The 144,179-nt window shown below is 45.3% G+C and overlaps 2 protein-coding genes across 2 annotated transcripts; one reads left to right on the plus strand and one right to left on the minus strand.

Annotated features, from left to right (window-relative positions):
- Positions 1-12,929: 12,929 nt before the first annotated feature.
- On the plus strand, positions 12,930-51,609 carry R3HCC1 (R3H domain and coiled-coil containing 1). The gene is made up of 9 exons (XM_044277005.1): positions 12,930-13,067; positions 15,839-15,984; positions 18,802-18,948; positions 28,268-28,405; positions 31,241-32,504; positions 33,081-33,253; positions 35,785-35,855; positions 42,469-42,564; positions 50,621-51,609. The coding sequence occupies exons 1-9, from the start codon at positions 12,930-12,932 to the stop codon at positions 50,734-50,736; spliced, it is 2,289 nt and encodes a 762-aa protein (XP_044132940.1). The 3' UTR covers positions 50,737-51,609.
- Positions 51,610-51,804: 195 nt separating this feature from the next.
- LOXL2 (lysyl oxidase like 2) lies at positions 51,805-108,714 on the minus strand. Its single transcript, XM_044279202.1, has 14 exons — positions 108,586-108,714; positions 80,795-81,169; positions 79,453-79,628; positions 67,261-67,472; positions 65,986-66,208; positions 65,177-65,360; positions 64,935-65,086; positions 64,304-64,471; positions 63,617-63,782; positions 63,298-63,541; positions 56,186-56,301; positions 55,837-55,973; positions 52,762-52,873; positions 51,805-52,631 (listed from the first exon to the last, which is right to left on the minus strand). The coding sequence occupies exons 2-14, from the start codon at positions 81,132-81,134 to the stop codon at positions 52,552-52,554; spliced, it is 2,310 nt and encodes a 769-aa protein (XP_044135137.1). The 5' UTR covers positions 81,135-81,169; positions 108,586-108,714; the 3' UTR covers positions 51,805-52,551.
- Between the last annotated feature and the right edge of the window lie 35,465 nt (positions 108,715-144,179).

Here is a 144,179-nt window from a genome sequence, read left to right on the forward strand (position 1 = left end):
AAGACGTGACTGAACTGTTTTGAGAGCTCGGAATGAAACGGCAGATTTCTGGGCAGAGGAGTCCAGTAAAGGGTTCAGGGTTAGATTAAGATCGCCTCCAATTATCAATAGACCCGCAGCAAATCGACCAATTTTGTCCAGCACTTCTGTCATCCATCCAACCGTCTTCACGTTTGGTGCATAGAGATTACATATTGTGACAGTGACTTGTCCCAACTCTCCCTTCAATAATAAGTATCTCCCCTCCGGGTCCTTCACTGCGGACTGGAAAGCAAAAGGGGTGCCTCGCCTAAAGCCTATACTGACTCCTCTGGCCGCAGAACTACTGGAGGTAGCGTGGTACCACACATTAAAAGGGCTATGTTCTAGGTTAGGAACATGCGAATGAGAGAAATGGGTCTCCTGGAGGAGTATTATATCCGCACCAATTCTCCTGAGAACCTGAAACACTCTACTACGTTTTTTAGGGCTATTACAACCATGTACGTTGAAGGTGGAAAAACATAAAGTTAACGGAGCCATCTCATAGAAGTAACATTTTGCATATTTAGGTCACTTGTCTTACTAGACCGCCTGGATGTACTAAACAGGTTAAAAAACCAATTCAAACAATAACTGTAACTTAAAGGTAATAGCAAAGAAGTGTATCCCAACCAGCCCAGAACCCAACTTCTAAACCTCATGCGCAGTAGTATATATAATACAGCTATGATAAAGCTATAAAGCTATAATAATGCTATAATAAAGCTATCCTGACCAACATTTTGTTGAAGAAGGAAAGGCACAATACTCAGCAGATTGGCAGAGCGTAGCAATAGGCACCATAGCCACTCAGCTGGGCATGTGCCCTCGCCCAAAACAAGATGCTAGTAAAACTAAAGAATGTCAGAGATACTGGCTATCATGGACAATTTGAAAGGCATAATAAACCCAGGAAGGGTAGTTAACAGCTAACAGGGACGCAGTACGGCTGTGCCAATAATGCTACACTGCTAAGGGAGAAAAAAAAAGATGCGTTAACAGTGAATCCTTAGTCCGGGACTCCTTGCGGCCACGCTCTTTTATTCTTCCCGGATCTCTGGGGCTTTGGCTTCATCCATCTAGACGCCTGGGGGAGCGGTGGTAGGTCGTCCGCGGGCAAGACGGGTAACCAGGAGGGAATCTCGACCGGAGGCTGTTGGAGTGCTTCCCACACAGGTGGTAAGTCCTCAGGCGATCGAACGGTGTAACGGCGGTTCCCTACCGTAATTGAGATCCCAAATGGAAAGAGCCATCTGTATGGGAACTTGGACGACCGCAGGAGATCCGTGAGGGGCTTCAGTAAGCGCCGTTTTTGCAGCGTGGATGCGGCTAGATCTTGGTAGACTTGAACTTGGACTCCTTGAAGCTTCACTTCTCCTTGCTTCCTAGCCGCTTGGAGTATTAATTCTGTGTCTCTGAAGCTTAAAATACCGCAGATTATATCTCTTGGGTTATCTCGGGACGCTGGCTTCGGTTTCAATGCTCTATGCACTCTCTCCACAGTAATATGTGACGCTTGCTCTGGGCCTAGTAGCGTACGGAAGAGGGAGTCCATGACCTGAAAAAGGTCTTCCTTATCCTCCGCCTCTGGAAGCCCCCTGAGCCTGATGTTCCTTCTTCTATTCCTGTTCTCCTGGTCTTCCATTTGAAGCAGGAGCGTGTTCATCGCCCTGGCATGCGAGAGCAAGGAATCCTTTACAGACGCATTAAAGGTGAGTATGGCGTCCTGCGACTGCTCAAGCGCCTCAACGCGGTCACCGATGTGGTGTACGTCCGCTTTGATCGCCACTAGGTCCGCGGCTAAAGGAGCTAGGGCTCGCTGTAGAGCCTCCTCAAGAATCTCCCTGGTGAGACCAGACCTTTCGTCGCTGTGCGATGTCTCGCCATCTCCTGGAATCTGGGTGGGAGCATGATCTCCTGTAGCTGAGCCGGGAGGTTTCGGCGCCATCTTGGAGGGCCGCGCCGGCGGCTGTGCTGCCGATTTACTCAGGAATTTATCCATCTCTAGGCTGGAATTCGGGTCCTCTCTGCGTCCCGATGCAGACTGCATGCACTCCTTCGATTGAATCTTCATACCAAGGTCAGAATAGCGCTAAGAATGAGGCTTAGACGGGTGCTGGTGGCGAGAGCTCTGCTAACAAGCAGCCGCCATCTAGCTCGGTCAGGCCACGCCCCCCGAAATAAATTATTTTAAGGCAAGAAGAACTGCTCTCAGTTCTCTCATGTTTTGAGAGTCTTGACTCTCCTCCTTTTTCCATACGCCTTGTCGTAAGTTTCCCTGACAATAGGCCCCCCAGCCGAAAGGACTTGCATCGGTAGTAAGGTTTACGAAATTCTTTTGATTCCAAGGGAGACCTTGGGACAGATTTCAACCACCAGCTTAAAGATTGAATTACCTGAGGGGTGAGTGGGAGTGGTGCATCCAGCGGAAAAAGGGCGCCCTGCCATTCTTTCAGGATTTGCCATTGGAGGGGTCTGGAGTGAAGCTGGCTCCAATTGACCGCCGGTATGGTGGAAGGCATTCTGCCCAACACTGCCATTGTCTGCCTGATAGTACGGTTCTTTGCCACTATCAGGGACTGAACTCCTTCTGTTAATTTTTGTATCTTGTTCTGGGGAAGGATACAGCATGATTTCTCTGAGTCCAGGATCATTCCTAGAAAGACACATTTTTGGGAGGCTATTAGATGCAATTTCCCCCAGTTTATCTGCCAACCGAGTTTTTCTAGGATCCGCACTACCTCTTTGAGATGCAAGTCCAGACGGTTCTTTGACTCTGCTACCACCAAAAGATCGTCTAGATATGGAATTACTAGAATGTCTCTTTCTCTTATGTGGGCCATTACTTTTGTGAAGAGTCTGGGAGCCTGAGAAATTCAGAACAGAAGAGCTGTATATTGTAGGTGATGAATCTGATTCTCTATTGAAACTGCCCAATTAACAGAGTCCGCCTCATCAAAAGGATATTTCCTTTTTCCGTTTTTAGGAACAAAAAATGTATCAGTTTTTTTCCACTCCTTATGTTTCCTAGATCGCCGAACATAATATCCTGAACGGATTTCGGATCTCTGGATTCATCAACTTTCATCATAGCACAGATTGCTTTTAGTAAAGCTTCCGTATCATCAGGAGAAAAAAGTGGCCTGCCAGTGGTTTCTTCATCCTGCGACGAGTTTGAACTATCTAAGATTTCCCCTAGCTCACTTCCTTCTGACAAATCCGAATCTGACGCTTTAGTAGCCGTGCCTTGTTTACCTGAGATTACGGAAGGGAGGCTCTTTTTAAATACTTTCAAGGAATCAGATACTTCCGATTTCACCATATCTCTAATATTTTGAAGTAGGGATGGGGACTTCTCTTCCACTACTTTGTCGACACAATGTTGACATAACATCTTTGGCCAAGAGGGGGCAAGCTTCTTTTTACACATAGCGCATTCTTTCCCTCTGGTCTTTGAGACAGTCTTTCTAGGCCCCTCTTTTATTGTCTAAAAATCATGACAAAAGAAAAAGAACGCCTTAGCATAACAGAGAAAAAAAAAAAAAAGCTGGGGAACGATCCCCCTTACCCCACCAGGAGTACCGGTCTGACTTCATGACCCTCCTGCAGCTCAGCGCGCTGGCCACCCTCATCCTCCATAGCAGATACAGGATAGAGCGTTGTCCAGAGGGGAATCCGGGTCCTCTGTAGGCTGGCTAGCCTGCTTCTGACCGCGCGCTTCAGGGAGTATGGAATCCCTCGGTTCGGGTCCCTGCTGGTGCTTGTTGCAGCCTTTTAGTAGGGAATTCACTTCCTACTTCCGGAACGAACGCTGCGTGCGTTCCAAACACCAGAAGTTACATTGGGCATATCCAGTTCTCGCCTGTTGTGTGAGATTTCGGCCCTCTCGGACGCCCATACTGCTTAGGATGAAGGAGAGGGAGGCCCCGACCCCCTAAACACTGCCAGGAAGCATTGGCATGCCGGTCGTGCCTCACAGTGCGACCAGGACTGCAGCAGAGCACCAGCGTGACAAATTCCAGGACCCCAGAAGCCAGCACCAGACTTACTCCAGCGGCTCCTAGAGGAGGCTTACGCCGGACCAGGTAACCCCTCTCCACCAAAATACAGGGGCCCTGCAGCCTAAAATCCTTTGCTCTCCACAAGACCGTCCTATCCCTAGGACAGGAAACAGGAACTGGTGGTCTAGGGGCCATGCTCCTCCTTAAGAGCTCTCCACGAAAGTTCCTGTTTCCTGTCCTGGATGGAGGCGGTCTCTAAAGGGTGCTGTCATGGGCGTAAGGGAAATACACAGCTCTGTCCATTCTGTAGTGGATAAAGCTGGTTACTGCAGCACTGAATCACTTCAGAGCGCATTCACATGACTGTATTGCGGGTGTTGCGGTCCACAAAAAGAAGTCTTAAATACACTGTATTGCGGTGTGACTTGAAAGGGTCTGCGATCTGCAAAATACGGCAAAAAGTAGGACATGTCTTATGTTTTACGGTGCGGAAGCACAAACCCGAAAGCCCACGGAAGCGCTACCGAGTATTTCTGTGGGCTTCCAATCTCTGCCTCCACTCCATAATAGATAGTATCCGCATTTTTTTTGCGGGTCGGATGTAGACCCATTCACTTCAGTGGGGCCACAAAAGATGCAGACAGCACTACGCGTGTTGGCCGCATCCGTTTGTCCATTCTGTTGCATCTGCAAAAATATAGAACATGTCCTATTCTAGTCTGCATTATGGAGAAGCATAGGAATGTTCTATTATGAGACGGACGTTCTGTTCCGCAAAATGTGAAACACACACAGCCGGTATCCGTGTTTTGCAGATCTGCAATTCGAAGACCACAAAACAGGCAACGATCGTGTGCATAAGCCCTTAAACAAAGGGGTATTTATTGGAATAGCTCATTGCGTGTGGCTGTCAATACATGATCACTCAACCATTCATTCTCTATGAGACTGCTGGAGATAGTTAAATGCCGCGCTCAGCGATCTCTGACAGTCCCACAGAGCTGCATGGAGCGGCACCGTTCTCGTGATCAGTGATGTCAGACACCTACCATTCAGATACCTATCCCTCGATATGTTAATCACTTGGCACAACCCCTTTAAAGAATAACTAAACTTTTATATACATTTTTGTTAACATGTCCCTAATGCCATAATCACAGTTTTTGTAGTATACTTTATTAACTCCTTAAGGACCAGGCCATTTTTTGCAAACCTGACATGTGTCACTTTATGGGGCGATAACTTTAAAATGCTTCTGCTTATCCAAGCCATTCTGAGATTGTTTTCTTGTCACACATTGTACTTCGTGACAGTGGTAAAGTTAAGTTAAATATATTTAATTATTATGTATTTAAAAAAAATCTAAAATTTACCAAAAATTTGGGAAAATTTTCAACTTTCCAAATTTCTATTTCTATACTTTTAAAACAGATAGTGATACCTCCTAAAATAATTATTACTTTACATTTCCCATATGTCTACTTCATGTTTGGATCATTTTGTGAATGCCATTTTATTTTTTGGGGACGTTAGAAGGCTTAGAATTTTAGACGCAAGTCTTAACAGTGGAAACCCCTACAGTGGAAACCCTGAAAAAGTGACCCCATTTTGGAAACTACACCCTCAAAGAATCTTTCAAGGTGTGTAGTGAGCACTTTGATTTCAAAGGTGTTTTATAAAATTAGGAAACACTTAAAATTAAAATTATTTCAAGAAAAAGTTGCTTTACACCCAAATTTTTTACTTTCACAAAGGGTAACAGAACAAAATGCACCCCACATTTTGTTCCCCGTGTTCCCCTGAATACGGCAACATCCCATATGTGGTCAAAAACGGATGTATGGACGCACAGCAGGGCTCTAGAGGCAAACAGCAATATATGGATTTTGCTGGCCTGAATTGGCAGACATAGATTTTAGGTGCCATGTCACATGTAAAAAATTCCTGAGGTCCCCAGAAATTGAAAACCCCCCAAATATGACCCCATTTTGGAAAGTGCACCCCTGTACAAACATTTTAAGGGGTGGAAAGAGCACCTTTGAACTAACAGGTGTTTCACAAAAGACAGAAACACTTGTCAAAGGATTTAAAAGCACAAGGCTGTGAAAATGAAAAATTACAACCAGACCCCAATTTTTCACTTTCACAAGGGGTAAGAGGAGTAAATGGACCCCAGTATGTGTTACCCATTTTCTCCCTATTATGGCAACACCCCATATGTGCTTGTAGCCTGCTGTATGGGTGCACAGCAGGGCTCTAGAGGCAAACTGCAAAATATGGATTTTGCAGGCCTGAATTGTTCACCTCCCTATGACCCCGCATGCAGCTACATACTGCTTACGGCGCTGTGATGGGCCGGTCTTTATTGACCGGCCAATCACAATGCTTGGAGCTTCAGGGGGGGGGGGGCAGAAAGACGTCATGCTGCCCTTAGCTGGCATGGATGCCTGCCGGTAAAAGCAGCAATCCCCCCCCCCCCCCCGATTCCCCCGCGATTTTCCCCAACAACCTGGCGAACCTTGCGCTATACATGTACAACATTGGTTAATGTTTTTTGTATTTTTAATAAACGTACCCTCCTAAGACTACTTTCACACTAGCAGCAGGACGGATCCGTCCTGCCACTAGTGTGAAAGTACCCTAAAGCGCACCGATTTGTCATTTTATCAATGGGGCCGCAGCGCAGGGAGTACGACAAGAGCGGACATTGCTGCTCCTGCCCGCGCCCCCCGGAGGTTTACTAAATCCTGGCATAGCACATGAGTACCCTGTAATCATGTACTATGCCAGGATTAGTGGAGTGGGCTCCTGCTTCTGCCTCCTCCGCTAAGCTAAAAGCTTGCAACAACCGTGCTGCAGGGGCAATATGTGAGTTATGGTGGGCCGATGGGGGTAGTAGTAGTTTTACTCACAGTTCTGTTGAGCTCCCTGGGCCGGCGTGCAGTGAATGGAAGGACAGCACCAGTTCCTTCGGGGCACACTATGTTGTCCAGGGATCCCCGCCAGATGATGGTTGGGGTGCCCTTGGTGGTGTGGTTTTTAGGGTGCTGTGGAGACGGGGTCCCTGGTGTTCGTGACGCCAGCAACGTAAGGTGCAATAAGGGACAGTGACAAATTAGGAGAGAGCCAGGAGTTAAAGGGGTTTTGCCATCACATACAATGGGGGCATAAAATTGTCTGATAGGTGCGGGTCCCACCTCTGGGATCGGGGAAAGTAATGGAGGGCGCACTGCACATGCGCAGCCCCTGCTCCCATTTATTTCAATGGGGCTGCCGAAAATAGCCGAGTGCTGGCTCAGGTATTTCAGTCTGCCCCATAGAAATAAATGGGAGCAGGGGCTGCGCATGCGCAGTGCGCTCGCATCCACTTGTATGGGAGCAGCGCTTGGTGGTGGATGGGGTCCTCCAGCCACCACTCTCCCTGCTCTATTCTCCTTGTAGGTGTGGGTCCCAGAGGTGGGACCTGCACCTATCAGACAATAGGGGCATATCCTAGAGATATGCCCCCATTGTATGTGATGGGAATACCCCTTTAAACAAACTGGAATTTTACTTAAATTGCCTTGAGGTAGTTATAATCCAGTAGAAGTTCTTTACTATACAATAAGATGGCAGAGCTGCTAATCCCAACAACAGACTCAGTAGGGCTGGTGAATACAGGCTTAGGTTTGGCTGGTGTGGGAAAGGTACTGTCTTTAACTGTGGCTTCCCTCCAATAACCCAGACTTCGGGTACCTGGACCTTGATCAGAACTTTGCAACCAACAGGCGGTCTCCCTGGAGGCAGGCATCAGTCTTCTGCTCCATTCTTTGAACAGGTTGCTTTAACACATAAAAGTCCATTTCGTTCCTGGCTGGACAGTGGCACTACAGAAAGTGATCCAGTAACCCTTGGACTTGGTTTCCTACTTATAGTGCCCTACTGGAGAGTGCCCAGGGGGCGCACATTAGCAGCTACATACTCTCCTCTACTCAGGGCCGGCCTTAGGTGTTCAGGTGCCCTGTGCGAGCTAACCTTGTGTGCCCCCCCCCCCCCCCTTACACCTAGTCGCATAAACACACACAAAGAGGAAAAAAATCTTTGTAACAAATATTTTTTTAAATGTAGCAGTGTTACCTGCAGTCCTATGTAAAACCACAGATAACACTAGTGCTGATAATGTGGTAGTGTTACCTCCGGTCCTATGTAAAACCACAGATAACACTAGTGCTGATAATGTGGTAGTGTTACCTGCAGTCCTATGTAAAACCACAGATAACACTAGTGCTGATAATGTGGTAGTGTTACCTGCAGTCCTATGTAAAACCACAGATAACACTAGTGCTGATAATGTGGTAGTGTTACCTTCGTCCTTAGTGTGCCTTCCTGTGTCTATCGCACGGACTCCCTGCTGGCGGCGCTGCCTCCTCTTCCTTCTTCTTCCTCCACACAGAACGTCCTGATGCAGCTGCGTCAAGACATAGGAACACTGTGGGCATGGTGATGGTGACACACAGGGATGGACACACACACACACAGGGATGGACACACACACACACACAGGGATGGACACACACACACACACAGGGATGGACACACACACACACACACAGGGATGGACACACACACACACAGGGATGGACACACACACACACAGGGATGGACACACACACATACATACAATAAATATGATCACATCACAGTTCCAGCCTGTCTGCTTTGGTATAGCTGGTCATAGCTGGGCTATGCCAGGCTTTAGCAGAGTGGGCACAGGACAGTGGACACAGGGCACGATATGTATGCAAGCACAGCTGAGCGAGTGCAGGGCAAGGGCCCGTATACACATTGCTCCTCCTGCCTGTCATACCCCCCCCCCCACACCGGGCATTTTGGGGGGCATTAGGGGTTGGATGATGCGGATTGTGCACATAGCCACCTATCATATCCCCCCCCTCCTGACTGATGCGCTGGGGGAGAGGAATATGATTGGTGGCTATGTGCACACTCAACATCAGCAGCAAGGAGTTAAAGTCCAACCCTTAATGGCCCCCAAAATCCCTGGGGGGGTGTTGATGTAGTAGCAGGAAAGCACACTGTCCCCCTGTCCTCTATGAGCCCCCCTGAGTCCTCTCTAAGCCGCCCCCTCCCCCATTGCACACTTCTCCCACTCCATGGGCCAGTGGGCTGGCAGCAGCACATCCCCTCCAGCCCCCATGGCACATTTCCACATTTCTCCAAATACCTACTTGTTCTTTTGCTGTGTAGACTGTAGTGCTGCCGCGTGGGCCTTCCTTGCTGTGGCTGCTGGCTGGCGCTCGGGCGCGCTCCGTCTTCTCTCTGGGGGTGGAGCTCAGTGGCAACGTCAAAAGGGAAGACGTGCCTGTGCGGCAGCTACGCTCCAGCAGCCACTGGTCTGCTCTCTTAAAGAGACAGGCAGGCGAGCCAGGCAGCAGAGCGGCCGCGAGCCCCGCCCCCTCCTCACTCACTTCAATTGTCCGGACCGTGCGCTTTGAGCGCTGTGTTAGTTGGCCGCCCGCAGTCGCAGAATAATTGTGAGTAGAGACTCCTCTAGACTTAGTTCACGGCGGGCTATCGGCCGCCCGGCGCCCCTGTTGCTATGGCGCCCTGTGCGGCCGCACAACCCGCACACCCCAAAGGCCGGCCCTGCCTCTACTCCACTAAGCTCTCATCTCTCTTCCTGTGACTGCCATAAAAATGGCAGCACCGACTATATAATTTACGGATTGGTGCTATGTCCCAGGGTATAGGCTAATAATGTTTGTAAAGCGCTGCGGAATTAGTAGCGCTATATAAGTGTGTATAATAAATAAATAAATAAGCCCAAAAATTTGTAACGAAAATTGGACAGCACTCCAAAGATATAAAAAACTTGAAAAGTTTATTTAACCAAGTGGTACAGTGCAGCAACGTTTCGGCTCATCCATAGAGAGAAAGGCTCTATGGATGAGCCGAAACGTCGCTGCATTACATCTATTATGAAATAGATGTAATGCAGTTACCAGCCTGTTGTAAGAAATTTGCAACTATTACAGATAAAATGTACATTAGCATAATATGACATTATAAAAGGTTTAGGGGCCCACTTCAAGCACAGAGTGGTACACTGCAAGCTGACATTTAGTTCTCTTAGCTTAGCGGAGCAGGAAGAAGCAGGAGCCCGCTCCGCTCAGCTAATCCTGGCATACACAGGGTTACAGGGTACCCATGTGCTATGCCAGCATTTAGTAAACCTCCTGGGGCACGGGCAGGAGCAGCGTACTCACTGCGCTGCGGCCCCATTCATAAACTGTAGACTCCATACTCCGTACACCGCTGAGCTGTCAGCGTTGTACAGAGAAGTAGATTTTAGGTGCACAGTGAAACGTGCGCTTTAGGGAGAGAAAAGTGTAATAAAAATACAAAATACATTAATAAAAGTAGATTACAAAAAATGTTTTTAGGTGCATTCGGGACATGTTAACAAAAACTAGATTTTTGTGAAGTCACCTGTAAAATCTCTTTCTCGCTTAGTTCATTGGAGGACACAGGACCGTGGGTATAGCTGCTGCTGCCACTAGGTGGCGACACTAGGCTGAAAAGTGATAACTCCTTCCCTGCCGACTATACCCCCTCCCGCCCTGGAGAGTGCATATCAGTTTGTGCCCAAGCAGTAGGAGTAGGAGAAAAAAAAATTCATACAGGAAACAACCTATAACATAACTAATGCCAGTCGGACCGGACCAGAACTGAGGACCATACTGGTAAACCAACCGCCATCACTTGCGGTAACAATAGAAACAATGGGTGGGAGCTGTGTCCCCCAATGAACTAAGCGAGAAAGAGATTTTACATTTTGTTTTTTCGCTCGTATCATTGGGGGACACAGGACTGTGGTTCCAAGAACCGGACGAGCACACCCCTATGGAAACTGCCTCGCGGAAGCTCAAGACACCGCTGCCTGCAGGACCTTGCGGCCCAGTGCAGAGTCCACTGATGCAAAAGTGTGCACCTGGTAAAACTTGGTGAACGTGTGCAAGGATGACCACGTCGCTGCCTTGCACAGCTGTGAAGCTGAAGGTTGGTGGAAGCAAGCCCAAGACACGCCCACCGTCGTGGTCGAGAGGGCCGTGATACCGAGGAGCGGCGCCTTGCCCCGGGAGCGGAATGCCTCGGCAATTGCCAAATGGATTCACCTGGCAATCGTCACCTTGGCGACCGCCAAACCTTTGCGCGGACCTTCCGGAATAAGTCCGTATGGCGGAAAGTTCCCGAGTCAGATAAGTAAATACTGAGAGCTCACTTCGTAGGATGCGAAGGAGAGGGGCAGATCGACGGAAGAACAATGTCCTCGTTGACATGGAAGGCAGAGACTACCTTCGACTGAAAATAAGGTATAGGTCTGAGCACTGCCTTGTCTTGGTGCAGTATAAGGAAGGGTTCCTTACAGGAAAGCGCTGCCAACTCCGAAACGCGCCTGATGGAAGTGATAGCCACCAGGAATGCAACCTTCCAGGAGAGATTACGGAGGGGGAACTGTGTCTAAAGGCTCAAATGGAGCCGCTTGGAGGGAACCCAGAACCAGGTTCCAGTCCCAAGAAGGCAAGGGAAGACGATAAGGAGGGACGGTGTGGGCCATCCCTTGCAGGAAGGTCTTAACCGGAGCCTGTAGTGTCAGAGGACACTGGGAAAAAATTTACAGCGCCAACACCTGCCCCTTCAAGGAACTCAGGGCAAGGCCCAAATCCAGACCCAATTGCAGAAATGAAAGGAAGGCGGGAAGAGAGAAGCGTAGCGGGGAGAGGCTACGTTCCTCACAGAAATGCAAAAAGGACTTCCAAGTCCTGTAATAAATCCTGGACGACACCGGTTTCCTGGCTTTAATCATGGTGCGGATGACCCTGTCCGAGAAAACCTTGTTGCTTCAGAATGGCGGTTTCAACAGCCGCGCCGTCAAACGTAGCGACCCTAAATGCTGGTGGAAGACAGGACCCTGAGAGAGAAGATCGGGCCTGAGCGGAAGGAGACACGGTGTGTCTCCTAGGAGAAGACCGATGTCTGTGTACCACATGCGACAAGGCCAATACGGAGCGATGAGGATCGTTTGGATGCCCTCCATCTTGATTCTGCGTAAGACTTGGGGCAGGAGAGGGAGAGGCGGAAACACGTACACCAGGGAGAACCCGTCCCATGGTGCCACCAGCGCGTCTACTGCGCGTGCCCTGGGATCTCTTGTTCGAGAGAAGAAGGCAGGGAGCTTGTGGTGGAGTCTGGATACAATCAGGTCCACCTCTGGTTGGCCTCACCAGAGACTGAAACACCTCCGGGTGCAGAGACCACTCCCTCAGGTCCACCGTCGTCCGACTGAGGAAATCCGCTGTCCAGTTCACCACTCCCGGAATGTAGACCACCGAAAGAGCTGGCACATGAGTCTCCGCCCACTGCAGGATCTTGGCTGACTCCGCCTTCACTGCTTGATTGCGGGTTCCTCCTTGATGATTGATATAAGCCACTGCCGTGGTGTTGCCTGACTGTAACCGGATCGGCCGACCCTTCAGGAGAGGGGCCCAATGTAGAAGGGACAGATGAATGGCCCGGAGTTCCAGTATGTTGATGGACAGTTTGGACTCCGACTAAGACCATACACCTTGGACTGTCCGGGGCGGGAAGACTCCGCCCCAACCTTGGAGACTGGCGACGGTGGTGATGACCGTCCATGAGATCGGGAGAAAAGATTTCCCCGACTCCAAGGTTGGGCTTGAAAACCACCACCTGAGTGCCGAACGCACCCCTAGGGGTAGGACGATGTGACGGTACAGGGAATTCGGTGACTTTTCCCACGACTACAAGATTGTCCGCTGAAGTGAACGAGTGTGAAATTGTGCAAACGGAACCACCTCGAAAGAAGCGACCATTGCACCCAATACCGTCATGCAAAACCCAATTGAAGGGTACCTGCGCCGGAGAAGAATGCGGATTGACCGACAAGGGGCCACCCGCTTGTCCAGAGGGAGGCGCACCAACTCCGCGGCCGTATCGAGGATCATGCCTAGAAAAGTTATCCGTCTGGTAGGATGCAGGGAAGACTTTTGGAAGTTCACCAACCACCCGAACCGCGCCAGGGTATCCAGAGTGATACTCAGGCTGTCCAGAGTCCGCTGCCCAAACCTTAAGCCAGAGTTCGCGCCTCAAGGTTACCGCGAGAGCCGATGAGCGGGCAACAAGGGCACGCGCGTCCAAGGAAGCCTCACAGAGGTATTTCCCCCCTGTGAGATCTGCAGAGCCAAGGACTAAAGCTCAGTTAGCTGGAGGTCCGCCGCCAAGTCTTGGTTTAACCGGAGTGCCCACTCAGAGACCGCCTTAGCCACCCAAGCGGAGGCGAAAATGCGCCGAAGCGCTAAGTCACTTGCCGCGAAAATGGACTTCGCCCAAGACTTCATACGGCAATCCACGGGATCCTGAAGGGCTGAGCCATCAGCCACCGGAATGGCAGTGTGTTTGGCGAGGCGCGCTACCGTAGGGTCCACCTTTGGAGGAGAGGACCACTTAGCCACCCAATCTGCCGGAAAGGGATAAAGCAGATCAAGCCGCTAGGACGTTGTAAAGCGACGATCTGGATGGTCCCATGCCTTGGCAATGACAACCCGAAAAGTCGTCATGCAAGGGGAAGGCTTTAGGGGTTTGCCTGGAATGGAGAAAAGACACTTCCTGGTGACTCATGGAGTGGGACTCATCCTGCACCTGGAAGGTGTCACGGACAGCAGAAACTAAGCTGTCCACCATGAAAGCAACCTTGGAAGATTGTTCCGGATCCATATCCGAATCTGAGTCACCAATCCCATCATCGGACAGAACTTCCCCTGGGAGGAAGGATGAGTCCGAGTATGACCCATGTGGGGGAGGAAATGCTGAGGTGTCAGAGGAGGAATGACGTCCTGCACTGGGCCGTTTGTGCGAAGGTCTGCCCCTAAGGCGCTCTCCAGAAGAGGGTGCGGACTGCACCGGTGGAGATTTATCAACCAATCAACCCATGAGAGTGAGGGTGGATTGGGATATCTTAGAGAGGTCCTCCACTGCCCGAGATAAGGCACGGGCCCAGTCCGGTTCCACCTGGTCAGGGCGGTCATGCGGCTGCGTGGTTTGAGGGGGCAGAACCTGTGCGGGCGCACAGCATGCAGAGCACACAACTTAATCTTGCATTTCACACAGGCATAATAAGTGGTGGCCGTTGGCATATGGGGCTCACTAGTGGGATCGGACATGGCTGTATACTAGTGTTCTCACTGCTGGAGGGGGGGGGGGGGGCGCGCGTGCGGACCGTCCGACCAGCATACAGGGGACCCGGGTCCTGTGTTCCCAGAGGAAAGGTGCTGCCGGCTAAAGCTGGATCTCACTGGGTAGTTGCGGTCCTGCAGAGTGCTCAGAGCCGCGGCGGGAATCCTAGCCCCACCCCTTCGCATCACAGTGGGAGTTGCAAGTTGCAGCCTACCCACCCTAGAAGCCGGAGCCTAAATTTGCTATATGCGGCCGACCAGAAGACACTTCGGGTCGGCGGGAGAGAACTCCGAATAGGGCACAAGAGGCGTCGCTTGTCCCCCCCCCGTGGGCCGTGAAGCGATGAGCGCGGGCTGGAGCCCGGAAATCTGGTAGGCCCGAAACGAGGCCGGGGGCTAAAATTACGGGCCGGCCGGAAGGTGAAATAGGGCCCAGGAAGAGAGTGAGCCCCCTTGTTAAACTGAAAGGATGGAAGGCTTCCATCCTAACTCGGTGGCTGAAATGGAGAGGGAAGGGGAGAGGGGATGGAGGGTGCAGATAATACTCACCTAATCCGATTACTCACCCCATTCTTCATCCTCTTCTCTTCACCCCTCCTCAGAGTCCAGCAGGGTCACCTCTTTAGCAGCTGGCACCTGAAGTGGCAGAAGACTGGAAACCGGCCTTGCTCCCGGGGTAGACAGTGGGGCAGGGAAAAAATAACAAAAGGAAGCTGCCCTGCAAGCAGGGAGGTCTGCCTCCTAAGACACTAAGCTAAAAACTGATATGCTCTCTCCAGGTGGGAGGGGGAGAAGTTATCACTTTTCAGCCTAGTGTCGCCTCCTAGTGGCAGCAGCAGCTATACCCACGGTCCTGTGTCCCCCAATGATACGAGCGAGAAAATGTATACAAAAGTTTAGTCACTCTTTAAGGGTATTACCACACAGCGCGGTCGTGGCTGTGCTGTGGTTGAGTACCTCGCTGCTGTACAAGTTGCAGGTGTCTCCAATTCAACCTATGAGACCTCATTGTTTGTTCAGTCTGCATTGTGAATGGCCGCACGGCACCTTCAACATTGTGGGGCAAATAACAATGCAGACCGAATAAACAGAACCTTACAGTCGCCGGGTACTCGGCTGTGTCACAACAGTGAAATGACCGCGCTGCGTGGTCATACCCTAAGCAGAATACTGACTGAAAGAAAAACTGTGTTGGTCACAGCAACCAATCACAGCTCAGCTTTCATTTCTTATAACGCTAGTGGGAAATGAAAGTTGCGCTGTGATTGGTTGCTTTGTGAACATAACACAATTTGTCCAAGTTATTTTACTGTTCTCAGATGGACAGCAAACCACTTCTCCCTGTGAAAGACACAGCAGAAATCCCATATATATATGGCCCCAAATTCTGGTCAACTTTCACTTAATGGTATTATTGTATTGTTTTAGCTTACCAATAAAACAATCCTTCTACCCCCCCCCCCCCCCCCAAAAAAAAATAATAAAAAAATAAAAATAAATTATGTTTACTTCGCCGAAACACTAGGTGTCGCTGTTAAAGCACAGATAAAGCTGAGGAGCCACTAGAGGGCACTGTCCGACATCGAGACCGTTTTGGAAACTGATCCCAGAGAGGGACGGTTTGTCCGGAGGTCTCCAGGGAAAGAGAAAGAGCGCCAGAGACAGCTTGTGACAGTCACACGCAGAGAGACAGCCAGCTCGCAGGCTCCTGTGTAAGAGACGCACTCGGCTCACTGCTAAAGCGCTGCCCACCTCAGAGCCCCAGAGTTCCCTACCGCCCAGTGCTTGCTGGGAGGTGTAGTTCCTTAGCAGCTGCAGAGCTGGTGGTGGCCCTTTACACATTGATACAATACTTTGCTCAGACCGTTCCATGATGGGAGTTGTTGTGCAGCAGCCCTTAAAAAGTGTCCTGAGTAATGGAGGAGGTTTAGCCAGGAGTGCACGTGTGTGGAGTAGGCATCCATAGCAGCCAATCAGATTCCAGCTCTCATTTCTTGGTGGTTCTTTGATAGATAAAAGCTGTGATTTGATTGGTTGCTAGGAGTAACAGGACCATTTTTTTATTTTTATGACCTGGTATATGGGGTGCATGCTCTATCTGTCTTGTTGGGGCCTTTCCCCCTTCCCTTGAAGTTGATGCATGTAAATCCAGTGAGTGTAGATTTTGCAGTGCTGAGGTGATTTTCTATAAGAAAAAAGATCTGCTTCTCCAGAGGGGGTTGTAGTACTGCAGACTTATGGCGTAACCACAGGATCCACCTCTGGAAGGACCATGACTGATGTTTTAGCAAGGCAAGGTGGCTACTACCTTGGCTGTTTCCATAATGGCTGCTTGGCCATTCAGTGTCCTGCCAGACATATCTACAGGATGTGACGTAAATATCTGACAGGTACGGGCCCCTCATATAGGTTATACTTACCTGCTCCCTGGCACCTGCATTGCTCCTGATGCCCGCACTTCAGCGGCGGCATCTCTCCGTTGGGTGGATCAAAACATCCTACGATGGGTGGGGGGGAGCCTCCTTAGCGTCACCGGTGGGGAGGTGCGGCGGCCATCAGGAGCGATACTGGTAAGTATAATCTATATGAGGTGCCTGGGCATTTGGGCGGTCATTATAGGGGTTGGATAACCACTCTAACCTGTTCCTCAGGGAGAAAACAACATGGAAAGGTGGCCCTAGAGTTAGGGTGCCTTCACACAAGGCTGGAAATTCCACCAGCGAATCCGCAACATCAAGACTTCCCCCATTCCTGGGCGTGTTTTTTTCGCAACATTTTCTGCTGCAGAATCTGTTTCCCATTGAATTGATTGGAAAGATTCTCATACAGGAAATCCACCACAAAATCCACCCCACAATTCACACTAAGGAAATATGCAACTTTGTAAAAAATCTGCGCCTGCGGTTTTTCTGGCAGAAAATTCTGCCTGATGGAAACGGCCACAACGCAGGAGGCCACCTTCCAAAACAAAGGTCCCGCATCCTCACTCGGTCCTCCTCAGAAGTTCCATAGAAGTGAATGGAGAGAATCGAGCATGCCGAAGAGGTCACGCCCCGCAGCAAGACATTCCCTGATCTTTGGAGGGGAATATCTTTATTTTTTATTTAGTTTTTTTGTTAATGAAAAATGGCAGGGATACAGCTATGATAAATTATAAAATTATTATACTTCCTATCCCACACCCCCTCTATTCCAGCGTCACTGCTCCATTCCTCCCGCTGCTGCAGCCGTGATATAATGTTTTGGCTGCAGCAGTGACGTTCCTATATACAGCACATTACCACTGTAGCCAATTGCTGACTTCATCAGTATACGGCATGAGACCACTGAGGTCAGCGACTGGCTACTGCGGACGCGTGCGGTATACATGTCATTGCAGTCAAAAGAAGGCACGGTGGGTAGGACGGGTCAACAGTGGTGGAGGGGATTCGATTTGGCGTGCCATTTTAGACAACCCCCTCTTTAAGGACAAAAACACTATTACCAGTATATTTTCCCATATCTAGCTCTTTGCAGGTCTGATGACTGAATTGAGCACCCCACTGACGCAGGTGGACACAGACCCTGGTTGTCTGTTTGTTTTTTCCATATCGATAAGGGTCATTAATATCAGATGGGCGGGTGGATGACACCCTGCACCCGCACCGATCAGCTGTTTAAAGCGACAAGCTCCGTGTTCTCTTCACTGTTTACCTACATGCCTCCAACATTGCAGAGGTGAATAGTAGACTTAAATCTCTGCACCATTCAAGTGAGTGGGTCGTAGGAGCTGTAATTACACTGCAATGTTGACCGCGAGCAGGTAGACTGTGAGAACGCAGCGCTCGTACAAGCGATCAATAGTTGGTCGTGGGGATGCAGGGAGTCGAACCCCTGACGATCTGATATTAATGACCCATCTTGAGGAGAGGTCATCAATATGGGAAAACCGGACAACCCCCTCGAATGGCTTTCTCACCTCTTGGGCCTGTAAGGCATGGCCATATGTGGTGTATTCTACTGCATTTACAGGAGCAGCAAAGTGGATGAGATTTTTACAATCCACAAGCTGCAAACATTGGGGGAGATTTATAAAAACTGGTGTATAGTAGAACTGGCTTAGTTGCCCATAGCAACCAATCAGATTCCAACTTTCATTTTTCAGAGCTCCTTTGGAAAATGAAAGGTGGAATCTGATTGGTTTCTACGGACAACTAAGCCAGTTCTACTATACACCAGTTTGATAAATTACCCCATTGTTCGTACTAAACTCTGCACAAAACGTTTAAATTAATTTTAAGTCCACGGCCTGCCAGTTAATATTGCCGATTTCACCTTTTGCAGGGCCGAGGGTGAAGTCTATGGCAAGTCGTCTGCGACAATTTCCACAACAAAATCTGCACCATTTGATGTGGACTTTGCCGCTCTTGGAATGTCCCCTGCTCCATACAATGAGAAAAAAAACCATAAAGCACATCGCCTAAATGATACTGCCCAGAGATTCTGCTGATGGGATTAATATTCTACATTTCTGTGTTTTGTGTCCTCAGATTTCTTTCATATTGTGTGGCCTTCACCTCTGTCGAGCTGGATCCTCCGTGCATTGATGGGGTGCACCTTTCTGGAGAGGAGCATGAATTCTATGCACTTGTGTCTGCAGAGCTAGACCACTTTGTACAGCAGGGAAACCAGGAGGCGTGAGTACATTTGGGCAGACTTACTAAGGGAGCATTCACACGACTCAATTTTTTTTTTTTTTTTTGCAGATCGCACACAGACCCATTCATTTCTAGGGGCTGCAAAAAATGCAGACCGCACACGGATGTCACCTGTGTGCTGTCTGCATCCATGCGGCCGAGCTGCAGGTGATGGAATGTGTACTTCTGTTTTACAGACCAGAATAGGCATTTTTCAGTGTGGGATGCACACGGACCGCAAAATGGATATGGTTGTGTGATTGCACAATAATCCTACAGATGGCGTAAGCTTAGACAGGCGGTCTAGAGCTGCACTAGATTAATCACAGGGGCTCAGGCTGGATGAGAAATCTGGTGCAGGGACAGGCACTTCTCTCTTACTCTATATCCACTATTGGTAGGCTTAGTTTGAGACAGAACTCTCATGGGCAGTGTGTGGTGGGCATTATCTAGTTGGAATGCCACGTTTCCTAAATAAAAAATAAAAAAAGGCAGAAGTTTGTTCTACGACGTCCTGGACATACCAAACGTTGATCAATGTTCTCTCCACGAATACCAGACGGGAACAGCCATTATAGGTACATGGCACCTGGTGTGGTCCTTTGTGTCTCTGCACTTTGCATAAGATTTTGCAGGAGGGCTGGAGAGCGCCTGTTGCCATCATGCATAGGTCAGAGACACACAGGACCACACCAGGTGTCATGCTGTGTGGCGCCATTACCTATCATGGCCCTTCCTGTCTGGTGTTCATTAAGGGGACATTGACCAGTCTTCAGTATGTCCAGGACATCGTGGAACCAATCATACAACCTTTTTTGATTCAGTTAGAAGAAGTGGTGTTCCAACAAGATAACACCCGCCACACACTGCCCACACTACACAACGTTGTATTCAGGGTATCTAGCAGCTCCCCTGGTCAGCTCGATTGCCTGATCTCCCCCATGGAGAACATATGGCATTGGAGGGGGCGATGGATCTCCCAAGCACAGCAGCCAAAAGCCAGCTTGTCTGAATTATGGTTCCAAGATTGAAGGGCTAAGAAGGACAAACCACAGGAGGATATCCAGCATCTGTATGACCCTTACCATGCCAGAGGAGATGACAACCAGTATTAATATTACTCTGCCTCATTATATACCCTGCTGCAGAACCCAAAATAAAAGGGGGCACCACCCTGGTTGTGTGATCATTGACCAAGCACCACTAGCAGTTTATAAGTCATTGTTCTCCGCTCAGTCCCATTATGTTTTCATGGTCTTTTTTTCTCATTTTTCCAGTAGTGTAATTGATTCATTTTATAAATGGGAATGAATTAGAAAATAATCATGCTGCAATGCAGTAGAAATTCCCTCCGTGCAAAGTCCTTCAGCACAATAGAGGCTAAGACTGGCCATCCATGATTCCTGTCACCGTCTCTACAACCCCAAAATTGTGGCTGTCATAAAGCATGCCGGCATAGAGGCATGCCGATTATTATTATTAGAATTGCTTTCCATATTCCATAAAATAGCATAAAACTCCTTTAATAGCCACAAGGGTCCAGCAGATGACACCTGATATGTCATAAATGATCAGTCCTTGTGCCAGGTTTAAAAACGACTTCAACCCCTGACTAGTTAGTAAATGTGCTGGGGCTGATGTTCTGGCCCCCAGCATCCCCTTGCCACTACCAAGTGTGAAACACGGCATAAAAACGCCTATGGTTGCATGGACGTTAATAAAAATAAAAAAAAGTCGCTAAATGGGTCTGGCGACAATTTTTAAACCAAAAACTGGAGTAAGGAAGGTAGTAAATGACCCCCCCCCCCCCCCACCCCTTCCCCTGTTCTTATGTTTGAGGCTTCTGCTACTACAGGTACATAATGAGATCTAAAATCACAGTGCAGTGTTTGATCTCCCCCTAGTGAAAACATTTAGGTATTACAAGCTCTGACTTGCAGAAGCCATCGTTTACTTGTCTTGTTTCATATTTGCAGAATACTGCTTTAACCACCTTTTTTAGTTTTTTTTTCATATGAAGTGTCCCCTTTTCTCGCCCATTTTCCTTGGGGGACACAGACCTTGGGTATAGCTCAGCTCCCTAGGAGGCGTGACACTAAGTAAAACTGTTAAGCCCCTCCTCCATCAGCTATACCCTCAGCCTGGAGATAGAGGCTACCAGTTTTAGCTTAGTGTCCAAGGAGGCAAGACACTCCCTGCTACTGCAGGGCTGTTTTCTCCTTGTTGTAATTTTATTTTTATTTTTGTTTTTTCCTAGAGATACCAGAGACGCATTGGGCCTCTCTGCTCTCCCGGGGTGAGCTGCGCCAGTGCCAACTTATCTGCACTGCTGCCTCCCCCACAGAAGCAATAGGAGGATCTGGGCAGCAATGGCTCCCCTACATCCCGCCAGCTAGGGGGTCGCCCGCACGCAAAGCCCCTCTCCCAGCTTCCTGCCACTGCGGTGCCAGTAGCTGAAGGGGCGACCCTGCTGGAAGGAACTGAGGGTGAAGACAGGTGAGATGGCTTTTCCAGCCCATACCCTGTCCCTATCGGCAAGCATGTACCCCTCTGGGTTTGAAGGGGGGCACCCGTGGTCGCTCATTCTGAGCGCTCCAGCAGACCCTCCCCAGCTCTCCTCCGTGTATCCTGCACCCCCACGCCGTTTTCCCCCATTTTCAGGCTACTCTTCAAGTCGGCTGATCTCTCCCTCTCTCCCTCCCGCCGCCGCCCGCTCCGTTCCGAACGGGGGGCGGGGCTTATGCCCGACATGACCATATCGGCATCGGCGGGGCAGGGGACAATGGTGGCAGAAGGTCACCCACCTGGGAATAATCGCCGCACTCTTGGGGCCTGCGGGCCCTTTATTTCATGGCACCCTGCTTCTTCTTAGCCCTGCGAGGTTTTTCGGCAGCAGGGGGCGTGGCTTACGCGCGCGCGCGCCATTTTGGGGGCGGAGTTAGGTTCTCCTTCACAGGAGACATTTCAAGCGCTGGAGGGGGCGGAGCTTGTTCCCCGCGCTTCTGCTGAATTCTTCCCGCGTTTCCTCACTCCTAGACAGGAAGCTGGGACACGTGGGGGACTCTGAGCACCTGGTGTATCGCTCGGCTTCTGTGGGCGCTATCTGCAGGCTCTCTGCTGTTTGCTGCTCCCTGCTGCTGCTGCTGCTGCAGCTGCTGCTGATCCTCTCTACTCCTGACGTTCTTCTGAGGCACTGGTAGGACAGTTAACCCTCTCCTAACCCTCCTGGTCATAGCTGCTATATCCCTTGTGGTCTCTGTATTGGGGTACGACCACTTTTTCAGCATGTCAGATCCCACGGGTGCCCCCAAACCCTGGTACCATGCCTGTACCGCCTGTAAGGAACTTTTTCCGCGGGGGCAATCTGAGCCGCATTGCCTTGCATGTCAGGCCCCGGTGCAGGGCCCGCTTCCCGCTGCGCCCCCCGGTGCCTCTGAACCCCCTGACTGGGCTAGGTCTCTGTCTCAGGCGGTGGAAAGCCTTACACACGTAGTGGGCCGTCTCGTGGATAGACCGCCTCTCCCGCAGGCTGCCACAATCCCTGTCGCACCCGCTGGGACTACCGTTTCTGCCGCCCCCACTGATTCCCTGCCTCCCAGCGAATCTTCCAGGGCCCGGCATATTCAGAAACGTTCAAGGGTTGAGCGCACATCTTCTCCAGATGCTTCGCTCTCTCCGCCATGCGTGCGAGCTCAGTCAAGTCTATCCTCTCAAAGGGATACGCTTTCTGAGGGAGAACTGGCGGATTCGGACGTGGACATGGACTCAGAGCTTCCGTCCAAATTGGCGTCCGCGGTGGGGCATCTTATCACTAGCATCCGTGATACCTTTCACATACACGATGACCCCCCCAACTCTGAACAGGCCGGCGTGTCCTTTCTTCGCCCCAGACAGGCCTCCAAGGTCTTTCCCATCCACGCAGATTTTTCTTCTGTGGTGTCCAAGGCTTGGACCCGGCCTAACGTCCGCTTTGTTACACCCAAAAAGCTGGACATTTGTTATCCCTTTCCAGCGGATTCTGTGACCACGTGGACGTCCCCGCCTAAGGTTGATCCTCCCGTGGCTCGCCTGTCCAAAAGCACTACTATTCCTGTACAAGACGGATCTTCCCTCCAGTCTGCTGAGGACCGTCGTACGGAATCCCTCTCCAAGGCCATATTTACTGCCTCTGGTTCGGCCCTTAGACCGGTCTTTGCCTCCGCCTGGGCTGGTAAAGCGGTCTCTGAATGGGGTTTGCAACTGGAACGGGAGTTAGGGTCGGACGTCCCTCTACAGGACCTCCGTTCCTTAGCCCAACTAATTGTCCAGGCCGGAAAATTTGTCTGTGAGGCCTCTCTTGATGCGGGTGCCCTCATTGCCCGTTCCTCTGCCCTGGCAGTTTCTGTCAGGAGGGAACTCTGGCTGAAGGTTTGGGCGGCGGACGCCGCTTCCAAACGCTCTTTGGCTGGCCTACCGTTCTCGGGTTCCCGCTTGTTCGGAACCCGTCTGGACGAACTTATATCTGAGGCCACGGGTGGGAAGAGTACTCACCTCCCCCAGTCCAGGCCGAGGGGCGCCCCCCGCGGTCGCGCTGGTTCGTCCCGTTTTCGGTCCTTTCGCAAGCCCACCGGGTCTAGACCCGCGGCCGGTTCTTCTTCCTCTGGCCCAGCCCAGGATAGACGCAAGAAGCCGTTTTTTCGGACGCAATCTACCTGGCGCAAGCCCCAGCCCACACGGGCTCCCTCAGGCCAGCAGCCCTCTGCCTGAAGGTGCGCCCCCACCCACCCGGGTGGGGGGCCGCCTTCTACTGTTCAGGAACGTATGGCGGGCCCACATCTCAGACGCATGGGCGCTCGAGATTGTATCTTGCGGATACAAGATCGAATTTGCGTCCATTCCGCCAGACCGTTTTTTCCGGTCCCGTCCTCCGCGGGATCCCGTACGAGCGGCCGTCTTCTTCACGGCCATTCGCTCTCTAATGGACAAGGGTGTCGTCGCCCCCGTGCCTCCGACGGAAAGGTTCAGGGGGTTCTACTCGAACCTCTTTGTGGTTCCCAAGAAGGAAGGCTCAGTGCGACCGATCTTGGACCTAAAGCGCCTGAACCGTTTTCTCCGACTGCAGAGATTCCGGATGGAGTCTCTCAGGTCCGCAGTGGCCTCCCTGGAAAGAGGGGATTTCATGGCCTCAATCGACGTTCAGGATGCATACCTCCACGTTCCGGTTGCTCCATGTCATCACCGCTTCCTGCGCTTCGCGGTGGGGGACGATCACTTCCAATTCGTCGCCCTTCCCTTTGGTCTGGCGACGGCTCCTCGAGTATTCACCAAGGTCCTGGCCCCTGTCTTGGCCCTTCTGCGTTCAAGAAGTGTTTTTCTTCTCCCTTACTTGGACGACATCTTGGTCAAGGCACCCTCCTTCTCTCAGGCATCCGGCAGTGTGGGACTCACTCTGGAGACCCTGACGCGGTTCGGTTGGATCATCAACCACCCCAAGTCTTCTCTTACCCCCTCCAGACGGCTGATCTTCCTGGGGATGCTCCTGGATACGGAGTTGGCGGAGGTCCGCCTCCCGTCGGACAAGCGTCTGGCCCTTTGCGGGTCTGTTCGCGGTCTCCTCCGTCATCACCGCCCTTCCCTCAGATCCAGCATGCGGTTGTTGGGGAAGATGGTTGCCTGTTTCGAAGCGGTGCCGTTCGCACAATTCCGATCCCGCACCTTTCAGAGGGCAATTCTGTCGGCCTGGGACAAATCACCGAGGAGTCTGGACAGGACCTTTCTTCTGCCTCCCCTGGCTCGGGCTTCCCTCAGCTGGTGGTTGCATATCCCTCTACGGGGGAGGTCCTTCCTCCCACTGAACTGGCTGGTGATTACCACCGATGCCAGCTTACGGGGGTGGGGGGGGGTTTTCCCTCCCCGGTCCGTCCAGGGCGTTTGGTCTCTATCGGAGTCCAGACTTCCAATCAATATTCTGGAACTGAGGGCGATTCTTCTGTCCCTCAGACACTGGACCCATCTACTGAGGGGCCACCCTGTTCGGATCCAATCGGACAATGCCACGGCTGTGGCATACATAAACCATCAGGGAGGCACTCGCAGCGCTGCAGCGATGCAAGAGGTGACCCTCATTCTCCTCTGGGCGGAGGCGCATGTGCCGGCCTTATCCGCAATTTACATCCCGGGGGTGGACAACTGGGCGGCGGATTTCCTGAGCCGGTCCACCATCGACCCGGGAGAATGGTCCCTGCACCCAGAGGTGTTCGAAGCCCTTTGTCTTCGCTGGGGTCGCCCCGACGTGGACCTCATGGCTTCCAAATTCAACCACAAGGTCCCCCGATACCTGGCCAGGGCACGGGACCCGAAGGCGTACGGCGCCGACGCGCTCGTCCTTCCGTGGCGCGAATTCTCCCTTCTGTACGTCTTTCCTCCTTTCCCCCTCCTGCCACGGGTTCTTCGGAGGATCGCGGCAGAGGGCGTTCCCGCGATTCTGATCGCCCCGGATTGGCCCCGCCGGTCTTGGTACGCCGACCTAATGTTGCTGTTGGCAGACGCACCGTGGCCACTGCCCTCCAGGGAAGACCTTCTCTCTCAGGGACCGATCTTCCACGAGCATTTAGGCTCGCTACGTTTGACGGCGTGGCTATTGAGACCGCCGTCTTAACGCGACGGGGTTTCTCCGCGGACGTAGTCCGCACCATGATCCGTGCTCGTAAGCCCGTGTCCTCTAGGATCTACTATCGGGTTTGGAGGTCCTATCTGGGGTTCTGTGAGTCCCGGAGCATCCCACCTCTCCGGTTTTCTCTTCCCACGATCCTGTCCTTCCTCCAGTCGGGTCTGGACCTGGGGCTGAGCCTCAGTTCTCTGAAGGGACAGATTTCGGCGCTGTCTATTCTTCTCCAGCGTCCCCTGGCCCCTCTGGGGCCAATTAAGACCTTCTTACAAGGGGTGGCTCACTCTGTTCCGCCGTACCGCCCTCCAGTTCCATCCTGGGACCTGAATGTGGTGCTCTCGGCGCTCCAATCAGCCCCCTTCGAGCCTTTACGGGAGGTCTCCCTTCGCCTTCTGTCCTGCAAGGTCATTTTTCTTGTGGCCATCACATCTCTCCGACGGGTGTCGGAGTTAGCGGCTCTTTCTTGCTCCGAACCTTTCCTGATCTTCCACCAGGATAAGGTTGTGCTTCGGCCTGTCCCGTCCTTCCTGCCAAAGGTGGTCTCCGCCTTTCACATCAATGAGGACATCGTCCTTCCGTCGCTCTGTCCCTCTCCTTCCCACCCCAGAGAACGGGAACTGCACCGTCTGGATGTGGTCAGGGCGTTGAAGATTTATCTGGAGGTCACCGGATCCTTTCGGCGCACGGACTCCCTGTTTGTGGTTCCGGAGGGTTCGCGCAAGGGTTTGGCGGTCTCCAAGGTGGCTATTGCCCGTTTCATTAAACTGGCGGTGTCTGAGGCTTATCGAGCCAAGGGTAGAGCTCCGCCTTTCAGCGTCACTGCTCATTCCACCAGAGCAGTCGGAGCTTCCTGGGCGCAGAGGCATCGGGCCTCGGCTGAACAGTTGTGCAAAGCAGCCACTTGGTCCTCTCTGCACACCTTCACAAGGTTCTATAGAGTGCATACGCATGCATCAGCGGATGCTGCTTTGGGCCGCCTGGTTTTGCAGGCAGCGGTTTCCTGATGCTCCGGTGGTGGTCCGCCTTGGGTTTGTGGTCCCTCCCTTCTTGGACTGCTCTTGAACGTCCCAAGGTCTGTGTCCCCCAAGGAAAATGGGCGAGAAAAGGAGATTTTTGTATAACTTACCAGTTAAATCTCTTTCTCGCTCTTCCTTGGGGGACACAGCACCCACCCTTCTGTGTTTTGTTACAGGGTTATGGTCTGGCGCCCCGTTGGGTTGCTGGCTGGTTGTTTCCGTTATTGGTTGTTATCCTTTCACTACTTGGACACGCAACTGGTAGCCTCTATCTCCAGGCTGAGGGTATAGCTGATGGAGGAGGGGCTTAACAGTTTTACTTAGTGTCACGCCTCCTAGGGAGCTGAGCTATACCCAAGGTCTGTGTCCCCCAAGGAAGAGCGAGAAAGAGATTTAACTGGTAAGTTATACAAAAATCTCCTTTTTTGACCGGCCATGTGACACTATTACGCTGCGCAGTCAGTGTCAAAAGGTTTTTAACAGTTCGGTGGGACAGGGGCTGGCCCCGGCAAATTTACGAACATGTACACCTGGAAACAAGCGTACATCTTGGCTAAAAATACTCCGCAGGCGCACTTCTGGTGGTGAATTTTGCCAAATTTATGAAAAGTTGCAGGCCTAGTCATTGGGCTAATCCTCCGGCAGCGCAAGGGGAAACAAAGACGGGCATGAATTCGCCTGTCGTTGTTATTGTTCCTCCAAAGGAGAGCATCTGCTCCGATGCTCAAGTCAGGGGGGCTGCCGGGGTGAAAATGGAGGGATGTCCGGGTTCAGCTCTGAACCCAGACAACCCCTTTAAGGACCTTGATTTGCACACAGGGGGCCCAGTTTGTACCTATGGTTGTTACTGGAACATCTGAACCCAATAATTCGGAGGGTTAGTCACATAGTGTACTAGACCCTTCTAATCAGTGAGGGGTTTTTCAGTATGCTTTCTTCTACCAAAGGGAAAGCACAGCAAAACTGAATTACGTTAAAAGAGCTTCATTGAGGTCATTTCAGATTTCTCTGTATCTTTGTTTTCCTGGAAGAAAACGCAGCGTAAACGAAGGTATGTTGCTGCAAAAACCGCTATGTTTTTTATTTTATTTTCTTGCCGCACCAGAACGCAGCACAGATGTGATGTGTGCCAGCTCCCTTAGGGCACCTACACCTTTTTCTGACGAGTCTATAGAGAAAGATGCCAAGATGCTTGAAAAAATGGCAACAGCTTCAACATGCTGCGGAAAAAAGAGACCTAAAAAAAAAAATAATCTAATCAACAAAAATGGCAGTAACTAGTATCTGTTTCCAGGCGTAAATGTCAGTGCATTTGCCAGGGCTGATATTCCAGCCCCTGCTTCTCCTAAATGGCGAGGACGGAGTAAAAATGTCCTTGCGACAAAATATTGTCATATGGGACAGTTTAAAAAGTTTGCAAAAGGGAATCTTGCAACTTTTTACTCAAACTGGCAAAGGGATGTTAGTAAATGACCCCCATTATAATTTTATTTCTTGGAATACATTTCTGAGGGATAAGCAAATGGCAACACCACCTTAGAAATATAATCATATGTGGGATTTCAGTGGATCCCCGATGTTGTGTCCTTTGGGTTAGTATTCCACATTGTTGGCTCTAATGTAGAAAGTGACATGTCTTTCCTTTGTTCCAATGCAGAGTCCTGTTGTTCCCGCCAGTTTCTAGCCGCCTCCGGTATTTGATCCACCGGCTCACAGAGTCTTATGATGCACTAAGCAGCTTTTCAGTCGGCGAGGGGTGGCAGCGGCGCACTGTCATCTGTCATGCTGGTGTCAGGTGAGGAATATGAATTATTTGCTGCTGGTTCAGGACTCTTTGTAGGCTCCGCTCTCATCTCATCTCTGAAAAATATCATGTCTGTCTTCTATTCTGAGATTGTGTCCTTCTTTAGCTTTCCTCTTGCCTTAAGATCTCCCCTGATGAGTGGCATGAGATGACCAGCTTTGAAAGAAAAGAAAAACTTTTACATTACTCTGTCGGGTGTTGTGAGTAATCTAAAAGTTTTCTTATTTTATTTTTTATCCAAAGCTGGTCTTCTCGAGTCAAATGGAAAGATAATGGACACATCTGAATGTTGGTGCCAGGGGCGGACTGGGGACTTAAAGTGGCCTAAAGAAAAAAATCTAAAAGTGGCTTCATGTGGGCGGGTCCAAAGTGACAGAAGGTGGGGTAACAGAAGCGGGCGGAGCCAACACAAGTGGGCGGAGCCATCAATACCGTAGTGCAGAATAAAATCCCACCCAGCAGAACCAAATGGCACAGTACAGGACAAAATACTGCCTCGGCAGAAGCAAATACCATGGTGCAGCACAAAATACTGCCACCCGCGCCACAGTATGAAATTGTATTATCGTCCTGAGGACGGCAATAAAGTTTAATTCAGGAGGGCACCTGTGGGTGCTGGCCTGGTGCATAAGTACCTGATGCTCCTACATTAATGCTGGGAGCATCAGATCTTTATGTACTTATCTGGAGGCCTTGGGTGCTCCTCTAGGCATTGTCCCTCAGGGAAATTTCCCTGTAGGGTCTATGGCCAGTCCACCCCTGGTTTAGTGCTATGTAAACATAAAAAATGAAATAAATTCCATATTGCATACCTGAGTACTGGCTGCTGACTTAAGAGGTGTCCTCAATTCTGCTGTGGTAGGAAGTTTCCATATCCGGAATGGTCTGTTATCATTGAATATGCAATTCTTCTAATTTACGAATGTCGATTCAACAAAGTGGAACCCGCTGTATGCTTTCCAGTGATGGCTAACCTTGGCACACTAGCTGTGGTAAAACTACAACTCCCAAGATGCCCCCCTTGCTTGGTTGCTCTCAGAACTCTATAGAAATAAATGGAGCATGCTGGGAGTCGTAGTTTCACCACAGCTGGAGTGCCAAGGTTAGCCATCACTGCTTTAGACTAACCCAGATCCAGAAAATTGATATTTCATTGCTGAGCTTGATTTAGGTGTTCAAATTCTTCCTGTTATACGTGTGATATGCAGCTAATCCGTCCTGACAAGTCTTTACTTGTGTTTCTCATTTCAAGAAAATCTGACAAACCAGACACACGCCAGAGAAACACCAGTCTTGATCTCTCTTAACTGGCATGAGATGCACCTAATTTATTAAGAGGCAAATGAATCTTAACAAATTAGTCGCATCTCTGCCCAGCCGTGCGCCAGAAGGGGCTGGGCAGACTTCAGCTAAAAGTTATAGTAAATCTGGCAGGCACTTCAGAAAGGTGCCGAGAAGCCTAAAATGTTACAAATTATATGTGCTCCATAATATGTGATAATAATGTTTCCCCATGTCTTTTAGGCCTAGTTCATCTGAATGTAATGATAACTCTCAGTACTCCATTGCTTCACTCTGGAGACAGGGCACTTTTAATCCATATGCAGATGAGCAGTTAAGTGCACTGAGGGCAGGCCCAAGCCACTATGTCCACCCTTGCTCTTAATGTTTCCTCTGTCAGCCGCTCCCTCTCCTTGATTAACATGTCCAGGAAAGGAAAAAGAGGGGCTGGCAAAGGAAGCAGGAGTAGCACAGGTGCACATAGTGGCTTGGGCCTGCCCTCAGTGCACGTAAGTGCTCATTTGCATATGTATTAAATGTACTTTTTCTCCAGAATGAAGTAATGGATCACTAAGTACATTCAGCTGAGCTAGCACTACAAGGCCTTGCGCCTGGTGTAACAGTGAATTTCCTGGTGGCAGATCACTTTAAAGGGGTATTCCCATCATAGACAATAGGGGAATATTGCTAGCATATGCCCCCATTGAATGATGGGTGCAGGTCCCACCACTGGGACCCGCACCTATATTGAGAACAGAGTGGAGAGCGCCGTGGGTGCAGATTTCCCGGAGTCCGTCCACCACCAAGCGCTTATCCCCGCCTCTCCCATAAAAGTGAATGGGAGCGTACCGCGCATGCGCGGCCCATGCTCCCATTCATTTTTATGAGGCCGTCTGGCTCGGCTATTTTGGCAGCCCCATATAAATGAATAGAGGGCGGCTGCGCATGCACAGTGCGCCCTCCTTCATTTTCGTGGCTCTGTTCTCTATATAGGTGCGGGTCCCAGCGGTGGGATCTGCACCTATCAGACAATGGGGACTTATCCTAGCGATATGCCCCCATTGTCTGAGATGGAAAAACCCCTTTAATAACAATTTTAGAATAACTTGTTTCATAACTGAAATGCTTGTTGTGCTGTTCCTCTGTTATTCTTCTTGGAGTTGTTTGTAAATTCACGACTGGGTGATACGTTTTCTATCAATGGTCTTGTGTCTCCACACTCTTAACATTAGTAGTATTGATTGGACAGACTAAGTAAGGACACACCCGCAACTGGTAACACCCAGCTGTTTGTTCATGAAATTCCATGTGGAATAACAGAGGAATGGCACAACATGGAGTTCTAAGAACAGATGCCCCAGAATTTTTATGTGACAAGTATTTACCACAATAGACCTGTCAGGAGAGTTGCCAGGTCCTCCATGAACGTGTTAGGGACAGCTCAAACATGCCAATTGGTGTAGACCTATTATGTGCTCACCTGGACAGCGCTGTAAAACTTGCATGTTACCTTGTAGTTAATCTCTCCTTACATTGTCACTACAGGCTACCCGATAAGGATGGAGAATCCAAAACTAATTCACGTGATCAAAATCGTGGTCATTTTTGGAGTGTCCCCTCACACAGCAAAAAATGGGAGACAGGCAGAGGAAGGCAAAACTGGAGGCAGCGCAAGGATAGGAGACCAGACAGAGAATTTTATGCAGGCAGAGGAAAGCCCTGGGCAAGAGAGGAACATCAGAGGAGTTGTGTAAAGGAAGAGGAAAGGCAGCGGGGGGCACTAGAAAGTGGGCATTATGTGGGCAATGGAAATGAAGAGGCTTTGCAGAAGGAAAAAATAGTGTTGGAGGCTGAGGTTAGTCAATGCAGAAAAGAAATAGTAGGAGGAAAAGAAGAGGTTCAGTCTGAGGTGGAGATGCAGGAGAAGAGGCCAGGAAAGATGGAGAGCAGTGGTGATGACCGATTACAGAACTTGGGTGCATGCCAAAAACTTCATGAAAATGAAGGCAAGGAAAGATCTGGTCAGGCAGCAGCAGTGGAAGCGGAAAAGTGTCTGCAGGACTTCGATATGGGACAGGATCGTGTGAGAGAGGAACAGGCAAGATCAAACAATCAGGGGTTGCTAGACAAATCAGTAGATGACCAAGTTCTATCTGATCAGAGAGCAGCCAAGAGATCGGAGAGGGTGGAGGAGGAAGCAGAGACAAGTACAATGATTGCAGGTATGCAAGAGCTGGAGAAGGTGGATCAGGAAGATGTGGAGGTGAGAGCGGAGGCTTATGAAGAAAAAGGGACGATGATGGCTCTTGAGGAGGCAGGGGTTCCAGCTGAGCCTAGAGCGGAGGCAAAAATACTAGGTCAGGAGCAGGCAGAGATAACGGTGGTTGTTCAGGAGCATGCAGAGGTGAGGGAAGAGGCTGATGTTGAAAAAGAAGGGAAGAAGATGGCTTGTGAGGAGGTAGGGAAGCCATCTGAGGCTCAGGAGAAAGGAGGGATTCCATTGCCTGCAGAGCCTAAAGAGGAGGCAAAGATACCAGAAGAGGGTCAGGAGGAGAAAGAGATGAAGGCAGAGGTTCAGCAGCAAGCCGATATTAGAATGGAGGCTCAAGAGGAGGCAGAAAAAAGTGTGGTGGCCCTGGACGAGGCAGAAATTGAACCTCCCGTATCTAGGAGTAATGTGGAATCTGAACAAGACCGAGCTGAAAAAGAGGAGTCGATAGCAAAGAAACCTGTTGAAGGAGCCAAGCTGGAGATGGCAGCACAGAGCGATGAAGAACAGGAGAAGATAATGGAGCAGATCCTGGCAGAGGTGAATGCTGAATACTTTTACATGTGGGTAGCCTTGTGTCCAATAGAAGGTTGATTTACAGTGCTACGCATTATACAGAAAGGCTATACATTCTACTGACAGACCTCTCAGGGCCCCTTGTAGCCTCCTCCAGATCCCCAAACTAGGCCTTGGAGGAGTGTGAACAAAAACTACACCACCTGCAGTGATAGCAGCAGCCCTGGTGTGATCTGATGTCCTAAATGGTTGGTTTCATAGATAAAGTGCACCTCTCGCTGTGATCATCGGATCTTTAGATAAAGGATAAAATACATGTTCAAATGAAGGGTGCTGAGTGAGCTGCACCATGCTTGGAAAACTTAGAAGGGGATGCAGCTGTGGGGTCCCAGAGTTCAGATCCCCACCAGTCATACAGTGATGAGATATCCTAGCGATGTGCCATCACTTTCTAAGAAGCAGCAGGCTGAAAGTCCTAGTCTGATAGTGTCACCCAGTGGTGGATATGGGGTACTACAGGAGGATATCTGTATGCTGGAGACACTGCCAGTCTGTCTACTCACTGCTCCTGCTTATTTATTTATTTTTTGCTTCCATTAGATTAAGTCTCACGTTTCTGTAAAGGATGTCCATATACAGCCTCTCCTGGAGGATTTTTCAGAATTTTCAGAAGTTCAAGTGGATCGTGGGAGATTTGGACACATTATTGAAGTGTATGGTTTCTCTTCCCAGCTCTGTGCTGAGGATCTCATGGAGCCCTTTAAGGAATACAGGTAATGTTTCTGATAAGGCCATTTTGTTTTCTTGGCTGCTTAGAATATTCTTTCAGTAGCAGCTGCAAGCGTAAAACTCTTTTAATGTGAAGATGGGAAACGGGAACAGGTATACTTGGGCACTAAAGCAAACTACCCAGCTACCTGTGTGCCGTCTTAAAGCTGTTATCCAGAGCTTTAAATACTTGTATTCTTCATTAAAAGTGTTATCCCATGGTAAATGTAAAAAATTATAATCAGACATGATATCGTACATGAAAATCTCTTTCTAACAAAGCTAGAACCAGTGCTGTACCTCACATGGATCCAGAGATCTCCACATTCACTGCTTTGCTAGATTTATATCACGCTGACCACTCAAGGGGAGTGTCTTTTCTGCCTTAGCTCAGGGGGCACGTCTCAGCGCTCCCTATCGCAGCTCAGGGGGCACGTCTCAGCGCTCCCTATCGCAGCTCAGGGGGCACGTCTCAGCGCTCCCTATCGCAGCTCAGGGGGCGCGGGGTGTCCTTGCACACTGGCGCTGTTCAATCAGTGGTGACTTTGTAAGAACATACCTCTTTGACCTTGGGAATTATAACACCCAGTTGTCAATTTATTCTTACCTTTGCGGGAGAAGTAAGAGGGATTGAGCAGCACAATGATATATTGAGGGGATTTAGGAAAACTAGAGGAATGGTCAAAAATCTGGCAACTAAAATGTAATGTTGATAAGTGCAAGATAATGCACCGGGGGCGTAAAAACCCAAGAGCAGAATATAAAATCAGTGATACAGTCCTAACCTCAGTATCTGAGGAAAGGGATTTAGGGGTCATTATTTCAGAAGACTTAAAGGTAGGCAGACAATGTCATAGAGCAGCAGGAAATGCTAGCAGACTGCTTGGGTGTATAGGGAGAGGCATTACCAGTAGAAAGAGGGAGGTGCTCATGCCGCTGTACAGAGCACTAGTGAGACCTCATTTGGAGTATTGTGCTCAGTACTGGAGACCATATCTCCAGAAGGATATTGATACTTTGGAGAGAGTTCAGAGAAGAGCTACTAAACTGGTACATGGATTGCAGGATAAAACTTACCAGGAAAGATTAAAGGAACTTAACATGTATAGCTTGGAAGAAAGACGAGACAGAGGGGATATGATAGAAACTTTTAAATACATAAAGGGAATCAACACGGTAAAAGAGGAGAGGATATTTAAAAGAAGAAAAACTGCTACAAGAGGACATAGTTTTAAATTAGCGGGGCAAAGGTTTAAAAGTAATATCAGGAAGTATTACTTTACTGAGAGAGTAGTGGATGCATGGAATAGCCTTCCTGCAGAAGTGGTAGCTGCAAATACAGTGGAGGAGTTTAAGCATGCATGGGATAGGCATAAGGCCATCCTTCATATAACATAGGGCCAGGGGCTATTCATAGGATTCAGATATATTGGGCAGACTAGATGGACCAAATGGTTCTTATCTGCCGACACATTCTATGTTTCTAAATTTATCTTAAAAGGTTGTGCTGATTCATTTCTCAATATAGCTTTCCAACATGTGGACATGCCCCAAGGCTCCGTTCACACAGAGTCTTTTGCAGGCGGAATCATTCCGCGCCATAAAGCCACCAGCAGCCGTGCTTAATTTCCCCCTCCCCATTGTTTGGAGTCGCAGTTCACGTGGCTGTGATTTATAGCTGCCACATGTCCTTTCTTGGAGTGGTGCCTGCAGCTCCATGGCACTTAAATCGAAAAATGTAGCAAAATACGCAACATGAATTGGCCCCAAGTCCTTTGGGTGACAGTGTTAGAAGGGGGGGTGTTCTGGCTGACATCATTACAGTGAACGGCCACTTTCAGGGTGAATGCACATGTGGAAGACACGTGATGGTATCATTCATTATGGGATTTGCAGAATTCCATGCGCATGCTGCAGAACCAAGACGGCATCAATGTGTATGAAATTTCTGCAACAAATATGCAGTGTGTGGATTCTGCCCAACACACTGGAGCACCAACCGCTAGCGATATGCATTGCAAAAATTGCAAAGTCTATTTGCTGTGGAATCAGTGGCTGAAAGCAAAGACTTCCCCTTGGACTCTGCTGTGGGTTTGCATCCACAACAGCCGCAGGTCCACGTGCAGATTAAGTGGGGCTTACCCACCTCTGTTCCCTCACAGATATGGCATCAAGATGACACATGTCACTTCTTGATGCTTATTTCAGGTCCCCTTGGAAGAATTCAGACAATGGGGTGCGACATGTTCCTGGCTCAGGAATAATTTGGGACAGAAGTTTGACATCCTAGAATAGCCGGACAGGGCCATCCATCATCTGGGATGTCTGGGAGCTAGTTTTGACAATACATAAAGGCAATAAGCTGCAGATTATTTTTGTGTCTAGTATTATGAAATCACGTCGTAAGCTATTTTACAGCAAGCAGCTTTCTAGCTCTCAGATCATCTCTAGGAAATGCATTGCACAATCTTTCCTATCATCAATCATTGAGGTATATGGATTAAAGCCAGTCTTTTTTTTTTTTTTTGCTTTGCAGAGACAGAGGTTTCCGCCTGCAGTGGGTCGATCAAACTCATGCCCTGGGAATATTTTCCAGCCCTGAGGACGGTGAGTTGAGGAATGCGGCGTGCCTAGAGAGCCACGTTACCTAGCACTTTCACAATGTTAGAAAGCACACAGTTGGGTGTATTAGTCACTGGGCGCCATGTTCAGTGTGCAATCAGACATCTTTTATTACATTGCTGAGCAACACATGTAGCAGGTAGTGGGTGACCATACCAGAGTGCATGGGAGGAAAGTGGATTACCCGTGGGAAACCCACCTGGACAGACTTATCTATGAGCCCATTATGTCTGTGCCTATAGGCAGGCTAAGGCCTCTTGCACACAAACGTTTTTTTTTTTTTTCCCGTTTACGTTCTGTATACGGAACTATTCATTTCAAAGGGTTCGCAAAAAAAAAAACGGAATGTACTCCGTATGCTTTTCGCTTTTCTGTTCCGTTCAAAGCTAGAACATGTCCTATTATTATCCGCATAACCGACAAGGATAGTACTGTTGTATTAGGGGCCAGATGTTCTGTTCCGCAAAAAACTGAATGCGCACGGATGTCATCGGTATTTTTTGCAGACCGCAAAATACTGAAAAAGCCATACGGTCATGTGCAATAGGCCTTAGGGTAAGGGTGTCTGCTCGAATAGTACATTTGTATATAATTGGTAAAGTAATTTCTAAACACCAGCTTACGGTACTTTCACACTAGCGTTTTTCTTTTCCGGCACTGAGTTCCGTCCTAGGGGCTTAATACCGGAAAAGAACTGATCAGTTTTATCCTAATGCATTCTGAATGGAGCGCAATCTGTTCAGGATGTCTTCAGTTCAGTCTTTTTGACTGATCAGGACGGAGATAAAACCGAAGCATGCTGCGGTTTTATCTCCGTCCAAAATTCCGGAACACTTGCCGGAATGCCAGATCCAGCATTTTTTCCCATTGACATGCATTAATGCTGGATCCGGCCCTGAGTGTTCCAGCAAAATGTTTCTGGCATTGCGGTCTGCACATGCTCAGACCCCCCCAAAAAAATTTAAAAAATATATGCCGGATCAGTGCATGTGTTTTGACGGATCCGGCAGGCAGTTCCGGCGACTGAACTGCCTGCCGGAATCCTCTGCCACAAGTGTAAAAGTACCCTTACTATGGTGTATGATAACATTAGGAGTAGTACTTGTCTTACCAATCACCGGCCAGTGAGAAGCGTTATGTTTGGAGAATGAAAAACGCTGCATTCCAGCATAAAAACCTCATCCTCTCTGAGAAACACGGTTGTAGTATTCTCAAGGTTTAGGCCTAATTTGCTGCATCTGGGCCACAATTATTTCGAAATTCCACCAGCAAATTCTAAAGGAAATGTCAGGACATCTGTCCGTGAGCTGATTCTCAAGAGACTGGGTTATGCAGCAAGACAAGGACCCTAAGCACACAAGTCGTTCTACCAAAGAATAGTTAAAGAGGACCTTTCACTAGCATAAAACATCTAAACTAACTATACAGACATGGAGAGCAGCGCCCAGGGATCTCCCTGCACTTACTGTTATACCTGGGCGCCGCTCCGTTCTCCCGGTATAGCCTCCGGTATCTTCATAGTTAGGCTCCATCCAGGGGAACCTGCCGGTGTCTCCTTCTCCCATGCTGTAGTGCTGGCCAATCGCATCGCTCAGCTCATAGCCTGAGAGAGAAAAAAGCCTCTCAGGCTATGAGCTGAGCGCTGCGATTGGCCAGTAAGTGCAGGGAGATCCATGTCTGTATAGTTAGTTTAGATGTTTTATTCTAGTGAAAGGTCCTCTTTAAAGGAGAATGATGTTAACGTTTTGGAATATCAAAGTCCTGACCTTAATCCAATAGAATGTTGTGGAAATGAGCAGTTCATGGGAGGAAACTAGTCTACGTAACACACTGGAAGCTGTTTTGTAAGGAGGAATGGGCTCACATTCTTCCAAGGCGATGTGCAGTACTAATCCACAATGATCGGAAACGTTCAGTGTAGTCACACCAGATACTTTGGTTATCTTTATCTACTTTTAGGACTTGTGCAATAATCCGATGTCGTTTTTCGGTCAAATTTATTCAGAAATATAGAAAATTCGGAAGGGTGCACAAATTTTCCAGCATCTCAGTATGTCCGCTCTTGGTTATAGTGAGTGGGAGATAAAGCAGCTGAGTTTGCACAGGCACTTTTCTGCTGAGATCGGGGTACCGATGTTCTTGGAATCTGTCTGAAGACCCCAGTTAATGTCTGTCTATATGATTTTGATATGTCTGAGCAGATGGACAGTTACGTGTTTTATTTTTTTTGTGGTTTTTCTTCTCTGATGTTAAGCTTAATGAACAGTTTCTATTCCTGCACTTGAACCTAAATAATAGGATGGAGAAAAGCTGGCCACATGTACACCAGGTGCCTGGCATAAGGGGCAGCTCAGACAGCAGGATGTCCTGAACGTTGCCCTCATGTGGTTGGCCGCACTGCATTGGTCAAGATTCAGCTGTTCAGTCTGATCAGTTTTAGTTTTGCTATAACCAGTGTTCTAAAATGTCAAATATCAGAGACAATTAAAGGGCTGGCCAGTTTCTATTACTAGCTGCATATGTGCTGGTGACATGCATGCAGCTACTAATAAGAATTAGGAAACCATGTCTGATCAGTGCTGGGAACATGGCTGCTGCTGGGGGCAGATTGCGTATGTGTTAGTTTCCCTGTCAGTCCCCAGTGTAAGTTAATGTTCCCAGCGCAGCACTGGCACACAGGTGAGCGTACCTGCGTTTAATCATGAATTATGTACCGTATTTTTCACCCTACAAGACGCACCTAGATTTTAGAGGAGGACAATAAGAAAAAAAATATTTTTCATAAGACCTCAGATCAGACAATTCTGCAATTTGCAGACCGCAGAACACAGCACGGTTGTGTGAATGTACCTTTAAGAGGTCCTGTCCCCTCTCCTGGCATGTCTGCTTTAGGGCTCATGCACACAAACGTATTTTCTTTCCGTGTCCGTTCCGTGTTTTATTTTTTATTTTTTTTGCGGACCGTATAAGAAATCATTAATTCAATGGGTCCACAAAAAAATAAAAACGGAAGGTACTCCATGTGCATTCAGTTTCTGTCGGTTCCGCAAAAAAATAGAACAGGTCCTATTATTGTCCACATTGCGGACTAGGATAGGCTGTTCTATTAGGGGCCAGCTGTTCCGTTCTGCAAAATATCATCATCCGTGTTTTTTACGGACCGCAAAATACATACGGTCGTGTGCATGAGGCTTTAGGCTACTTTCACTTTCTGGCAGAGGATTTCTGTTTTGTCCTTATTTATTGTCAATGTGGACAAAACAGAACAAACCAGATCAGGATGCATTTTCAAATTTTTTTATTTTTTTTTGGGGACCAAACTGGATCCGGCATGAAAATCAATGTAAGTCAATGGTACTGGATCTGTCACCCATTGACTTACAATGATTTTAATGCTGGATCTCGTTTGTTCAGTTTCTATTTAATACAAGAAAGAAAAAGTGGGTTATTGGTGGCTCACCTGATCAATACAATGTGTAGGTGCTCTGGTTTTGAACTGATTCACCCAATCAGAAAGGAGGTTTATAACAATAAAAGTATATATATTGAAAACCGGCACTCCACATCTAGCAGTATACTAAAGGAACAATGTACACAAGTATAGTAGTAATAAAATGCGTATTTATTATTGTGAAAATACGATAAGAAGGATCCTTCTTATCGTATTTCCACAATAATAAATACGCATTTTATTACTACTATACTTGTGTACATTGTTCCTTTAGTCTATTTAATACAACCAGATCCAGAAGAAACTGATGCACCCAGATGATAAGGATACTTTCACACTAGCATTTTAGTTTTCTGGTATTGAGATCCGTCATAGGGGCTCAATACCGGGAAAAAACACTTCAGTTTTGTCCCCATTTATTGTCAATGGGGACAAAACTGAACAGAACGGAGTGCTCCAAAATGCATTCTGTTCCATTTAGTTGCGTTCCCCTACCGGAGAGCAAACCGCAACATGTTGTAGTTTGCTTTACGTCCTGGGTTGCGGAGCAAGACAGATCCGGCATGACCTCCAATGCAAGTCAATGGTTGTGGATCTGTTTTCACTGACGCCATCTGACACAATAGAAAACTGATCTATCCTCGATTTGACTTTAAGTGGAGTTCATAACTCAATGTTAAAGATGATACAACTGGATCTGTTCAAAACGGATGTGGATGGTTACATTATCAGTAACGGAAGCGTTTTTGCTGAACCCTGCCGGATCCAGTAAACGCTAGTGTGAAAGTCGCCTTAAATGAAACGGAGGAGTTTTATTCAGGTTTTGAGATCCTCTGCTGAATCTCAAAATCTGAAACTGCTGAAAGTAGCCTAAGTAACTACATGTATTTATCATGTAATAACCATTCTGGAGCCTCTATTCTTATCACTCTGTTGCGCCATTTCTTTATTATTCCTTCTATAGGTTATGACTAAATTGCTAGCAGTTTGTAGTAAAATTCCAGACGGGTGTTACCAGTTGGGGGGCGTGTCCCTGCACAGTATGACTCTGGCAGCACTGATATGATAGTTTTATACAATGCAGGGAGACATTTCCAACTGGTAACACCCATCTGGGCCTTCTCTGCAAACCGCTAGTAATTAATTCATAAACGAGCGATGGCACAACATAGAATCCTGAGAATACATGCTCCATATTTGTTACGATGGGGAATGGCACTAGTTCCTTAACAGACATGTCAGAAGAGGATAAAAGTTCTCTTTAAAGGAGTCATTCAGGATTAAAAAGTTGTCTGGTATTCGGACATTTTTTTGTCTGTGATTGCGTTCAATGCAGATTGTATCTGGATTGCATGCGTTTTCACACGTGTGATGAAAAACTGAACAATAACCATCTACATCTAGCAATCCTCAATGAAAAACCCTTTGGGTCCGGATGCCCCATTCACTTCTATAGGACCAGAGCTACATGTAAAACACAATATAGAACATGCTGAGATTTTTCCTGAACGCAGAGATGTTGTGTGAAGTGAATGGGTCAGGATTCAGTCCAGGTGCTATGAATTCACTACACACATCGCAACCGGACAGAAACTCACTTGTGTTAAAGAGCCCTAAGTGATGTCATGAAATCAACAGCGCCCTGCTGACGCTGTCCCGTTCTGCACGGCAAAGCTGAAAAATGAGCTAAGTGTATTTTCACACTTGCGTTGTGAAGATCCGGCAGACAGTTCCGTCGCCGGATACGGAAATCCGCGTTCAAACGGAAAGCATTTGTAGATGGATACAGATGCGGATCTATCTAATAAATGCATTGAAATACCGGATCCATCTCTCCGGTGTCATCCGAAAAATGGATCCGGTATTTATATATTTTCTGCATTTTTAAAAGTCTGCGCATCCGCAGACTGGAAAACCGGATCAGGCATTAATGCATTTTAATGGAAAATAATGCCAGATTCAGCATTCCGGCAAGTGTTCCGGAATTTTGGACGGAGAAAATATTGCAGCATGCTGCGCTATTTTCTCCGGCCAAATACCGTAAGAGGGACTGAACTAAAAACATCCTGATGCATACTGAACAGAATGCTCTCCATTCAGAATACATTGGGACAAAACTGATCAGTTCTTTTCCGGTATTGGGCCCCTAGGTTGAAACTCAATACCGGAAAAGAATAACGCTAGTGTGAAAGTACCATAAAGGAAGTGTTGGTCTGTTGTTGTGTTTCAGTAACCAGTGGGAAAATTGGAATATTTCAGGATTTATTTTATATTATTACATTAAAAAAATCACCAACAAAATGAAAAAAAGAAAAATATATAAAGCTTTAATGGCAACTTCGGCAAACATAATGCTTGCTGTTCTTCTTTGGCTTCAGATTGTACCTGCGTTTATCATGTGCGTTTCAGCCAGTTAGAATATTTTAAGGAATTGCGGATAATGCGGTTGCCCAAGCTATGAGCAGTGGTATACTTAAGTAACAGTAGTCTACTGGTATATGGATTCCAGGTGGAAAAGCTTGGACATTGCTGGTTTACAGTTTATTAGTCGTTTTTTTTTTTTTTTTTTTTTGCGCCTTGTCTTTGATCTTTGAAATGTACAGAAGAAAAACAAATAAAAAAAATCACTTTGTCCTTAAAGGGGCTGTCTCACATAAGCAAATAGCATTTACCACGTAGAGAAAGTTAATACAATACTAATGTATTGTTGTTATTCATATTCCCTCCTTTGCTGGCTTGATTCATTTTTCCATCACATTATACACTGCTCGTTTCCAGGAGTTATGGCCACCTCTGCCGAGCATACATGAAGTGGCTGGGATGGTAGCCTATGTGCATACCCATGGTATCGGCCACCAGATAGGCTGGTGCCTTATCCTGCAGTGTGCAATTGTGGATTACAGGGTGGTCGTAACCCCTGGATTCAAGCAGTGTAGAATGGGTTGAAAAATCAAGCCAGCAGAGGAGGCAATATCGACAATACATTAGGAAGTGCCTTGTAAAAACTTTGTATACATGATAAATGCCATTTGCTGAAGTGAGACAACCCCTTTAAGGTCAAAACTAGTTAACATTCTTAAGGGGTTCATCTTTGTTAGATGTTTAATTAAATTAGTGTGCTAACCGTATGTAACACGTCTGTTACAGCTTATGCCGCTTCTATCCAAAAGCACCCAGCTATGAAGTTTCGACCTTTGTCTCAAGGCAGTCGCCAGTCCAAATTTCGGGCTTACGAAAAAGCAGGTGAGTAAATGCTATACTAATTATTCCTTGTATCTGCCCCTTAAAACTGGTAAATTGGGGTTGTGATTGAAATCTTTCAAAAATGGCTTTCTTCTTGCCACTCTTCCATAAAGGCAAGAGTACACCACAAATAGTTGTCCTGTGGACAGATTCTACCATCTGGGCTGTGGATAACTGCAGCTCCTCCAAAGTGACCATGGGCCTTTTGGCTGCTTCTCTAATTAGTGCTCTCCTTGCCTGGGCTGTCAGTTTAGGCGGACGGCCATGTCATGGTAGGTTGGCAGTTGTACCATACTCCTACCATTTTCAAATGGATGGATTGAACAGTGCTCTGTGAGATGTTCAGAGCTTGGGATATTTTTTTTTATAACCTAAACCTGCTTGACACTTCTCCACAATTTTATCCCTGACCTGTCTGGTGTGTTCCTTGTCTTTCATGGTGCTGTTTGTTCACTAACAAACCTCTGAGGATGCAAAAAAAAAGGGGGTCAGTCAGCATATCCCAATGCGCAGTTGCACCCTGCCATGGCTAGAAACAAAGGAAAAAATACAATGTAGCCGCACTCTGCAAACACAAATAATGTATAACAATGCCATAGTTATAGAAAGTATTCTGGTGCTAATCCTACGCTTATTTTGCAAAATTGAGATTCTTGGCAAATACATTTTGTACAAAATTATTTGGGCCTGTCTGCCAAACGTCAAGGCGATCTCTTTAAGACGGGAACCTAACACTAAATACTACCTTTGTTCACACTGTGTTTCTTTTTTATTTCGGAACAATAAGTAATGCAGCAATACGTGTAAACGTTTTTGGCTCGCAGGCCTTCATCAGACACTGTGCCCCAGTTAGGTAGAAAATGTGTAAAAGTGACATACACCTGAAGTTCTATATATTATTTATTTATTTTTACTGTTTTTCTTTCCTCCTCCTGCAGCCTGAAAAGGGGGGGGGGGGGGGTGCCTTCTCTGCTCATATATCTGGTTTGGTACTGGCATTCCAAGCTTCCAGACAGTACCAGAATGACAGCAATATCTTCAGTACAGGGGAAGATATCACTGATAGAAATCGGGATGCTGTCATTGAATCTGAAAGTGAAAGTAAAAGCAGATTTTACCCACGATTATTCCTGACTCTATTTCTAACAGTGATTTCTCCTCTGTTGCTTGGACTTTAGCTGTCATTTTGGTCTTTTATGAAAGCCTGGAATGTCTGCTTTCAAACAAGACCATGTTTCTAGCTGCTGCCATATAGGAAATAGCAGCAGCCCACCCCCCTCGACTTTCTGCCCAAGCTCAGCTCGGGCAGAACAGTTAACTACTTTTCCCACTGCCAGGGCTGGACTAAGGCAAAACAGGTGGTTAAACCAACCTTAACAACCCATACTATAAAACGATTGTGGTATTTATTCTGTACAGGAAAAGGAAACCGTGGCAGAATTATATCATCTTTATTATTATTATTATTATTACTTCTCTTGCCTCCCTAAAAAGTGGAATTAAATGTGATCAAAAAGTATTGTGTATCTCAGAATTGCTACAATAAAAATTATTTAGCAAGTTTTTTGCTTGTCTGCCAGAATGTGTACGGATCTCTGCCGGACCCTATTATACGAACATTGCGTCTGCATCTGGCAGCACCGAATCTGGAAAATTCCGGAACGGTCTGATGGAATTCAAACCCAATATGTGAACGTAGCATTACACAGCTCTGTCAGAAAAACAAATGCAGCAACACAACTGTGCAAAAGTAGTAACCCATATAAACACATGTATAAGTTTGGTATGGCTGTAATTGCATTGACCTGCAGAATAATGTTAGCTTATCACTTATATTGCATGGTGAATACTGTAAAACAAAACCTAGAAGACAATGGTGTCTTATCCCACATATAAATGTAAAAAAAAAAAAGCTTAACCTGTTGTTAAAGGGAACCTGTCATCACCTTTATGCTGTCCATACTAACGGCAGTATAAAGTAGAGACAGGTGAGTTGATTTCAGGAGTCTATCATTTAAAAGTAAGTGGTTGCTGAGAGCCAACATCACAATCATTGCAGACGGGGCCTGGAAAAGAGTCCCGGCCACCTGAGAAGAGTCCTGGTTATCCATGAATTCCTGCTCTCCTGCTGATGACTGACAGTCTTCTATCTAGTTTTCTCCCTTTCTCTCTAGGAGAGACCTGCCAATCATCAGCAGATGGGTGAGAGAGCAGGAGATTATGGATAACCAGGACTCTTCTCAGGTAGAATCGACTCTTTTCGAGGCCTGGGCTGCAATGATTATAAAGCTGGTTCTCAGCAACCACTTACTTGTAGCTCATGAGTGACACACCGCTGATATCAGCATTTCTGTCACTAATTTATGCTGCCCAGAGTGAGGTCAGCATAAAGTTTGACAGGTTTCCTTTAAGGGGTTAAGTAAAATGCAATATGAATTAGTGGTAATGTCTTGTGTATGGTCATTAATTCCTTCCTGGCCAGACTAATTAGAGCAGAGCATACAAATATCCTAAATGATTCAGTGTGTGCTCAGTAGAAGCCGTCTTGGTGTTATTATACACTGCCTGTCGTCACCTGGATTTAACTAAGCAAATAGTTATGAGCCTCCTATTGGATAATTCAGCTGGCAATAGGTCATTTAACCCCAACTGGTGCGATGAGTTGCTACTCATTTCTTAAACAACCATGTCGAAAGACACATCTCGTGGTCGTGGAAAAGATGTTAGTCTGTTTGAGAAGGGTCAAATCATTGGCATGCATCAAGCAGAGAAAACATCTAAGGAGATTGCAGAAACTACTAAAATTGGGTTAAGAACTGTCCAACTCAATTTTAAAAACTGGAAGGACTGTGGGGACCCATTGTATTCAAGGAAGAAATGTGGCGGGAAAAAAATCCTGAATGATCGTGATCGTCGATCACTTAAACGTTTGGTGAAATCAAATCGAAGAAAAACAGTAAACTCATGTTTAATAGTGAAAGTAAGAGCATTTCCACACGCACAATGCGAAGGGGACTCCAGGGTTTTGGACTGAACAGCTGTGTAGCCATAAGAAAACCATTGATCAGTGAGGCAAACCAGAAAAAAAAGGCTTCAATTTGCTAGGGAGCATAAAGATTGGACTCTGGAGCAATGGAAGAAGGTCATGTGGTCTGAGTCCAGATTTACCTTGTTCGAGAGTGGTGGGCGCATCAGGGTAAGAAGAGAGGCAGATGAAGTGATGCCCCCATCATGCCTAGTGCCTACTGTACAAGCCTGTGGGGGCAGTGCTATGATCTGGGGTTGCTGCAGTTGGTCAGGTCTAGGTTCAGCAACAGTATGTGCTCCAAGAATGAGGTCAGCTGACTACCTGAACATACCGAAGGACCAGGTTATTCCACCAATGGATTTTTTCTTCCCTGATGGCACGGGCATATTCCAAGATGACAATGCCAGGATTCACCAGGCTCAAATTGTGAGAGTGGTTCAAGGATTTTTTTTGGTTTTTTTGGGACAGGCAGTGTAGATGTGCTCGATCCCAGGCAGATTCTGTTACCTGCTTCTCCAGGATGGTGGTGGAGCCTACCCCACCGAGCATAAAGCAGAGGAAAAGAATAGGGAAAATTCTGCCATATACAGAACAAAAAAATACTATTTTGGAACCTGGTTAAACAGTTGAGTTGCAATATGTCCCAACATGAGGTTATGGCATAGCCTGAAGACCCTTTTACAAGGGATTGGGATGAGCTATAGCTCCTGACTCCCTCATACACGCTCAGTTGAGATGTATGCGTTTCAATGGGGAAGAGAGGAGAAAACACTGCCAGGCACCTCTGATGGTCACTGGCATAGGAGTTCATGGTGCCCAATCCTGGTCCCACTGACAAGAGACTAATGTGTATGGGGACCTTTTACAGGGTAGCTACCTATAGGTGATACTAAATTAATTTGCATGCTATCTGGCCATTCTTATATATATATTCTTATATCACAGAATCCTGACCAGATAGATTTGCTGTACAGGACTCCAGGCTAGCCAAATGATGGCCCACAGATGAAATGACAGCCATATGGCCTATCACGCAGCTCCCCCCCCCCCCCCTGTGAACTAATAAATTAGGAAATCCGAGAAAAATGATTTTTCCCTCCTCTCAGTATAGGTCATTCATGGTCTTTAAAAAAACTGGATAAAAACCGCAACGTTTGGTCCCTTATACACACTTCAAGGATCAGGTCAATTGTCAGGGATATATGTTCATATGAACCCTTGTTCCGGATAATTGCCCTGTGTAAACGGTGTTGCCAATCATCTAACAAATGAGACACTGGCTTGGTATCCAGATCTTTCATGTGGCACCAGAAATCCATGATTGCCGGCAGCACATTAACCTGTGTAAGGGTCCATTCACACATCCGCAAAATGGGTCCGCATCTGTTCTGCAATTTTGCGGAACGGGTGCGGACTGATTCATTTCAATGCCCCACTGCATCCGCACTTCCGTTCCGCGGCCCTGCAAAAAAAATAGAACATGTCCTATTTCTGTCCGCAGCTACGGACAAGTAAAAGGCGTTTCTATATAGTTCCAGCCAGATAATACTACCAGATCTGTTCATAACTGTTGCAGATGGTTGTATTATCAGTAATGGAAGCGTTTTTGCTGAACCCTGCCGGATCCAGTAAAAACGTTAGTGTGAAAGTAGCCTAAACACTATACAAGGTGCTACAAAAACTATATCGGACATTAAGTTGCAAGTCTTGTTACAACTACATAAGTAATTTATGCACCTCTATGAACAGCTGCTAGAGTTACATAGGAATACTATGCTGGTATAGAAGAGTTCTTTACTATCTCTAACATGTTATCAATATAATTATCTTCTCTAGCACAGTATTAATTTAATATATATACCAGCTGATCTTTTACCTCTATATAAGATGCTGTGGTAGCTTTATTGAATACCAGCTCATTATCATTACTACAATAACTGGACTGTTATCTAATGTAGTGTTTTATTGTTGTAATATCGATTTACACTATTATGAGATATTAGCATATACTTTTTCATCCTTTGTTTGAATAATCATATACATGGGAGTCATAGGAAATGGACTGTAGATTTGCACCCTCATAGAATACAAGGTTATCAGACCCACCACTGTTTTGTAATGATGAGGCTGTAAATCATGGGTATTCATGGATAACTGTCGACTTATCCTATATTTTGTAATAATGTAATTTTGGCAATAGGTTTTATATTTTATTTTATTGAATTTTTAAATTGCCAGTTTGGGAATAAATTATTTATATATGATCTCGTATTTGAGGTTTCTGTGCAACATCAGATAACTGAGTGCCCTCCAAAATATTTATTCTACAGTTTCCCAGTCCCATCCCTCCACCACCATGTCTCACTGTGGGGATGGTGTTCTTTGGGTGATGTGATGTGTTGGGTTTATGCCAGACATAGCGTTTTCTTTGATAGCCGAAAAGTTCAATTTTAGTCTCATCAGACCGGAGCACCTTCCTCCATACATTTTGGGAGTCTCCCACATGCCTTTGCACAAACTCACAACGTGCCTTATTGTTTTTAGCTGAAAGTAATGGATTTCTTCTGGCCACTCTGCCATAAGGCCCAACTCTATGGAGCGTACGGCTTATTGTCTTTCTATGTACAGATACTCCAGTCTCTGCTGTGGAACTCTGCAGCTCTTCCAGGGTTACCTTGGGTCTCTGTGCTGCCTCTCTGATTAATGCCCTCCTTGCCCGGTCCGTGTTTTTTGGTGGGCGGACGTCTCTTGGCAGGTTTGCTGTTGTGCCATGTTGTTTCCATTTGGTTATGATAGAGTTGATGGTGCTCCTGGGGATCATCAAAGATTTGGATATTTTTTTTAATAACCTAACCCTAACTTATACTTCTCAACAACATTGCCCCTTACTTGTTTGGAGAGTTCCTTGGTCTTCATGGCAGTGTTTGGTTAGTGATGCCTCTTGCTTAGGTGTTGCAGCCTCTGGGCCCTTTCAACAAAGGTGTGTATATGTAATGACAGATCCTGTGACACTTAGATTGCACACAGGTGGACATCATTTCACTAATTATGTGACTTCTGAAGGTAATTGGTTGCACCAGAGCTTTTTATGGGCTTCCTAACAAAGGGGGTGAATGCATACTCGCATGCCAATTTTCTGTTTTTTATTTATATATTTTTCTCATTTCACTTCACCAACTTAGACTATTGTGTTCTGATCCATCACATAAAATTCAGATTAACAAAACATTGAACTTAAGGCTGTAATGTAACAAAAAAAGTACTGTATATAGCTGATATCTGTCATTGTAAAGGTGAGTGGTCTATTGTCGGCTGCTCATTCAGTGAAGGAGACTGCAGGAATCTCCTTCGTTGTATGAGGCCAGGGGGATGGCTATAGCAATCCCTCGTCCTCATACAGACTCATGGCTTCTGAGTAGCGCATCGCTGTTTAGACCACGCAATCTGCTGCTCAGAAGCCACGATTGGTGGTGCCAGCACAAGCGACAGGATCACTCGATGAACGTCAGCACCTTTAGACTGCCAGATCGTTTGCATCTGATAATCTGAACAATTACTGGAGCGTCTAAATCCACCTTAAAGAGGTATTCCCATCTCAGACAATGGGGGCATATCGCTAGGATATGCCCCGTTGTCTGATAGGTGTGGGTCCCACTTCTTGGACCTGCACCTGCAATGAGAATCGAGCCAAGCACTCTCCCTATAGAAGTTAATGGGACTGCACCGCGCTTGCACAGCTTCTGTTCCCCTTCATTTCTTTAGGGCCGACGGAAATAGCAGAGCCAGCGCTCGGCTATTTTCGGTGGCCCCATAGAAATGAATAGATGGTGGCTGCGCATGCGCAGTGCGTCCTCCACAACCTTAAGTGTTCCATTCTTGATGTAGGTGCGGGTTCTAGAGATGGGACCTGCACCTATCAGACAATGGGAGCATATTCTAGTGATATGCACCCATTGTCTGAGATGGGAAAACCCCTTTAATCCTGCCTGTGGTGATAATTTTAATGGCTACTGAAAAGTTACCTGCACAGAACAGGAAATCATGACCTATTGTTAGTCCTAGTGGCTAGTGCGAAAACTGCAAGATTATATACATTTTTTTAAAATGGAGATAGTAGCATGAAACTGCAAGATTTTATACAATTTAGGGTACTTTCACACTTGTGGATTCCAGCAGGCAGTTCAGTCGTCGGATTGCCTGCCGGATTCGTCAAAATGTATGCAAACTGATGCATTTGTCAGACGGATCAGGAAGGCCGGATCAGTCTCTCCGGTGTCATCTGGAAAAACTGTTCCGGGATTTAATTTTTTTTCAAATTTTTTGCGGTCTGAGCATGCGCAGACCGCAAAAACGGATCAGTTTTGCCGGACATCCTGATGCATCCTGAACGGATTTCTCTCCATTCAGAATGCATGGGGATAAAACTGATCAGTTCTTTTCCAGTATTGAGCCCCTAGGACGGAACTCAGTGCCGGAACAGAATAACACAAGTACCCTTAAAAAATAAATAAAAAAAAAAATAAAAAAAAAATATATATATATATATATATATATATATATATATATATATATATATATATATATATATATATATATATATATATATATATATATATATATATATATATATGTACATGTCCAAAAATTCTTGAAAATTATGTTTAACATAAAAACTTGACATGCCATTTTCTGATGGAAGTAGAAGACATGGAGAGCCTTCAAAAAAATATCTCTAGTAAACAATCCATCCATTTTTTTTTTTGATAAAATAAAAAAGTAGAATAGTTATAAATAGGCTGCTAATATATGATTAAAAACAGTGGTGGTAGCGTCCCTTTAAAGCAGGGATGCCCCACCTACGGCCCTCCAGCTGTTGCAAAAATACAACACCCAGCATGCCCGGACAGCCTACAGCAGTGCATGATGGGACTTGTAGTTTTACAACAGCTGGAGGGCTGCAGTTTTAGCATCCCTGCTCTAAATCACTGTTCCTCCCCTGTGTAACCACAGTATCTCTCTATTTTGCAGAATCCATGCACCCCCATATGGAGAGACCACGAACCGATGCAACTGTGGCAAGAAGACTTGTGACTCAAGCGCTGGCACTGCCAAAGGAGGTGCCGGACCAATCTTCAGTAGAGTGAGCCCAAACCTTGCCGTCTGTTACTCCTGAGAACCTGCATGTGCTAGCCACATGTGTGCTGCTGACACGTCTACGTCAACTTGTGGTGGGCGAAGAGGATATGAGTGTATTGTAGCCATACTTGGCAAACTAACTCCATCTGTACAAAACATTTTATTTTCCATATGGGTGAGGTCTGTATCACAGCACAGACTTCAGGGTTCTTACTTTTTAAGGTGCTAAGGCCCCTCCGCCTATAGATTTGTTTAGTTTAGACCACCCAGAGTGGCATGCAAGCCAAAGAGGGTCTATCCACTAACCTGCCACACATCGTTTCTATAACCAGGGACAAAATCTATTTAGTTGGACCAACCAGATGTTTGACCCTAAGGGGCCCGTTCACACGGCGGGTTTTACAGTGTAATAGCCGCTGCAAAATTTGGTGGAAAACCCACCAGCAGCCAAGTCCTTTCTGCCTCTGATTCATTTCAGTGGGAGGCAGTGCTGAAGATCACCATGTCTTTGGCCATAGACATGTCCCTTTTTGGTGCGGTTGTGGCTATAAACTGCCGCTCTGCGATCCTCAGTGCTGCCTCCCATTTAGATCTATGGGAGGGTGAATGGACACTTCTGCGGCAAATTTTCTGAAGAATTTTGGCACAGTTGCCCGCACCAAAAATATGCTGTAAAACCCGCCTCGTGAACTGGCCCTTTGCTGATACCAATATTCCTTAAATTTCTGTGTCAGGAGCAGGGAAGGGGGTGCTAGTCTTCCATTCCAGATGCCTTAAAGCAGCAGTACCTCAAAGTTGACTTGTTTTCTTTGTTGAATGTAATGGCCATATTGTTTGATGGCTAATATCATGTGACAGTAACAATGATGTTAATGGTTGCATTTATGTGTTGTTGTTTTTTTCTATTTCGTCCTCCGCCGTATCCATCTGTAGGAAATTATACACAGATATTCACAACCAGGTTTATTTTCCCCTATCAGCGCCCTCCAGACGGGGAGAAAAACGTGGAAGCCCGATTTCTTGCAGTTCAGTGACTCATGCATACTTATGAACATATGAAGTGATCAAAGCAAATGTAGATAATAAGTTATAATTTATTCCTAGACATACACAAAAAAGGATATATATATTTGTACTGAGTGGACATAGTGCCTCTTGGTAGTAGCTAGTAGTGTCTTTCCTGGGCCATATGAGTACAGTATAGATACCGCCGGTCACTGCTACACCATAGGAGCAGGTCTGGCACTGTAGGACGTGTAACCATTATCTGTAAGACAGCAAAGTGTGGCTGGACCCATTGGTAGAAGAGTTTATAGCACCATAAGTACCAAGTGGGTGCCCATGAAGTGTGGATGCAATGGTCCCAGTAGAGAAAGATCTGGAATAGGAAGGTCTAATACTGCAGTCCCTGATGATCCGTGTCAAGCTGTCATGGCTGCTGGTCGCTGACTTGTACCATACTGGAGTGCAGAGACTTTGCTGGCCTGGCAGCAAAGAAGTTAGATCCAGCAAATGGTACGTCTGATGCTACAGTACTCGCTCTGTCACAGTTTCAGGTCCTACATGAAGTGGAATGTCTTGGTGACGTCCTGGAAATCCTATGACGTATATCTTATATTTATACAGTGACACATAAGGTGGAATGACATTGTTTGCACCGGTCATCATTGTGGGTCTGCTCTGTGGGAAAGTACCAGGGAATGTAAGATTAGCTGGAAGAATTTGCCGCATGCCTCAGGCTGTTGACCTCCGCTGGAACGCATGGGGCTATATTCCTCTTCTCTCCTGGGCGTAGAAGAGATGACACCAACTCCCTGTCATTCCTACAGGGCTGACAGCTGATTGTCTATGAGCCCACTGAACTGTTCAAACCTCTCTTCTGTCTCTGCGCTGTAAGATCCTCCTAAAAACAAAAAGCAAGATAGATCAGTCAAAATGTGACCACCCAAATGACAAACACGCCATCTATGATTGATTGGCACAGTATACAAAACCATGACTGCCAGACGGGTACTGTTCGAGGCAGCGCTCACCTGTATGGCAGTTGTACATCCAGATTCGTTGGCCATCGTATCTACAGCGACACTTCATGATGTTGTTGGTGTAGTCTGATTCGGCCACTTCCTGACCTGGATTAATTACGACCTGCAGGAACAAAAAGGTGGACACTGTCCTTACTGAAAAGCAACGTGCATTGACAGGAGCGCTGACCACTAGATGTGGGATTTTATTTAGGCAGATCATTTGAAGATTATGGTGAACCGTAGGTTAAACCTTCAGTCAAAAATCTCTGTGGATAGGTACAGGCAAGGAAAGATGTGTACCGACATACTGTCTATAGTGGATCATAACTGGGGTTGTGGATATATAGGATTGGGGGGCTTGCATTCTACATTTAGAGTAAGCTCCTACAACATGTAGCGCTGAACACTACCATCAATCTTCAGCCCACATCGCTGCTTTTATTTCCATTGTTCTGCTCCATTATAAGAGCAGAACAGTGAAAATAATGGAGGCGCTGTTTCCATCTAATTATGGAAACGAATGTCATCAGACAAACACCGCTGACCATAATAAATCCATTGGGTTTCGTCAGGAAGCCCATGATTTTACCAGACAAAACGGCGCAGATTGTTGCATTAGTTTGTCTAGATTTTTTAATGGAATCTGAGACAGGTGCCTCCAACACATGTGAACCCATGGGCACAACCGTATCTGTTTTGTGTCCCGCAACAAGATATGGATGTGTGCCATTTGCATTTTTTTATTTATTTGCGGACCGGTTGACAACGGGTCCGTATTTTGCGGACAAGCATAGAACATGTTCTGTCTTTTGCAAAATGGACATATGGACACAGAAAGCATACAGACATGCAAACCCATTGAAGTCGATGGGACCACAAAATAATCTGGACGGCACACAGACTGCATCCATAATTTGAGGATCCGCAGTTTTTGGACCGTAAAACGAGAACAGTGATGAAGGATGGGAGTAGTGGATTATTGGATCTTTGAAGACTGATTGGTTGGAGGAGCGTGAACTTGCTACATACTGTAAGGCAGGCATGCTCAACCTGAGGTCCTCCAGCTGTTTCAAAACTACAACTCCCATAATTCCCTGACAACCTACAGCTACATCCTACAGAAGGGCATTGTGAGAGTTGTAGTTTTACAACAGCTGGAGGGCCGCAGGTTGAGCATCCCTGCTGTAAGGGTATGGCCACACATGGAAAATCCACAGCGCTTACAGTCCCTGCAAAGTGGATGAGATTTTCAGAAACCTCATTCCCACGCTGTGGAGAAAACCCATGGAATAAACGGACTTGCGCTGCAGGGTTTCAGTCTGGAGCATGTGACTTTTAAACTTGCAAGCAGCAGAAGACCTGCGGCGATTCCTGCAACAATGCCACCATTTCCGGTGTATATTTTGTACCGAATCTCAGAAATTCATCAGCAGAGTCGTCCCAGGTGGACGTTACCGTGCTGTGTCTTTGATGCAGAGTCCTTTGATAATGATGATCATACAACCTTTTTGAATCTGCAGGCTGAAGAGCTTGCTTTCTATTGCGTGTTCCATTTGGACACTTCTTGTTAGATTGTGACCATGAAAAAAAAACTGCTAAAGTTCCAGGACGTCTTCAAGATGAGTAATACTTTTTCTGAGTCCAGTATGACAAACAGCTGTGTCTCTTGATCACTTGCCAAGTTTTTTTCCCCCTCGTTGCAGTGAGGTAGCTACATTCCAACTGATAGACACTCGGCTCCTTGTCACATTTTCTGTCCACGTTTTTAAGGATGAAGCGCAGGAAGTATTTATAAGATGTTGCTCAGCTGGCTGCAGAAATCGTGCAACGTGAATTAGGAACATGTGGGTAAGAAGCTAAATTATATGAGGGGATATGCCAGCAAACTGAAAATGCTTCCAGTTTCCACAGGACCCGCACTTAATGATCTAAGAAGGCCCAAGAGGTGTGTAGGGCAGAGAACTGGAACATTAGCACATTGCATAACTCTGCTTTATCAGGGTAACATTGACATTCTTGCTATATAGTGGTTAGGGCTGGGCGATTTAATCAGATTACTTCAATTAATTTGCCCTTTTAGTTCCCAGCGATAGTTTTTAAACTTTTTTTTTTTTCACTGGGAACACTTTATCAGGACATACTTTTTAGTGGTTTTCAGACCCCACTGCCCATACCATTTATCCTGATACAGGCAGCATGGACTGAAGAGAGCCCACAGCGACTGCTGATACAGCGCTCTGGATTACAGTGGGTGGTCCTCTGTAATGGGCAAAAACGGCAATAACACTGATCCTAGCCTTTTAACACCCTAAATGCTGCAGTCAATAGTGACCGTGCTATCTAGGCAGTTACATAGAGGTATGGGGGCTCCCTGTCACCAATGGCTCCCCGCGAGCCTGTTTGTAGCTACATTGGCCAAAAAATGAATCCGTTTTGGCTCTTGAAATGCAGCAACAGACTATTTGTTTTTTTTCAGGATATGTGCAAAAAAACAAAACTATATATATATATTTGGTATCGCTGTGTTCGTACTGACTCAGAATAAGGCCTCCTGCACACGGCAAACTGCGGATCTGCAAAACGCGGATACTGGCTGTGTGCTTTCTACATTTTGCGGAACGGTACGTCCTGCCATCTGTTACAAATGCCTATTCTTGTCCCAACACGTACAAAAAGGAAACTATTTTTTATTTTTGGGCGGGACAGCCGAGCAGACGTACAGATGTGGACAGCACAGTGTGCATCTTTTGCGACCCCATTGAAATGAATGGATCCGCATACGATCAGATGCGGACCAAAACTACAGTAGGCCTAATAGTAACACTCTAGTTATGCCACACAGTAAACATACTAAAGTGCGAAAAACAATTGCGGAACTACTTTTTTTATTTTTATTACCACCCGACCCTAGTAAAAAAAAAAAGTGAATTTGTCATATGTACCCCAAAATGGTGTCAAATGCAATTTTGCTAAATTGAGCAGCCCAAGAAAAACAGGCTGGCACTTGACTGTTTTAACAATTATATATTTATAGAAATATTAAAAGGAGATTAATTCAAGAATAGGAATTAAAGGGCAACTCACTTGGAAGAAGTAGTCTCCAGGAGCCACGTCTGTGATATCTATCCACTGACAGTCAATATCGTGTCTGTAGATGTCCCAACAGCCAACGCTGATGCCTTGTTCTCCAAAATTGGCACATACATACTGCTTCTGTGTATCTGAAGAGACAGATGAGCTTGTGTGATACAAGAGCGGAGCTGTGATATCTGGGCAGCAATCACATAGTAGACTCAAGGTTTGCTCCCTCCAGACGAGAAAGGATTACAGAAGTAGGAAGACGTTTCCTTTCAGGAAGATTTTACTTCTCTGTTTTTAGAAAAAAAAAGTCCACATGAATAGCACCACATTATGTAGAGGATGTATTTCTTACCTGATTCACATTCTGAGTCCTCCAAGCAGAAGCTGGCCTTGTGTCCCTCTGCAATCTTGGTTCCATTTAAGCTCAGTAAGTCGTAATGTGTGAAAACTTCCATGCTGTGGTAGTGGCTGAAAGGAGAAAATGACAGGTCAACACAATGTATCATGAATGAAGACTAATTGGAACTTGTGCTGTAAGAAGGATGTATTCAGGTTGCAACCCGATTTAGATTGGGAGATTCATAAGTATTAGGGCACATTCGCATGACCGCGCCGTCTGTGATTGCGGACATGAATAGAACCTGCTCTATATTTTTCGCCGAACAGACTTGGACTCATTCATACGGTCGTGTGAATGATCCCTAAATGGGAATATGCCTCAGGCCTCATTCACACTTGCGTATTCTAGTTAGTATTTTGCATCAGTATTTGTAAACCAAAACCAGTAGTTGGTCCAAAATGCAGAACAGACACCAATATTTTCATTATATTTTCCTTAGTAAGTTCCACTATTGGTTTTGACTTCCAAATCCTGACTGCGAAAGGCGACCAGATGAAACAACGAGGATGAAAGCATATATGAAAAGCAAAATGCTGACTTTAATTTACCAGTTTACTCCCCCTCCTCCTTTGATAAAACGTTAGACATCTAAGAACTTCATCTGTAACAAACGCACCAGAACTTCATAAAAACCAGCCACATGACCTAACACATTACATATGGAAGAACTGAAAAAGAAAGGCACCATTTCACTCCTCATTAAATCCACTTTAAGGCACCAACATGTGCCTACAGGAGATTTACAGTGCTTTTCGAAAGTTTTTTCACATTTTGTTATGTTGCAGCCTTTCGTTAAAATAAAAAATCTAGTTTTCCATTACCCCATAATAAGAAAGTGAAAATAGAATGTTAGAAATGTTTTCAAACTTATTAAAAAGGGAAAACTAAAATTTCCTATGGACCTAAGTATTCAGGCCCTTTGCTATGACACTTGACATTTAGATCTGGGGGCCTTCCATTTCTCTTGATCAGGGCTCATGCACACTGCCGTTGTGCAGCCGTTCCGTGATTGCGGTCCCCAATTCACTGGCAACATCCATGCGGCGGCCAGGACAGATCGAGACCCATTCAACTTGAATGGGTCTGTGATCTGTCCGCACCGCAAAAAAATAGAACATGTTCTATTTTCTTGCGGTGTGGAGGCACAGACAGAAACACCGCGGAAGCACTCCGTGATACAGGGAGCAAACGGTCAGTGCCCGCATAATGCGGGCCACAATACGGCCATGTGCATGAGGCCTCGCTGAGATGTTTCTACACTTTGATTGGAGTCCACCTGTAGTAAATTCAGTTTATTGGACACTATTTGCAAAGACCCAGCCCTGTCTATATAAGGTCTCACAGCTGACAATGCATATCAGAGCAAAAACTAAGTCATGAGGAGGAAAGAACTGCCTGTTGAGTTCAGAGACAGCACAGATCTAGAGAAGAGTACAAAAAATTTCTGCTCCACTGAAAGTTCCCATCAGCACAGTGGCCTCCATGATTCTTAAATGGAAGAAGTCTGAAACAACAAGGACTCTTCCTAGAGCTGACTGCCCCACTAAAATAAGTAATCGGGGGACTAGGGCCTTGGTAAGAGAGATAATCAAGAGCCCAATGGACTCTTGAGCTCAAACGATCCTGTGTGCAGATGGGAGAAACCTTCAGAAGGTCAAGCAGCACTCCCCCAATCTGGGTTTTAAAACAGAGTGGCCAGAAAGAAGCTTCTTTAGTAAAAGACACATGAACGTTTTCAAAAAAGCACCCAAGGGACTCTCAGACTGAAAAACAAGATTATCTGGTCTAAAGAAACCAAGATTGAATTTTTTGGCCTCATTTCTAACTGTTGTGTCTGGAGGAAACCAGGCACTGGCCCAAAACCATCCCTACAGTGAAGCATGGTGGTGGCAGCATCATGCTGTGGAGGTGTTTTTCAGAGGCTTGGACAGGGAGACTGGTCAGGGTTGAGGGAAAGCTGAATGGAGCAAAGTACAGAGATATTAATGAAAACCTGATCCAGAGTGCTCTGGACCTCAGACTGGGACTTTTTAAAACCGGAGTGGAGAGTCCTGAAAATGGTTGTCCACCGATGGTCCTCATCCAACCAACAGAGCTTGAGAGGATCTGCAGAGAAGAATGGCAGAAAATCCATAAATGCAGGCGTGCAAACCTTGTGGCATCATGCCCAAGAAGACTGGAGGCTGTAATCACTGCCAAAGGGACTTCAACTAAGTCCTGAGTAAAGGGTCTTTCTTCAGGGGGGAACAAAAATACTAAACTTCAAAAAAACTCAATTTAGCCAACTAAGAGGCCATAAGCATCCTAAAATCTAATTATTCCCATAGGTACATACATTATGGGAATAAAAGGTTAAGGAACAAGAAGACACCAATGTGGATAAATAGAACTGTAAAGAAAGCAATAAGTGACAAAAATAAAGCATTTAAATCACTAAAACAGGAGGGTAGTGAGGAAGCACTGAAAAACTATAAGGAAAAAAATTGAATATGTAAAAAACAAACAAAAGCGGACAAACTAGAGACCGAGAGATTAATTGCCAAAGAGAGCAAAACTAACCCTAAAATGTTCTTCAATTATATAAATGGTAAAAAGTATAAATCTGAAGGTGTTGTCCCTTTACAGAGTGATGAGGAGAAAGCAAAGCTATTAAATATTATTTTTTTCTCCACTGTATTCACTGAAGAAAATACAGAATGCAAAAGTAAATTCCCCATTAAAAGTGTCCTGTCTGACCCAGGAAGAAGTACAGCGGAGTCTTAAAAAGATTAAAATAGACAAATTGCCAGGACCAGATGACATACACCCCCGTATCCTAAGAGAATTAGGTAATGTCATAGCCAGACCCTTATTTCTGATCTTTAAGGACTCTATACTGACAAGGAATGTTCCACAGGATTGGCGCATAGCAAATGTGCCAATATTCAAAAAGGGTCCAAAAACAGAGCCCGGAAACTATAGGCCGGTAAGTTTAACATCCGTCGTGGATAAACAGTTTGAAGGTTTTGTAAGTGATGCTATCTTGGAGCACCTCAATGAAAATGAGCAAATAACGCCATATCAGCATGTCTTCATGAGGGATCGGTCATGTCAAACAAATTTAATCAGTTTCTATGAGGAGGTAAGTTCTAGACTTGACAGTGGCGAATCAATGGATGTCGTATATCTGGATTTCTCCAAAGCATTTGACACTGTACCGCATAAAAGGTTAGTATATAAAATGAGAATGCTTGGACTGGGAGAAAATGTCTGTATGTGGGTAAGTAACTGGTTCAGTGATAGAAAACAGAGGGTGGTTATTAACGGTACACACTCAGATTGGGTCACTGTCACTAGTGAGGTACCTCAGGGGTCAGTATTGGACCCTATTCTCTTCAATATATTTATTAATGATCTTGTAGAAGGCTTGCACAGTAAAAAAAAATTTTTTGCAGATGACACTAATTGACACGGAAGAGAACAGTATACTACTACAGAGGGATCTGGATAGATTGGAGGCTTGGGCAGAGAAGTGGCAGATGAGGTTTAACACTGACAAATGTAAGGTTATGCACATGGGAAGGAATAATGCAAGTCACCCATACATACTAAATGGTAAAACACTCGGTAACACTGACATGGAAAAGGACCTAAGAATTTTAGTGAACAGCAAACTAAGCTGCAAAAACCAGTGTCAGGCAGCTGCTGCCAAGGCCAATAAGATAATGGGTTGCATCAAAATGGGCATAGATGCCCGTGATGAGGACATAGTCCTACCACTTTACAAATCATTAGTCAGACCACACATGGAGTACTGTGTACAGTTCTGGGCTCCTGTAAACAAAGCAGACATGGCAGAGCTGGAGAGGATCCAGAGGAGGGCAACTAAAGTAATAACTGGAATGAGGGAACTACAGTACCCTGAAAGATTATCAAAATTAGGGTTATTCACTTTAGAAAAAAGACGACTTAGAGAAGATTTAATTACTATGCTATAAATATATCGGGTCAGTACAGAGATCTATCCCATCATCTATTTATCCCCAGGATTGTGATTGTGACGAGGGAACATCCTCTGCGCCTGGAGGAAAGATTGTTTGTACATGAGGATTCTTTACGGTCAGAGCAGTGAGACTATGGAACTCTCTGCCTGAGGAGGTGGTGATGGTGAGCTCACTAAAAGAGTTCAAGAGGGGCCTGGATGTATTTCTGGAGTGTAATAATATTACAGGCTATAGCTACTAGAGAGGGGTCGTTGATCCAGGGAGTTATCTGAATTGAGTCGGGAAGGAATTTTTCCCCCCTTTAAGTGGGGAAAATTGGCTTATACCTCAGGGTTGTTGTTTTTTTGCCTTCCTCTGGATCAACTTGCAGGATAACAGGCCGAACTGGACGGACAAATGTATTTTTTTGGCCTTATATGCGATGTTACTTATGTCAATGCAGGATTTTGAACATTCTGAGGCACATTTTAGATGCCGGTCTTAATAAAGCCCTGCGCTGGTGGTGGACCGAATTTATGAAAAGGCGCAGGCTTCTCCATAACTTCAGTGCATCAAGCACGAGTTCTAACTGTAAGACAGCTTATTACACCTAAAACGGGTGTAGAAAATGGTGAATGAGATGGCCTTCCCCACCACTCCCCCTTTTTTAGACTTGGAGTGTGTGGGGCGAAGTCGCAGATAGCGGCACAACTAACCGTTGTGCCACAATCTGCGCCTGAAATTAATTTAGGCATATTTCAAATACTAAATGACCCCCTCTGTTTTCACTTTCTCTTTATCGGATATTAAAGTGTTTCTGCACTCCTCTGGATAGATTATCATCTGTTTGAGAAGGCAGCGGCTCTCCAGCAGCGCCGCGGCCTTCTCACTGTTTACCGCCAGCCCAGTGACGTCACGACTAGTATCAACTAGCGTGGGCGGGGCTAAGCTCTGTTTACTTGAATGGAGCTTAGCCCCGCCCACGCTAGTTGATACTAGTTGTGACGTCACTGGGCCGGCGGTAAACAGAAGGCCGCGGCGCTGCTGGAGCGCCGCTGCATTCTCAAACAGCTGATCGGCGGGGTCCCGGTTGTCGGACCCCGCCGGTCAGATGCTGATGATCGATAGATCATCCGTTAAATGAAAGTGCAGAACCCCTTTTAATTAGAGCTAATCCTTTTTAATGAATGGGTCACCCAAAAAAAAAAAGAAACTGAGCACGGGAGTAAGAGCAGTCGTGTGGCTTGGGCTCACCATGGTCAGTAGCTATTGCTGAGGGAATAGTCTGGTGAGTCCCCAATGGGAAATTAAGAATTTCAAGGCACATCAAAATCAATGCGCAAGCCACAGCAGAGGGCTGCCATGAACGGAGGTGCAGAGCAGGTATTTTAACATGAGTTGTCTAATATGTACAGCAGTGATCCGTATGAGGACCTTGTATATACTGGTATATTCAGTACATTATAATACTATGGGAATATAATACGTAGCAGAAACAGGCTCTTTATATGCTGTGACAAGGACAGGGTAATGGCAGCACATTACCATCCCCCGTAAGGATCCGGTTTATAACATATTATTCTTCAAGGTGTGATTTTTTTATGAAAGTCAAGTAAAAACTAGACCTAAATCGCAGTAATCACATACAGAATCTGTAAGAGCCAGGAGGCGTCCAGAGGGCAGGGAGTGGGATTTACAGAATATGGATGATCATTGGATAAAGGGAAGCTGGATCGTGATATAAGAAGTGTGGTTCTTTGCCTCCACGTGTGCTCTTAACATGCTGGAGTCCTTCTCTACAACCTTGGAAAACAACCTCCTATATCAGCCTACAATACACAGCTTACAGGGGACCTTGTAATGAGAGTAGTTGAGACGGTTATTAGGGCTCCATGCAGGAACCATGTATTTAGAGCAAAGGACGGGATCAGATCAAAAAATTCTCTCCTAAATATAAGGGCCGGACATGGAGTACATTTAATACCTGTCTAATAAGCTACCCTTTAAGTAGATTTCCCACCTTCGGATTACTTTTTTTGAGGGTAGCATTCTGCAACTAAAAAAGGCAGCAATGAATAGATATGTTTTTTTTCATCATGAGCTACTGATACAGTTGCATCATGGATGCTGCAGACGTGTGTTACATGCAAGTTGAAATAGACAAGCTCAACCAGGTGATATGAACATATTTGGCAGCTATATGATGTACTTATCCCTGTATTATGGGGTCAATCAAGTTCTCTTATTTGAGGAGGGGTTTATTATACAGCCCCCAGCACTCATACCTGCAGTTACCCTTCAGCACAGCATGTTCTGTACGTTCTCCTCCCCACAACCCCCCAAATAAACTCCATTCGTTCCTCTCAGACTATTGATCATGCACCTTTTCTGCCCAGAGCCACAACACACAGATTCCTCCTTCTCACCTCATACCACCTGGACCACGGCTTTACCTTACACTAAACCATAGTTATGTAGCTGCCCCTCCCTGGTCTGGAACGGACTGCCAGGAACACAAGTGGGTCTTTCTTCTGATGCTGTATTCCTCGACTCCAGTCTGGGATGCTCTTTATGGCATATATAATTAAGAGGTGGGATGTACTGAAGTGCAGCTCAGCCTGGGTACACCTCCATACTATATTTAAGACCTAAGTTTGGCTTCCATCTGCTCGGAAAGTCTACATTTAGATCAACTAATCTAATTCTGATCAATAGTAAATAACAGTGGGAACGAGTGTCAGGTTCATGAGGGCTAGAAAGGAAAGGGAAAGGTTCCAGGTAGAAATATATTTATTTTAAGAGGGTAATAAGGTTTATTTTTGTAACAGGTCGGCTCAGTGGTCTGAGGTGTTTACTGGAACATTTCTGCACTTAGAACCCACGAAAAAAGTAAAAGTGACTGGATGGGAAGTAGGAAGGTCATCCAGTTACATCTGGTTAACACTTAAGGTGGCCATACACCAATGTCTGGAGAATCAGCTGGGTTTGTTTTGGATTGCCAACCAGCTGTCTACCTAAATCACAGACATTTTTGGAAATCTTTGGATAATTGCTTTGTGCAGCAGAATCTCTTGTATCACTTAATCCTTTTCAGGCACTTACCGGTGGCATTCGTGCCATATCCATTCATGGCGTCCACTCTTGGGTCGGAAATCAGCTTGTCCATTGTTGTGTATCTGCGAGCTAAAACGCAGGAGGCGGCGATAACCTGTGGTATAACTGGTGCGGTCAGCAGTGGAGGAGAGGCATTGCTCTTCATGTGCACATTGAAGCATCATCATGGGTCGGTCCTCCAGGTATGTGGTCTGATGAACCAGTTGAGCATTTAAGACGAGATCTGGGGCAGCTTTTGGGGAGAACAGTAGCTAGTATCAGTACTTGAGCTACATCATGACATGGCATAGAGATGCTGAATACCTACTTTCTGCGCAAGCTACTCCAGCAGCAAAACGCCCTCCACCTTTGGGACAGTTGATGTTGGGTCCATCATGTCTACAATGTGCCAGAGACATCTCCGTGCCTGAACATTTTACACCACTCATGATGACGTCATCTGCTGTGATATCTCCCTGCCAGTACCATGTTTCCTGGAGAGAGAAGAGAATGGAGCTTGTGAGAGTGGATCTTAAAATGGTTTCCCTTTGTAACTGAAGAAACCACCATTTGGCACCAGTAGACCACTACAATAACAGGGATATTATTATTATGCCAGTGGACCACAAAATAACTTAGAAAATTACGATATCACTCCTAATGGTTACAGAAATGTTGATCCTCTGGAAAAGTCTACAAGTATGGTTACTAGGCACCGCTGTTGCTAGCTTATTCATTGTAAGTAAGCTCTGTATGGGAAACTAAATAGTTGGCATGCAAGGAAGTCAAGAAATTCATCGGGAACCATCAATATCAGTATGAAGCCAGAATGGTGACATTGCATGAGAAGTGAAATAACGTAATTAGCTGTAATAATCCCAAAGAGGCAAAGCAGTTAAATAAGTCACTGTTGTGACTATTTCTAAAATAGATTGGAAAATTAAAACCAGCAATGGCATCATCCTGCCAAGGCCTATGTTTATCTCATGTGCACCAGTTAGTATTTAGTGCTTACCTGGAATGCGTGGCTGGCAAAACCCAATCCTAGCTGCTTGCACACAATCATGGCCTCCATAGTGCCCCAGCCATCACTACACACAGTGCCCCATTTCAGTGTGCCATTACGTTCCATCAGCACCTCAACCCGTCCCTCGTAGGAGTTACGGCCACCATTCAGTCGGATCTGTGTAAAAATACAATCATGAATGGGGAACATGCAAATGGCAGAATGAAAATTACCAAGATTTGCCATGTTCTCGCATTTCAGTGAGTTAACATTAGGGCTACAGTGTTAAGACAAGTGCACTGACCATAATGTGCCATCATTCTTTGGTCATTGAAGGTTACATAGCCAGGATATAAAGCAAACTGTCAGACACTGACACATCATGTACAATGGACAGTGGCATACAACCTAGGAACAATTTGGTAGGTTTATCATATGGATGCCATGTTCTAGGAATGACATCATTGTATGATCTCACCATCGGGTATACCACCTGAGTACTGTCCTAGTGTACTATAGCTGGACTGAAATCCTTTGGGTGGCTGTACCGTGTTTATCCTCATACAGGAAAACCCAGTATGTCTCTTGGCATCTCTAAGAAGGGACTCCACCATTGCAGTATTGCCCATCTTTATCTCACCTGGTTTTGAAATCCCATGGCTGGAACATTACACCTCACTGCAGCATCCTCCTCGTGGCTGCAACTCGTGGAGTGAGTATTAAATTTGCAGTCTATAATTGACTTTTCAAAACCAGTGCATTTGATCTCACTCATATGGATGTGACCCATTCCTAAGAAGAAAGGAATCACAGCCTGTGTAACTTTTGTTATCCTTGCATTATACAGTAGGTATTACATTACTGTTTACTCTCTTATATTACCTTGCCCCAACTGAGCTCCCACCAAGGCCTCTTTGGCACTTCCAAACCCAAGTTCCCTGCAGACCACGCTGGCAGAGACTAAGTTCCATTGATCATCACAAATTGTTCCCCACTCGTTATTCTTCAGGACCTCAACTCGTCCTTCCCCAATATTGGCTCCGCCTCTCAGACGTACCAGTGGTTGCTATAAAGTAAAGTTAAAATAAGACCCGAAGTGAGACATACGACATATACCCATAATAAAATGACCACCTCACTTAATGAACTTATTGTATATAAAGTAAAGATGTTCCATCTAACCACTATTTGATGTGGCCAACGACAACCTAAAGTTGGCACTGCTTATACTGGTATTGTTTATGTAGACAACCTTGCTGGAACTATTTACTTATGGCGAGCACCCTGATGACACTTTATGGGGGGCAGTCTAGCACTGTTAGGCACTATGGTTGTTGCTTTATATGTGTGGCCTGTTCTCATCTTTACAATAAGTGCAAACCATCTCAGGTCTCCTTAAAAATAAAAAAGTAGGCAAGAATGGTCTATGTAGTAAGTAGGGCAGTAGTGTGGTTTAGGTATTATTAGACTGATTTTGATGCAGTGATGATGCCTTCATGCACATGTCAAATATGCATTGGAATGTATGTCTGTCTTCAACGTAGGGCCCTCCTAAGAGTAATGGGTGATGGAAAGAGTTCCTACACAGAGTTACAACATCTCGTGGTTTGGTAATGGTGGTCCAGGGACACGATCGAGTTCATTCAGGGCTGATACCTGTCTTTTCCATGTCATTATTGTGTTGGTCGTACCTCCTGACGGAATGCTTTGCGGAAGCCGCTGGCTGGACTCGGGGCGAAGGCTCTTCCAGGAGTACAGCTAACAACAGCAGGAGCTCCATCTGAGCAAGTCTGGTTGGTGGTAGTATTTGGGGTAAGTATTCCTCCCACAATGCAGGTGGAGAAATGCGCCTCATTTCCGGTGCAGTTAGCTGAGAATTGCCAATAGTTGTGTTTTCTACGAGTTGCAAATATCCTGGAGAAAAATGTAGTTTAGTTAGTGAAAGGCTAAGCATTAGTGCGTAACATGTCTAAACGCATCACAGCTATAAGCCCTGAAAACAGGTTTATTGAGATTATTGGGCAGATTACACAAGATAAAATTAAAGAATCTGATTGGTCATTCTGGCTTTTATAGTTGCGTTTCATACATACATTATTCTCGCACAGAAAAGCGCTAATGTATTTCATAAAGTCTTGGAAGATGGATGCTGCAATACCAGTTATGAACAGCAGATGACAGTAAGGAACATTAACTACATTCTACTGATTGTTTGTAGTCTCTTCTTAGTTAGGTTTAGAGACCCATCACCTGAGCAGTGGCAGCTCCGAAGCCAAAGCTGACCCTCTGCCCTTGCTCTACTAATCAGAGCAGCGGGGAAGGCAGGAATTTGGCAGGGCTGGGCTAAATTTCTGGCCCTGCCAACCTAGTAGCAGATGGGCGCTTCTTCAACTGCAGAGACAGCCCCTCACAGGTGAAGTCCTGCTGATGAAACAAATAAATTTATTAGAATCAGGGTCAGACTGGCCCACCAGAGTACCAAAGGATCCTCAGGTGGGTCCAATCTGTGAAGCCATAATGGGCCCCAAAGGTCCAAGAGAAAAATTGCATTTGGATCTGCCTTTGGAGCCAATTACTAAACACTAAGTTCTCTGTCTTAGGTTGTGAATCGGTTAGACTTTCTTGATGATATAGATGTTGGGACCTGAGGGTAATTTCCTCTGTTGGGCCCAAGGAACCCCGTTCTGACGCTGCTCAGAAACATTACAAAACACATATGTTTAATGGAGACATGGGCCTCTATTGAAGCATGTTTTGTCTAGTTTGTGTTCCTTACGCCACCTTTTCTCCATATTTGTCTTGTTTCCTGGTAAAAATTATTCCCTCGTGGAAGTAAAGAAAAACATAGTGTGAAAGCACCCTTATAGTGACTTGTATATGAGAATTTAGGAGTTTTTCTGCAGTTCTTTAGAAAATTAGAGCTCAGAAAACATTTTCTTCCATTTATGTGAGGACAGCCCACTTACTTGTACACCTTCTGGTTGTATTTCCTCTCTCCGGGGAAGCCGAACATGCCACATATTACTCTGCTGTTCTTCTGGGTCCACTGGGTGTCACACACCTGCTTCCATGTGCCATCTACCTTGACTTCTAGATAACCCTCTGTTACAGGCACGCGTTTTCGGTACGTGGCCAGAATTGCACGTATACGTACATCTTCAACCTGGATATGCATCTCCTGCCATGAAAGACATATTTCATGCACCCAACATAAACATGATGATCTGTAAATTATACTCTCATTAGACCAATGAGTGTAGTACATTGCAATGGCAATTTTACCATTATTATATTCAATTATTGGTCAATTAATATAAAGCCTTCAACCAGGTCATCATTTTTTGGTCTGGATTATAAAGGAACTAAGAATATCCAGGGGGGTTCATGAATTAATAATTTTACATCTCAAAATTAGTATAAAATGCTCTATATACAGTGAAGCCTACCTCTTTCAGAAAACCACTCTATGTGGACTTGATCGTATGCACCATAAACAAATGCACCATTTCTCCATTTTGAGCAATCCATTATTGCTAGAACGATACCTCAAAAATAAACTGATCGCACGGTCTTGCAATCACTAACAGCAAGTGCTCAATTTCCCTGCAGCAACACCACAGGCGAAATGAACCATTGTAGGATGGCGAGTGAAATCAGCGTATTTACTATACAGACACGTCGGCTCCTCCAGAGATGCTCTTTGTAGTCATATTGCCCTCCTCTCCAGTGTGAGGAGACGTCCCTCGTTATGTCGTAATAGAGTATACAAACTACAATTTCATAGATCAAAAGGTATATAGCACTGGGTCAAGGATATTTAGGAGGACTACAATTTGTCATGAGGTAAATAGACAGTACTGAGGCTTGGATGATTTCATCTGATATACCAGTGGGTCAAGAATATTTAGGAGGACTACAATGTGCATTGAGGTAAATGAACAGTAATGACGCTGAGGCTTGGATGGTCTCATCTGATGTACCAGTGGGTCAAGACTTTTAGGAGGACTACAACATGCCTTAAGGTAAATGGACATTTCTGAGGCTTGGATGGTCTCATCTGATGTACCAGTGGGTCAAGAAGTTTAGGAGGACTACAACATGCCTTGTAAATGGATTTCTGAGGCTGAGGCTTGGATGGTCTCATCTGATGTACCAGTGGGTCAAGAAGTTTAGGAGGACTACTACATGCCTTGAGGTAAATGGATTTCTGAGGCTGAGGCTTGGATGGTCTCGTCTGATGTACCAGTGGGTCAAGAAGTTTAGGAGGACTACAACATGCCTTGAGGTAAATGGACATTTCTGAGGCTGAGGCTTGGATAGTCTCATCTGATGTACCAGTGGGTCAAGAATATTTAGGAGAAATATACTGTATGATGAGGTAAATGGACAGTACTGAGGCTTCGACTGTCTCACCATCAGTAAGACACAGGATGAAGTAAAGCATGTTGTATTTGCCATTTAAAAAGAGTGTTAGCTCAGCAGTCTAGGAAAGTGTGAGGGATAACAGTACTCTCTTACATCTCATCCCACACACCCAGAGTGAGTCACAGCCAGTGCTCCACAGTACGTGGCTACAGCAGAATGAAGGAGGAGGCTGTGTCCTATAGGGGCTGTCTGCCAGATGTGTGTTTAACCCTACAGGACCTATATTGACACAGATGTAATGTATTTTATAGATGGCTCTTTTCATCATAAAGACAACTATTTAAAACTGGACACTATTCAATATTCTGAGATATATATATCTTCCACTCCAATACGTTGGAGATGCTTTTACCATCTGGGCCCACATACAGATACAATAGAAGTTTCTGCCACCGTCTAAGTACACATAAAGAGACAATGGGTCTGCAACTCCTTCACTATTATACACTATATAATGTCCATGTGGTATGCTGATATAATCACAATTTACAGAGCAATCCCAGTAACAAGATGAATACTAGCTTTCATATTCTTTGCAGTGCCGTGTCATCACATATAACGTAATATTGGCATTAGATAGTAGGCCCAAGAATTATTTTTTTTTGCACCAGGATGAGGGGTAAACAAAGAGAGGAGGGCGCTTAATGGCAGTAACTGCCTCTGTGCTTGTTTATTGCACCAAAATAAGGCCCAGTACTAGTTCCTCTGCGTAGGCCCACAGTGCCTATAGGTATGGGAAATGGGATCAATAAAGACTGTTCTCTCTATTCAAGGGTCCCATAGCTTCTATATTTGCTGCCTCTATGGTAGGTACAGTATATCCACGCTTCAGGATATGCCTCTACTTATCACCAGAAAACATAACTACCATCATAGGGACATAGTTAATACGGTTGAAAAAAGACATGCGTCCATCAAGTTCAACCATGGGATAGTGAGACTCAGATTTCTACACATTTTCATAAGCATTAATGTCATTTACTTTTAAGAATTCATTTAAAAACTTTTTAAAACTATCCATTGTCACTGCTGTGACCACGTCCTGAGGAAGTCTATTCCACAGATTCACAGTTCTTACAGTAAAGAAGCTTTGACGCTTCTGGAGATTGAACTTTTTCTTCTCCAGTCGGAGGCAGTGCCCCCTTGTCTTTTGAAGGCATTTTACATGGAACAGTTTTTCACCATATTTTTTGTATGGCCCATTTATATATTTGTACAGGTTAATCATGTCCCCCCCTTAGACGTGGCAGTTACTGCCATTAAACCATTAGCCAAGTTGATGCCCAATCACTCAGAGTGTCCAAGTCAGCTTGTAGTGTGTGGACATCTTCCATAGACTGCACAGTACTACACAGCTTAGTGTCATCTGCAAAAATAGAAATGGTGCTATTAATCCCATTCTCAAAACCCTGAGCACCATGGCAAAACTTCCTCACATATAATTTCTTATAGTCACCATAAATGCCCTAGTAGAAGCTCCATAGATTAGTATTGAAAGTCAGCAGTGACAATCCATGTGCCTCCTGCCTTTCCACGATGGGTAAAGAGTAGTGTTGGGCGAGCATGCTCGGCCGAACACCATTTTGACTCGAGCATCGCGATGCTCGGCACATCTCGGTGTTCGGCCGAACACCGAGTGTGCTCAAGCACGATGCTCAAGTCTTCTCCCTGCACGTTTGTTGGCAGCTACGCAGACAATAAACGTGCGGGGAAGTACTGGCACTCACACTAATGCCGTAGCCATGTTGGTTACTGGCATTACAGTGATTGGCTGGCCGGTACGCGTCATTGGTCAGGGAGAGCTGCAGCAAAAGGGACAGATAGTGTAGGGAGACGATTTTTTTTTTTTTTTAGGCAGGGTTTTGTGTTGAAAGGTGTCAGACCCAAAAGTCCTTTTAAGGACTATTGTTATATCTGGCTGCAATATATATTATTAGAGCAACCTGCACTAAATTGCGTGCAATTGGTTGACCGCTGCTGACAGTGACACAACCTCTGCTACATCTGTTCTGTTACATTTGCGCATCCTAAATATCTGTGACATTCAGCGCAAGTGTTCGGCCGCTGGTGACAGCGTCATTACCTGCGCTACATCTCCTGTATAATGTTTGCGATGCCTAAATATCTGTGACATTCAGTGTAGTTTTTTCTTAGCCGCTGGTGACAGCGACATCACCTGCGCTGCATCTCCTGTATAACGTTTGCGCATCCTAAATATCTGTGACATTCAGTGTCATTTATTTGCGCATACACTTACATGTGACATACCGTACTTGCAAGCATAGATACCATTTATTATGCTCAAGGCGAGCAGTAAGGGACAGGGAAGTGGCCGTGCTGCTGATGGTGCACGCGCTGATGGTGCACGCAGGGGCCATGGTGAAACTGTCTGCTGCCAGAGCACAAGAAACACACTTATCCACGATACCTAGCTTCATGTCCCAGTTTGCAGGGCGGCGCAGGACACCACTCTCGGACACCAGTGCGACCAGGTAATGGTAGTGGTTGGATTGCAGCAGATAATGCTTCCAGTCGGTTAAGCACCACCCTGTCTTCCACAAATCCAGTCTCAGTAGCCAAGAGTCTGGTCAGCAGAATCCTCACCCTGATACTTATTCTTGCCACCATGGAGATTCTTGGCAAACAAGTGATCCCACACTTGGATATTCCGAGGACCTCTTTTCATCGCCATTCCTTGATTTGGGTCTCTAGCCAAGCCCGCTTGAAGAGGGACATGAGGAGATCTTGTGCTCTGATTCCCAAACTCTTGAGCATCCACAGTCAGAAGAAGATGACGGTGGGGAACGGCAATTAGTGTTTCACGAGGTGGATGATAAGACACAGTTGCCAATAAGTCAACGGCAATTAGTGTCTCAAGAGGTTGATGATGAGGATGAGACACAGTTGTAAATAATTGAGGTTCTTGTTAGGTCAACAAGTCAGGAGGTTGAGCAGAGTTAGGAAGTGGAACAGGGGGTGGTGAATGATGAAATCACTGACCCAACCTGGGAAGGTGGCAAGCCGAGCGAGGACAGCAGTACCGAGGGGGAGGGATCCGCAGCACCACAACAGGCTGGAAGAGGCAGTGAGGTGGCAAAAGGGAGAAGGCGAGCCATACCAAACAGGCCCGCAACCGTTCCCCGGAGCACCCACTTGCGGCAATCTCCCTTGCCAAGGGGTAGGGGTTTCACAGTCTGGCGTTATTTTGAGGAAAGTGCAGACGATGATAGAATTGTCATTTGCAACTTGTGCCGTATCAAAATTAGCAGGGGCAGGAACTCTAGCAACATCTCCAGCATGATCCGCCACATGGCATCAAAGCACCCTAATAGGTGGGCCGAACGCCTGGGTCCACAATCAGTGTCTGCGTGTCACACTACTGCCTCTTCTTCCCCTGTGCTACGTGCTGGCCAATCCCCTGTCCAAGACGCAGGCCCGGATGCCTCCTGCCCTGCACCTGGACCTTCGTAAGCACATCAGCTAGCACATCCACTTCTGTGTCCCAGTGCAGCACAGATATCTATACCCCAGGCCTTTAAGCAAAAGCGCAAATACCCAGCCACCCACCCACAGCTCATAGCACTAAATGCGCACCTTTCCAAATTGCTGGCCCTGGAAATTTTGCCATTTAGGCTTGTGGACTGATGCTTTCCGCAGCCTAATGACCGCGGCCATCCCTTGTTACTCAATTTCCAGCCGCCACTATTTTTCCCAGTGTGCTGTACCCGCCTTACACCAGCATGTGTCCCATAACATCCCCCGTGCCCTGACCAACGCAGTTATTGGGAAGGTCCACTTAACGACTGACACATGGACAAGTGCTTGTGGCCAGGGATGCTACAATTCCCTGACAGCACACTGGGTGAACGTTGTGGAGGCCGGGAGCAAGTCGTACCCTGGGATAGGTGCTACCGACGCCAAGGATTGCGGGTCCTACTTCTATCAGGATTTCCGCCATCACCTACATTAGTGGCTGCAACGCCCCCCCTCCCCTTCTACTCCTCCACCTCCTCCTTCACTTCCACCTCTGAATTCTCATCTTGCAGCACCAGTCAGCCATCATTCAGTAGCTGGAAGCAGTGTAGCACTGCAGTGGGGAAGCGGCAACAGGTCGAGCTGAAACTAATTTGCTTAGGTGACAAACAGCATACCGCCGCAGAGCTGTGGCAGGGGATAAGAGACCAGACTAAGCTGTGGCTATCGCCACTCAACCTACAACCAGGCATGGTTGTGTCTGATAATGGCCGTAACTTGGTGGAGGCTTTGGAGCTCGACAAGCTCACACACATACCATGCCTAGCCCATGTGTTCAACTTAGTGGTTCGGCGGTTTCCTAAAACCTACCCCAAGCGACGAGTGGACATGGATGTCTGACCTCTGTGAGGTTTTACGCAACTTTGAGGAAACAACACAGATGGTGGGTGGCGATGCGGCTATTATCAGCGTAACCATCCCACTTCTGTGTCTACTGAAACGCTCGCTACTCACAATGAAGGCGGACGTTTTGCATGTGGAAGAGGTGGAAATGGGGCAAGACAGTACACAGGGGGATAGCCAGACCACCCTCAGTTCATCTTCTCAGCGCGAATTGGATGATGATGATGAGGAGGAGCAGGAGACGGTTGCCTCTGCTACAGAGGGTAGTAGACATAGCAGGTTTATTCCATCTGTTCAGCATGGATGGGCAGAAAAGGATGAGGAGATTGAGAGTCATCCTCCTGATGAGGACAGCAAAGTCTTGTCTGTTGGGACTCTAGCAAACATGGCTGACTTTATGTTATGCTGCCTTTCCCGTGACCTTCGCGTTATACGCATTTTGGCCCTTACCTGTGCCTGTGCTGCGAGCCGGTCTGAAACAAATGCGGTCACCGGGAGCAGGCAGTTCCGAGAACAGCCGTCGGGGGCCTTCATCGGGCTGTTCTCGGAACTGCCTGCTCCCGGTGACCGCATTTGTTTCAGACTGGCTCGCAGCACAGGCACAGGTAAGGGCTTACCTGTGCCTCGCCAGACTTGTGAGTTAAGATGGCAGCCCGCATGTGTTCACGGGCGAACACGGCAAACTGGCCATCACTGTTCCCATGCACCCCTTCCACCACAAAAAAGGGTATATGGCTCAATCTTCCTTTTATCGTCCTTCTCCATCATATCCACATGCTTATTAGGCTGCCCTCGCTCCTAATGTTTTAGTGGGTCAGCTGAGCAGCAGACCCTCACCCCTAATGTTTTAGTGGATCACCAGCAGGCCCTCGCCCATAATGTTTTAGATGGTCAGATCAGCAGCAGGCACTCGCCCCTAATGTTTTAGAAGGTCAGCTAAGCAGAAGACCCTCACCCCTAATGTTTTAGATGGTCAGATCAGTAGCAGGCCCTCACCCCTAATGTTTTAGATGGTCAGATCAGCAGCAGGCCCTCGCCCCTAATGTTTTAGATGGTCAGATCAGTAGCAGGCCCTCGTCCCTAATGTTTTAGATGGTCAGATCAGCAGCAGGCCCTCACCCTAATGTTTTAGATGGTCTGATCAGCAGCAGGCCCTCACCCCTAATGTTTTAGATGGTCAGATCAGCAGCAGACCATAACCCTTAATGTTTTAGATGGTCAGATCAGCAGCAGGCCCTCGCCCCTAATGTTTTAGATGGTCAGCTCAGCATCAGACTCTCACCCCTAATGTTTTAGATGGTCAGATCAGAAGCAGGCTCTCGCCCCTAATGTTTTAGATGGTCAGCTCAGCATCAGACCCTCACCCCTAATGTTTTAGCAGGTCAGATCAGAAGCAGGCCCTCGACCCTAATGTTTTAGAGGGTCACCAGCAGGCCCTTGCTCCTAATGTTTTAGACGGTCACCAGCAGGCCATCAATCAATTTTTCAAGGGTGTATGATGCCCTCCTTTATGTGTAGCAAAGGGTGTATTGGAGTGCCGGTTCCTTGTAATTTGTGGCAGCCCTTTCACTTAGTGCATAGGCTTTATGAGTGTAGGAGTCCCACTGCATGAACAATTGTACCACAATGTGAATGAGGCCCTCCTTTATGTGATATACAGGTTGTATCGGAGTGTCTCCTCCTTGTAATTTTTGGCAGCACTTGCACTTTATATCCAGGTAAATATACAGAAAAGAATGTTTCCTAACAATTTTTCCTCTAAAATTGATTTTATCTTCGGTTTTGTGCGTTTTATTGTCAGTCTGTAAAAGTGGCGTACTACTCAGACAACATGGTTCCCAGCAGCGACCTGGGAGTCCAAGATGCATCCAGACATCCTCCCCATGCTGTTCCCGAACCATTTCGGTGGTGTTTCCATCAATTTCTGAGCTTTTCCTATGAACCAGACACCCTCCCCTCTTCAGAGCAGGGGCTGCCTGGTTTAATGCTCGGGTTCTCCCATTGACTTCCATTGTGCTCGGGTGGTCGGTAGAGCACCCGAGCATCCCGATGTGTTCTACTTGAGCACCCGAGCACTTTGGTGCTCGATCAACACTAGTAAAGAGGCAAGATGAACTTTCTCCAGATATACATAGAAACAGCACCAGATGCTTTTACATGGAAAACGGACTCGGGTAAACAGGGCTTATCTGTACTGAAAACATGTCAGATGAATAAATGACTCAAAATCAGGAGAAGAGCCTAAATATACTGTAAAGCATTCTGTCAGTGTTGGGCTGTATACACACAGTGCGCAGATTGCCTGCTGTATATACCCTGGCTAGTCCTCTCAGCAAACACAGCTTCTTCATGCAGAAGAGACACTGAACTTGTGACCCAGACGCTTCACACGACACCCAGACCAAGCACTTTGGGCACCAATACCAGGTTAAGACAGAGAGCGGCACAGCCTGGGCAGAGAGTAAACAGGGCTGAGCCTCCACTGGCAGGGCCACACCTAAAGCAAATCCCTCACATCATGGTCAAACTAATTATGGACATAAATAGGGAGATGTCTGCAGTGGGTAAAGTTGAAGGTCCATATTGGCACAAATAATAATTCCCTAAAATAACTGAGCAGGTCCTGATATATCTATAGAACGTATGGAGGTAGATAGCGCTTACAGTGAGAACTTTCTAACATCACATTATATTGGTTGATTGCTATATAAGCATTTGCTGATTCTTTCTGGAACATAGATGCTTGCAGAGATCCGAGTGGCCCAGCGTGGGATTGTCTCAGCGCTCAGTACAGCAGTGTATATATAGCAGTAGGAAATGTATACCGTACACTAGGTGTGATAGTTGTGTGCAAACACTAGCGCACACAGTGCAGCACTCTGCTGCCACCGTCTATGGTATCGATCAGCCTGGATATCCAGCGACTACAACAGCCAAGCCTGGTACAGGAGGAATTAAAATAACTAACTGCATACCAAAAGTGTAGTATATGAAAGGGGCAATGATATACAAATTGTACACACAGATTTATATATAGGCTGGTATAGGGAAAAGGTATACTAGGCTATAATATACCGTCATACGAGGCTATAATTGTGTATACAAGGTGGAAGATATATAATAACCGCTTTATTACAGAGCTATAATGACTGTGTATACAGGCTGGTATATCAGAGAGTGTACAGGCTATAATTGTGTATACAAGGTGGAAGATATATAATAAGCACTTTATTACAGAGCTATAATGACTGTGTATACAGGCTGGTATATCAGAGGGTGTACAGGCTATAATTGTGTATACAAGGTGGAAGATATATAATAACTGCTTTATTACAGAGCTATAATGACTGTGTATACAGGCTGGTATATCAGAGGGTGTACAGGCTATAATTGTGTATACAAGGTGGAAGATATATAATAAGCGCTTTATTACAGAGCTATAATGACTGTGTATACAGGCTGGTATATCAGAGGGTGTACAGGCTATAATTGTGTATACACGGTGGAAGATATATAATAAGCACTTTATTACAGAGCTATAATGACTGTGTATACAGGCTGGTATATCAGAGAGTGTACAGGCTATAATTGTGTATACAAGGTGGAAGATATATAATAACTGCTTTATTACAGAGCTATAATGACTGTGTATACAGGCTGGTATATCAGAGAGTGTACAGGCTATAATTGTGTATACAAGGTGGAAGATATATAATAACTGCTTTATTACAGAGATATAATGACTGTGTATACAGGCTGGTATATCAGAGGGTGTACAGGCTATAATTGTGTATACAAGGTGGAAGATATATAATAAGCACTTTATTACAGAGATATAATCACTGTGTATACAGGCTGGTATATCAGAGGGTGTACAGGCTATAATTGTGTATACAAGATGGAAGATATATAATAAGCACTTTATTACAGAGCTATAATGACTGTATACAGGCTGGTATATCAGAGGGTGTACAGGCTATAATTGTGTATACAAGGTGGAAGATATATAATAAGCACTTTATTACAGAGCTATAATGACTGTGTATACAGGCTGGTATATCAGAGAGTGTACAGGCTATAATTGTGTATACAAGGTGGAAGATATATAATAACTGCTTTATTACAGAGCTATAATGACTGTGTATACAGGCTGGTATATCAGAGGGTGTACAGGCTATAATTGTGTATACAAGGTGGAAGATATATAATAAGCACTTTATTACAGAGCTATAATGACTGTGTATACAGGCTGGTATATCAGAGGGTGTACAGGCTATAATTGTGTATACAAGGTGGAAGATATATAATAACTGCTTTATTACAGAGCTATAATGACTGTGTACACAGGCTGGTATATCAGAGGGTGTACAGGCTATAATTGTGTATACAAGGTGGAAGATATATAATAAGCACTTTATTACAGAGCTATAATGACTGTGTACACAGGCTGGTATATCAGAGGGTGTACAGGCTATAATTGTGTATACAAGGTGGAAGATATATAATAACTGCTTTATTACAGAGATATAATGACTGTGTATACAGGCTGGTATATCAGAGGGTGTACAGGCTATAATTGTGTATACAAGGTGGAAGATATATAATAAGCACTTTATTACAGAGCTATAATGACTGTGTATACAGGCTGGTATATCAGAGAGTGTACAGGCTATAATTGTGTATACAAGGTGGAAGATATATAATAACTGCTTTATTACAGAGATATAATGACTGTGTATACAGGCTGGTATATCAGAGGGTGTACAGGCTATAATTGTGTATACAAGGTGGAAGATATATAATAAGCACTTTATTACAGAGCTATAATGACTGTGTACACAGGCTGGTATATCAGAGGGTGTACAGGCTATAATTGTGTATACAAGGTGGAAGATATATAATAAGCACTTTATTACAGAGCTATAATGACTGTGTACACAGGCTGGTATATCAGAGGGTGTACAGGCTATAATTGTGTATACAAGGTGGAAGATATATAATAAGCACTTTATTACAGAGCTATAATGACTGTGTACACAGGCTGGTATATCAGAGGGTGTACAGGCTATAATTGTGTATACAAGGTGGAAGATATATAATAACTGCTTTATTACAGAGCTATAATGACTGTGTATACAGGCTGGTATATCAGAGGGTGTACAGGCTATAATTGTGTATACAAGGTGGAAGATATATAATAAGCACTTTATTACAGAGCTATAATGACTGTGTACACAGGCTGGTATATCAGAGGGTGTACAGGCTATAATTGTGTATACAAGGTGGAAGATATATAATAAGCACTTTATTACAGAGCTATAATGACTGTGTACACAGGCTGGTATATCAGAGGGTGTACAGGCTATAATTGTGTATACAAGGTGGAAGATATATAATAACTGCTTTATTACAGAGATATAATGACTGTGTATACAGGCTGGTATATCAGAGGGTGTACAGGCTATAATTGTGTATACAAGGTGGAAGATATATAATAAGCACTTTATTACAGAGCTATAATGACTGTGTATACAGGCTGGTATATCAGAGAGTGTACAGGCTATAATTGTGTATACAAGGTGGAAGATATATAATAAGCACTTTATTACAGAGCTATAATGACTGTGTACACAGGCTGGTATATCAGAGGGTGTACAGGCTATAATTGTGTATACAAGGTGGAAGATATATAATAAGCACTTTATTACAGAGCTATAATGACTGTGTACACAGGCTGGTATATCAGTGAAGTATACATTTCTTAGTAGCTGAAATATGCGTCAGATGTAATTCTCTACACAAACAGTTTTTTATGAACGTTAAATAAAGGATCTTGTATACAGGCCGGGGGATGAGATTTACTCTGGGTGTGTAAGTAAGGTACATCATGATGGTGATTAATGGAAAACATGATATGACTAAGTGATTCATGTCACAGGCAGCTCTGTCCAGCCTTGTCTTCTGGTAAGTGTGACCAGCCCCTTCTGTCCAGCTGGACCTCCAAGGCACCAGCTGCCCTCTATATCAGAAGCATGCCTAGAAGAGAGGGGGACGGGGGGCTGTGATGGTTCACATTGTCACATCCCACCATCTGGGGGGCTAGAGGACAGCCTCTTTTAGCAACAAAAAAGCATGACCCTTAAGCAAGCTTCTATCCTTCTATATTAATACTTATAGACAAGGGGCGTTCAACACAATTTCAGTCAGTCCTGGTAGAAAGAAGAGAGGACAACCTAAGCTCTCCACTGTAGGGTCTATGTCCATCATATGTACACAGTTCAGTTAGTGATACAGTGAAGACTATACACAAATTCAGACACCCCACCATCCCTCCCCAACTAACCACCATTGCTCACCTCCAGCCTCTCCACCAAGGCATTGTCATATTTGAATCCAGGAATCCTACGGTCGCTGCACTGTACTCCCGCATCCTCGCTATGCTTACAGTCCGTCACTCCCCAACCATTGTGGGTGCACTCGGCGATGCTTTTCTCCCTCCCGTTACAGTGCACGTTGTCCATCCAGATATGTCCTGTTGGAGACAGTAGGCATGGCCATATCAAATCATGGTGTAGCTTTATAGAGGACATGTAATAATCAATACATGTAGGAAGCATCCCACTAGCCCACGCTTATCAATGGACTATCACTGATGCACTCCTATGCAGCTCAATGGCTTTAGGAGCTACAGTGGACTGCAACTTATATGTCCTTCAACCTACAGCCAGCTGTGTCCACTGGGATAGTCATACAACATTTCCAACTGATGTCTATGGAAAGGAAGCAAATTTCACTACCAGCAATAGATGCATGGATTAAAGGGGATCTCCAGGATTTTATTATTGATGGCCTGTTCAATACCCTTGCCGATCTGCTGTATGAAGATGCCACGGTACTCTATTATGAACGCTTAGGCCTCTTCCTAGGCCATGTGATGTCACGTTCATAGGTTATGTGATGTGGCCTAGGCGTAGCTCAGTCACATTTATGTAAATGGGTCTGAGCTGCCATAACAAGCACAGCCGCCACCCAGTGAGCGGTGCTGTGTTTGGTACGTTTTGAGGAGGTCACGGTGCTCACCAGAGTTCCGGTAAGTGCTGCAGCATCCTCAAACAGCTGATCATGCCAGGAGTCAGACCCCACCAAATGAAAATCCTGGAGAACTCCTTAAAGTACCCCTAGGCAGACAACTGGTGTGGATTTCTCAAGAATGATGATACAGAACCAGAAATTGATGGGAAATATCTGTTAGGCCTGAATGCAGAACCATGGGTGTAGCTATAGGGGGTAGATGGAGCAGTAGATTCCAGACCCTGGTGCTTGAGGGAGTCCAAATTCCATATATCATACAAGCCACCAGTATTATAAATGGCACATGGTAGGTGAGGGCCCAAGAGCTTTGCGTTACACCTTTGGGAATAGCTTTCATAGGAACATTGGTCAGCCTAGAGCAGGGGTCAGCAACCTTCAACACTGTTGTGAAACTACAGTTCCCAGCATGCTCCATTAAAACTTCTATGGGAGTTCTGAGAAGAGCAGTGCAAGTATGTATGATAGGAGTTGTAGTTTTGCAACATCTGCAGTGCTGGAGGTCACCTACCCCTGGTCTAGAGGGTTAGGGTAATTAAAGCAGGACCCACACTGTTCCAGCTGGTTACTGAAGGACAACTTCTAATTATGTTACTAGAAGATGCTTACCTTCTCCTTTACCGTACTTGGAGCTGGGTGCCCATGAAATGGCCTCCACGTAGCCGAGGTCTCGACAGACTATGTGAGCCGCATACAAAGAGAAATCGTCATCGCAGACGGTGCCCCACTCTCCATTGTAAAAGACTTCCACTCTCCCCTCGTTATGCTTGCGCTTCTCTCCCGCCAGACGCACATGGATTTTGGATGGTGGTGGCTTACGTGGCTGTGTGGGTAGTGGCTCAGGGACCTGTGGCTGGTAATATTCAGGATAATACTGCCAGTGTTCATATTGCCCCAATGTGGGTACAGTCAGAGTGAGGAAGAATAGGAATATGTGAGCCACCAGCATAGTTTAGGACAAAAGTAACTGTAGCGACACCTCACCTGTAAGGAAAGACAGAGAGTAGAGATGAGACCTATATAAGTACTCAGTCCACTGCACGTCAATGCGCAATGTGCTTACACATTCTCTGTGAGTGTCTTGCATCCATATAGCAGCCTCGGTCCTTGAGGTCAGCACAGAGTATAAAAGTAGAGCTCTAAAAAGCTGTAGAGTTCCTCTGAGACACAAAAGAGGCAATTGCTAATACTTATATGGACTCTCCACTTAATAGAGCTATAAAGTATGTTATATTATATTTGCCACTAGATGGCGCTGTTCTATTGAAGGAAAAGTAGCACCCAGCATTTATGTTCACAGTTGGTACACCTTTAAAGGCGAATTCCACTTTTAGGGTACAGCCAAAATTTCAGGTTTCCTGATGAAGTTTTGGAAGCCAAAATCCATAGTGGATCATAAAAGGAGAGAAAGTATAAAGGGCAGATGTGACTTTTAATTTTTTTTTTATTCACAACTGCTTTTGGATTCCAAAAATGCATCAGGAAACCTGACCGTGTGGCCATACCCTTTGATTTCTCTGACATTTCTTTGTGACGAGTCAGAAGATAATATCCATGATTCCCAGAATGAAGCGATCAGAAACTCCCTGATGTATCACACCCCCTCTGTGCTGTGTCGGATATAACAAACCTTTAACCACTGGCTGAGATTTGGTTCTGTTGTCTTTTCTGTACTAAGAAGCTATGGGATTCCCCAGGGGCGTATTTATAGGTGAAGCAGGTGCTTTGGGGCCCAAACTCAGAAGGGGCCCACCCAGGAAGAACACTAAAAGATTTTATTGTCAGGGTCCCCTCTACAGTATTATACAATCAATGACATCAGGGGTGCACCACCAATGAGGCCAGGTGAGGCAGCACCAGGTAGGGGCAAGAAGGGGGCAGCAGAAAGGCCATGGGCAATGATCGCTTTTATTGTGGCAAAGCAGCAGAAAGGCTAGGTGCACCCCTGAATGACATTATATACAGTGACACTGTAGGAAACGGACGGACTGGCTGTCGGGCCTCGTCTAAGCACAATCTTGACTAGCCTCAGGAGTGGGAGTTGCACAGGAATCGAAATTTGTGAAAAAGTTGCTGGGGGAGGGGGGTCCGTTCAAAAATTGGCTATGGGGCCCAGTCATTTCTAGTTACGCCACTGGCATTCCCAGTTCATGGAGCTCCACAATGGAAATGTTGGTTTCTGACATCCTACAGCAGCGTAGTAGATAGAACTGATCACTGCAGCACTGCTCCCAGTGAATGGCTGTAATAACCCTGTCTTGTCCACTACACAATGGAAGGAGCTGTGTAGGTCAGGAGCCAGAGCTACCCCAAAACAGCTGATCGGTGGGGGTACAAGCGTCAGTATGTCGGCCAGGTCTTCACTGCAGGGTCACAGTGCCTCTATTAAGGGGGAGGTAAATATTTGAACACCTCATTCGAGTGGTGTTACCTCTATATTATTCAACTGGAATGTCTGCCAAACTGCAAATATAAACTACATCCAGTTTGTACAAATACGTGCAAAGTTAAAACCCATAGAAAAATTTCAAGCACGTCCACCAGGATAAGAGAAGGGATCTGACTCCATTGTGATGCACTGGGCCTCAAAACTGTGCCATAGGAAGTTGGCCTAGTTGCCCATAACAACCAGAGTGAAGCCATAATTTTGCAAACTGGAATGGAAAATGAAAGCTTTTGGTTGCTATGGGCAACATGAACATTTCCTTTGGGACCAGTGGTGGTTCCAGTTCTTCTCACTGTAATAAGCACTGGGGCAGAGTTATCATAGCAACCAATCAGCGAGCAGGAGAATATGAAATGAAAGCTGCTCTGTGATTGGCTGCCATGGGTAACCAAGGTAGCTTTACTTTTAGAAAGCTTGACATGCGCCACCGAAGGATGCTCTTAGTTAATTAAGAGGCACATACTCCGGCAGTCCGTGCACTTAGAATGAAATCCGCATAGCTAGTGTAGCTTTCTGGCATCCTATACACCAGAAAACTTCCGTAAATGATGATAGGTCTGCCGGGGCCGATGGCTCCCTATAGCACGCCTCTCCTCCTTCACAGAAAATGGACGTGAGGGCAGCTCAGAAATGGTATTTGCACAAGAAAATGTTGTGCAAAGGACATTTAAAAAGTGTGTGACTATTTGTAAGCCAATTTTAGACTTATCAAAGTTTCAGTTGATAAAATTGGGGTGTATAAGCCCTGACCCCGGGAACGCCCTGACCCAGTCCAGTGACGCCCATTTTCGGCCTGGAACAGAGCTAATTTTGCCGGGACTGTCTATGAAAATCAGGGACAGTCCCGTCAAATTTGAGACAGTTGGCAACTATGCAATTTTCTGGTGTATGGGGATGATAAATGTCCCTATGTATATACAGCCTTCAGGGTAGAGGGGTGACTGAGCTTCTGGAAAGGCCTTAGAAGTAGATTACTGTCACAGAATAACAGGCTATCTGAATTTATTGGGGTCCCATTGGCGCAAGCGTCTGGGGCAGGGCGTTATGTGTTTGATGGGTGCTCCACTAACAAAAGGTGTGCTACCCCTATATAAACTAAGCATGCCCTAGGACAGTATAAAGGAAGGTGCCATCTAAGAAAGATCAGTGTGATTGGTTGGGGCTACAGTGACATGCAGTGTCACGTTGCGACATCTAATGATTATCATTGGGGTCGTGATGCCATGAGCGACTGCAACACAAAATCATCACAAAATATCCAACACTGTTGGATTTTAGGTTGCAGGACACAAGTCAGGGGTGACTTACGTATAGGCGACAATATTAGGGCTCACGGACATGACTGTATGTATTTTGTGGCCCACAAAACACGGATTCGCAAAAAATAAAATAAAAATGAAACGGACACGGACAAAAAAAATCTGTTTGTGTGCATGAGCCCTTAGTCACAAATGACTGTGACTTGCCCTTGACTTTTCTGCAATTTGGCGGTGCCAACAGACAGATCACAGCTCTAGAATAGTTGTGCGGCAGCGGGTTGCAGACCGATCAAATGTCTTTGGTCGCCTAATACATGTGCACATGTAACCGCCATCTACTGCTTTGGCCCAGCGCTCTGAATGTGTTACCGTACAGAACGTACTCAGTAGTATGATCATTGTGCGTAGGTGGAAGTTCATATCCCCTTGTTAAATAAAGTCTTCCTGTACCCCTTCCCCCTGCAGGCTTACAGAAGCTAGCCCCCTCCCTGTCTGACTCTCTGAGACTACTGTGAGTAGGAGGGGGGTTCCTGAGTCTGAAGTTTTCCATAGTGAAGTCATGCCGAAAATGACATCACTGGGAAAAGGAACAAGGGGATACCCCTAATGTGCGTTGTATTTGCTGAGCTGGTAAATTCAGCAGCACATCAGTCAGGCTCAACATATAGAACTACAGCTAAGATAACCAGCTTCTCCTGCGGGGCCATTACAGTGTATGCGACATTTTCTACACCTTGTCAGAATTAAACTATTTCATTCAGATTTAAGGGCCCTTGTTCCGCACCCCTGACTTCCTCTGCAGCAGAACAATAGGCCTTCTTGTTACACCATGAAATAGTATAGCTGGCTGTCCATCACAGTCTATAAAATCCCAGTAGAAACCAGTAAATTAAATTCCAAAATAGTCTTTCAACGCAATACCCTTTATGAAGAGTTCATTGTTTTATTGTGTAGGACCTACAGCACTGTACAGAACCCATAGAAGTTTACGAAGCCTTCATGGGGAAATGTATCAATCGCCTACTCCAAAAATGAAGCACCAAAAAGAAAAATTTTCAGAAAAATTGGCATCTTTTTATTTGGCACAGAACGGTTTTTCGGGTCCGCATCCAAGCCGCAGTTTTTGCGGCTTGGGTGCGGACCCATTCACTTCAATGGGGCCGCAAAAGATGTAGACAGCTGTCCGCATCCGTTGCTCCGTTCCGAGGCCCTGCAAAAAAAATATACCATGTCCGTTTTGCGGACAAGAATAGGCATGTCTACAATGGCGGCTTCTGTTTTTTGCGGATCCGCGGTTTGCGGTCCCAAAAAAAAATACACGGTCGTGTGCATAAGGCCTTTCACAACGCTTTATGAAAAGTGTGTGGGGGAAAGGGGGCATTGTTAATGAGCTGTAGTCCAGAATAAGGGCTCATGCACACGAACGTATTTTTTTCAGTGTCTGCTCTGGGTTTTTTCCGGACCGTATGTGGAAACATTTATTTTAACGGGTCCGCCAAAAAAAAAAACGTAAGTTACTTCCTTGTGCATTATATTTCCATATGTCCGTTCCGCAAAAAATAGAACATGTCCCGTTATTGTCTGCATTACGGATGAGCATAGGACTGTTCTATTAGGGGCCGGCTGTTCCCCTCTGCAAAATACAGAATGCACATGGACGTCATCCGCATTTTTTGCGGATCCATTTTTGACAGACCGCAAAATACACACGGTCGTGTGCATGAGCCCTAAGGGTGCCTTCACATATAGTGGAAACGTATGCAGTGAAATCCGCCGTTGGATTTTTTACAATTCTGTGGTTGCAATTTTAAAGTCCCATTCAGTTCAATGGCTGCACTACTACTTCAGCAAGCCCTGAGATGCTGTTGCAGAGGATGGGAGTGGTAGTGGCCCTGACTAGATGTTGTGTCACAGTGTACTCCCTCAGGCCATTCCTCCCTGGGGATCGATACAGTGGAAAGGTGGGTTGAAGAATTCGGCTAGAAATATAACAGTCTCTCTTCACTTAGTGCAAAACGTGTGGTGCATCCAGCTGCATTAGACACAAAGTGCAGTTTCAGTCACCAGCTGAAAAGGTATTCTGGCTGATTAGATGGCATTTAAATGGCCCTTGCAGGCACTTATGGGTATAGGTGTCCATTATGTGATACAGGCCTGGAGCTAGACTGGCTTGGAAGAGGTTTTGGAGATGGGTGTCTGAGCCAGTGTCCCTCCCATGCAGCAGGGTCTATAAAACTGTGGTTTTGTAGTTCTTGCCAACCATACCTCTTCTGCTGGAATACATAAAATATAATACATAATATAACAAGCAATTGCAGAGACCCTCAGGTCTGGAGTATTGCACTACACAGCGACCTTTGATTGTGAAGCAGATATTGCTGTAATGTATCCACAGCCTTAGGGCTCATGCTCGGAAGTGTAATGGCTCAATGCCTGTGCTGCAAACCGCAAATAGCGGTCCGTAATGCATGGGCACTGGCCATGTCCATGTCTACATTTGCGGACCTGATGACTTGCATGGGTCCATGATCGGCAAGATATGGCCATAGATAGAACATGTTCAGGAAGCCCACGGAAGCACTACGATCCGTGCCTCAGCAATGCTAAAAAAATAGGTAAAGTCCAATCTTCGGTCATATCTGGCGGATCACGGACCCAATCAAGTCAGAGTGCACATGGCTGGTGCGCGTATATTGTGTGTGTTTCAGCTGCATGTGAAGGCTTACGCCTCATTAACATAGATAAACATAGATCTTTCGAGCGTTTTTGAGGCTGCTTTTCCATAGAAATCAATAAAAAAAGGTTAGAATATGTCAATGAGTAGGAGGCATATCTAGAGTGTATTTGGCTGCATTTTGGCCACCAAAATGACCTGTTTTTCAGCTGCTGATTATGCTACTGATCTGTTCCTGATTTTTCTGCTGTATATTTTGCAGGTGCTAAAATGGCACAAAAACCATAAAAGTGCAAAAAAAACGCCATGTGAAAGCAGCCTATAGGTATGTTTACACAGATATTCGTCAATGTGGATTATGGCGCGGATTCCACTCCCAAAAAATTAACTGGAAAAGCTTGTAAATTATCTCCATTGACTTTAGTGGGATCACTGCTTGTTAATTTACTGCATGCAGTTTTAAGAACAACAGCGTGGGGGGGAAGTGGCATGTCCTTTCATCCAGAATTCCCATTGACATGAATAGGATCAAAAACCGCGTCAGAATAAAAATGCTGCTAAATAAAACACACAAAATCCTGAAGATGAGTCTGTGTTTTTCAGCACTGTGTCTAAGGTTTGTTGCCCGGCCGTGCCTGTGTTGCGGCCCCCAAGTTGCATGTTTGTGTGCATGAGCCCTAATGGTTCTCACAGGAACTATCACCCAGCCATAGGGCATTGGACACGTGCTGTGCGGACTCCAGGTGGAGATGCTATGGATGTCTGGTATACGGATAGATGACTATACAGGTCCTTCTCAAAAAATTTGCATATTGTGATAAAGTTCATTATTTTCTGTAATGTACTGATAAACATTAGACTTTCATATATTGTAGATTCATTACACACCAACTGAAGTAGTTCAAGCCTTTTATTGTTTTAATATTGATGATTTTGGCATACAGCTCATGAAAACCCAAATTTCCTATCTCAAAAAATTAGCATATTTCATCCGACCAATAAAAGAAAAATGTTTTTAATACAAAAAAAGTCAACCTTCAAATAATGATGTTCAGTTCTGCACTCAATACTTGGTCGGGAATCCTTTTGCAGAAATGACTGCTTCAATGCGGCGTGGCATGGAGGCAATCAGCCTGTGGCACTGCGGAGGTGTTATGGAGGCCCAGGATGCTTCGATAGCGGCCTTAAGCTCATCCAGAGTGTTGGGTCTTGCGTCTCTCAACTTTCTCTTCCCAATATACCACAGATTCTCTATGGGGTTCAGGTCAGGAGAGTTGGCAGGCCAATTGAGCACAGTAGTACCATGGTCAGTAAACCATTTACCAGTGGGTTTGGCACTGTGAGCAGGTGCCAGGTCGTGCTGAAAAATGACATCTTCATCTCCATAAAGCTTTTCAGCAGATGGAAGCATGAAGTGCTCCAAAATCTCCTGATAGCTAGCTGCATTGACCCTGCCCTTGATAAAACACAGTGGACCAACACCAGCAGCTGACATGGCACCCCAGACCATCACTGACTGTGGGTACTTGACACTGGACTTCAGGCATTTTGGCATTTCCCTCTCCCCAGTCTTCCTCCAGACTCTGGCACCTTGATTTCCGAATGACATGCAACAGTCCAGTGCTGCTTCTCTGTAGCCCAGGTCAGGCGCTTCTGCCGCTGTTTCTGGTTCAAAAGTGGCTTGACCTGGGGAATGCGGCACCTGTAGCCCATTTCCTGCACACGCCTGTACACGGGGGCTCTGGATGTTTCTACTCCAGACTGAGTCCACTGCTTTCGCAGGTCCCCCAAGGTCTGGAATCGGTCCTTCTCCACAATCTTCCTCAGGGTCCGGTCACCTCTTCTCGTTGTGCAGCGTTTTCTGCCACACTTTTTCCTTCCCACAGACTTCCCACTGAGGTGCCTTGATACAGCACTCTGGGAACAGCCTATTCCTTCAGAAATGTCTTTCTGTGTCTTACCCTCTTGCTTGAGGGTGTCAATGATGGCCTTCTGGACAGCAGTCAGGTCGGCAGTCTTACCCATGATTGCGGTTTTGAGTAATGAACCAGGCTGGGAGTTTTTAAAAGCCTCAGGAATCTTTTGCAGGTGTTTAGAGTTAATTAGTTGATTCAGATGATTAGGTTTAGAGAACCTTTTCATGATATGCTAATTTTTTTAGACAGGAATTTGGGGTTTTCATGAGCTGTAGGCCAAAATCATCAATATTAAAACAATAAAAGGCTTGAACTACTTCAGTTGGTGTGTAATGAATCTAAAATATATGAAAGTCTAATGTTTATCAGTACATTACAGAAAATAATGAACTTTATCACAATATGCTAATTTTTTTAGAAGGACTTGTATGTAATCCACGTGAATGCAGCCACAGGGAATATGAAATTCTCCCTAGTCCTGCAGTTCATTTTTAGCTTGTTCCTGCTTGCTTAGGAAGATTTTGCTTGTTTAAGGTGGGATCACACGTAGGTTTCCAGTGGTGTTTTTGTGTGGTTTTAATGGTGTTTTTGCACCTGCAGTTTTTGTGTGGTTTTTGCATTAAAAACGTCAGATTCAGAAGTCAGCTGAATGTCTACGGGAAATATGAAACACAGGACATAAAGTGTTTCTTGGCTACTGCAATTTTTGTTAATTAGGTGTCTCTTTTGGTTTTCTTTAAATAATATTGCATGTTGAAGCTTTAGCGTCTTTTGCAGGCATTTTGACATCTCCTTTTGTATAGGAAATAAAAAGCCAGAAGAAAACAGCATTCACACAAAAACGTGACTGAAAAGACATTGGATGGAAAGAATGGATTTTTTTTTTTCAGTGACCAAAAAATGACAGCAAATTTGAGTGTATGGAGCCTAACCCTAAGTTCACACCTGAGCGTTTTACAGCGCGTTCCTACGCGCTGTAAAATGCTCAACAAGGAGAAACCAATGCTTCCCTATGGGAATGGTTCTCACCTGGGCGTTTTACAGCGCGTACGATCGCGCTGTAAAACGCCCGACGCTCAAACAAGTTCTTGAGCTTTTTTTTGGGCGTATGTCGCGCGTTTCCGTACATAGACTTCAGCGGGAACGCACGACAATGTGTGTTCGCTTGTCTCTGTATGCGCGATTGTAAACGCCGGTACAATCGCGCATACAGAGCGCTCGTTTCAGAACGCTCAGGTCTAAACCCAGGGTAAGGGTACTTTCACACTAGCGTTTTTCTTTTCCGGCGCTGAGTTCCGTCCTAGGGGCTCAAATCCGGAAAAGAACTGATCAGTTTTATCCCAATGCATTCTGAATAGAGAGAAATCCGTTCAGGATGCATCAGGACGTCTTCAGTTCAGTCTTTTTGACTGATCAGGCTTTTCAGAAAACCGTAGCATGTTGTATTTTTACCTCTGGACAAAAATCCTGAACACTTTGTCTGAACGCCGGATCCGGCCTTTTTCCCATTGACTTGCATTAACGCCGGATCCGGCGCCGTGTGTTCAGTCAAACCGGATCCGGCTTTTGCATGTTAAACCCGAAAAATGTGAAAAAATGCATTTTTTCATTGTGATCAAAATCCTGATCAGGATTCAAATGTAATCCGTTTTTACACGTTTTTCCAGATCCGGCGGGCAGTTCCGGTGTCGGAATTGAACGCCGGATTTAAACAACGCTCGTGTGAAAGTAGCCTAAAAGGGCTGTTTCACACGAGCGGATGCCGTGCGTGACATCCGCTGCGTGAATGACAGCCAAGACCCGATGCAGACTGCAGAAGCACGGAGCAGTAACATGACTGATAATGCTCCGTGCCTCTCTGTGATCTCTTTACTACGAAATCACGGTGAGATAAAGTTGTCACTGTGATTTCGTAGTAAAGAGATCACAGAGAGGCACGGAGCATTAACAGTCATGTTACTGCTCCGTGCCTCTACAGTCTGCATCGGGTCTTGGCTGTCATTCACGGAGCGGATGTCACGCACGGCATCCGCTCGTGTGAAACAGCCCTAAGGGTATAACCACACAATGCGGTTGCGATGCGGCCGCTCTGTGGTCGAGTACCACGCAGCCTTACAAGCTGAAGTGAGCGCTAATTAAACAAATTAGCATCGCACTGCTCTGCATTGTTAATGGCGTGCGGTATTGTGGATGCTGCAAGGCCATTTTCAATGCAGACCAGCCAGACAGGTTATTTCTAATTACAGCCCGCTGCGGCTTATATGGCTGCTCGGTACTCAACTGCAACATGGGCACGTCGCAGCCGCAACATGACCGCACCATGTGGTCATACCCTAAAGAAGATTTAGCTGGTTTAGTGAGATTTTCCAATAATAACATGATTAGGGCTCATGCAGAGGATAGGACATTACTGCAGGAGTAAAAAATAAATAAAAAAATGGTGGCATGCACTCGGCAGGGATCTGTGTTTTGCAGACCGCGAACACACTTACGGCCATGTACATAAGCCCTTAAGGAATCATTAGGCCTAACATACAATTTCCTAACATACGTTTCTTCAGCCTAGATCGACCGCTGCTGTATATCCTTTCACGTGACACCAGTGTACCTTGCACGTACAGTAAGGCTTTCTGACTACAAGGTGACACAGTCTGGGATTTGAGATTTTCCATGTGTGGGAGACACGGAGCACATACTCTACTCAGATTTTATTGTCATTTGGAAATATTTACTGGGCACCTTGCAGCAGCACACCCAAACGCTTGCTGTAAAACCACTCCAGCCTGTAATCTGTCGTCACGTAAAAAGCTAGTGTCTCAAAAATTGAGATATAATGATATGTACCAGGCAACAGAACTCTAATCCTGACCATAGTCAAGTAGACAGACTGTAACCATTTGCAGCTGCTTACTTTGTGTCTGTGAATGTCATTCACATAGATTATGTCTGACTGTAGACAGCACCACAAACATGGCTGAGGCCCTGGACTGGAACAGTTGTCTACTTAGAAATCAGACTGTCTTTCATGCCCAGTGAACTAGCTAGGACCATTTTAGGTCCTTCAGTTGTTCTTGAAATTCTGTTAAGATCTTGATTGCAGCTGATCAAGTTCTTGGAAGCTACATCACCAAGGAGTCTCATCCGACCATGTGGTATTACATGGGAGCCCACTGAACTGAATGGGTGACAATGTGCTGATACAAGTCCATTCTGAGTCCACCAGAACGTATATATCTCCCAACAGTTGAATCTCCATTCATGAGACACTATTAAACCCCATACCCAATTTGTTCGAGAATACCTACAAAATATCCCTGAATTGTCCACGTTTGGGCACATTTGCATAACTCCTCTTCATTTTGAGGTTCAGGACAAGTCTACATATTTGGGAGATACAAGAGCTGGAGCAAGTCTTGGTGGCTCTGGAACATAGTGGGGTCCTGAGCAGGAAGCTCCACTATGTGACGTCTGTATACCCTAATAATTCATATAGATGGGGTTGTCTTAGTTAGACAACCACTTCAAAGTTTATGCCATCTCATAAACTAATGGCATATGCTATGTGGAACCCCACCAATTCTGGGAATGAAGGGACTGCAGCTATGGTGCAGTGCCGAGAGCACCTCTGTGCAGGAAACTGCAACACACACCCTGTCATTGCATTGAGGCCCCGTCAATCTCAGGATCCCTGAATAAAGATAATGTAGAAGTTTTACAATCTTAGCTCTGCTACATGTGATGAACATAGTACCAGTACACATAGGTAATTGGAGTTCAGCTTTTAGAAGACACCCCTGAAGTTCTCAGTGAGGCATAGTCTGAGACTCTGGAGCACTTCCTTAGGAAATGTCTTCATCACATGTGTGAACCCTATTGTACATGGATGTGTATGTTTTTCTCATCAGTTGCTGGATGATTGCTACATCACCATTCTTGGAAAATATGACATCACTGTTTTCCTAGACAATGTCTTGGGGAGATCACATGTGGACAGTGGTTGGGTGGTCTCCATTGTTAGGGGTTTTCAGATTTGAGGAGAAAAAGGATACACAGAGTCTCTTCTTTACAGCAGACTTCTACATCAAAGCTTTCCTCTCAGTATAGCAACCCTGGAAGTTACTTCAAGGACCACATGCAGACTTCAAGGAGAGGAGCTGTCTGACAACTTGAAATGACAGCTGGCTGATAAGTAGACCGGTGTTCTTGTTAAACAGTAAAGCTGGCTGTTATTTTGGTCAGCATGTCGGAAATATCTTTACTCTTTGATATTTCAGTAGTGGTTCTCCACAACCAAATTGCCTTACTGTAGTTAAACCGATGTTACTTCAAGACCATGGACTTCCTCCAGTAAATCTCATTGTGTTTAGTGTGCAGAACCTAGGACAGTCCTAAGACTATGTTGTTCCTATTGCATTTATGGCCTATGCCTAACTATCCTTTTCGCTCAGTCAGTCCAATATGCATTAGTAAATGTAGAAAAGTATAGCCACCTACACTCTTTTTTGCAGATGTGTAACATCCTAGAGTATGTTACTAAACTGTTTCCCTGCTACAACATGTCAGGTGTATATGTATTGTCATCTTGTGTAATCTAACCTTGCATTTTCCTGTATATATATTTTCCATGCCTGTTTCATATATCATGCTGTAATTTCCCTGTACACCAGCAGGTGGCGGCAATGTGTGATCAGGTATATAGTCAGTTTAGTATATCTAGGCCTGGAATAGTTCATTCCAGCCTAGTCTCCCCTGTCTGAGCAGAAGTGGGCTGTTCCCATGTCCTGTCTCATGAGGAGGAGAAGGAAGTTAAGTTAGTGTAGCAGCCACCCCTGCTTGGGGCAGGCTGTGTTAGTAGGAGCTCCCAGTTACAGGGATCCCAACCTAGGATCCAGCCTCGGCTGAGGCCAAGGATCCGTCCTCCCCGCCTGAGTCATCTACCTCAGCTGGTGACAAGCAAGCAACCCTCCAGAACTACAGATCTCCAGGACGACATCATTCCCTGCGAGAAGTCCTGTGAGTACTTATCCAGAGTCCAGGAGAAGCCAAATTCCTCCTCAGCTAGTCAGGCCCATTACAAGCAGAAGACAGAGCAGAAGATAGATACCTGCCAGATTCACTAGGCATATGACAAGAAGTAGAATATATATAGATTCCTTCCCCATATTGCCAATACCTGCTGGGACCCAAGACTATTGCTGTAACTCGTATGGATATCTGTTGCTATACAGTAAAGACAAGTTGGATTATATCTCCTGTCTGGATCTCAATCATTCCTCCATTACTCCTATTAACAACACTCAATTTATTGCAAGTGAGCTAGGATCCAGGAGTCCAGCCGTACCAAGGTAGGAGACACCGTTGACACTACCATATCTGCTATACAGAGACATTATCCCCCTCTGGCATTCCTCACCTGGTACGTGGGTTTTACATCTTAAAGGGCCCTGCTACAGTACCTGCGCAAGCTGCAACTGGCGTCACGAACAAACTATAAACTTATACACATATCTATCCTGACCCACTGCATTGTACGAGTGTCCTGCTCATTGCAGATGCAGAGCGCAAAAAAAGTGCAGCATGCGGAATACATTCTTTTTTCTGTCATGGGAGCCTATAGGTGATGTGATTGTAAGAGGGAACTGTGCTTCCACACTCGCCTATGTACAAGGCTACCTAGGAGTTAAGTGACCCCCAAAACACATCACACATCCATACACCATGCTGCCACCATCTGTCCGTTATGGCCGACGAAATGCCCAGGTCCAAACGAACAACATTCACAGGAATACACTGCGTTCTAGCAGTGGCCTTCAATGGTAACACAGCAAAGTTATACTTAGAGGGTGTGGGCACGATTAGAATAGTTACAAGGATCTAATATACAATATAAGGGCTCATGCACACAAACGTATTTTCTTTCCATGTCCATTCTGTTTTTCTTTGCGGAACCATTCATTTCAATGGGTCCGCAAAAAAAACGGGAGGTACTCCATTTCCGCATGTCCGTTACGCAAAAAAATAGAACATGTCCTATTATTGTCCGCATTATGGACAAGGATAGTACTGTTCTATTAGGGGCCAGCTGTTCCATTCTATACGGAATGCACACAGACGTCATCCGTGTTTTTTGCGGACCGCAAAATACATACGTTCGTGTGCATTAGACCTTACCGACCCCTGTATAAACCCACTAAGGCCTCATGCACACGACCGTATGTATTTTGCGGTCCCCAAAAAATGTATCCCCCAAAAATATGGAGGTGTGCATTCCGTATTTTGCGGAATGGAACAGCTGGCTCCTAATAGAACAGTACTATCTTTGTCTGTAATGCGGACAATAATAGGACATGTTCTATTTTTTTGCGGAACAGAAATACGGACATATGGAAACGGAATGCACATGGAGTACCTCCCGTTTTTTTTGCAGACCCATTGAAATGAATGGTTCCCCATAAGGTCCACAAAAAAACCCGGAAACGGACACAGAAAGAAAATACGTTTGTGTGCATGAGCCCTAAGCCTGTATCTGCTTGTCCTAAGTAGGTGGTTTTACCCAATTATAATAAAAAGAGGTATGAAAGATCCATGCACACCCTGGACACCAAGTGCTGCCCACGGACCCACAGATAACATTGGCCCTACTGGTGCAATTTATGGCACATAAACACTGCTTTCTAACATATACACTATGCCAGGCTAGACCTATCACCAGTCCTACATGGTGAGTATTGTATCACTATGTTATACAGTCCTGATCAAAAGTTTAAGACCACTTGAAAAATTGCAAAAAATCATATTTAGCATGGCTGGATCTTAACAAGGTCCTAAGTAGAGCTTCAACATGCAACAAGAAGAAATGGGAGTGAGACAAAACATTTTTTGAGCATTAAATTAAATGAAAACAACGAATAAACTGAAACAGGCTGTTTTTCAGCTGATCAAAAGTTTAGGACCACACCAAAAAAATGTTTTGTCTCACTCTCATTTCTTCTTGTTGCATGTTGAAGCTCTACTTGGAACCTTGGTAAGATCCAGCCATGCTAAATATGATTTTTTGCCATTTTTCAAGTGGTCTTAAACTTTTGATCAAAACTGTATATCACCATGGACTGTCTGAACATGTAGCTTTGATAATAACAAGAGAGAATGAGTGCCAGTCTCACCCTTTGGCACTGTGAACCCTGCTCCTCAGCATTGTTACGTTATCGTATCCTGCTCCTATTAGTCTAGGTATAGAAATTCCTGCTTTCACTGCAAGTTTACTGTTCCTCAAGTGCGTATCCAGTTACCAGGGAAAGGCCTGACTGAACCCAGAGGCCTCCTCACACAAACCCGCATGTTCCAATGATGTCATCTCCCAGTTATGTCTGTGGAGTGGAGAAGGGTCTGGAGGGAAGGTGACGAATGGTGAAAGCTAAAGGGTAACTCCAGGAAATAAGATCATCTTTAGAACAAACCACAAGATTTAAAGGGAACCTGTCATCAACTTTATGCTGACCTCACTGAGGGCAGCATAAAATAGGGACAGAAATGGTGATTTCAGCGGTGTGTCACTCATGAGCTAAAAGTAAGGGGTTGCTGAGAACCAGCATCATAATCATTGCAGCCCAGGCCTCGAAAAGAGTCAATTTTACTTGAGAAGAATCAGGGTTATTCATAATCTCCTGCTCTCCCGCCCATCCGCTGATGATTGGCAGTTCTCTCCTAGACAGAAAGGGAGGTGGGCAGGAGAGCAGGAATTCATGAATAACCATGACTCTTCTCAGGTGGCCGGGACTCTTTTCTAGGCCCAGTCAGCAATGATTGTGATGTTGGTTCTCAGCAACCACTTACTTTTAACTTTTAAATGATAGACCGCTGAAATCAACTCACCTGTCTCTACTTTATGCTGCCGTTAGTATGGGCAGCATAAAGGTGATGACAGGTTCCCTTTAACCATGCCTGTTCCTTGAATACATCCTTATGGCACCAAATATGTCCTGGCAGTAATAATAATGAAGATGATACTAAAATGCTAGTTCTTCTCTGGGCACCAAGACAAAAAATGATTCTCTATCCAAAGGATAAGGAATAAGTATCTGATCAGTGGGGGAGTCTGATGGCGGGGACCCCCACCAATCACAAGAACGGGTGGTCTTGATTCCCCTCAATAATCGTGGTGGTCAAGCATGCGTGCTAACACTCCATTCGTTCTCTCTCGGACTGCCCGAGATAGCTGAGCGCCATGCAACTGGTGTTGTCATTATAGGGCACTATTGTAACGGGGTTCCGAAGGCGCACTCGGTCTCCCATTAGCCGCAGACCTGCTGCTTAGCTTCGGGAGCGAGGTTCTGTGTTTGACCTCGTTCCCAGGGCGGCTTTGCTAGCTGGGAGGTCCCCTGCTCCTAAGTCTGCCTTGAGCGCCGAGCTGATCACTCAGTGCTTGACTGGTTGGTCTGTCGGTCATGTGACGCTGGCCACGTCACATGACCCTCACTCCCCACTATAAATACAGGCAGCCTGCTGGCCACAGGTTGCCTGTTAATTTAGGTTCCACCTGTGATTTTGTCTTTCCTGGCGTACTTACCTCCTGCTGAATTCCTGACGATCCTCTGCTTGCTCCTTGTGTACTTTGCTGCTCTCCTGGTATTCTGACCCCGGCCTCCTCCTGACGATCCTCTGCTGACTCCTTTGGTACTTCATGACTCTCCTGGTATTTATGACCCCGGCTTCTCCTGACTATTCTCTGCTTGCTCCATTTGTACTTTGTAGCTTTCCTGGTATTGACTCGGTCCGTTCACGTTCTGTTGTTTGTCTGTCTGTCATCCCTGCACTTAGTTCAAGCTAGGGATTGCCGTCCAGTTGTCCCCTGTCATTAGGACTCGCGAGGCAAGTAGGCAGGGCCAGGGGTAAGGGTGGAGCGCAGTCGTCACTTCCCTCCCCCCTGTGTGTGTGTGTACGCGACCGTTACAATTATGTCTGGCAATTATGAAAACACTGTGGGGTACTACGGCTGGAAGATAAAGGGGTTGTCTAGGTTATTTTTTTAATCACCACCACAACCTAACGGTACTTCTGAAAAGATCTATACCGCTGCTTTTTTCCATCTCTGTGGCTCCCTGACTGTCTTCATTGGACTTCCAGTCTATGCCTGTCAACTTCCACACAGAAGGGGGTCAACAGGTCCCCTCCAGGCAATGGCAGGCTTCAATAGTAATGGACGACACGACACTGCTGGGTCACGTTCTGCCTCTGGACAAATTAGAGCTGACACCAGTCATTGACCCGGTCCATGCGGAAGTTGACAGACTGGAGGTCCAGGTCAGACAGCCCGGGAGCCGAAACAAAGCACCTAGTTACCAACAGTCCCAAATTTATCGGGACAGTCCTTGCAAATTTGGGCTCTTCGGGGCCCCCAAAAAATGGTCAGGTCTTAAATACCATCCATATGTGGGTGGCTTGGGTGGGTTTGGATGTTCCTGGGGTGGGTCTTACATGTCACAAATTTACCAAATAGAATGTTGGTAAGTATGGGGGCGGAGGGGAACAGGTAAGTATGTATCTCTTCACAGGTTTCAGTAGTTTAAGGGAACACTTCCTAAAACTTACAAGGACTCCAACTGGGGCACAGTGGCTGGAACAATGGGGGCATTGCTGCCTTTATATTGGAGGCACTGTGGAAGCCTATAAGAAGGATATCTAAAAGCCTGCCACAGCATACAAGCATTTATGTCAAAGGTATGGTGGTGGGGGGTTGTATCTGTTTTTGAAGTCACAAGTTTGATAATATTATACAGTATAAATGCAAGTAATCAGCAAGAAATGTTATGCAGATTTTGAGAAAGAATCCATTGTGTCTGCAAGTAAACCGAATTGTCCTTCAGATTTAGATGCAGATTTTAGAACTCCATTGACTTCAATGGAAAAAAATGGAAACAAATCTATGATAAATCGGCACACAAACTGCAAGGTAATGAACATGCTGCAGATTTCAAAATGGAATCCACAAGAAGGAATCTACACTAGGAAAAAATCAGCAGCATGTTCATAGTGTGTGCAAAACTCCATTGACTTGTAAATGTGTGCAGATTTGTGCTGCGAATTCCATAACGCAAATCCTCATGAAGTCCGCATTATAGCTGCCTGCACACATGAATGTATCTGATGCGGATTTTCCGCCTGGATTTTGGTGCGGATTTCGCTGTTACTTGTGGATATTGTTATGTCTTTCCCTAAGATTTCTCTTTTCGCATCGCAAAGAATGAAAAGCACAATATTAATAGGCACAAAGGATTGACAGGGTGCAGATTTCAAAATCTGCACAATTTCCGCACCATGTGCATTAGATTTTGAAAATCTCATCTACATTAGCAGGGAAAGCCTACACATATTCCAAACAGTGTGCAGATATTCTAAGGTCTCATGCACATGACCGTATTCATTTTGCGGCACTCAAATTGCAGATCTGCAAAATATGGGTGCTGTTCGTGTTGCATCCGCATTTTTTGCAGACCCATTGACTTCAATAAGTTGAAAGTCCACATTTTGACAAGTATAGGACATATTCTACTATGCTTTCCACATCCGTATGTCCTTCCGCAAAAAGACTGAATATATCTGCAAAATGTTTACCACGACCCACTGAAATGAATTGGTCCGCAAATAAAATGAGTACAGTACGCGGACCACATCTGTATTTTGCAGAACCGCGATTTGTGCACTGCAAAACAGATATGGTCGTGTGCATGAGGCCTTATGGAAGGAAGGTTGTCCAGGGTTATAAGAACATTACAGCACCACCTGTCCTCAGGTTGTGTGTGGTATAGCAAATCAGTGCCATTCACTTTAAACGTCTTTAGTCTCAGTAACCAGACAAAACCTATGGAGAGGTGTGACCCAGTTTTTGGAAGAAAGCAGCCATGTTTTTCTAGTTCTGGAGAACCGCCTTAAAGAAAAAGGATAGAGGTGTAGCTATAGGGTTTATGAAGTAGCAGTCAAATGTCCCCTCTGACTCATCAGAAGACACCAGTGTCACAAGGAAGATGGGTGCCCTTTGACAGATCTTACATTGGGGCCCTAGAACAGAGAAGGTAGATCACCTGTGGTATTCTGGGAACTCTTCAGTGTATGAGGTGATCATTTTGCAGATGCTTCTATGATATGGAGTTACACCTGGTTCTCATGTCTGATACTTGGGAGGTATTAGGTCATATTTTCACAAAAGTTTCCTAAAGGCAATTCATACCATCAGGGTGGAATCACATGTATTCTCTGTTGTGTTTTTTTTATTGAAGTCAATGGATTTGGCCTAAGGGACGTTACCTAGAGAGTCTCTTCTGCTCGAGCACCTGTACAGTGTTACCAAATAGCTGACATTGAAAGCTAATCAATAAGGATGGGACTGTTCTTCTAAGGCATAGTTCACACGAACGTATGGCTTTCATAGTTTTTTTCGGTCCGTTTTTCACGGATCCGTTGTGTTTATGTTCCGTTTTTCCGTTACGTTTTTCCATATGGCATATACAGTAGACAGTAATTACATAGAAAAAATTGGGCTGGGCATAACATTTTCAATAGATGGTTCCTCAAAAACGGAACGGATACGGAAGACATACGGATGCATTTCCGTATGTGTTCTGTTTTTTTTGCGGACCCATTGACTTGAATGGAGCCACGGAACGTGATTTGCGGGCAATAATAGGACATGTTCTATCTTTCAACAGAACGGAAATACGGAAACGGAATGCTTACGGAACACATTCCATTTTTAATGCGGAACCATTGAAATGAATGGTTCCGTATACGGAACACAAAAAAACGGCCCGTACACTCGCAAAAAAAAATTATCGTGTGAACTAGGCCTAAGGGTAAATCTATAAATGTGTGATTTTTGGGGTATATAACTGCCTCTCCATGCTACACAGACTTGTTTTAGCTCCCCTATTTAGGCCTCTTTCACACGGGCGTTGCGGGAAAATGTGTGGGTGCGTTGCAGGAACACGCACGATTTTTCAGCGCGAGTGCAAAACATTGTAATGCGTTTTGCACTCACGTGAGAAAAATCACGCATGTTTGGTACCCAAACCTGAACTTCTTCACAGAAGTTCGGGCTTGTGATCGGTGTTCTGTAGATTGTATTATTTTCCCTTATAACATGGTTATAGGGGAAAATAATAGCATTCTGAATACAGAATGCATAGTAAAATAGCGCTGGAGGGGTTAAAAAATAAATAAATAATAATTTAACTCACCTTAATCCACTTGATCGCGCAGCCCGACTTCTCCTTCTGTCTTCTTCTTAGCTGTGTGGAGGAACAGGACCTGTGGTGACGTCACTCCGGTCATCACATGATCCATCACATGATCTTTTACCATGGTGATGGATCATGTGATGACCGGAGTGACGTCACCACAGGTCCTGTTCCTCCACACAGCTAATAAGAAGACAGAAGGAGATGCCGGCTGCGCGATCAAGTGGATTAAGGTGAGTTAATTTTTTATTTTTATTTTTTTAACTCCTCCAGCGCTATTGTACTATACATTCTGTATTCAGAATGCTATTATTTTCCCTTATAACCATGGTATAAGGGAAAATAGTAATGATCGGGTCTCCATCCCGATCGTCTCCTAGCAACCGTGCGTGAAAATCGCACCGCACTTGCTTGCGGATGCTTGCGATTTTCACGCAACCCCATTCATTTCTATGGGGCCTGCGTTACGTGAAAAACGCACAAAATAGAGCATGCTGCGATTTTCACGCAACGCATAAGTGATGCGTGAAAATCACCGCTCATGTGAACAGCTCCAAAGAAATGAATGGGTTGGGATTCAGTGTGGGTGCAATGCGAAAGGGGCCTTAGGCTTTAGGCTACATGAAAAACGGACATGTGATCGACTTTTTTTAACGGTCATAACACGTCTGTGTTAAGACCAATGGTAGTTTATGGGTTTATTCACACGGCCGTTTTTGGGATGGACAGTGAATAAGGGACGTCAAGAAATAGAACATGTTCTATCTTGTTTGTTTTTTCACTGACCGACTGCCCCCATACAATTGAATGAGTCAGTTTTTAACGTCCGTTTCTCAGAAAGGCATCAGATAAAAACATACAATTTAGGGAAGAAAAACATAAATAAGAAAGATTGTAAATTTGGTGCTATCTGTATCCCGAGACAAGCTTCATGCACTGCCCAGTCTGATGGATCACACATTGACCGGATTTGTCATGTAATCATCTATATTACTACGGTTTGGGGATCATGTTACTGTCATTGTTTACAGAAATCTGGAGACATAAGGTTCATTTTACCCAGAAAATGGAACTAATTAATAGCAGGAAAAATGTCCCTAGGGCCATCAGTACAACAAGAAAATGCTTTAAATAATCTTGACCCTCGGTGATCGCCTCCAGCCATGTTGAACGTGCAGTTGGAGGATTGCTGATTTTGTTGATCCTAACTCATTGTAGAGAGTGTACAGCACAGACCAAGGTGGTCTATAGTCTGTAGATCTAGAGTTTGAACAACCTCTACTTGTTAGAAGCGTGTATGAAAATTAGTTTTTACAACAATCTCACAACCCCTGGGACAATATTAGGGGGAAATGAAGTGCATTTTCATGGCTATACTTCCACCTTCATGCTTCCGGTAATCCTCTCTGGTCTTAAAGGTTTACACGCCTTTCAGGTACAGAACATTTGCGTCCTTGCTACTTGGCCCTGTCTGTGACATCCAGCACACATCTGATAAAGAAAAATATATTAAAGCATCTTTAAAGCCATAGTACTGAATATCCTAGGAGTTTAAGCTTACGCATTTTGAACCTAAGTGGTTCTTTGTCGTAGCATGCTGGTCATATACATTTGAAAGTGTTCCCAAAGAACACAAGGCTCAGACATGTTGAAATCCAACAGCCTGATCCTTATTTCTCCCAAAATCTGCCATCAGAGAGAGTCAGGACTCAGGAGGACCCCATATACAATAGATGGTTCGCGTAGGCAATATAGGATGTTCACTACTATGCTTTTTTAACCATGGCTTAGCAATGTTTTTTTTTTAATAATAGACAAAATTAGCATAAAAAAATAACATTAAATCCAATACAAAAATAATACTAAGATAAAACAATACTACAAATCCAATACTTGTATAATTATAATATCACCACTATTATTAATTATCATGTGGTTTTTATAGCAATAAATTTAGCAGTTAATTAGATAATAATGTTTTTGTTTTGTTTTTCACCAGAAGTACTGTACTCTTAGGGGGGAAGACCAGCTTGCCATAGGTAAGCATTATTTCAATAGGCTGTTGAGTGTGGTGCTATTTTTTTTGCAGTTTTAACATTTATTCATGACCTGTGAAAGTCATTAACCTTGATATAGCAAGCCAGACCCTGCATGTCGACTGCCGCCCCTGGTCTGAATAGAGGCCAGAGGTTTTAGTAGTCAGCAGTGAGGACAAAAAGCATCTGTAGCAGAGGAGATCTGAAGACCCTGAGGTTATTCAACATCATCCTGAAAAGTCATTTAGTAATGAGAGTGCTGGTGGGAGGTGGGACGCAGGCAGGAAGGTGGAGGCTGGAATGATCGGGAAAGGAGAACGTCAGGAATGGAGAGTAGACAAAAGGGAAAGTGATAGCAAACCACTCTACAGCTGGTGACAGGTTTTGCGTTCAAGTAGAACTACAAAGAAAGGCCTACATGAGAGGAGAATTGGAGGCCATGCATGTTATTTGGCTAAAGGTATATAATATGATGCCCTTTAAGTGACCTAGTAAGGAATGTGCCCCGGGCCATCTGTCATCCATGTGTGTACCTAACATGTACAGTTCAAACATTGTACATTCCCTGTACATTCCTTAACCATGTACTGTACCAGCCATTGATGACACTCAACTAGATGGACTGTACCAAACATTGCTGTCCCTCAACTAGATGGACTGTAATGACCAATACTGTCACTTAACTAGATGGACTGTACCAACTATTGCGGTCCCTCAGCTAGATGGACTGTATCTACCATTGCCATCACTCATCTAGATAGACTGTAATGACCAACACTGTCACTTAACTAGATGGACTGTAATGACCAATACTGTCACTCATCTAGATGAACTGTACAAGCCATTGCTGTCACTCAACTACATAGACTTTACCAACTATTGCGGTCCCTCAGCTAGATAGACTGTATCTCAGTTGGAAAAACTGTAATGACCAATGCTGTCATCCAACTAGATGGACTGTACTAACTATTGCTGTCACTCATCTAGATGGACTGTAATGACCAATACTGTCACTCAACTAGATAGACTTTCCCAACTATTGCAGTCCCTCAACTAGATGGACTGTATCTTAGTTGGAAGGACTGTAATGACCAATGCTGTCATCCAATTAGGTTGCTGTCACTCAGCTAGACAGATTGTACAGACCATTGCTGTCACTCAACTAGATGAACTGTAGTATACTATTGCTTGTGAGTCGAGTCGGGATTAATAGCAGTTGGTTGAATGATCATTTGACCAACATCTGTTGATGGAGTATTGTCACCTAAAGGGAATCTGTCACCAGTTTTCTGCTTTTCTCACTTCTAAACCCGAAGAGCTCCAGCACATGCCAATGAGCCCCCATATTCATGAGCTCGCGGCTCTCCTCGCCCACCTGCCTCTGATTGACAGCTGTTTTTCCATATGAATTAGCAGTTGGGTGCAGAGAGCCGTGAGCTCATGAATATGGGGACTCATTGGCATGGTCTGGAGCTGTTCAATAAAACAGTTTTAGGACACCATAAAACTGCTGACAAATTCCCTTTAGAGGAGTTTTTCCAAGATACAGACTTATATTCCACCATATCCACAGTGAGGGACGGACTGCTGGGAGTCCCACTAATCATGAGAATGGGGGTCCTGAGTATTCTGAATGAATAGATTAGCTATCTCCTGCATTATCTGCTGGAGATAGATGAGTACAGTGCTTGGCAATCCCCAGGAGTCCCACAGAGAATGAATGTAAGTGGCACTGCACATGCTTGGCCACCATTTCATTCCCGTTCTCGTGATTGTCAGTGGGGCCCAGAGGTTGGACCCTGACAATGAAGCACTTATTACCTATCCTGTGGATAGGGGATAGTTTTATATCTTGGTATAATCCCTTTATGGCTAAAGATCCATATACAGTGAATACAGAACTTTTAGGGCAGCAGGGTGGGTCAGTGGTTAGTACAATTAGGCTGTGAGCACCACTTTGGACAGAAACTTGTGGCAGTGATTTACTGAAGGAGCGTGACATCATTTGGTGCAGGTAGTTATAATGTATTAATAAATAATAAGAGGGTAGCATCGTTCCATATTGCCCTTAAGTTCTACCAAAGGTTTAGTGAGAGTTTAACAGAAAGAAACCTTTCATAACTCATAAGTTGTAAAATAAGCTTCAATGAGAGTAATATAATATCTCAATGCTTGCAATATGGAAGAAATCATGTTTTCAGTCTACGTGTCTTATGGTCTGCTGCACAGAAATTGGAGATGTACATTTTTATAAGAATGTTGGCCAACAAGTCTGTACACTACATATTGTATAAAGTTAATTAAACGTAGCACATTTCCAGCATGATTTCTCCTTCCCAGATCAGAGGAGGAATGTGTCTGGGAGCAGCAATCACTCTCTATGTGTCCTCGAAGCATGTGCTTTATCCTGGAACAAACCCAAGAAGCACAGGACATTGACAATACCTGGGCCGATGCATAAAATAGGGAAGATAGGCTCTAATTCAAGCAGAAATAGGCACAATCTAGAACCTATAATGAGCATTGCCTTCATATTTGAGGCATGATAACAGCACAAGATATTGGGTGTCTGGCGGTTCCCATAAATTGTTGACAAATGTCCAAAAGAAGATCTAGAAGATCTTGGTAAGCATCACAGATGTGTCAGGTCATAAATGGTATCAATTTTCATAACAGAGGAAGCTCTCATAAACACCAGGGACAGCTGTGGCATTTTATGATGGGAAACAACCATTACTGGATAATCAGGCCAGCAGAAGGTTTTTCCACCAAGGCAGTAAATCATTTTGACAGATGGGTTATTTGAGGCAGATGTTACCAATGTGGTCAGTTATTGAGGGAACTGGACATCTAAAAAATATGTTTGTTAAAAATGATCTAAAAGATCCTCCAAAGTCCTCTATGTCAGATGTTAATAAGATCTCTGTTGGGGAATCCCTCTGGTATCTGCTCTAGGGAAGAAACCAAGTCAGTCATATTTGATAGTCAAAGCCTATTCTATGGTCCCACTGGAGGCAGATCCGCAGGTGTCTTCAAGACACTTATCTCCACCTTCATAGAAATGGTTAGCCAATCACATTAATGGAAGATTAGTTGATAACAGTCCATGGTTACCAAGAGACATAGACCAGTGGACATCCAGCCAACAACATTTGCTGGTCCAAAAAATGATCCCCTCAGTTTCACCAAGGGAGTCATTTTCCTGTCCCTACTGGCCTATTCTCCATTGGTTTAGTGTCACTTGGACTTGAATGAAAACTATGCCAGCCAAAAATGAGAATTTGGCCATAACAGCCAATCAGAACAAAAATTCTATAAACCTAACCCAATGATAGTTTGTTTGTTTTTTACATTAGAGGACAGTCTATCTTCTCATTGGTTCCTGTATGACCTGTTGGGACTTCTTTACCTTCAAGTACATACATAATCCAAGTCCATCTTCCGAGTGAAGGTGGTGGAGACACCATTTACTTACATTCCAAAATGTTGGGTGAGTATTTTAAAAAATGTTCATCTACTAACTATCAAATGGTTGAAAATTTGGAAAAGATAGCTCTCTAGCACAGGCCAAAAAAGGCTACATCCAGTATTTAATGGGTATGACCTGGCCTGTACATTGGTACCATGGGATCAGTACAGACATTGTCCCATTGTACTCCATGTCACTTTTCCTCTGTGACTGGAATTTTTGAGGAGCATTAGACGGAGGGAAGGAACCTGCATGAGACACAGACCATTAACTCCCTGCATTGCCAGAGTTAATACAGAGAGGAGCAACCGGCTGTAATATTCTTCACAGGCAGGAAGAAGCCCTAATTGGTAAACCAGAGGAGTCTGTGTAGCTGGGGTGGGGGTCCACACGCAGGAGTGCTCAGTTTTCCTGCTCTATACATTATAGCCTCTATACTGGCATGTGCTTGCTTTGCCTGTTATGGCTAACCTCCGACACTCCAGCTGTGGTGAAACTACGACTCCCAAGATGTACACTTGCTTGGCTGTTCAAGGAACTCTATAGAAATGAATGGAGCATGCTGGGAGTCGTAGTTTAACCACAGCTGGCGTGCGGAAGGTTAGCCATCACTGGCTATGCTATCCATCCTTCACGGGCATAAACAATGAACAGCCTTGTTAGAATTTTCCCAGATCGCCCCAGGAATAAGCTTCATGGGGGTCCTTGGTAGATCTCCTCCATCTATGGTGATAGCATTCTACATTAACAAGCCTCGCGGCTCATACCTATATATGTGTCGCCACCTTAATATGATCTGCAGAGTATCAACAACAATTACGCTCCCTTCACATACATTGTTTTGTTCATGGCGGTTATTTAGGATATTTTGCATACAGTATTACTTATACAGAGTGCAGACATCAATGATGGGGCGGGAAGGTAGGGATAGACAAGATGTAGAGAAGTGAAATCCTTCACAGCTTCAATGCTGGCGCCAGTATCTAGTAATTGTCATTATCAGCTTCTTTCTCAGCAGAAGTTCAGAATAGTGACCATAAAGATGAGAAACCACTGCAGAGCATCACTCACATAAGACTGGGCAACATCTGCAGAGCATCTCAATGAAGATGGGAAGCTCATTAGCTACATATCGCTGATAGGGACGCTATAAGCTATGTCACTTCTACAGAGCATCACTCCACAGAAGGAGTGACCTATACACTACACTCACTGTGTTATGTATAAGTGCTACAGAGCATCCCTCCTTATAGGCTCTATAACGTCTGCAGGGCATCACACCTTACAAGAAGTATATTCTTTATGTATAGCTTCAGTAGAGCATCACTCCATTAGGCTATATCATTTCTGCAGAGCATCACGCCATACAAACCACATATACACTTCACACACCATAAACATGAAGATCATTACTCGTGGTACATCAACTTTATCCACCATGAACTATGCAGCACATAGAGAACATCCATTCTCCTATAACTACTGCAGAGCATTACTCCATTAGTGACATATGCAAACTTTCTGTAGAACTTTAGCCCATACAAGAAACATTGTACACTTTACTCACATCGGCCATGTTTCTTCTGCAGACTATCACTTTATACAAGTGATAAATACTCCCCATAAGCTATATAACTTCTGCAGACTATCACTCATCATAAGCTATAATAGTGCTGCAGAGCATTACCCTATAAAAGTGACAACAACATGTCACTTAGTACAAGCTAGTTAGCAGCTGCAGAGCATTGCTCCATCCCATATAGATAAAGGAGCATCATTGGATCTGTAAGGTCACAACCCTGACCTCTGCAGTAAATTCCTCAATGAATCATGTGCAGAACATTTCTCTCTAAGCTATGTGAGGCTGAAGAGCATCTCTCCCCATACACTGCATACATTCTATGTATACTCATCTATGTGACACGTGCAGAACATCTCTCCACCCATATACTGTATAAAAGTGTATATCATGTAACAACTGCAGAGCATCTCTCCACCCATATACTGTATAAAAGTGTATCTCGTGAAACAACTGCAGAGCATCTCTCCACCCATATACTGTATAAAAGTGTATCTCATATAACCACTTCAGAGCATCTCTCCACCCATATACTGTATCTCATGTAACATCTGCAGAGCATCTCTCCACCCATATATTGTATAAAAGTGTTTGACATATAACAACTGCAGAAAATCTCTCCACCCATATATTGTATAAAAGTGCATCTAGTAACATCTGCAACAGATGATGAAACAAATGTTGGCACTGGTAATGGGCACTTACTTTCAGGGCAGCTACTACCCCTACTATCCCTCCAGCACCCACCCTCCCTCCATGTGCACTGTGTAGTCTGTGTAGTGTGCACTCACAGGTCAGCTGCAGTTGCAGGTCCCCACTGGTGGAGTAGCCTCTCAGGGTCTCTGCTCAGTCCTGGGATGATGAGGGTCCCTGGCCGTGTTATGGAAGCTTTCCCTGAAGTCTCCAGCACACTTTTTGAAATCACGGAAGCCTCCCTCCCTCTCTCCCCTCCTCTCCCCTCCTCTCCCAGCCCCCAGCAGACTCTCACATCCTAACCAGTGAGCTCATACATAGGAGCTGTGCCGGACTGGGCTCTGAGGGGTTAAACGTTAGCTAAGAAATCTTCTGACTTGGGGCTTATATAAAATGAGCACAGACTGGTGTGACACGCCAAACTGCACGCTGCACGAGGTATACAGATGTAGCAGAGCTAACTTTATCATGTAACTGTTTGAGGCTGATACCAGTTACGATAACACAGTCTTAAGCTGGGTTTACATCACGTTTTTATTTATCCGTTTATCGTATACAAAAAATATAAATGTTTAACGGATGCCTCAGACTGATGCTATACAGTGGCATCCGTTCACCATATACGTTAACATATAGAATCGGACTGTGCCGGATACAACGTGGTGTGCTGCGTTTTAGTATTTTTTTTTTAAACGTATACGTCAAACGGAGGCATAAAACGTGATGTGAACCCAGCCTTAGCTATAATTCTAGAGAGATGATCCCAACACCATCCATCTGTATGTGCTGTGTGAACGCAGCCGCTTATTGTATGCATACATCTTTTATCACAGTGAGGCCCAGAACCAGACACCAGAAATGATCTGCTTTTTGGTCTATCTATCTATCTCATATCTATATATCAGTAGCGGAAGGATCACACGGGTATATTTCATCTATTTCATTTAATGTTTGTGTGTCATTAAAAGATATCGACAGTATCCACTACAACAGTGACCTCTACAGTGCCCCGCCCCTTAACACTGACCCCCCACAGTGCCCCGCCTCCTTAAAATGGGACCTCCATAGCAGCCCACCCCTAAACAGGGACCTCCACTGTACCCCGCTCCCATAACAGTGACCTCACAGTACCCTGCTGCCCCTTTAATAGTGGCCTCCACAGTGACCTCTACAGTGCCTGCCCCTTTAACAGTGACCTCTACAGCGGCCTGCCCCCTTAACAGTAACATCCACAGCACCCTCCCCTTTAACAGTGACCTCCACAGCGGCCGCCCCTTTATTAGTGACCTCCACAGTACCCCATTTCCTTAACAGTGATTTTCACAATAACCCGCCCTCTTAACAGTGACCTGCACAGCTGCCCCTTTAATAGGGATCTCCACAGTCAACCGCCTCCTTAACAGTAGCCTCCACAGCGTCTGCCCCTTTAACAGTGACCTGCATAGCGGCCGGCACTTTATTTGTGACCTCCACAGTACCCCGTCTCGTTAACAGTGATTTCCAAAATAACCCGCCCCCTTAACATTGACCTCCACAGAGCTCCGTACCCTTAAAATGTGACCTCCACAACACCCCGTCCCCTTAACAGTGACCTCTACAGCACCCCGGCCCTTAACACTGACCTCCATAATGGGCCATCCCCTTAACTGTGACCTTCACTGTTCCCTGCCCCCTTAACAGAGACCTCCATAGCGCCCACCCCTTTACCAGTGATCTCCACAGCATCCCGTCCCCTTAACAGTCACCTAAACAGCGGCACGCCCCTTTAACAGTGACCTCCAGAGCATCGGCCCCTTTGTTAGTGACCTCCACAGTACCCCATCTCCTTAACAGTGATTTCCTCAACACCTTGTCTCCTTAACAGTGGCCTGTACAGCAATCTGCCTCTTACACTGACCTCCACATCGAACCGTCCCCTTAACGGTGACCTCCCCAGAAGCCTGCCCCCTTAACTGTGACCTCCACAGCACTCCGCTCCCTTAACATTGTCCTCCACAGTGCCCTGCCCCTTTAAAGCTGGCCTATAGCAGTGAAGAATACTGGCTGGATTGTTATGGAAACCTGGTGTTAATCTGTGTGTAACATCCCAGAGTGGTGTTACCACTACTGCACCCTGCTACTATCTCTAATGGGCTAATGTAATGTCATCTTATGTATGTCTTTCCAGGTCCTCCACAATGTGCATTCCTAATCTGTTTGCAACTGTTATGTTCACGTAATGTGCCTGGCTTGTACTACTTCCTGCAGGAAGGGTGGGGACCAGTTAGTTCCAGTCTAGCTTGCCCCCTCCCAGGGGAAAGGTTTGCAGGGACACGTCCCTGCTGGACGTGACCATGCCAGCAAGAGCACCTTAAGCTCTGCTGGCCATGGAGGCCAAAGCTTGAAGCCTCAGGAACCAGGAGGAAAGTTCCCTGGCATAACCTAGAGTCAGACTCCACAGTGAAGTGCAGCAGACAGAAGAAGCTGAATTATACAGCCAGCCTGTCAGTACAGCAGAGTCAGAGAGAAACAGATATAGCAGAGTGGAGTTTGCCTGCCAGTTTCATGCTAAAGCCTAAAGGAACCAAGAGAAAGCCTGTAAACCGTTTTGGAAAACGTTTATTCAAAGTAAAACGGCCATTGAACTTCATCTCAAGGTTTGGACTCAAGTTATTCTTTAATCCCTCAATTATCCCCCCTATTTATTGCTTCAGAGCCAAAGCCTGGGGTCCAGCCGTATACAGGTAGGAGCACCGTGAAACACATAAAGAAACATTTTAGGCCGCAACATACCACTCGGCATTTCCTATTAAACCTGGGACGCGCTATATAGAGGGCCCTAGAGTGAGGCACCCGTTGCATGTGTGTATGTGAAGACTAAGGGCCTGTGAGCTTCTATTGGCTGATAAGGGTCATGTGACCATGTGTATGGCAGTTGGGATAGGAGGAGAAAGACCTGCAGGCTCCTATTGGCTAATGTAGGTCATGTGATGGTGCAATATTTGCTTTATTGGGGAATATCTCAGGAACGGTATACGCTAGAGAGCTGAGATCTGGTCTAAAACCTTTCCGGACACCTGATCTATCTATGTGCCAAATTTCGTGATTGTAAATGCGACGGTGCGGATTCCTTTAGCGGACATACACACATATACACTCAGCTTTATATATTAGATATATCTATCTATCTATCGGCAACTATGCTATTTATCCCCTCAAACTTGTTGCCCAAAGCAACCAATCACAGCACAGCTTTCTTTTTACCAGAACAGTTAATAAAGTGAAAGCTGTGCTTTGATTGGTCGCAACAGGCAGTTTTTGAGGCCTACAGATACTTCTGTAGTCTTTGACTTGTAATATATAGTATAGATTACAGATGAGCCCCGACATACCAGGCGGTGCCAAAGCGTATGGGTTGCCTGGCTGTGACCCTTTTGTCCTGTAGGATATGTCAGGGGTCTTATGGGATCCTTTGTCCATGATTTATATTACTCATTTACTCCTGGAACATTTTTGATCTCCCTGGAAACCCAGTCTTATTACTGGGAGGTTGAGAGGGGGAGTCAGTCACGTGTGGAATGAGAACTGTCAACGTGCTGCGTCCGTCCTCCAGAGGGAAGGCTCCTTATAACATTCACATATGTTCAGATAAGATGCACGTTCCTGATGTAAGACCTGTATTACACCAACAGATTATCTGACAGATTTCCTGACCAATCATTGGTTAGATGGCCAATTACACACACAGATCTTTTGTTATACACATCAACTATTGGTCTGTTTGGAGCCAGAAGCCATGAGGCTCCTGTGTCTGCCACAGTATTCAACTGTATCACGATCCTGAAAATGGTAATTTGGGAGGGCATCTGTGGTACTCAGCTGGGTAAAAAAATGTAACTTGATGCTCCCATTAATGTTGAGAGCGTCAGACTGTTAGATACCCAGCGGCCTCAGGAGAGCTTGAGTGGCCCCCTGGACAACATCCCACTGGGAAATTTCCCTGTAGGGTCTATGGCCAGTCCACACATGTGCAGTCCTCACACCAGCCCATTGAAATCCCATACCAGACCCCCTCCTATATACAGATCCAATTCCCAGACCAGACCCCCTGTATAGTCTTCAGACCAGTCCCCTCTGTGTACAGTCCTCAGACCAGCCCCCTCTCTATATAGTACTCAGACTAGGCTTCTCTGTATACAGTCCTCAGACCATCCCATTACACACATCCCTTTCTTTATACCAGACCCCCTCCTATATGCAGATCCAATTTGCAGACCAGACCCCCACTGTATAGTCCTCAAACCAGTCCTCTCTGAATACAGACCCAAGTCTAGAACCCCATATACAGTCCTCAGACCAGATCCCCATTTATACAGACCTTAGACCAGACTCCACTCTATACAGGTCGCAGAACAGACCTCCATTTTTACAGACCCCCATCTATACAAATCCGAGAACCAGTGGCGTACATAGAGAAGTAAGGGCCCCATAGCAAGGAACAAACCAGGCCTCCCACACAGGACACAAGGGTTTTGGTTTCTGCCTAAACCCTTTTCAATGACCCTTGGGCCATTTATTCCACTGCTTCATTTTCTAAAAGTTCTTCCTTTAGAGGTTAGAGTCCTGACCAAGTTTTCACCTCCAGTAGAAGAGGAGATGATCCCAACTAAAACTGGGCCCCATAGCAGTCGCATGGTCTGCCGCTATGGTAGTTACGTCCCTGACGAGAACATACCCCTCATTTATAGAGACCTGAGACCAGACTCTGATCTATACATACCATGTAACCCCATATACAAACCTCCCCCTCCCCTCATTCTACAACTTCCATCTGTACAGATGCTACATCACATGTGGTTACTCTTTCCTCATTCTAGCATGCCTCTTCACCCCCTGGCTCTGCCGTACGCATTGCCTGGACACCAGTGCATGTGTCATGATGTTGAGTGCAGCAGCGCTAGGAGTAAAGAAGAAAGATGGAAAGAGAATTTAAAGACCCAGCATCAGGAGTATTGCCTTCTTTTCCATAAGTCCCAAAGATCACCATGGCGGGTACCTGTAGTAAACAGTCCTCTGCCATGCCTGCTGTCCTGGTGCTTATCAGTCTGGACCTCATAGCAGCCGCCACAGCTGTAGGTACGCCCTTGCACTGGAGCATTATTACTTGTTTCTAGGAAACCTAGGTGACATATATAACGAGATACAGTCCTGATGAAAAGTTTAAGACCACTTGAAAAATGGCAAAAAATCATATTTTACATTGTTGGATCTTAACAAGGTTCCAAGTAGAGCTTCAACATGCAACAAGAAGAAATGGGAGTGAGACAAAACATTTTTTGATCATTCAATTAATTGAAAATAACGATAAAAATGAAACAGGCTGTTTTTCAGCTGATCCAAATTTTAGGACCACATGCCTTTAAAAGGCCAAATCTGTGCAAAGATGTGGATTCATTGTCATTTTCTGTCAGGTAGTCACACGTTGTGATGGCAAAGGCAAAAAAACTCCCTTTTTGAACACGGTCGGGTTGTTGAACTGCGGGACGCAGTACGACAGTCATTTGGAATTTCTTAAATGATCCTGAGGGTTATGGAACAAAGTCAAGTGGAAGACCCAAAAAAATGTCACCAGCACTCAGCCACAGGATTCAATTGGCTGTCCGTCAAGAAACTGGATGATCCTCGACCCAAATTAAGGCCCTTACTGGTTCTGACTGCAGCCCCATAACCATCAGACGGCATCTGAGACTGAAGGGCTTCAAAAACAAAAAACGTCTTCAAAGACCTCGTCTCCTTGAACGCCACAGAACTGCTCATTTGGACTTTGCAAGAGAGCACCAAACATGGGACATTTAAAGGTGGAAGAAAGTTTTAATCTCTGATGAGAAAAAATTTAACCTTGATGGTCCTGATGGTTTCCAACGTTACTGGCATGACAAGCAGATCCCACCTGAGATGTTTTGTACGCGCCACAGTGGAGGGGGTGCCATAATGGTCTGGGGTGCTTTTTTCTTCAGTGGAACAATGGATCTTCAGGAAGTGCCGGGGCGTCAAACGGCCGCTGGCTATGTCCAGACGTTGCAGAGAGCATTCCTCGTGACTGAGGGCCCTCGTCTGTGTGGTAACGACTGGGTTTTTCAACAGGACAACGCTACAGTACAGAATGCCCGCAGGACAAGGGACTTCTTCCAGGAGAATAACATCACTCTTTTGGCCAATCCTGCGTGTTCCCCTGATCTAAATCCAATTGAGAACCTTTGGGGATGGATGGCAAGGGAAGTTTACAAAGATGGACAACAGTTCCAGACAGTAGATGGCCTACGTGCGACCGTCTTCACCGCTTGGAGAAATGTTCCCACTCACCTCATGGAAACCCTTGCATCAAGCATGCCGAAACTAATTTTGGAAGTGATCAACAATAACGGCGGAGCTACTCATTACTGAGTTCATGTTTGGAAGTTGGATTTCTGTTTTGAGGGGGTGTAGTTTTTTTTGGAGGTGTGGTCCTAAACTTTTGATCAGCTAAAAAACAGCGTGTTTCAGTTTAGTCGTTGTTTTCATTAAATTGAATGCTCAAAAAATGTTTTGTCTCACTCCCATTTCTTATTGTTGCATGTTGAAGCTCTATTTGGAACCTTGTTAAGATCCAGCCATGCTAAATAGGATTTCTAGCCATTTTTCAAGTGGTCTTAAACTTTTGATCAGGACTGTATAACCAGAGGCTGTCACCCAGCATTCCAAAAATGTATTATCATAGGTCTATTTTGGGAAATGCCCTATGGGGCTAAATCCCTACTATGTGTCTGTGTAACCTAATAAAATGAAGTAGACATTAGTGTCACTCTAGAAAAAGCAGAATCATAATCCCCAGGGGCAGGGTCCTATCAAATTTGATGAATGGACATTTTTTGGGGGACCCACTCCCAGTGGCAGTGCATGGGTAACTTACACTGGACATAGACGTTATGTTGTGGCAGATCCCACTGATGACAACGTGTGTCTGAGAATAGAGAACACTGTGCCCCACTGTCTGTTGTTGGGGGATAATGGTTTGGCAACTTAATGTAACATGTTTTATCCTTTCTTCAACTATAAGATAAGTGTTGCCAGATGTATCTTGCAGATGCTCATCCCTATGGCAATAAACATGCATGCTCTATTATCACATTTCTCTTAGCAGCACTGGCAGGAGAACTGATCTCTTAGATGGTGGAGGGCAACATAGCTGGGGTGCACCTAGCCTTTCTGCTGCCTGAGGTGAAAACTGCCCCCCCCATGCTAATTTCCAAACCTAACCCCTTTGCCACAATGAAAGCACTCATTGCCCATGGCCCTTCCGCTTCCCCCCTCTTGCCCCTACCTGGTGCTGCCTGAGCCGATTGCCTCACCTGCCCCACCCAGTTTCCCAGTACACATGCATCAATCACTGCCAGGCAACTCAGAACTCAAAGTGCATCGCCCCAGATTTATGATGAATTTACAATTTATTTTTATTAAGCGGAAGAAATTTTTATAAAAATAAATTGTAATAAAATATTTTCCCTTGACCTCACCTACTTTTTTTTGACTTTTATGTTGGAAAAAGTAGAACCAGTGCTTCATGAATATGGCCTTCTAAACACGTGCTAAACACCATACTTCGCAATGAATTTAGACAAGACAACTGCTGTATTGTCCTAAATCACTGCTACCCTTCAGGTAGTATATTACTAAACTGACTGCTTGCAGCCACCACTAGGGGGAGCTCAATGCATAGGAATTTATATCTGCAGGTAACAATGACTGGAGTGGAAGCTGCCTGTAATAATCACTATTCACTAAGCTTCCCCTAGTAGCGGCAGCATGAAAATGTGATGTTTTCATGTTGGAAACTGAAGAAGGAATTCAAGCTGGTAGCAGTTGAATGGTCGGACTCCATTGAAGGTATGCCACTGTTCACATGGACTACCTGTCCTTGAAGACCCATCCATATATTCCTTATGTCCATATGCCAGCAGCCGTACTAGGAATCCACATTATTTCCCCCTTTACTCCAGGGGTCTCTTCCCTCATCCAAACTGGACGTCTTTATCAAAATCTCGTCCCAGAAGTAGTCACTTCTGCTGTGGGGTGAGGAACACAAGAGGGTGAGGGTCTCCCTGCGATACTGAGCTGCCGGTGGGCATCCTATCTTATTATTACACAGACCCGAATGGTCCTTTATTGAAAGCACATGTGCACTGCGTACATGAGATCCGTGAGATCCGTGAGATCCGTGAGATGGGAATCCACTCACTTTATTTCAACTTTTTTTTGTGAAAAGTACTATCCGGATTACGAGCAGATCCAGTATGAGAACGGGAGATACCTTTGGTTTGTATATGGATGTAGCAGAGCTAATTGTGTCATAAGCTAATGTAGAAGGTTTTCTGCAGTCCTAGGTGGACTGTAATATCACCATGTGTTGTGCCCAATTGCAAAATCAGCTGTTACTCCAGCATATGTAGAATAGGGTTAATGAGCGCCTGTACATTACCATTCACTATTATTAGATGTGACATTCCTGCGGTTTTATAAAGGTATCTGTGATTTCTAGTACTGTGTAATTCACTGTACAGTATTCTATGTCTAATGTCCACGTGATAAGAGAGGGTTGGAAGTAATTATTTAACCTCTTGCCAACCTCCAGTTATACGTCCGGGCAGTCGGCAAATATCTCCATTTCTAAACATCCTTGCAGAGATCACAGTGGCACACTCATCGCTGTGTATAGAGATCAGAAAGCGGCGCTCTAGTGCCAGTGGTCAGACCCAGATCAGCTCCGCAGCGAGTACAACCTCTCTGGTGGCCGTATTACCCTGTGACTGGGGCTAATGTGTCAGCACCAGTTACAGGAGAAATCACCAATAAAAAATGTAATGTTAATTTTATGAACTTATGAAGAAGCACAAAGTGCAAAAAAAAAAAAAGAAAGAAATTGAAATAATAATAAAATGCCACCACACACCACAGCTTCTGGCCCAACCCTGGCGACTACAACCCATACATCCCATACGGGTGCGTAACTACCATAGCGACAGACCATGCAACTGCTATGGAGCCCAGGGCAAGAGGGGGCCCAGTCTTAGTTGGAATTATCTCCTCTTCTACTGGAGGTGAAAACTTGGTCAGGCCTCTACCCTCTAAAGGAAGAACTTTTAGCAAGTGAGGCAGTGGAAAAATGGCCGAAGGGTCATTGAAAGGGGTTTAGGTGGAAACCCTTCTGTCCTGTGTGGGGGGCCTGGTTTGATCCTTGCTATGGGGCCCTTACTTCTCTATGTACGCCACTGATCCCATATATCAAAGCAACCGTTATGGAAAGGGGTCATACAAAGACTATTCTTCCCTTTAAAAAATATATATATTTTCCTAGTTATAAAAAATAAAACCATAAATCATGTATGACTGAAAAAAAAGACGTAAACATTAATTATATAACCAAATAGGAAAAAAAAGTTATGGCTTTTAAAGATGCATGTACTAAAAAAATCTGAAAATGTGCCTGATCAGAAAGGGAGTAAATGGCCCGGTTTGGGAAATTAGGAAAATGATGTAAGAAGACACAAGAAGAGATACACATGAAAGCTCTAAGGGATGACATGATACGTAAGTGAGACCACATATCTGACAATGGACAAAGGGCAGCTGGCCATTGACCTATGTCCCTGGGGAATGGCCAGACTGTAACCCAACACCTTCTGTCAGAGGAAACAGAGATCAAATTCCCCTGTAAATTCCTTTGCTTCTTTTGGGATACGTGGTCTCTGGTGCCTCCTTCTCTTCATAGAAATAATATAGGACATATCTTATATCTATGACCAGTATTAGTTGCAAATACAACTTCAGAATTTAAAAATCTCTTGACAACATTGTGACAACACAAAACCATTTTCTAAGCTTCTGTTCTTACTAGTGCCATGACCAGTGGCGTAACTAGAAATGACTGGGCCCCACAATGGGCCTCCCCGAGCAACTTCTTCTCAACGCTCACTCCTGTGGTTAGTCAGACGAGGCCCGGCAGCCTCTCCATCTGTTTCCTACAGTGTCATTGTATATACTGTCATTGTATAATACTGTTGAGGGGGTCCTGACAATAAAAACTTTTAGAACTCCTCCTGGATGGGCCTCTTCTGAGTTCAGGCCCTAAAGCAGCCGTTTCCCCTGTTTCCCCTATAGCTATGCCCCTGGCATGACAGTTATACATATGTTTTCCTGGGCTGGGGTACTGACTCTCCTTTCGACTAGCTGTGTATGGAACCTTAGGGCAATGCTCCATGGGAAAATTATATGCAAAGATGTATCTTCCAGAAAAAGGGAATCATGTCACAAGTGCCACCTTTTAGAATTGGTTTCCCCTGGGAGTCAAGTCAAACTTTTTATTAACAAAGTTTGGACCATAATAAACCTCTTTTAATGGATCCTGATGGACCTCATTGACTTATAATCAGGACTGTAAGTATTTCATCAGTGTTCTGGTACCTTTGAAGGCAAGAACAGCTCTTCAGACGTGTGGAATCAGAGATACAGTAAAAGAAACTTGCAAAAACCAATTCTAAAACCAAGCTTTAAAAGGGTGTTCCAGCTTTCTTGACGTTAGTAGCAGCCTGTCGGACATGTTGGGAAAAAGAAACACACTCACCTGGCTCCTTTCTGCAGTCTTCCGATCCCCATTCTGTAAACTTCCAGACAGAAAGGGTCACCTGAGCCACTTTAGTCAATGACTGGCATCAGCAGTGACATGTCCACAAGTGGAACGTTACTGCTGGGACACATGCCGCTCGGGGATACTTAATGCTAAGCCTGATTGCTGTGGCGCACGTGATCCTGCTTTCTGGAAGTTCACAGGGTGAGGACCAGAAGACCTCAGAAGAGAGCCAGAATGGAGCAGTGGAGGGACACGTGTGGCTTGCAACTTCAGTTGAGCAAAGCTCAGCATAGATGTGAGACAGGGGCGGATTGGCCATAGACCCTACAGGGAAATTACCCAGGGGGCCACCCAAGCTCTCCTGATGGCCTCAGGCGAGGTACATAATGATCTGATGCTCAACGGCCACAGTTGCTCTTCTGAACTGTATTACCGTCCTCATGACATTATTTTGTGCTGCACTGTTATATTTGGTTCTGCTGGGGCGGTACTTTGTGTTGCACTATGGTATTGCTAGCCCTGTCTAATTCTGTTGTCCCTGCCTACTTGTGTTGGCACTGCCTACTTACGTTGCCCCGTCTTCTATGAATTTAGTCCTGCCTACAACATGGGGCCACTTTTAGTTTTTTTCCAGGGCCACTTTAAGTTCCAAATCTGCCCCTGATGTAAGATATTAGGAAATGGTGTCACATCTTTCATGTACACTAAACGTCCTATTGATAAATCTGTTTTGATAGCTCTTCTATTCCAGAAGGGAATGAGACAAAATTTGGCGCAGTTTGGCACATCTTGTTTTCAGAAGATTAATCTACCGCACTTAGTCCGTACTATGTCTTAGTGAAAAATGAGGTGTGGCCTCATATGCCCAAATTTTGGTGCAGAGTAAGTCGACCAATAAGGGTTACCAATGTGGATGTTGATGGGGATGAAAGTCCCAAATTCATAAGCTGCAGCCCCATGGAAATTCTTATGGCCGTGTCAGTGTCTGTCTTAAATGCTGTGTGTTGATTTCATTGCATGAGCACTTGCTGAGAATATGCACTTAGATACTTGCCATTCGTCCACTGCCAGCGTCCTAGTCCAACAAAACTCTGTGCATGTTACAAATGCATCCCTTACATAACACCAAGCCCATGGTGTGATGGTGTAGCTGGGAGAGTCTGTGGGTCATGTGCCCTGATTCATTGGCAAATTGGGGTGAGGATGCCAACAAGCCTCTCTGCATTGGCTAGGGACGTGGGTAGGGCCAAGGAAAGCCTTAGCACAAGTCTTCCCTCATGCAAGTACAAGCAAGTAGTTAATAGGCATTGTTGCAGAGTTCCACCCAAAGGAAATTGTGGCCATGTTATCCTGCAGGAAGAAAAAGCTCCTACCCTGAGATCACTGAGTTGCGTGGTCTACATGGGGATGACTATATAGCGAGGGGGGAGTGTAAGCAGCTGAGTGTGACGTTTACACGTCGGTGTTGAAACCTCTGGCATTCCATTGACTTCTGACCAGTACGTGACCATATCAGAACTGTCATGTGTAGTATCTATAATGATACTACTAGAACCAGCTCCTCAATTTGCATACGTTGGCCAAACATAACTATATGCCAGTAATTGTGCACACATGTGTCTGGCAACACTATATACTAAAGGCAAATGTCAGATCAGTCATTACAGGATCCATTGTTGTCACCACCAGATGATCAAGGGTCACAAATCATGGGACTGAACTACAATGTAGTAATAAGTCCAGCCTGGAAAAGTTTTTTTTAAGCTTGCTGGAATTTATTGCTGACATTCCCATTGTAATGTGCAATAGCAGGGGACAGTGCCAGGGATAGCGCTGTGTCAACCCGTGTGGGTACACAACCTCCACTGCCAGGGCTTTAGTCACATGAGGAAGGTCTGAGATGCTTGGTCCTGTGTTGCAAGATTCTCATTTGCTAATGAGGGCTTATGAAGCAGAGTGGACTCCATATAGAGGTGGATATACATTTGCAGGAGCACCTACCTGAAGCTTCTGTAGGACCTGCAGAAAGGCGGCTTAGGTTGGTCAAATACTTTCTTTGTTGCAAAACTGTACACTTCACACCTCCATTTTACAGGAAAAGGCATGAGGGTCTTGAAGCCCTTCCTGTGCCACAGGTTGGGAAGGGAGAAGCAACGGTTGCCATTGTTGTACACCATCAGACCCTGAAGTTGACACAAATTAATTGGCAGTTAATTGTACAATATAACTGAGATTGTCTTCTGCTGGAATTTTTGGGGACCATTATTGTGTTAGGATGGGCTCAGTAATAAATCATATATGGTACTTTGGAGGGAAAGTCCAACCCAGTCCAATACATATCAGAGAAGGTGGAGGAATCCTGCAGCCAAGGTCCAGGATGGATGATGGACAGATAGATAGATAGATAGATAGATCTAGTTTACGTCATGTCTCCTAACATTAAATCATCATGTGTACATAGTATAAAAGATTTTATAACATTACAGAGAGAGATGACTGATGCAATGACCGGGACTGGACCACTCCTCTACTGTGACATCTATAATATACAACTTTCAAATGTCAGCATGGAAAGAGATCATGGATGTTGGAGAATGGATGAGAGTTTCTGGAAATCTGGAAAAGAAAAAAGCGGAAGTGATGACGGTCACAGAAGATAAACAGATTTTGAACATGTTCTCCAACAGCTGCCTTCCCTCATCTCTCCACTGCTTCCTTGGGCTCCTGGACAAAGCGGTGACTGGGTGACAGGAACACATTCCACCACAGAGTGCTTGCTCTGTGACTCATCTCTGCAACTGGAGGTGAGCGAACACGTCCATGGCATTATCTATAGGTAACTGCTCACATCACTGCCCCATGTTTTCCTAGACCCTGAACCTCCGACAGACTGCAGAGTTAGAGGCCATCATCAGAAGAAACTTTGTCTCCCAACTTTCCCACTGACTGGATGATGTCATTCACCAAAGGCTTTACAGTGAAATCCTACACTTGACAGACAAGAGGGATGATGAGGGCAGTGAGGCTCATATACAATCACACTCACAGTGATAATTCACTGATATTTTACTCCTTCGTAAAGGAGTCCCCAGGGCGAATATAATTATAGCAAATATAACTGAGCACCGAACATGCCTCTGCCTTGGGCAAGACAAGAGCTTGCTTTTGCTACTGTCTTCCAAGGGCGTACATAACATAGGCAACCCATGCGGTTGCTTTAGGGCCCTTGGAAAGAAGTTACATACCTGGCTACAAAAAACGATGTAGGACTCCCCTCTTCAAAGGTATTGTATAATTGTTTGCAAGGAAAGCGATGAGGAATTAGCTTAAAGGGATTATCCAACCACTATGATGACCCTCCCCCCCATGCCCAGGGCCCTCATATAGATTACACTTACCCCGCTCCCTGGCACCCACATTGCTCCTGATGCCTGCACGGCCGCCGCTGTATCTCCCTGTCACACAGCCAATAACAGGCCACGACGGGGACGAGCCTCTCTAGCATTGCGGGTGACGCTAGGGAGGCTCATCCCCGTCATGGCCTGCTATTGGCTGCTCCCCCCAGTTGCTGGATGTTTTGATCCGCGCGATGGGGAGATGCAGCGGCGGCCGTGCAGGCATCAGGAGCGACGCGGGTGCTTGGGAGCTTGGTAAGTGTAACCAGTATGAGGTGCCCGGGCATTGGGAGGGGTCATTATCGAGGAGGTCTCATCTCTCCTGACATGTCTGATTCAGGAACTACTTGCATTCCCCATGTAATAACAATTCTGGAGCATCTATTCTCTATGTCAACCCGTACCTCCATTATTCCATTATTCCTACTAGAAGTTGAAAACTTCTTTAACAGCAAATGGTGTCTGAGATCACTGGTTAAACCTCTCCCTCTATTTTGTCCAAAGATCCTTATAGTGAGAACAATATATATAGGGAATACGCAAAAACAACAAATGATAAACCAAACCCCATTACAGGCCACACACCCAATAAACCACACCCTCTTAAAATGCTGAATTAAAAAATGTTCAAATGATGGCAAGTTTGCAAGAACCTGGTGCTGTAACCTAATTCCCAGATTCTGTAGTTATCTCAGTAGGGTCTGTTCTACCAAGGTAGCTGCAATGGCACCCGTGAAGAGAGGGACCTCAGCTTAGGTTAGTCCATGAGTGAAGTGAAACAGCTCACAAGCACTACAAAGCTATAAAGCAAGGTGCTTATCTCCCTCCTGCACTCTGTTCAAGGATTAGGGGCCTCATTTTGAATTTCGCAATGACGCCCCCAATGTAGCCCCTAAATGTACCGAACAGGTGGGCCCTATAGGAAAAAGCATGTCATAGGGGACCACAAACACTTCACATTGTACTTCTGGCTTATAGATTTCTTGAGGGATCATTGCTTGTTTTCTTGAATAGTTTCCACAGATGTGCAGCAGAAAGGAACATGTCTCGTGTTTGGCAGCAGTAGGGCTAATCTGGCTCAGAAGCTTTCCTGGCAGTGGTCAAAGCGGCCACTGAGGGCAAGGCTGCTGAACTAAAACGGCAAAGGTTACAGACTACGGTGATTGACATAGCCGCCCTCATCCATAGCGGTGCATGACTGTACAGGAATGCTGTAACTGCATGGAAAATGCTCATCTTTCCCTTTGATTTGTATAATTTATGGAGGAGCAATGACTAACATCTGGAAACATTTCAGAGAACATGGAATGAGAAACTTCCTCACACTCAATGAGACCAGCGTCTGGACTCGATCCTGAAGCTGACGTTGCCACCTAGTGGACACTTCAATAACAACATGGAAAACTATGGGTGTTACTGTAGGACCCTCTCTTCTGGTGGCTAATTGTCTAATTAAGGTTAGTTTCTCACTGGCGTTTGACAGACTGGTGCCGGCATTGCCGGGGAGATCCAGCCGCGACCCAGCAAATATGCTGAGAATCGGCTGGACTAAACCTCTGTGTGTCAGAACCGCCGGAACAACCTGCTGGAGATGTCAAGCGCTAGTGTGAAACTAGCCTAAGTCTTCTGGACATTTAGTATCACAGTTATTGGTTATGAATTATTGAAGGAGCATCAATGTGTGGCCAGTGGTGGAGTAATTCATAGTGCAGTATCAGGCAATGCTGAGAGTTGTAACAGTGGGAGAACCATAGGTTGGAGGCCGCTGTTGCCTTTTATATTGAGAACGTTCTTCAAAGAGCATGTGTCAGCAGGGTCAACCCTATTGAGTAAGGGATGATATCTGGTAGGGCTAATCCTGCTGATTAATGTGATAACGGTCTTGTGAAAATTGGCTGCAGTGTTCCAGAGGAAAAAGACCTTTATTCTTTATTCATATAAGGGCATATAAGGTTACATGCAAAATGTTCTGCAATGTAATGCTATGTTCATACCTTGTAATGTACCCGGCATAGCTTTTGTATGGATAAGGGGTTAATTATTCTGACTCCCCTGCAGGAAAGAAGGTGTGGATCCTAGCTCTAGAATTAGAGGAGGAGGCTGCCCCATGTGCTCCACTCCTCACAGGACTGGGCCGAAGATCCAGAGAATGACAGTCTCTGAGGATTATTTACTCACCATTTGTACTGTGCTCCAGAACGAGATGAAGAAAGAGCCTAGAAGGTCCAGAGTCTGCATGGCCAAGCATTGGAGTTAGTAAAGGCAGGTTTACACTGCACGATGTAACAGCCGATTGTCAGGAAGGAAGTGTTCCTTCCCGACAGTCGGCTGCTCGTTCAGTGGAGGTGAAGCGTTACATTTACATGCAGCGATCACCTCCACTGTATGAGGATGAGTGATTGCGATTGCTCATCCCCATAGAGCTGCACTGCTTCTGAACAGCAGATCACTGTTTAGACCGTAGGATCTGCTGCTCAGAAAAGATAATTGATGTGCCTGCACGGAAGACAGGATCACCCAATAAACGGGCATTTTGCTTGTTCATCGGGTGATCGGCCGCACATTAAAGGGGTTGTCTCATCTGAGACAATAGGTGCATATCGCTAGGATATGCCCCCATTGCCTGATAGGTGCAGGTCCCACCGAGGGAGAAGACTCCTCCAGGCACCACTTTGGCCCGCTCTGTTCTCGATATAGGTGCGGGTCCCAGCAGTGGGGGTATATCCTAGCGACATGCCCCCACTGTCTCAGATGAGACAACCCCTTTAGGATGGGCAGATTGTCAGGAGTGAGCATTCACAGGCAGTGTAAATCCACCCTAAGGTATTTGCTGATCAAAGCTGATAGACTTTACTGCTGTTAGAGGGACATTGCTGATACACCCCTTCACACATGGAGGACTTGGTTTGGCCCACCGTATATGTAACACTGTACGCCTCAGTTGGAAATGACAGCCACCATTGCAAGAATGGTATTGCCCGCCATAGATTCTGCAGAAAGAGACTTTGGAAAGATAGAGAGGAAAGAGTACTATAAACCTCATCCTTACTCAAATTTATACATTGTTATCTGGTAGGAATTGCTCTGTGAATTATTTGGAACAGTGTTTTGATACTGTTGGATGTACTACAACTCCCATTCTGCACTTTAGTAGAGACTTGTTTATTTTCTACAAATGGCCTGGTTAGTGACTCCAGCATCGTACTCCAGCCACTGCAGCTACATCTCCTGCCTTGCACCTGCACCAAACCACAACACCAATGCCACCCCAACTACCATCTGTCAGGAGCCCTAACATCAGGGTGTGCCCTGAGAGAAAAAAGGGTGGGCCCTCCGTAACACTGCCCTGATCCTAGCGAGCATGAGTGAGGATTGTTACTGTGATTGACTATTACAATCACTACCACTCCCATCCTCTGTGCCTCTCCTCCTGGGGCGCACTGGAAAGCTGGAGGTGCTCTGAGAGGTTGGCCTCTCCCCTCAGCTCACGGAAGTCCTCACTTGCTTGAAGAATAAAACTCTTTTTTTCTCGAGAACACTACAAGAAATTTTCACAGGCCCTGTATCATTTTAATCTGCAGGATCAACCCTACATGGTAGCATAACTAGTTTAATAGGGCTGAGTCTGCTGACAGGTAAATTTTTAAATATAACCACCAATGTTTTTTAACATGTTGACATGTCCCTTTTGAAGGCTACTCCCCTCCCTCACATATACCCCATCCCTTACATGATGTGCCATGTACCCTTTCCCCCCACAGCAGGTTCACTCAGTATCCCAGTGCCACATACAGTTACAACTAATGGAGGGCTGCTTTCTGGGAGAAAGCAATGCTCCATAAACTGTGAGGGAAATGTACCTGCTCTTCCAGGAGTCTCGGACATCTCCGCTTTTTCCAGAAGCCTCCTGGACATTCCAGGAGAGTTGGCATGTTTGGCTGCAGTACCTCAGAATCACCTCAAGGTGGCGATCTGCCCTTCGCCATATAGTAATCTATGTATGATAATGTGAAGGTTGACCACTTTCAGTCAAGAACACACATGTAGCTGTAGGAATGTGAGGCAAGGGAATTTAAATGTTTTACTCTGCTATGTTGTGAATTGTATAATTACTAGAACATCTCACTTTGGTCAGTAGATGGCAGCATAGAAGAAGATGATAAAAGTCTACAATGAAGCTGCCTATCGGAGAAATACCATAACATATTTAGTTTGCAAAGTTGGTAAATAACTAATTTATGGGTTGTTTTGGTCCCTTACAAATGTGATAGCAGAGTGATAATGCAGGTTTGACACTGCTCTTAGCAAATGACTTATTGCATCACACTCTCTGTGTAAGGGGAGGAGGTGCCTCTAGGAGCAGGAAGTGAGAAGACGGAGGCTGTGCTTGGTGCCGCTGGAGACCAGAAGAGATCTTCTCTGCAGAATCTGGAAGGGAATGGACCGGCTCACAGTGGAGACTGGCGACAGCACGAAGGGGAGGTTTGCAGCGAAGACCCCAGGAGTGTCGTGTCTGTAGGATCCAGTTCTGGAGTGGACCAGGAAATAAGATAAAGCACCAAGAGCCTGCTCAACTAACTGTAAGTGCGGCTCTGCCACGTCACATTGCACCACACGGTTGAAGTGGCATTTGGATATACAATAATGCTACAAGCAGTGTTCCCTCTAAGCCTTCGCAGCTGCTTAGCGGGGTCGGCTCAGAGCTGGGCACAGCGCTATCAAAGGTGGGTGATAGGAAAACCTAAGATAATTGTTACATCAAAGAGTATACAGTGTAACCCCTGCACCATCCCATACAATACAGTATAATCCCTGCAACATGCTGTGTAATATACAGTATAATCCCTACACCATGCAGTACAGAATGCATTATAATCCATGCCCCATGCCGTACAATATACAATATAGTTCATACACCATGCTGTACAGTATACATTATAATCTATACACCATGCTGTACAGTATACATTATAATCCCTGCACCATGCTGTACAATATACAGTATAGTTCATATGCCATGCTGTACAATATACAATATAACCCCTACACCATGCAATACAATGTACATTATAATCCATACACCATGCTGTACAATATACAGTATAGTTCATATGCCATGCTGTACAATATACATTATAATCCCTGGACCATGCTGTGCAATATACAGTATAATCCCTGCACCATGCCGTACAATATACATTATAATCCATACACCATGCCGTACAATATACATTATAATCCATACACCATGCCCTACAATATACATTATAATCCATACACCATGCCCTACAATATACACAATAACCCAACAGTGTAGGTGTTATACTGTATATTGAACGGCATGGTGTATGGATTATAATGTACAGGGTGGGCCATTTATATGAATACACCTTAATAAAATGGGAATGGTTGGTGATATTAACTTCCTGCTTGTGGCACATTAGTATATGTGAGGGGGGGGGGGGGGGGGGAACTTTTCAAGATGGGTGGTGACCATGGCGGCCATTTTGAAGTTGGCCATTTTGAATCCAACTTTAGTTTTTTTTGTTCACGGCATAGACAATTGCCTTCAGATACGAGATATGCAGCACCTGAAACTACGGATACTGGAAGCCTGTGCTAGCATTTCTCCTGCGGTGTTGCCATCAGTGTGTGAAGAGTGGGAGAAGAGGGTTGCATTGACAATTCTACACAATGGGCAGCACATTGAACACATTTTATAAGTGGTCAGAAACTTGTAAATAACTCATGAAAGAATAAAGTTACGTTAAAACCAAGCACACCATTGTTTTTCTTGTGAAATTCCCAATAAGTTTGATGTGTCACATGACCCGCTTCCTATTGAAAAAACAAAAGTTGGATTCAAAATGTCCGACTTCAAAATGGCCGCCATGGTCACCACCCATCTTGAAAAGTTTCCCCCCTCACATATACTAATGTGCCACAAACAGGAAGTTAATATCACCAACCATTCCCATTTTATTAAGTTGTATCAATATAAATGGCCCACCCTGTACATTGTATAGCATGGTGCAGAGATTATACTGTATATTGTACGGCATGGTGCAAGGATTATAATGTATATTGTACAGCAAATGTATGGAGGTTACACCATGCCGAACAATATAACCTCTGCGCCACGCTGTACAATACACACCCAGGGTAAATAAAGGGGCCCCTGTAGCTTCTAGTTGAGTGAATTACTCTCTTCAGATAGGCTTCGCACATTCAGAGATGACATCACACCATGTGCAGTGATGTCACCAGAGTCAGGACCATGGTTATGAATATAATGTATAAAACTATTCAATTTTAGGCAGACGTTTATATTTTAGGGCCCCACTGACGGTCAGCTAAGACCTCTTTCACACTTGCGTTGTCCGGATCCGGCGTGTACTCCACTTGCCGGAATTACACGCCGGATCCGGAAAAACGCAAGTGTACTGAAAGCATTTGAAGACGGATCCGTCTTCAAAATGCATTCAGTGTTGCTATGGCACCCAGGACGCTATTAAAGTCCTGGTTGCCATAGTAGTAGTGGGGAGCGGGGGAGCAGCATACTTACCATCCGTGCGGCTCCCGGGGCGCTCCAGAATGACGTCAGAGCGCCCCATGCGCATGGATCATGTGATCCATGCGATCACGTCATCCATGCGCCTGGGGCGCCCTGACGTCACTCTGGAGCGCCCCGGGAGCCGCACGGACGGTAAGTATGCTGCTCCCCCGCTCCCCGCTACACTTTACCATGGCTGCAAGGACTTTAGCGTCCCGGCAGCCATGGTAACCATTGAGAAAAAGCTAAACATCGCATCCGGCAATGCGCCGAAACAACGTTTAGCTTAAGGCCGGATCCGGATCAATGCCTTTCAATGGGCATTCATTCCGGATACGGCCTTGCGGCAAGTGTTCCGGATTTTTGGCCGGAGCAAAAAGCGCAGCATGCTGCGCTATTTGCTGCGGCCAAAAAACGTTCTGTTCAGAATGCATTAGGATAATCCTGATCAGTATTCTTCCGGCATAGAGCCCCGACGACGGAACTCTATGCCGGAAGACTATAACGCAGGTGTGAAAGGGCCCTAAATCCTGAAGCATCCTGTTTATTCCTGCTCACTGCAGTACTCTCAGCCTGCCACCAGGGGGATCTAGAAACACCCACTACAGATATTACAGGAGAAGTCAGTGACGGGATTGCAGGTAATCTCTGCCCTGTGCCCAGAGAAACTGCTGAGAGCAATGTCAGATGTCCTAATGCCCTGCTGCTGCGTGCTCACTGCTCAGTCCTCCTCTTCCGCTCATAAAGAGGAGGGAGGAGGCAGTAGTAGCGCAGCAATATGTGGTAGGCGGCGCCCCGCTGCCGGAACTAGGACGTATTTATGAAGAAGTCATCATGACTTTGGGCATTTTGCCAGCAGGGTGACCAGCGAGCTAGGCGCTGAGCGGACATTATAAACTCGTGAGTGGGGGCACAATAATTGCTGCGCGGCCGCGCAGCTTAGAGGGAACACTGGCTACAAGTACAGTTACATTACGGTGTACGGGCTACAAGCTAATGCATAGCAGCTAGCCCTAAGGGACTCATACGCTGACACCTTCTTATCTCACTGGTTGCTCATAGGGTGCAATATGCTGAGAGCTGGAGTAAAGATTGAAGTTACAAGAGACAGACATCATTTCCCTGTGGATTACAAATAGTAATGCGCAATACTTAGGGTGCACCCCAACGAGGAACTCCAGGAACATACAAGTGCAGCTAGGCTGCTTCATGGACTTTGGGGAAAACATCACACTTACTGGTTTATTGTTAGACTGTGTTACTGTTGGTTTAGTCTCTGTTACAATCTGTTTTATATATTCTCAGCTTCTTGTTCACTACATTGTTCAGTAAACTCAACTGCTGGGAAAGAACAGTTGTCTATGTGGCATCGTGTGCCCTCCGTACCTGTGGGCCCAGTCCTCGGTCACCTTTCACAGCACCTCTAAGGGTGGTCAATGACACTGACATTGCTTTGAGCCCATTATCCAAAATAAAAAATACCAAAGTATAACAGGAAAACTTCACAAGAATATAACATCACACATATACCTAAATGTATTCACATGTTCTATAGGATTTAACTCTGGTCTCGTATACATACGACCCAATGTCCCCAACATCAACTACCCTTGGATGGATAGATCTTGTAGTACCAGGTCTGTCCAGGAGGTGGCTATGTTACAGAAGGGGAAAACTAATGCTAAATCTTCTATTGCAGGGGGCAGGCAGCGGGCATTTGCTTAAAAATCAATATTACCACAAAACCTCTTCCAAATACTATAGTGATTATTTTATATATTTTCACACTGGTTATAGTGGTTTTACCTCCAAATTAATAAAAAATCTTCAGTAAATACAGCTAGGTATAAATGCTTGTGGTGGTATCATGCAAAAGTCCGTCCTTGTGATTAATCTTTGTTTCCAGCCATAAAAAGTAATACAGTCATAACCCTTTAATTCATCGTCTAAAAGGTGTGTTACTCCAGTGTTAATCCAGTGCAGCCATTAGGGTTAAGCGAATCGGGTTCAGATTGCTGTATCTGAACCAGGGGTGGGATTAAAAATTTTAACATCAGGTTCCCTACTCAATGGCGGACACACAGCGTTACGACACATGTTTACATATACATACACCATATATATACAACTAACACACATACATAAATACATCATATACACTGCCTGTCCCAAAAAAAAAGTCGCCACCTGGATTTAACTAAGCGAATAGTTCTGAGCCTCCTATTGGATAATTACTGCATGGGCGATTATCTTTCCGCTGGCAAAAAGTTATTTAACCCCAACTGGTGCAATGAGTTGCTTCTCATTTCTTAAACAACCATGTCGACAGACACCTCTCGTGGTCGTGGAAAAGATGTTAGTCTGTTTGAGAAGGGTCAATTCATTGGCATGCATCAAGCAGAGAAAAACATCTAAGGAGATTGCAGAAACTACTAAAATTGGGTTAAGAACTGTCCAACACATTATTTAAAACTGGAAGAATAGTGGGGGCCCATCGTATTCGAGGAAGAAATGTGCCGGGGAAAAAATCCTGAATGATCATGATCGGCGATCACTTAAATGTTTGGTGAAATTAAATTAAAGAAAAACAACAGTAGAACTCAGGGCTATGTTTAATAGTGAAAGTAAGAGCATTTCCACACACAATGCGAAGGGAACTCAAGGGATTGGGACTGAACAGCTGTGTAGCCGTAAGAAAACCACTGATCAGTGAGGCAAACCAGAAAAAAAGGCTTCAATTTGCTAGGGAGCATAAAGATTGGAGCAATGGAAGAAGGTCATGTGGTCTGATGAGTCCAGATTTACCCTGTTCCAGAGTGATGGGCGCATCAGGGTAAGAAGAGAGGAAGATGAAGTGATGCACCCATCATGCCTAGTGCCTACTGTACAGGCCTGTGGGGGCAATGCTATGATCTGGGGTTGCTGCAGTTGGTCAGGTCTAGGTTCAGCAACAGTATGTGCTCCAAGAACTAGGTCAGCTGACTACCTGAACATCCTGAATGACCAGGTTATTCCATCAATGGATTTGTTCTTCCCTGATGGCACGGGCATATTCCAAGATGACAATGCCAGGATTCATCGGGCTCAAATTGTGAAAGAGTGGTTCAGGGAGCATGAGACATCATTTTCACACATGGATTGGCCACCACAGAGTCCAGACCTTAACCCCATTGAGAATCTTTGGGATGTGCTGGAGAAGGCTTTGCGCAGCAGTCAGACTCTACCATCATCAATGTAAGATCTTGGTGAAAAATTAATGCAACACTGGATGGAAATAAATCTTGTGACATTGCAGAAGCTTATCGAAACAATGCCACAGCGAATGCGTGCCGTAATCAAGGCTAAAGGCTTTTTTTTTGTGGCGACTTTTTTTTTTGGACAGGCAACGCACATCTCCAGTTGCCGCCACCAGAGTGCCGGATTGGGATTCAGCCGGTAACACGCTTCTCCGATCCGGCTGTAATTTTAACAACCGGATCTGGAGAACCTGAGGGAACCGGCTTAATCCCATGCCTGATCTGAACCCACTTTTAAAAAACTACATAATGGAAATGGGACAGATCTGTTTTGCAGCCCATAGACTTCTATTATGACGGAATGAATAACAGAACGCCTCTAAAGGCATTCCGTCATAGAATTGCGTTATGGTCCGTGGTAACGGAATCCATAACGCAATTCACCTTTAACCAACAAACGAAGTGTGAATGAATTTCAAAATATAACATTAGCTAATCTCTAGTGGGGGGGGGGGGGGGGGGGGCGCTGACAGTCTTTTGAAACAAGTTACACAGTATAACATAATTACACATATCCAAAACCAATACACATTTAAAGGGGTTCAGCACCTTCTTTTAACTGATGATCTATCCTCTGAATAGATCATCAGCTTCTGATCGTCAGGGGTCCGAAACCCGGGACCCCCGCCGATCAGCTGTTTGAGAAGGCAGCGGCGCTCCAGCAGCGCCACGACCTTCTCACTGTTTACCGCTGGCCGAGTGACGTCACGACTAGTATCAACTAGCGTGGGTGGGGCTAAGCTCTGTTCACTTAAATGGAGCTTAGCCCCGCCGCTGCCTTCTCAAACAGCTGATCGCTGCCCTTTAACTCCAACTGATGACTATGTCGTCACACAGCTCCCACAAGTTAAAGGAGATCCTCTACGGGTACACTTGGAGATGTCCATGTTAGTCACCCTTCCAGTTCTGTTTGGCGAGATAGTCCATCAGCATTCACATTGTGTTTCCCAGGCCGGTATTAGATTGTGAAAGTGAACGGCTGTAGGGACAGGCTCCACTGCAACAGCCATCCATGTGCCCCGGACACCCGGTTCAACCAAACAAGGGGGATATCCAAAATCCTAGGTCCGTAGTCTCTAGGAAGGAGGCTGGCCCTCAGGCTTCTCAAGCAGCCCCAATGACGGTTCAGTCCATCACAGAAATGTTTTCAATCTATTCATTTCATCAGCACGGCAGTTGATGATTGTTGATTAGTGGATTGCGAATCTGTTCAGGGGCATCAGGAAGTTAAAAAGGTCCTCCAGGATTTAAAAAAAAACGTGGCTACTATGTGTGTGTAACAATATTCTGACACAGCCACCTAATGCTATTATCTACATTGGTGGCCATTTTATGCTGAGCCCCTCCTTAAAGCATCCCTCCAGTAATAGGCTCAAAAATGATCTGTAAGTCACGACCTACAGGATTTGAAGGTAGAAAAGGAATCCAGAGTGTTCTAAATAAATAATCAATCCTTTATTGTGACGCGTTTCGACCAACAAGCGGTCAATTCATTATTTAATAATAATTAATTAGTCCATATCTGTGCTGATTGTGTGCACTTTGGTGGGCTGGCTTACCCATATATTAGCAGGGTATGTGTATGTATATTTGGTCTATGCTTGTCGGTCGAAACGCACCAGATGACAGCGGGGGCATGCGTTTTTTTAATACAATTGATCACAATAGATTGATTTACAACATGCCTTTTCTACCTTCATATTATTTAAGCAAGGGCTACAAGGTGACACCTGTCGTGGCCAGGATCGCCGAGTAGCGGTGATCCCTTACAAATGAATGGGATCGCCGCAGCAGTCGGAAGAAATCCAACACGACTGGATTTCTTGCGACTGCTGTGGCGATCTCATTCATTTCTATGGGATCACCGCTGCTCAGAGATCCTGGCCGTGACCAGTGTAGCCCTTGCCTTATTACCAAGGACGTGAACAAGCCTTGAATCCGCGCAGTGACCTGGTTGAGGACTCCAAAAGCTGGTGCTGGATTACATTTTCTCTATAAAAGTCATTTATCTCGCCCCAGAGATTACGCAGGGAGATGTGCTGCTTATAGTCCAGATACCCAGCAGCCAATCGTTTGCTCTATTACGTGAGCCAATTATTGCAAACAAGCGTTCCTATGATAGCTTGATTCCAATAATTTGCCAATAACCTTGAGGTCTAATATGGTCTTAACTTGTCACACCCATGTTGAGCTGTAACATAACCTGCTGGAGGGGAGGGCGGGGGGTGACCACGTGAAGGGTCCAATTTCAAGAAACCCCCCACATGTGCCGGGCCCCTCACCCGTAATATACTCACCCCGCTCCTGGTCCCCGCACCGCCGCTGCTGCTTCTCCCTGTACACTGATGAAAACATCCGATATCGGGGGGGGGGGGGGGGGGCAGCCAATGGCAGGCGGGGACGGGGACGAGCCTCTCTAGCATCACCCATGATGCTAGGGAGGCTCGTCCCCGTCCCCGCCTGCTATTGGCTGCTCGCCCCGACAGCGGATGTTTTCATCAGTGTACAGGGAGAAGCAGCGGAGGTGCGGGGACCAGGAGCGGGGTGAGTATATTACCGGTGAGGGGCCTGGCGCATGTGTGGGGGGGGGGGGGTAGGTTTCTTGAAATTAGATAACCCCTTTAATTATAAATATGGTACCTTTGTAGAATTACTGTGTTAAAAGCTGAGGTAAAGGTCATTGGTTTAGAATTCACATATATTACAGAATGTCAGGGACAATTCTGCAGCTCAATATAATTACAGTGATAGCAAACCTGTATAGTTTTTAAATTTGTATTATTACTTTTATATAAAAAAACACACACACACACATATATGAAGAAATAAGGAGAATGGTAACAGGGATTGTACAAGGCACTAAAAAGAAAGGCACAACTTTTGTCCAGAGTTTGCATCTTGTATTGCCTCGTTCACATGTATGGGACTGGGCTGCAATACCAGACACTGCTTTAAAAAAACAAAACAAAAAAACAAAACCTAATCATAAAAATACCCAAACCACCTAGTTATGGACAGGTTAAATACAATATACTTCAAGCGTAACGGCAGCAAGACAAGGGAGACGTGTTAGACTTTGACACTTAGAGCACAAGGTCATGCTCAGAGGTGTGATGGGAGAGCTATAATGTAGTCATAACATGGATGTAGACCCTGGGATATAAGGTTACCAAGGATCAGATGACAGTCTGAGGGTGTTGTAGCCACTGGTAATAGGTCTGACAGGGTGGGGCAAGGTGGTATTATCACCTTTTCTCTTGTCTTTGTGACCCAGTGGTAGTAAATGAATGACATACTCAAGTATCCATGAAGAGGAGAGATTTTGGATGTCAAAGAGTCCCAGTGGTTCACGTGAAGGGTCAAAGATCAAGACACCTAGCATTGTATGATCTTCATGCCTCCTTGCTTAATGGCCTCAAGAAGCTTCTGTGTTCCTTGTTCAGGCAGGTAAATAAAGGCAAACAAACAAACAGTGCCTTTGTGCGGATTAGTCGCTGGCTGAGGGGTGTGCTTTCACACAGGTAATATAGGCCAGGAGGCCGGATGGGGTCAGGAAAATTGGGATTAATGAAATCTTCTCTATCACCACTCTCAGACATCATAGCTGAAAGGACAGGGTGCGACCGAGACTAAGCCAACTGCAAAGGCATGCCAGTACATCAAGGGGACAATGACAAATTACATACATGTGATACGGGGCCTAGGATAGGTGGGGACAAAGAAAGGGCTAGATAATAGACGTCAAGGACTGGACGTGTGAAGCTGAATAGGAACAGGCAGGGATTATCATGAGTTACCTCTGTTTTACCGGTACTCACTGGTAAAGATGGGCACAGGATTCTACACAGGATGCCAACACCAATGTGCACTTGAAATACAGAGGAAACGTTATCAGATGTACTGTATTTAAGCCCTTAAAGGACACGTGAGGAGAGAAGACAGGTCCTCTTTTTAAGAACTTATTGGGTGTGAACCTCTCTAGAAAGCTACTCCCTTATTCAGCCCAGATTTCTTAGTTCCACCAAATATTATACAGTTGCAAGAAAAAGTATCTGAACCCTTTTGAATGATATGGATTTCTGCAAAAATTGGTCATAAAATGTGATCTGATCTTCATCTAAGTCACAACAATAGACAATCACATTCTGCTTAAACTAATAACACAAAGAATTAAATGTTACCATGTTTTTATTGAACACACCATGTAAACATTCACAGTGCAGATGGAAAAAGTATGTGAACCCCTAGACTAATGACATCTCCAAGAGCTAATTGGAGTGAGGTGTCAGCCAACTGGAGTCCAATCAATGAGATGAGATTGGAGGTGTTGGTTACAGCTGCCCTGCCCTGTAAAAAACACACACCAGTTCTGGGTTTGCTTTTCACAAGAAGCATTGCTTGATGTGAATGATGCCTCGCACAAAAGAGCTCTCAGAAGACCTACGATTAAGAATTGTTGACTTGCATAAAGCTGGAAAGGGTTATAAAAGTATCTCCAAAAGCCTTGCTGTTCATCAGTCCACGGTAAGACAAATTGTCTATAAATGGAGAAAGTTCAGTACTCTCCCTAGGAGTGGCCGTCCTGTAAAGATGACTGCAAGAGCACAGCGCAGACTGCTCAATAAGGTGAAGAAGAATCCTAAAGTGTCAGCTAAAGACTTACAAAAGTCTCTGACATATGTTAACATCCCTGTTAGCGAATCTCTGATACCATGGGAGGATACCACAGAGGAAGCCACTGCTGTCCCAAAAAAATATTGCTGCACATTTACAGTTTGCACAAGAGCACCTGGATGTTCCACAGCAGTACTGGCAAAATATTCTGTGGACAGATGAAACCAAAGTTGAGTTGTTTGGAAGAAACAAACAACACTATGTGTGGAGAAAAAGAAGCACAGCACACCAACATCAAAACCTCATCCCAACTGTGAAGTATGGTGGTGGGGGCATCATGGTTTGGGGCTGCTTTGCTGCGTCAGGGCCTGGACGGATTGCTATCATTGAAGGAAAAATGAATTCCCAAGTTTATCAAGACATTTTGCAGAACTTAAGGCCATCTGTCCACCAGCTGAAGCTCAACAGAAGATGGGTGTTGCAACAGGACAACGACCCAAAGCATAGAAGTTAAATCAACAACAGAATGGCTTAAACAGAAGAAAATACGCCTTCTGGAGTGGCCCAGTCAGAGTCCTGACCTCAACCCGATTGAGATGCTGTGGCATGACCTCAAGAAAGCGATTCACACCAGACATCCCAAGAATATTGCTGAACTGAAACAGTTCTGTAAAGAGGAATGGTCAAGAATTACTCCTGACCGTTGTGCACGTCTGATCTGCAACTACAGGAAACGTTTGGTTGAAGTTATTGCTGCCAAAGGAGGTTCAACCAGTTATTAAATCCATGGGTTCACATACTTTTTCCACCTGCACTGTGAATGATTACATGGTGTGTTCAATAAAAACATGGTAACATTTAATTCTTTGTGTGTTATTAGTTTAAGCAGACTGTGATTGTCTATTGCTGTGACTTAGATGAAGATCAGATCACATTTTATGACCAATTTGTGCAGAAATCCATATTATTCCAAAGGGTTCACATACTTTTTCTTGTAACTGTATATATGGGCCATGTATTAAGTGCTGGGCCCTCTATTATTAATTACATTGAGGACAGGATTAATAGCACCATATCTATTTTTGCAGATGACACCAAGCTGTGTAGTACTGTGCAGTCTATGGAAGATGTCCACACACTACAAGCTGACTGGGACACTCTGAGTGATTGGGCATCAACTTGGCAAATGAGGTTCAATGTGGATAAATGTAAAGTTCTGCATCTTGGTAGTAATAATCTCTGTGCATCATATGTCCTATCTAGGTGATGTAACACTGGGGAGGGGGTCACTTGTAGAGAAGGATTTGGGTGTCCTTGTAGATCGTAGATTAACTAACAGCATACAACGTCAATCAGCTGCTTCTAAAGGCCACCAGGATATTGTCATGCATTAAACGAGGCATGGACTCGCAGGACAGGGATGTAATATTACCACTTTACATAGCGTTGATGCGGAGGAGTACAGAGGAGAGCAACTAAACTGATAAAGGGCATGGAGGGTCTTAGTTATGAAGAAAGATTAAAAGAATTGAATTTATTTAGTCTTGAGAGGAGACGTCTAGGGGGGGAAATGATTAACCTATACAAAAATATAAATGGGCCATACAAAAAATACGGTGACGAACTGTTCCATATAAAATGCCCTCAAAAGACAAGGGGGCACTGCCTCCGACTGGAGAAGAAAAAGTTCAGTCTCCGGAAGCGTCAAAGCTTCTTTACTGTAAGAACTGTGAATCTGTGGAATAGACTTCCTCGGGACGTGGTCACAGCAGGAACAGTGGACAGTTTTAAAAAGGGTTTAGATGAATTCTTAAAAGTAAATGACATTAATGTTTATGAAAACGTGTAGAAATCTGAGTCTCACTTCCTTCTGGGATTCGCGTCCTCACCTATCCCTTGGTTGAACTTGATGGACTTGTGTCTATTTTCAATATTAACTATGTAATCTACTTTTGAAAAGACCACCCCCCAAGAAGTCTGTGTAATTTTAGTGAAATTTTGGATGGTCATTTTAGAGGTTTCGCTGCATGTCATGTATGATCATAGAGTGCATTCCGAAAGTCTTCAGACCCTATTACATTTCGTTATGTTGCAGCCTTGAATAAAAAGAAAAAAGTTTTCCCCCATTCTTTTTCACTCAATGCCCCTTAATTTAAAAAAAAGAAAGAAAAATAAAATTTTTGAAATGTTTGCAAACTTATTGAAAAGGAAAAACTTGCATGGACAAAGGTATTCAGACTCTTGGCTATGATACCATTTAGCTCTGGGGACTCCCCTTTCTTTTGATCATCTTTGAGATGTTTCTACAGCTTGATTGGAGTCACCTGTGGTAAATTCAGTTGATTGGACATGATGTGGAAAGACACAGTCCTGTCTGTGTAAGGTCAGAACAAAAACCAACTGCCTGTAGAGCTCAGAGACAGGATTGTGTGGAGGCAAAGATCTGGAGAAGAGAGAAAAAAAAAAAAAAAAATCTTCCTAGAGTTGGCCACCCCATCAAACTAAGGCTACTTTCACACTCGCGTTTGGTGCAGATCCATCATGGATCTGCACAAACGCATCCGTACAGATAATAGAACCGCATGCATCCGCTCAGAAAGGATCAGTTTGTATTATCTTTAACATAGCCAAAACAGATCCGTCTTAAACACCATTGAAAGTCAATGGAGGACGGATCCGTTTTCTATTGTGCCAGATTATGTCAGTGAAAACGGATCCTTCCCTATTGACTTACATTGTGTGTCAGAACGGATCCGTTTGGCTCAGTTTCGTCAGACGCAAGCAGCGTTTTGGTGTCCGCCTTCAAAGTGGAATGGAGACTGAACGGAGGCAAACTGATGCATTATGAGCGGATCCTTATCCATTCAGAATGCATTAGGGGCAAAACTGATCTATTTTGGACCGCTTCTGAGAGCCCTGAACGGATCTCACAACCGGAAAGCCAAAACGCCAGTGTGAAAGTAGCCTAAGTAATCAGGGGAAAAGGGCCTTGGCAAGAGAGATGAACAAGAACCCAATGGTCACTCTGGCTGAGCTTCAAAGATCTTGTGTGCAGATGGGAGAAACTTCCAGATGGTCAAGCATCACTACAGCACTCCACTAATCTAGGCTTTATGGCAGAAAGAAGCTTCTCAGAAAAAGACACATGAAAGTAAAAAAAAATAAAAAGAAACTAAAGGACTCTCACTGTGCAAAACAAGATTCTGATGAAACCAAGATTGAACTTTTTGGCCTCAGTTATAAGCGTTATGTTTGGAGGGAACCAGGCACTGCTCATCACCTGCCCAATACCATCCCTACAGTGAAGCATGGTGGTGGCAGCATCATGCTGTGGGGTATTTTTCAAAGGAAGGGACAGGGGACTGGTCAGGGTTGAGGGAAAGCTGAATGGAGCAAAGTACAGAGATATTCTTAATGAAAACCTGATGCAGAATGCTCTGGACCTCAGACTGGGCTGAAGGTCCATCTTCCAACAAAACAATGACCCTAAGCACACAGACAAGACAACACAGGACTGGCTTAGGGACAACTGTGAATGTCCTTGAGTGGCCTTGCCAGATCCCTGACTTAAACCCAATTGAACATATTATAAAAATATATAACCGATCCGTTTCTCCGGATGACATACGGAGAGACAGATCTATTCTTGCAATGCATTTGTAAGACGGATCTGCATCTGGATCCGTCTACAAATGCTGTCCGTTTGCATGCAGATTGACGAATCCGGCAGGCAGTTCCGGCGACGCAAGTGTGAAAGTAGCCTAAAAGGGTCTGAATACTTATGTCAATGCAAGATTTTAGTTTTTCTATTTTAATAAATTAGTAAAGATTTCTAACCTTCTGCTTTGACTTTCTCATTATTGGGTACTGAAGGCAGAATGATGGGGCAAAAAATATGTCTATGCAGGGGGCATGGGGCTTTGAAACATGAATTCAGAAATTAGACTGCACAGACTGCTGCCCCTAAAAACATCATGGTGCTAAAAAAGGTAGAAAATCACGGACACATGCAATCTGTAAACCCTCTGCCAGACAAGGGTCCACATATGTACAGCTACATAATAATAAACTACTACCCAGGAATTAAAGAGCATGTGTCAGCAGGATCAACCCCATTAAACTGGGTAGACTGCCAGGTAGGGTTGATCATGCTGATTGTGGCTTGTGAAAATTAGTTGCGGCATACCCTAGAAAAAAATGACTTATTCTATATACAAATTGGGGCATAAGTGCTAAACCGCTCGCTGATCTGAAGCATCAAGAATAAAAGTCTTCTTCCTCGAGAACGCTGCAACCGATTTTCACAAGTCAGGTATCACTGTACTCAGAAGGGTCAACCCTACCAGACAATATGCTTGATCCTGCTGACATATGTTCTTCAACGCATAGTATTTTATTATTGTGTGGCAATTTGCACACATTGTAGACCCCCAGGCCATTATCTTTTTTTCTAGAGGTGATGGCACAATACATAGGAGGAAACCACCCATGGTCCTCCCTAACAATACATGATGAGACCGTGCAGTTTGAAGTTATTTAACTAAACAGAGCGAGGGCTGGACACTACAAGGGTCACCTTGTTCTACCACGTCCTTTCCGGCACCCTGTCATACAGATACTCAAAAGAGATCACGTGTTTTCTGTATAGGGAGGGTGCTGGAGGTGTTACCAGAGTGGCATCACCACTTCTGCACCTTGCTACTATCTTTTATGGTCTATGGTCTAACCTGTATGTCACCTATATATTTATTTCCAGGTCCCTCAACACTGTGCATTTATAATAATGTTATGTAACTGTTCATGCAGGTGGCAGCAAACACGGCAGAGCTATAGTTCTATAGAATGGAACTCACCATTCCATTCTCCCCCCACACCCCCTTTGGTCTGAAGTGGGCCAGTCCAGCTTGCTACCAGAAGGAGGCGAGGCAGTTCTGGTTGAGACTCCATGTTGGCGCTGCAAGGATTCTAACCTATTCCTTGGCTGAAGATAAGTCCGACTAAAAAGTTAAGTGCAGCGTAAAGAAGCCAAGTTACCAAGTCAGCTTGTCAGTACAGCAGAGTGAGAGAAGGGTAGAGCAGAGTTGTGTTTGCCTGCCAGTTTAATGCTAAAGCCTGCTGGAACCAAGACAAAGCCTGTAAACTGTTTGAAGAAACGTTTATTCAAAGTAAAGCTGCCATTGAACTTCATCTCAAGGTCTGGACTCAAGTTATTTCTTCAAATCCCTCAATTATTCCCCCTATTTATTGCTTTGAAGCAAAAGCCTGGGGTCCAGCGGTATCCAGGTAGGAGCACCTAAAAGAGACATTTTAGGCCGCAACATACCACTCGGCATTTCCTACACCTGGGACGCGTTATAGAGAGGGCCCTGGGGGGAAGCGGCCCGTTGCAGAGGCAGGAGACATCTTGATTTAATAAATGCATGAAAGGTCCAGCTGGAAACAAAGAATGTTTCTGTGAAAGTCTACAGCTTGAGAAGAAAACACAACTCGAGTATTACGAAACTTTTACTTTAAATAAAAATAACTTAAAGGGCTTCTGTCACCCCACTAAACCTTTTTTTTTTTTTTGCTTACTTATAATCCCTACACTGCGATTTATGGCTACATGATCTAATTAATAATTTTGGTCCTGTAGATTTAGTTTAAAACAAGCTTTTAAAATATGCTAATAACTTGCTGGTAGCAGCCACATCCTCCGATCCTAATGACGCCCCCTCCACATTGTGATTGACAGGGCCAGGGAATGGGATCGTTCTCTGCTGGCCCTGCCTGTTTGCATTTGAAATCTTGAGCCTGCGCCGCGGCCGTACCTGTCTTCAATTGGCGCAGGCGCACTGAGAGGCGGCCGCTCCATCCTCAATGCGCCTGCGCCGGGTGTAGATGTGACGTCATCGGCGCAGGCGCATTGAGGATAGAGCGGCCGAGCGAGCGGCCGCCTCTCAGTGCGCCTGCGCCAATTGAAGACAGGTACGGCCGCGGCGCAGGCGCAAGATTTTAAATGCAAACAGGCAGGGCCAGCAGAGAACGATCCCGTTCCCTGGCCCTGTCAATCACAATGCGGAGGGGGCGTCTTTACAATCGGAGGATGTGGCTGCTACCAGCAAGTAGCCGCCCTACTTGCTGGTAGCAAGGTAATTAGCATATTTTAAACTAAATCTACAGGACCAAAATTATTAATTTGATCATGTAGCCATAAATCGCAGTGTAGGGATTATAAGTAAGCAAAAAAAAAAAAAAAAGGTTTAGTGGGGTGACAGAAGCCCTTTAACAAAGGGGACGACACAAAGAGAAAAACAGCACACGTTCATAGGAAAACCTGACATTAACCTGAAGAGAGGAAGCAGAAGGCAGGATGGGGCAGGAGGGCAATGCCATCCCTGCAGTAGGGGGAGAAGTGAGAGAGGAGACCTCGCTCTGGGCAGAGCATAACACAGGCCGAGCTGGCATTATTCAGAAGTATTCTGGAATCTGTCTTTCCAGCTGGATTCTGGCTGACGTCAACACTCAGCGAATGGACGGCGTCCCAAGCGCTGTTATTAAAAGAGAATATGAGGCTGTTTATGGGACATGTACCGTTCTGAGTTCCAGCGAGACATCATAAAAACACGGTGTACTAGCTACTAGTTTTCTGCTCTGTAACAGTCCGCTTAAAGGGGACATTTAATCCAAAGAGCAAATGTTGGAGTGATAAATTGCCAGAAACCACTCTACCAGTATACACTGAGAAATAGTATATGAAGTCTGATAAGACAAGTGATAGTCACAGTACCAGACACTGCCATATACAGGTCCTTCTAAAAAAAATTGCACATTGTGATAAAGTTCATTATTTTCTGTAATGTACTGATAAACATTAGACTTTCATATATTGTAGATTCATTACACACAACTGAAGTAGTTCAAGCCTTTTATTGTTTTAATATTGATGAATTTGGCATACAGCTCATGAAAACCCCAAATTCCTATCTCAAAAAATTAGCATGTTTTTAATACAAAAAAAAAAGTCAACCTTCAAATAATTATGTTCAGTTCTGCAGTCAATACTTGGTCGGGAATCCTTTTGCAGAAATGACTGCTTCAATGCGGCGTGGCATGGAGGCAATCAGCCTGTGGCACTGCTGAGGTGTTATGGAGGCCCAGGATGCTTCGATAGCGGCCTTAAGCTCATCCAGAGTGTTGGGTCTTGCGTCTC

The sequence above is a fragment of the Bufo gargarizans genome, chromosome 2 (assembly GCF_014858855.1).
Source record: "Bufo gargarizans isolate SCDJY-AF-19 chromosome 2, ASM1485885v1, whole genome shotgun sequence".
Classification (NCBI taxonomy): Eukaryota; Metazoa; Chordata; class Amphibia; order Anura; family Bufonidae; genus Bufo; species Bufo gargarizans.

Excerpts from the sequence above, each read along its gene's own strand:
- LOXL2 (XM_044279202.1), bottom strand. The coding sequence starts at position 81,134 with ATGCTGGTGGCTCACATATTCCTATTCTTCCTCACTCTGACTGTACCC. Across the intron at positions 63,542-63,616 it reads TGGAGTAGCTTGCGCAGAAA|CTGCCCCAGATCTCGTCTTA; the intron begins GTAGGTATTCAG and ends TCTCCCCAAAAG. Across the intron at positions 52,632-52,761 it reads GATGTACAACTGCCATACAG|GAGGATCTTACAGCGCAGAG; the intron begins GTGAGCGCTGCC and ends TTTTGTTTTTAG.
- R3HCC1 (XM_044277005.1), top strand. The coding sequence starts at position 12,930 with ATGCAAAACCCAATTGAAGGGTACCTGCGCCGGAGAAGAATGCGGATT. Across the intron at positions 15,985-18,801 it reads GCCAGCTCGCAGGCTCCTGT|ATTTCTTTCATATTGTGTGG; the intron begins GTAAGAGACGCA and ends TTGTGTCCTCAG. Across the intron at positions 42,565-50,620 it reads TCGGGCTTACGAAAAAGCAG|AATCCATGCACCCCCATATG; the intron begins GTGAGTAAATGC and ends TCTATTTTGCAG.